The 144,179-nt window shown below is 42.7% G+C and overlaps 4 protein-coding genes and 1 pseudogene across 6 annotated transcripts; 2 read left to right on the top strand and 3 right to left on the bottom strand.

Moving 5' to 3' along the window:
• Window positions 1–32,317: 32,317 nt before the first annotated feature.
• LOC106561411 (transmembrane protein 263) lies at window positions 32,318–40,922 on the bottom strand. The gene is made up of 3 exons (XM_014125357.2): window positions 40,543–40,922; window positions 38,611–38,678; window positions 32,318–38,008 (listed from the first exon to the last, which is right to left on the bottom strand). Exons 2-3 carry the CDS (start codon window positions 38,669–38,671, stop codon window positions 37,710–37,712), a joined length of 360 nt encoding a protein of 119 aa, XP_013980832.1. The 5' UTR covers window positions 38,672–38,678; window positions 40,543–40,922; the 3' UTR covers window positions 32,318–37,709.
• A 664-nt stretch (window positions 40,923–41,586) lies between these two features.
• Window positions 41,587–49,506, bottom strand: LOC106561412 (tubulin alpha-1C chain-like; annotated as a pseudogene).
• A 2,391-nt stretch (window positions 49,507–51,897) lies between these two features.
• LOC106561410 (tubulin alpha-8 chain) lies at window positions 51,898–54,066 on the bottom strand. Its single transcript, XM_014125356.2, has 4 exons — window positions 53,929–54,066; window positions 53,309–53,531; window positions 53,003–53,151; window positions 51,898–52,922 (listed from the first exon to the last, which is right to left on the bottom strand). Exons 1-4 carry the CDS (start codon window positions 53,929–53,931, stop codon window positions 51,945–51,947), a joined length of 1,353 nt encoding a protein of 450 aa, XP_013980831.1. The 5' UTR covers window positions 53,932–54,066; the 3' UTR covers window positions 51,898–51,944.
• Window positions 54,067–61,297: 7,231 nt separating this feature from the next.
• Window positions 61,298–98,300, top strand: polr3b (polymerase (RNA) III (DNA directed) polypeptide B). The gene is made up of 28 exons (XM_014125359.2): window positions 61,298–61,482; window positions 65,697–65,729; window positions 65,887–65,943; window positions 66,734–66,798; window positions 67,031–67,106; window positions 67,333–67,433; window positions 67,608–67,699; window positions 67,992–68,109; window positions 68,804–68,912; window positions 70,833–70,955; window positions 72,435–72,551; window positions 72,930–73,064; window positions 74,917–75,078; window positions 75,448–75,648; window positions 76,064–76,226; window positions 76,962–77,115; window positions 77,272–77,346; window positions 77,553–77,651; window positions 77,782–77,909; window positions 78,936–79,145; window positions 79,416–79,574; window positions 79,817–79,934; window positions 80,371–80,513; window positions 93,484–93,587; window positions 95,544–95,710; window positions 97,022–97,135; window positions 97,445–97,618; window positions 97,761–98,300. The coding sequence occupies exons 1-28, from the start codon at window positions 61,411–61,413 to the stop codon at window positions 97,888–97,890; spliced, it is 3,399 nt and encodes a 1,132-aa protein (XP_013980834.1). The 5' UTR covers window positions 61,298–61,410; the 3' UTR covers window positions 97,891–98,300.
• A 5,674-nt stretch (window positions 98,301–103,974) lies between these two features.
• Window positions 103,975–142,798, top strand: LOC106561413 (transcription factor RFX4). Of its 3 annotated transcripts, none has more exons than XM_014125361.2 (18): window positions 103,975–104,366; window positions 106,582–106,668; window positions 107,205–107,265; window positions 108,884–109,007; window positions 110,311–110,372; window positions 110,621–110,834; window positions 111,702–111,779; window positions 112,153–112,316; window positions 112,607–112,707; window positions 112,885–112,943; window positions 113,062–113,206; window positions 114,385–114,479; window positions 116,722–116,839; window positions 121,088–121,207; window positions 128,042–128,203; window positions 128,571–128,697; window positions 135,269–135,407; window positions 141,157–142,798. In XM_014125361.2, exons 1-18 carry the CDS (start codon window positions 104,324–104,326, stop codon window positions 141,427–141,429), a joined length of 2,172 nt encoding a protein of 723 aa, XP_013980836.1. In that variant the 5' UTR covers window positions 103,975–104,323; the 3' UTR covers window positions 141,430–142,798. The 3 variants fall into 3 exon arrangements, with proteins under 3 accessions (XP_013980836.1, XP_013980835.1, XP_013980837.1); XM_014125360.2 differs by having other exon boundaries at window positions 103,976–104,366; window positions 128,532–128,697; XM_014125362.2 differs by lacking the exon at window positions 106,582–106,668 and having other exon boundaries at window positions 103,976–104,366; window positions 128,532–128,697.
• The last annotated feature ends 1,381 nt before the right edge of the window (window positions 142,799–144,179 follow it).

Here is a 144,179-nt window from a genome sequence, read left to right as displayed (position 1 = left end):
AAAGCAATCAACCTAAGCTAGCAGTGTTATTAAAAGTCTTATTGAAACATGTTCTCTGAATGTTATTTCATTACCTTCAAATAACCTATAATTTCTGTTCTCGGAACGTTAATAAAACCTCCCAGCAAAGATTTCAGGGAACCATAGTAAAACATTCTCAGAACCTCCCTGCAACCTAAAAATGTACGTTCCCAGAACAGGAGAAATGTTCACTTCCATTCTCAGAACGTTTCAGTTTTACCGGTCAGGAAACTCATGGCTTCTTTTCCAGAACCAATGGGAAACCAAAAATGTACGTTCCCACCACTTCCAAGGAGCCAAATGTGCTAGCTGGGATTGCATTAATCATTGTATATAGCTAGCAATATTGATTGGATTTTGATTTCCCACCCTTTCAAGTGCACACATTGCAGCTTTCTCCTTTGAACACAGATATTCTCAGCTTCCTCAGGAACTATTAATGCCAATACCAAGAGCAAATCATACCAAAATGGCAGAAATGTGTGTTCTTTGATTAGCACAGTCATGCTCTCCTCTCCGGTGCTCAAATAGTTAAATAGTCCCTGTGGTAATGTAACTTCACCCGACCCCGTAGCTGTTCCATAGCTGCTGACTCCGGGGATATTTCACAGCCGCCCTGAGAATCTATCTACAGAGGAAACTGAATAGAAACAGGATTTAAGATGCGTGGCGAGAAAGAGAGGAGCTGTCTTTCTTTGAACCTAATCTGCAAGGCTACACAAACCAACCATAAAGCAGGGTTTATGACACCCTTAGAGAAGTGTTTCATTGGCTTTTCCATCCTACTCTGACACACAAAGCTGCGAGTGGCCTGACTCAGTCCGCTAGCTAATCGCCCATCTCTTCACACTCGATACCCCTCTCTCTCGTCTCCCTGTCCTTAACCCTGCTGACAAATTTGGACTTATCGAGGCTGGCCATCACCAATGGCTGTCATCAGATGCAGTGCTGACATTGTAAAGTGTGAGTGCTTTGTGTGCATGTGCACCAGAGGAGGCTGGTGGGAGGAGATATAGGGGGATGGGCTCATTGTAATGGCTGGAATGAAATCAATGGAACGGTACCAAACACATGGAGACAACGTGTTTGACTCTGTTCCATTGATTCCAATATAAAGAGGACAGTTTACAGCCAATGGGGGGAGAGAAGAGAACCATCTCTGCTCTTCAGGGAAAGACACAAATTACCTCCTTCTCAGGAAACATTGATCAAGCAAAGGCCACGCACTGGTGAAAGAAGAAAGCACAGACTTTCCAGTTACATCGGCTGCAGAAACCAATTGTGAAATGCTACCAGCTTGCACTCAAAGATCAGTCCTCAGCCAAAATGATCAATTGTAATTTCTTTGATATTTCTAGCATTAGGCTACGCCTTGTTCTTAGACTTCCTCAAGGTTCATATTTATTTTATACAAAATCCAGATGAAAAAATGATCTCTCCTTGACATTATACAGTATGCAAAATGTTTTCCAGACGCTATCAAGGTCCCAACAGTGGACAAACTGTTAGCATTTTTCACTCGCCTCTTGGGGAGCCGAACATGTCATTTACTGAGGGATTAAGGAGCGGTTAAGAGACCACTCTGTGGCTCCGTATCTTTATTACAGGGGCCACACAGGCCCTGAGCACACATCAGCTTCTGTCATCCTCATCACTCACACACTGATATTTTCTCCTGCTCAGAGATGCACCCTCCATCCTCATCCCGCCACTGCCTCCTAACCTCTTCTAGCCCACTCATAGTCCTACACCTCAACTATACTTCATTCCTCACCTACTGCACTGACAGTGGAATCCTCATGATGGATTTAATGGGAAGATTCTGGCATTCACACGGTGCACGCAGACTGTACACTCACACGACGGGCAAGGCACACACGGCACACTCACTCACACACACAAACATAAACACACTACATTTTTCAACATGGTTAGGCCTATATACAGTCTGCGTAACATGTACCAGAGGAGGCTGGTGGGAGGAGCTATAGGAAGATGATCTCATTGTAACGGTTGGAATGGAATTCATGGAATGGAGTCTAAAATGGTTTCCATTTGTTTGATACCATTCCATTTATTCCTTTCCAGCCATTACAATGTGCCTGTCCTCCTATAGCTCCTCCCACCAGCCTCCTCTGACATGCACCATAGGCACTGTATAACATCACTATCAGATATTAGTTTCTAGAGTTTAAGTTTCATTATTATTATTCCATTGTCTTGTACTCTGGCCTATATTCCATTGCTGGCAGCCGTTGTATCTTTTTTGCGTTGACTCACATGAGCCAGGCTTTTCATAGTGAGCAGTCCAGTCAGCAGAGTAGCGTCTTGAATACAAGTCCTCAAGCTAAATGCGAGCCAGCAACACCAAATGTAGTACTGTCAGCGATACTACACACTTCACAGCTCACAAAGGCAGCACGATGATGTACTCAAGCACTCACAACACGCCCTACCACTGGATGCACTAAAGCTTTATACATATAGGTCAACCACGGCAACCCATTTAAATACTACACACACATCTGTGGCTCTCTCGAAACTGTCAGTGGGAGCTAAATCATAGGTCCACATCATTACAATAATTAAATGGCTAATTGATCCCATCCCTTGGTGGCCCATTGAGTAGCCCCCGTGATATGCAACTTTTCAGGGAAGTCAGGAACAAATATACACAGGCAGTTAGGAAAGCTAAGGCTAGCTTTTTCAAACACAAATTTGCATCCTGTAGTACTAACTCAAAAAGTTCTGTAAAGTCCATGGAGAATAAGAGCACCTCCTTCCAGCTGCCCAATGCTCTGAGGCTAAGAAACACTGTTACCACCGATAAATCCACTATATTTGAGAATTTCAATAAGCATTTCTCCACGGCTGGCCATGCTTTCCACCTGGCTACCCCTACCCCGGTCAACTGCCCGGCACCCTCCACAGCAACCCGCCAAAGCTCCCATCATTTCTCCTTCACCCAAATCCAGATAGCTGATGTTCTGAAAGAGCTGCAAAATCTGGACCCATACAAATCAGCCGGGCTAGACAATCTGGACCCTCTCTTTCTAAAATGATCTGCCGAAATTGTTGCAACCCCTATTACTAGCCTGTTCAACCTCTCTTTCGTATTGTCTGAGATTCCCAAATATTGGAAAGCTGCCGCGGTCATCCCCCTCTTCAAGGGGGTGACACTCTAGACCCAAACTGCTACAGACCTATATCTACTTGCTCTTAAATGCAAGTAAAAATAAATGCATGCTATTCAATCGATCACTGCCCGCACCTGCTCGCCCGTCCAGCATCACTACTCTGGACGGCTCTGACTTAGAATACGTGGACAACTACAAATACCTGGGTGTCTGGTTAGACTGTAAACTCTCCTTCCAGACTCACATTAAGCATCTCCAATCCAAAATTAAATCTAGAATCGGCTTCCTATATCGCAACAAAGCATCCTTCACTCATGCTGCCAAACATACCCTCGTAAAACTGACCATCCTACCGATCCTCGACTTCGGTGATGTCATCTATAAAATAGCCTCCAACACTCTACTCAACAAACTGGATGCAGTCTATCACAGTGCCATCCGTTTTTTCACCAAAGCCCCATACACCACCCACCACTGCGACCTGTACGCTCTCGTTGGTTGGCCCTCGCTTCATACTCGTCACCAAACCCACTGGCTGCAGGTCATCTACAAGTCTCTGCTAGGTAAACCCCCGCCTTATCTCAGCTCACTGGTCACCATAGCAGCACCCACCCGTAGCATGCGCTCCAGCAGGTATATCTCACTGGTCACCCCCAAAGCCAATTCCTCCTTTGGTCGTCTTTCCTTCCAGTTCTCTGCTGCCAATGACTGGAACGAACTGCAAAAATGCTGGAGACTCATATCTCCCTCACCAGCTTTAAGCACCAGCTGTCAGAGCAGCTCATAGATCACTGCACCTGTACATAGCCCATCTATCTACCTACCTCATCCCCATACTGTATTTATTTATTTATCTTGCTCCTTTTCACCCCAGTATCTCTACTTGCACATTCATCTTCTGCACATCTACCATTCCAGTGTTTAATTGCTATATTGTAATTACTTCGCCACCATGGCCTATTTATTGCCTTAACTTACCTCATTTGCACTCACTGTATATAGACTTTTTGTTTTCTTTTGTTCTATTGTATTATTGACTGTATGTTTTGTTTATTCCATGTGTAACTCTGTGTTGTTGTATGTGTCGAATTGTTATGCTTTATCTCCGCCAGGTTGCAGTTGCAAATGAGAACTTGTTCTCAACTAGCCTACCTGGTTAAATAAAGGTGAAATAAAAAAAATGAAGAAATAAAAGTAGAATGCTCGCTGCACCACAAGGGCATATGGTTATTGCTAAATTGCTGTGATAACGCTAAGGGTAATTAGGAATATTACAATTTGAGGTAATAGATGTCATAAAATTACATTTCAAACAGCGTCATATTTTCATAAAGAGGGGAGAGCTATTTTAAGCTATTTTAATAGACAAGATAAGGACTTGAAATAGAAAGGTAAACACAGTGACACATGTTGTCCATCCCTGTATGGATTGATGTAGCCTGGGTGTCAGTCTGTTACTGCTCTCTTCTCACATTTGGCATGACAATTCCATGAGCAAAATGAGAAACAGACCTTCACACAGGCTTGGATAGATGTTGTGAGTATTCCAGTACTGTAGTTATTGAACATAACATTGGTCTACTGAAACTGGTACAATACTGTATATTAAATGAAAGGGTTAAAGTGCTTGAGTTCCAGGTAAAAGAAGAAAGGGAAATCTAGATGGTATAGGGTAAATTCTGTAGCTCTTTAAATGTAGGCTACAGTATGTATCCTTTCACTGTTTCACATGTGAAATGCACATCGCTAAGAGCACTGTTCTAAAGGCTGCTTTGTGCCTGTGAATCTTCTCTCGTCTAAACTTTTCAAGACTATAAAAGTCTTCAATCTCAGTGGGATACTCACATCTATCATCAGGCAGATCCCTTACAGTGAGCGGCTACACTCTTTTTTCAACGTGGCTATTGTTCCCTACTGGCTTGCATCTCTCCCTTCTTTTATTTCATCCAGCTTTGCTTTTAATAGACATCTCAAGGAGGAAGTTGTTTTGTTTTCATGGAACTCTAGAGCTGGGTCTGTAATCATTTCAGAACAGGAGTGCTGATCTAGGATCATATTCGCCTTTTAAGTCATAAAGAATAAGAGGGGGGACCTGAATTTATAAGCACTCCTAGTCTTAGATGCTTTATGAATACCGACCCTGACGATTAGGAGAGGTAAGGAGTTACAATGTATGTATGGCACCTGAGAGACTACCCACTGGGCAAAAACTGGTTAAATCAACCAAAAAATGTAATGTGATGACAGTGAATCAACATGGAAAACTGATTTGATTTTCAAAAAGTACAATGTCTGTGCCCAGTGGGTAGGGACCTCAGACATAATGTATCTGAGAGACTGTGAGAATGTGTGTTAGGATCACAACCTCCCTGAATCTCAACAGATCACACATGCTGCTTATATTAGTACCATTTACCTCTCCCCTGTTACCGGGAGCTCCACACCCCCTTCTATAGAACTTCCATGCTATGCCAGAAGAATGGTGGATTCTTGGGGAATGCTGCAGCACTCTCTCCCTCTATGCTAATATTCCAACAGCCTGAAGGGGATAGGCTCACTTTACATTGGACTCCTTTTATTTTTGTTTCTTTTTCCCCTCTGGATAAAGGTGCACCAGAACTGTCAGCAGTTCCTCAATGAATTCCACACTACTCTCATCTTCACAGGGAAACTCATACATAATTCACTGGCAAAGGGCACAGAACGGAACTGAACCTAAATGGGTAATATGCTTCTTCAACTAGCTTTACCTCTTGGTCTTGTTTTAATAGGATGTGTGTAAATTAGCGAGGCAGTGAATTGTGACTATAAGGTTCTATCTGCGCATACAGTGGCTTGCGAAAGTATTCACCCCCTTGGCATTTTGTCTATTTTGTTGCCTTACAACCTGGAATTAAAATGGATTTTTGGGGGGTTTGTATCATTTGATTTACACAACATGCCTACCACTTTGAAGATGCAAAATATATTTTTTTGTGAAACAAACAAGAAATAAGACAAAACAGAAAACTTGAGCATGCATAACTATTCACCCCCAAAAGTCAATACTTTGTAGAGCCACATTTTGCAGCAATTACAGCTGCAAGTCTCTTGGGGTATGTCTCTATAAGCTTGACATATCTAGCCACTGGGATTTTCGCCCATTCTTCAAGGCAAAACTGCTCCAGCTCCTTCAAGTTCGATGGGTTCCGCTGGTGTACAGCAATCTTTAAGTCATACCACAGATTCTCAATTGGATTGAGGTCTGGGCTTTGACTAGGCCATTCCAAGACATTTAAATGTTTCCCCTTAAACCACTCAAGTGTTGCTTTAGCAGTATGCTTAGGGTCATTGTCCTGCTGGAAGGTAAACCTCCGGCCCAGTCTCAAATCTCTGGAAGACTGAAACAGGTTTCCCTCAAGAATTTCCCTGTATTTAGCACCATCCATTATTCCTTCAATTCTGACCAGTACCCCAGTCCCTGCCGATGAAAAACATGGTGTTCTCGGGGTGATGAGAGGTGTTGGGTTTGCACCTGACATAGAGTTTTCCTTGCTGGCTAAAAAGCTCAATTTTAGTCTCATCTGACCAGAGTACAGTCTTCCTTAAGTTTGGGGAGTGTCCCAGATGCCTTTCGGCGAACACCAAACATATTTGCTTATTTTTTTCTTTAAGCAATGGCTTTTTTCTGGCAACACTTCTGTAAAGCCCAGGTCTGTGGAGTGTACGGCTCAAAGTGGTCCTATGGACAGATACTCCAATCTCTGCTGTGGAGCTTTGCTGCTCCTTCAGGGTTATCTTTGGTCTCTTTGTTGCCTCTCTGATTAATGCCCTCCTTACCTGGTCCATGAGTTTTGGTGGGCGGCCCATTCTTGTCAGGTTTGTTGTGGTGCCATATTATTTCCATTTTTTAATAATGGATTTAATGGTGCTCCTTGGGATGTTCAAAGTTTCAGTTATTTTTTTTATAACCCAACCCTGATCTGTACTTCTACACAACTTTGTCCCTGACCTGTTTGGAGAGCTCCTTGGCCTTCATGGTGCTGCTTGCTTTGTGGTATTGCAGACTCTGGGGCCTTTCAGAACAGGTGTATATATACTGAGATCATGTGATAGATCATGTGACACAGATTGCACACAGGTGGACTTTATTTAACTAATTATGTGACTTCTGAAGGTAATTGGTTGCACCAGATCTTATTTAGGGGTTTCATACTAAAGGGGGTGAATACTTAATATGCACTCACCACTTTTCCATTTGTAATTCTTTTGAATTTTTTGAAACAAGTTATTTTTTGAATTTCACTTCATCAATTTTGACTCTTTTGTGTATGTCCATTACATGAAATCCAAATAAAAATCAATTTAAATTACAGGTTGTAATGCAACAAAATAGGAAAAACGTTAAGGGGGATGAATACTTTTGCAAGGCACTGTAGCATAGTTGTGAGATATTGAGAATCAAAGTTTTCACATGCCAGATCTCAGAACTGTTTGTTGAGAATTCTTCTTCCATAACCCATTAAGGTCCTTACTTTAAAGGTACCTAAAGTACAGAGTATCAAAATCCTGAGACATTTGTAAATCAGATTTTTTTTTAGGAGGATGCAATCACAGATAGAACCTTAAAGCTCTGAAATGTCAATCTGGGTTTGAGGTTCTATCTGACACTTCTGAACTAGACATGTTGAGTTAAGAAAACTGTAGCTATTTGAATACATAAATTATATCCTTATTTTACCAAGATATAGTCAGAACATATGAAATACATTAAGATTAATAACTGTCATCACTGAACAACAATGTGACAACATAATTTACCTTAAGATTTCTGAGTTTAGTTGTTTTTTTTTGTGTGTGCCATTATCACTGGCTAGACTAGCCTAGACCATACTTAAAGGGAGATGGCAAAGACGTGTTCTGATTGGTCCATCTGTATAAATTCAGGCTTGTGATTGGATTGCAGATAGAACCATAAATTCAAATGGGTTCATGCAGACAGAATTTTCTAGTTGTTAATTTTTTTCACTTACTTATTCAAAAAATCTAACTTCACAGACTTATGAAGAACCATCTAAAGATCAATTACATGTGACAAACTAAATTTTGACAAAAATGTCAGACACAACTTTCTAGTCCCAAGGTACTGCTCATTTCAATATGTGAAAGGGATAGAAACAGGCAAAGAAAGGGAGATAGAACCATATACGAGATATTGTAGCAATAGCTTTTTGTGACACACACATGAAGCTGTCTCTTTTGGTTCAAAGGTGGTCATTTAAGTGTTTTTAATGCTGTTTATATTTATTATGCCACAGATCCAAACACAGTGGAAGTAGTAAGAGTTTGAATGGACCTGTGAGTAACTGTTGGGAAAGATGGCATACAGTCTAATCCTGGGCTTTCAGCAACCAATGGAAAATCTGCCCTGAACCTGACAGACCAGCCGCTGTCACTGCAGACCTCCTCTCTCCTCTCCTTTCCTCTCTGCTCCCCCACTCCTCTTGTTTCCAGTCACACAGTTTGGGTCCCATCGGCACCCCTGGCTGACACATCAGCTGATGCTAACAAATGACGGACCTCTCCCCTGACAGCGGCTCCATCTGTCTATGTCAGAGTAATTGAATTTCATAAATATAATCAGAGGGTCTGTATACTGCTGCTCTCTCTTCTCCTCTGTCCGGTTTTTCAGAGTACACAGATACTGCAACCAGATTAACAACAGAACAGGGAACGGGCCCACATGGCAAACTCATGCTATTGATGTTCATCCATCAGACCCAACGTTGTTTTGCGTCCTAAGAATAATGAACAGGAAACCAATTCAGCCAGCCCATTTGTCAGCCGATCTAATGGGAGGAGGAAGTAGCAAGTGAAAATGCCCCAGCTAGATTGATTGGTTAATAGAAGAGTAATTGATACCCCCTCTGCAATCATGATTATTTGTTTTTGTGTATGAGACTGGGAATAGTATTGCTTCGAACTCCACCAGATACATTTACATTGATGAAGAGAATGAATATACTGTACCAGAAGGTAAGTGACTACTGCTGGTTAAAATAATCACAAGTGATGAATGGAAGTGAACTTGAAAACAATGGCATGGCTCATTCATAATTGGACCATAGTCAGCTATTATGCCCATTGTCCAATATTTAGCAATTTACATACTTTATCCTCTTCGTTCCTGCGTGAACATAGCCTGTACTAACGTTTTCCAACGTTGACAGAATCTTTAGGAAGGGTCATTGAATAGGCTCAAACAACATGTTCTGCTGAATCGGAGCCTCTTTCAAAAGCCTCCACTCTCAATAATAGCAAACCTAATTAGCTTTAAACGAGTCTTAGCTACTTGGCCTCAAACGCACCCTGAGAATGGTAATCCCAGTTGATAGTTGTTGAGGATCATCATCATCGATCCAGAGGCCCAGCTTTTGGTCCATGAGAACGCTAGCTATATCGACTAGGCTTCCAGAGCTTCAGTCTGTAGATTTAAAACATGTCGGGGTGCAAATGATCTTAACAAAGATACAATTGACGGGTTCTAGCAGGTTCTCAAAGACGGAGGGTCTAATTAGCACAGATGTAGGCAGCCAAAAGTCCCTTGAGAACATCAGTATCCTGACAACAGAAAATCTTCTCTGCTCCTCACGTTGCCCTCAGACGCAGCAAGAGATCTGGAGGCTCTTGATGCTAGCTACGGTAAGCAGAGCGAGCATTGCTGTTTCTTACCGTTTCTTTAGGTGTTAACACCAACAAAGCACATCATATCTATTCTCATAGAAAATCAAATGATGAATTCTGAAACTTTGTATTATGAAAGGCTGTGGGAAATTATGTCTTCACCTCATTTGATTACTATAAACAGGCAGAAGTAGCTAATGGGTACTTGGACAGTGATGGGCACCTGTTAATGACTCCCAAACAGAAGAAACCAAAGTGTTCAGTGCTGGAGCTGAGCTAACATATAGTCTATACGCCAGGACAGCCTAGATTTGAGCAGTCATCATTGTGTTGAAGGTCTCTGCTGTCTATGTCCTCCTGATAGGTTTAATTTTCACAATAATTGATAGTTTGTCAGAGCATCTGCTGTGCTGGGGGAGAGTGACAACATATGGCATGTTTAATTAGTGTAAACCATCTCATCTCCCTCCCCATAGATGTGTTAGAACCTGGTGGAGCCCATTCCTTGCAGAGCGGCCCATAGCGTGGGATTCACAGGCATTTCCAGCCCAATTCACATTGTTGAGTTCACTTGCTGAATTAATTAGCATGCTTCCTGGCCACCTGAGCATTGGTCTCCACACACAAGCGCACACACACACGCACGCACACACACACACACACACACACACACACACACACACACACACACACACACACACACACACACAAACAAATGCAAACAAGCGCACACACACAAACACACAATATGCCCCAAAAGATTGGAAAAACATTTACAGGATCTGATTTGTCTGAAAATGATATCTGTGAAGCAAGCTTTTGTACCCCAGATACTTTTCTGACTGATAAAATAATTTATATGTTTAAGGTTTTGACTAAATGATTCCACCCTGAAAATGTATAACTGAGTGATTATAAGACTAATTCTATAACTGTGTGTGCATAGGACAAGCTAAGACTTCACTATTTAGCAATGTAAGTGAGACATTCAAGGAAAAGAGAAACTGTTAACAGACAGCAGACAACCTGTGACCACTGTGAAACTGATAACAGGAAGAAGGTCTCCCCACCCAGGGAGGGGAGAAACCTTTAGGCTTGCAGTAGATTATGTAACATGGGGCAGGATATGATAAGCAATGTATGTGATGGAGAAGACTTGTAAATAAGCATTGACAGTGTTAAAGAAGAGGAGGGGCATTTGTAAGGGGTATGACATATGGTATGACCAAATGTTAGGTATAAAAGGCTGTGTACTTGTATGATATTCAGAGCCCTCGTGAATAAACATTCTGATCATTGTAAGCTGGGCCTCCGTCTGTTTCATTTAACCAGAATCTTACAAATTCTGGGGGGCAGACTGAGTAGTTTAATTGAAGTTCAGTTTATGAACATTGGGATTGAAAATTCTTGTAACACTGACCCCAGGACTATTGTGTGTCTGTTTTCATATTACTTAAGTGGTATTTTTTATAAGCATTTTGGGTAATTTTTCTTAAGAGAGTGGTCCCTCTAATGGATTTGAACATTCAAAACAAATCAAATTTATTTATATCGCCCTTCTTATATCAGCTGATATCTCAAAGTGCTGTACAGAAACCCAGCCTAAAACCCCAAACAGCAAGCAATGCAGGTGTAGAAGCACGGTGGCTAGGAAAAACTCCCTAGAAAGGCCAAAACCTAGGAAGAAACCTAGAGAGGAACCAGGCTATGAGGGGTGGCCAGTCCTCTTCTGGCTGTGCCGGGTGGAGATTATAACAGAACATGGCCAAGATGTTCAAATGTTCATAAATGACCAGCATGGTCAAATAATAATAATCACAGTAGTTGTCGAGGGTGCAACAAGTCAGCACCTCAAGAGTAAATGTCAGTTGGCTTTTCATAGCCGATCATTGAGAGTATCTCTACCGCTCCTGCTGTCTCTAGAGAGTTGAAATCAGCAGGTCTGGGACAGGTAGCACGTCCGGTGAACAGGTCAGGGTTCCATAGCCGCAGGCAGAACAGTTGAAACTGGAGCAGCAGCACGGCCAGGTGGACTGGGGACAGCAAGGAGTCATCATGTCAGGTAGTCCTGAGGCATGGTCCTAGGGCTCAGGTCCTCCGAGAGAGAGAAAGAAAGAGAGAATTAGAGAGAGCATACTTAAATTCACACAGGACACCGGATAAGACAGGAGAAATACTCCAGATATAACAGACTGACCCTAGCCCCCCGACACATAAACTACTGCAGCATAAATACTGGAGGCTGAGACAGGAGGGGTCAGGAGACACTGTGGCCCCATCCGATGATACCCCCGGACAGGGCCAAACAGGAAGGATATAACCCCAGCCACTTAACCAAAGCACAGCCCCCACACCACTAGAGGGATATCTTCAACCACCAACTTACCATCCTGAGACAAGGCCGAGTATAGCCCACAAAGGTCTCCGCCATGGCACAACCCAAGGGGGGGTGCCAACCCAGACAGGAAGACCACGTCAGTGACTCAACCCACTCAAGTGATGCACCCCTCCTAGGGACGGCATGGAAGAACACCAATAAGCCAGTGACTCAGCCCCTGTAATAGGGTTAGAGGCAGAGAATCCCAGTGGAGAGAGGGGAACCGGCCAGGCAGAGACAGCAAGGGCGGTTCGTTGCTCCAGAGCCTTTCCGTTCACCTTCACACTCCTGGGCCAGACTACACTCAATCATAGGACCCACTGAAGAGATGAGTCTTCAGTAAAGACTTAAAGGTTGAGACCGAGTCTGCATCTCTCACATGGGTAGGCAGACCATTCCATAAAAATTGAGCTCTATAGGAGAAAGCCCTGCCTCCAGCTGTTTGCTTAGAAATTCTAGGGACAATTAGGAGGCCTGCGTCTTGTGACCGTAGCGTACGTGTAGGTATGTATGGCAGGACCAAATCGGAAAGACAGGTAGGAGCAAGCCCATGTAATGCTTTGTAGGTTAGCAGTAAAACCTTGAAATCAGCCCTTGCCTTAACAGGAAGCCAGTGTAGGGAGGCTAGCACTGGAGTAATATGATCCAATTTTTTGGTTCTAGTCAGGATTCTAGCAGCCGTATTTAGCACTAACTGAAGTTTATTTAGTGCTTTATCCGGGTAGCCGGAAAGTAGAGCATTGCAGTAGTCCAACCTAGAAGTAACAAAAGCATGGATTAATTTTTCTGCATCATTTGTGGACAGAAAGTTTCTGATTTTTGCAATGTTACGTAGATGGAAAAAAGCTGCCCTTGAAACAGTCTTGATATGTTCTTCAAAAGAGAGATCAGGGTTCAGAGTAACGCCGAGGTCCTTCACAGTTTTATTTGAGACGACTGTACAACCATCAAGATTAATTGTCAGATTTAACAGAAGATCTCCTTGTTTCTTGGGACCTAGAACAAGCATCTTGTAACGTCCGTCGTTAGAAGAAGGGGACCAAAGCGCAGCGTGGGTTGGGTTCATCATATTTTAATAAACGTGAACCAGCAAAATAATAAACAAAACACAACGATCGAACTGTATTGCAGGCTACTCACAACTATGCAAAATCAACTTCCCACAAAAAACAGGTGGAAAAAGGGCTACCTAAGTATGGCTCCCAATCAGCGACAACGAAGTACAGCTGTCCCTGATTGAGAGCCATACCAGGCCAAAACACAGAAATACAAAACAAGGATAGGGAACATAGAATGAACATAGAAATATAAAATATAGAACATACATCAAAACACACAAAACAAACACCCCCTGACCAAACTACTATAACAAATAATCCCTTTTACTGGTCAGGACGTGACACATCTCTGTTTTGTCCGAGTTTAAAAGTAGAAAGTTTGCAGCCATCCACTTCCTTATGTCTGAAACACAGGCTTCTAGCGAGGGCAATTTTGGGGCTTCACCATGTTTCATTGAAATGTACAGCTGTGTGTCATCCGCATATCAGTGAAATTTAACATTATGTTTTCGAATGACATCCCTAAGAGGTAAAATATATAGTGAAAACAATAGTGGTCCTAAAACGGAACCTTGAGGAACACCGAAATTTACAGATAAGATCTAATCCAGGCCAGAACTTGTCCAGAACTTGTCCGTGTAGACCAATTTGGGTTTCCAACCTCTCCAAAAGAATGTGGTGATCGATGGTATCAAAAGCAGCACTAAGATCTAGGAGCACGAGAACAGATGCGGAGCCTCGGTCTGACACCATTAAAAGGTCATTTACCACCTTCACAAGTGCAGTCTCAGTGCTATGATGGGGTCTAAAACAAACTGATGAAGAATAATTTATTGGCTTATCGGGGACATAAAGTAGGTTTTTAAGCAAGCTTTTAGAATCCGAGTTCTTGCCACTAATAGAATAAACACAATGGTCTTGTCTCAAATTGTGATTGCGTAGATCCGCCCTTGCCAATGGACAAATATATTAAAGAAGATACCGAGAAGCATTGACTCATGCACATGCTATTTTAAAAATCTGATTAAAATGATTGAGGCTTGTGTCTGCTGGCAGGCCCCATTCAAGTAGGCTTGAATGTTGAAATTAAATTACTTTAAAAGTAAATTATCTTTAGAGCATTAGCTTTACTTAGCTATTTAGTGTAGTAGCATACTGTAGGTCCTATAGTATGCTGCCTTTTGAGAAAGCATTTGAGTGAACTGACCTGAATTGGTTTGAAATAGGCTTATAGCCAAATGTAGGCTACCTCACAACGCAATAAGTGAATAATACAATTCTGTGCATTAGATAGTGGCAGGTAGCCTAGCGGTTGAGAGTGTTGGTCCAATAACTGAAAGGTCACTGGTGAAAAATCTGTCGACGTGTCCTTGAGCAAGAAACTTAATCCTAATTGCTCCTGTAAATCACTCTGTAAAAGAGTGCCTGCTAAATGACAAACATTTTAATTTGAGCACCGGTTTCCATCTACAACAGTGAACAACTTAGCTTTTCTACTCTTGGAAGTCAAGAGTGGCTGTGAGAGGTTGAAAAAAGACTTTCAAGTTATTAAAGTGCCTGTTTTTTTATCAATAAGAAAACTTTTCAACTAAAGTCAGAAACCATAGACACAGAGATGCAGCATGGTTAGCATTAGACTGCATTCAACCTTTTCCTTAGTAGTGTGGCTACTGGTTTATATCTCCAATTTCAGGAGAGGGAAAGGACTTCTGCGGTCAAAGAGATGAATATAGCCATGAAAAGGCTCTCATTCTACAGCTCCCAAAGATGAATACTGACTCTGTCAACCATGCAGAACATGAAAGGGCCCCCTTTATTCTGATAAACACGAAAGTCACAGGAAATGTGTGGCTCTGAAAGCCACACTTTCACCATTTTGAAAAGGCCTTTAAGTCGTATGATGGTAAGTGTGAAATCTCATACAACATTATCTTTCTTTCTGAGAAGAGATTGGAACTCAAAAAAGGAAAAAATGAAGATAAAACTTGAATGGATTAAACCTCACTCTACTGAATTCAGACAGGGCACCATGGTTAAGGATATCCTCAGAGAAGTAGTAGGCACAAGGTTATCATTTTATGGATGGGATCTTCTTTGAGCGCTAATTCTTGCCCTTGGTGTATGAATTTCAAGGAAACACATCACAATGCTGGGCAAAAACTCTTCTTGGCAATCTCCACCACAAACCTGCCTTCAACATCTGTGGTCCATTACCATACTAGAATTATCTTATGTTCACTTTAGCAAAGAACCCCAACTGGGATTTTGATGCCCCCCTGCAAATAGCCTACATCTCTGAGCTTCTACCCCTCCCACACAGAGGGGCATCATTTATATATATTTATTTTTATTTTTTAGGGGGTAGATCAGCTTCCATCAATGTAATTGTCAGCATTATTTCCAATCCCCCATATATATGTTTTTGTATATATACAGTTGAAGTCGGAAGTTTACATACACTTAGGTTGGATTCATTAAAACTTGCTTTTCAACCACTCCACAAATGTCTTGTTAACAAACTATAGTTTGGCAAGTCGGTTAGAACATCTACAAGTCATTTTTCCAACAATTGTTTACAGACAGATTATTTCACTTATAATTCACTTTATCACAATTCCAGTGGGTCAGAAGTTTACATACACTAAGTTGACTATGCCTTTAAACAGCTTGGAAAATTCCAGAAAATTATGTCATGGCTTTAGAAGCTGCTGATAGGCTAATTTACATAATTTGAGTCAATTTGAAGTGTACCTGTGGATGTGTTTCAAGGTTTACCTTCAAACTCAGCGTCTCTTTGCTTGACAACATGGGAAAATCAAAAGAAACCTCCACAAATTGTAGACCTCCACAAGTCTGGCTCATCCTTGGGAGCAATTTCCAAATGCTTGAAGGTACCACGTTCATCTGTACAAACAATAGTACGGAAGTATAAACACCATGGGACCACGCAGCCGTTATACCGCTCAGGAAGGAGACGTGTTCTGTCTCCTAGAGATGAACATACTTTGGTGCGAAAAGTACAAAATCAATCCCAGAACAATAGCAAAGGACCTTGTGAAGATGCTGGAGGAAACAGGTACAAAAGTATCTATATCCACAGTAAAACGAGTCTATATCGACATAACCTGAAAGGCCGTTCAGCAAGGAAGAAGCCACTGCTCCAAAACTGCCATAAAAAAGCCAGACTACGGTTTGCAATTGCACATGAGGACAAAGATTGTACTTTTTGGAGAAATGTCCTCTGGTCTGATGAAACAAATATAGAACTGTTTGGCCATAATGACCATCGTTATGTTTGGAGGAAAAAGGGGGAAGCTTGCAAGCCGAAGAACACCATCCCAACTGTGAAGCATGGGAGTGGCATCATCATGTTGTGGGGGTGCTTTGTTGCAGGAGGGACTGGTTTACTTCACAAAATAGATGGCATCATGAGGAAGGGGAAATTATGTGGATATATTGAAGCAACATCAGTCAGGAAGTTAAAGCTTGGTCGCTAATGGGTCTTCCAAATGGACAATCTCTGAAATGGACCATCTAGTTCTGATTTTTATTTGACATATTTTCAATTGTGCTATTTCACAGAAGTTCTGAACCTACAGTACACACAGCCCATGGGCTCTGCATATGAACTGTGTTGAGCAGTGGCAGAGGCTGTTGGTTGTTACATATTGCTCAGGGCCTTTTTAGCATAATGACTGGTTGCAGACCATTGCACACCATTGCCGACGTGAGCCAGGAGGGCCACAGTGACTTTGCTGGAGGAGAACCCTGCTTCTCTCCCCCAATCAGGCCACCGAGCCAGCCCAGACACCCAAGAGGCTTACAGCATGTTTGCCGCAGCCTCCCACTCATACAGTGTATTAAGTGTTGAAGACGAGACAAGGGGAGAAGACGAGATTCAAGGAACACACCCTTCTGCAAGACAAGTCTCCTTGTAACATTGACTGAGGGTTTGTTCTCCAGTACTATTATCTGTGCTGTGTGTGCTGAAAGCAAAAGGTGGAATGAATAGGGTGTCTACGGATGTCTGCACAAGATGAACTGTCAGCTCTGCTCGATTGTATTTTCCCAGGGAATCTAAAAACACACACAGCGCAAATTGTATGTTTGACAGATTAGTCAATGAAACCTTTGAGCAGCAAGTTGAATTAGGCCAGTTATAAGATCATTATTGATCACATGGGAATAAATGAGACCTTTATACTGCCAGGTCCATGACCATGAGTGAAAGAAACTCAAAGCCACGTGTTCTCAATTTGTGTAATCTGTCAGTGTAATCAGTCAGTGTAATTTGTTTCTTAGGTACCTGTATTTTACTCTCTTTTTCTCCATTGTATTCATGGATTGCTGGGCTTGTCCATCAGGCTAATAGGAACAGTAAGAGCATATCAATATCCTTAGAGCTGGACTGCATACAGCAGGGACAGAGCATGAATACATCAACAAATAAGCCTTTCAGAACATAATTCAAAAACCAAATCAGGTTTGTGTGTTCTACAATAACAACTCTCAAGCAATCAGCCAGCTAAAAGGCCTCTGGGAGCTTCTCACTAATCAGCCAGCGAAAAAGCCTCTGGGAGCTTCTCACTAATCTCAGTCTTGTAAAATGTTATCTAGAATGTTGTCTGAGAGAGTGGGTGCTCAGTGAATGGAATGCTGTGTGGAGTCAGGACACCTGAGTCTACGTCTTCAGTTCACCTTCAGTTCATTTAATTGTTAAATATCCAGATATTTAACAGTACTCATAATATCATATTCCATAATCTGTACCTTTGTTTAACTAAATGGTTGTGAGTTACACAATTCAACAACAATGACCTTGTCCCATTGGGTACTATGATACCTTGTCAAATGGACAGAGGAAGCTGGCTAACTATAAGAATACAGAAAGACAGTCTGTTTACTTAACTGGTATAAGGAGCTAAAAGTTTCCTGTATAAATTGAGGAATATTTGTGTATAGCGAAGGGAAGACATTAACTCAATTGTCGCCCTTTGACCTGAAGGAAGTCGAAGGTTAAGACATTGGGTTAGTGAGCCGGAAACCCAGGTTTGATTTCCACCGGTTATATTTGGAAAACCAGTTTGGCTATGAGAAAACTCACAAATCAAAGTCCTAACTTCTCAAAGATATTATGTTACGACTGTAACATGGGGAATATTTAAAGAGGCAAGCGGGTCTGCTACTGCTTGCACACTCCATCTTCCCTCTGCATGTGCTATCCACCAGGAAGCTCAGAATGCCTCCTTACTGCCTATTGTGTCACTGCTGCCTTTGGAGCAGGAGTCATTAGAGGGGGAAACAACCTATTTCATTATATTGTTGTGGTGACATTTGTATGATTAAGCACATCTCCAGGGGATACATGTAGCAGCTTAAGCTCTTAGGTGTGATAAGGCAGAACCTTGCGATGGAGTGGTGGAGTGTCACGTATCATAGACAGGGATTCTGTCTTTCTTTTTCACTTTCTCTTCTCTGTCTATCCCTCTCCCTGGCGTAACAAAGTGCAGAGCATAACCTGCTGCGATGGGACTATGTTGTTGTCTCCTGACAACTGTGTTGAGAACCCTCGACTAATCACCATCTGTGAATATTGAGTCCACAATTTTGTTTAAGACCTTGATCAACTATGGAGATGCCATTAAGACAATATGAACAAAATAACTTTGGCTCCGACCTTCTTGTTGACCTAGTGTCCTGGAGAAATGGATGTGAAGACAATTAACGGGGACATTTAATTACCAATAAGGACCAATCCCAGCATTTACCAGAGAGATATCATGGTATGGGATCAATAATAACCTGAGTTGAACTACTGAGTTGACCAATTAACTATTGATCTGTACACTACGCCAACATGGATGGAAAAAGAGTGACAACCATAAACAATCCAACCCTGTTGGAATGTCTAGTCCAGCTACCATAGTGTCAATCCATGCAGGTCGTTGGGTATTATTTAATGACTGTGTATAATGCGCTGCACCTGGTTGATGAAGGCCAAACAATGAGACTCTGTACCAACACCATTCAGCATGCCCAGAGCTTAGAGCGTATTACACTCTAAAATTAGTTGAAAGGCAAATGACTTCTAAAAACTGAGATTTTCAGAAACTCCAGACACATGGTTCAACAGCCTCAGACAAACTATTTTGCACACACACACAAACACACACACACACACAAGGTTACCCAACCCTCTTGGCTGGGTTGTATTTCCCAAAGGCACATCCGTGCAGTTACTACAACTCCACTCCATAAAGGGAAATAACCAAGTCAGTCCTTCAGAGAACTGTTTACTTGATTTCCTGGATTCTACCCCACAGGCTCTGTAATGGGTATTTTACAATACAAAGAGTGGCTTTGTCTTTACAACTGAGAGTCAAAGTGGGCCTGTTGTTTTGCTACTGTGCTGCAGTAGAAGAAACCTGTGTTGTTCTGTGAATTAGGGTCATAAGGAAAAGGAGAGGTGAGATTGAAAAAGCCTTAGGGTCTGGACTTTTTCCTGATCAGGTCATGTGGTCAGGAAAAACTCTTCTGATAGTACAGAGAAAATACCAGTCACTTTTCAGCCCTGTTTACATGTAAAGTGACTTCAGAAAGTATTCATGCACCTTGACTTTTTCCAAATGTTCTTGTGTTACAGGCTGGATTAAATGTAGATGTTTTTGTCACTGGCCTACACACAATACCCCATAATGTCAAAGTGGAATTATGTTTTTTTACATTTTTACAAATGAATTAAAAAACGAAAAGCTGAAGTCTTGCGTCAATAAGTATTCAACCCCTTTGATATGGCAAGCCTAAATAAGTTCAGGAGTATAAATGTGCTTAACAAGTCACATAATAAGTTGCATGGACTCACTGTGTGCAATAAGTGTTTAACATCATTTTTAATGACTACCTCATCTCTGTACCCCACACATACAATTATCTGTAAGGTCACTCAGTCGAGCAGTGAATTTCAAACACAGGTTCAACCACAAAGACCAGGGAGGTTTTCCAATGCCTCGCAAAAAATGGCACCCATTGGTAAATGGGTAAAAATAAAAAAAAGCAGACTTTGAATATCCCTTTAAGCATGGTGACGTTATTAATTACACTTTGGATGGTGTATACCCAGTCACTACAAAGATTTAGGCGTTCTTCCTAACTCAGTTGCTGTAGAAGAAGGACACCGCTCAGGGATTTCACCATGAGGCCAATGGTGCCTTTAAAACATTTATAGAGTTTAATGGCTGTGATAGGAGAAAACTGAGGATGGCTCAACAACATTGTAGTTAGTCCACAATACTAACCTAATTGATAGAGTGAAAACAAGGAAGCCTGTATATATTCCAAAACATGCATCCTGTTTGCAACAAGGCACTAAAGTAATACTGAAAAAAATGTGCCAAAGCAATTACCTTTTTGTCTTGAATACAAAGTGTTATGTTTGGGGCAAATCTGATACAAAACATTACTGAGTACTACTCTCCATATTTTCAAGCATGATGGTGACTGCATCGTGTTATGTGTATGCTTGTAATCGTTGGGCCCTCCCGAGTGGCGCCGGGGTTCTAAGGCACTGCATCGCAGTTCTAGCTGTGCCACTAGAGATTCTGGGTTCGAGTCCAGACTCTACCGGCTGCGACTGGGAGACCCATGGGGCAGCGCACAATTGGCCCAGAATCATCCGGGTTAGGGGAGGGTTTGGCCGGCAGGGATGTCCTTGTCCCATCAAGCACTAGCAACTCTTGTGGCGGGCCGGGCGCAGTGCACACTGACACGGTCGCCAGGTGCACGGTGTTTCCTCCGACACATTGGTGCGGCTGGCTTCCGGGTTAAGTGGCCATTGTATCAAGAAGCAGTGCGGCTTGGCTGGGTTGTGTTTCGGAGGACGCACGGCTCTCGGCCTTCGCCTCTCCAGAGTCCAATGGGAGTTGCAGCGATGAGACTACCAATTGGATACCAAGAAATTGCGGAGAAAAAAAGGGGTAAAAAATGTACCAAAAAGAAAAACAATCTGCTTGTAATCGTTAAGGACTGGGGAGTTTTCAGGATAAAAAATTTTAATAAAATACCGCATCTGCCTATGTTGGCCTTCCGCATCTGCGGTGGAAGGTGGCCGATCTACAGCGTTGTTCGTCAGACCTTGAGAAATTCCGGCCTAAAAACTATTATGACCACTCTATGGAAAGGAGAGACTCTCCGTTTTTGCTCTACAACCCCCACAAGTGTCACGGGACCCGTCTGAAGTCTGTATGCCAACTTCTGTATGTAGCTTCAAAAAACGTTTGAGCTACAAACTAATATGGAACACTATGGAAAGGGGAGACACGAACAAGATATTTTTCTCTTTCTTGCTTCACTGCGCTTTGAACCATTTAAAAGCACAGCAAAGTTCAAATGGAAATACAATGTCAGATATTTAGTTATGACGGCCTATGCATGCTATCCTGAACATGCACGCTTTATATGATTACATAAAAAGAAATGTATAGTTACAGTAACCTCAAAATGTGGTCATGGATGTGTCACTCATTTTAAGGTCGAATGTTACATTAGTTTGTAAAATAGTCTTAACCTTAGGCTATTTACAGTATTATAAAAGGTCATACTGAATTCTGTTTGGTTGAAAACTCGACCAAATATCAACATTTCAAGAAGCTGTATCTACTGCTTGGATAGGTCCATCTGAGCCAAGGTTTGTCTATTTGAAATTTGGTTACAATGATGACATAATCATGTGGTTGTCACTCTCAAAACAAGTTTACGTGATTACTTTTTTCAAATCCAATGTATTTTCCACGTAGATTCCAGGTCACAATACATTGACAAATGACGTTGAAACAACGTTGGCTGCTATTCTACCAATTTTGCCATGGGGTGGAGAGAATAATCAGCAGTTTTACAGCTAATTTCCTGCAATTGTACAAATTTTGGCATTGGGCGAAGAGAAATGTTTGACATATTTAATATGATATCTGAGTGAGCGTGACAAACAAAATCAATTTCCCCCCCGATTGGTAATTGGAATTATTTCTACAAGTTTAGATAGCTGGCTAGACTTGGTCTAATTGATTGACTGACTTAACAAGAGAAAAACTGCTGATGCACAACCAAATTTCAAAATTCCACCTTGTGTATTCTACTACTCTAATTCTCAACAGTAAGTTGAGACGTCAGTTTTTATTTAAAAAAATATATATTTCACCTTTATTTAACCAGGTAGGCCAGTTGAGAACAAGCTCTCATTTACAACTGCAACCTGCCCAAGATAAAGCAAAGCAGTGCAAACAAAAATAACAACACAGAGTTACACATGGGATAAAGAAACGTACAGTCAATAACACAATAGAAAAATCTGTATACAGTGTGTGCAAATGAAGTGTCGTGTCTTTGGCTATGCCGGATTAAGTGATATGACATGCTAATTTATAAAATTATTTCTCTGTAATTAATATTACCTGATTAAGCTAATCATGTAAATGTAATTAACTAGAAAGTCGGGGCACCACGGAAGAACGTTTATAGAGCCGTTATCTTCCGAATAAACTCTTAAAATACTTTGTAATATTTTACATCGATAGCAGTCAATATTAACCCTTATCTTATTTTCAGTCTCATAATGAAAGTTGTAAATTCTTGGCTATCTTCACGAACCCTGGCTAACAAGTTGAATCAGCAATACAAAATTGGTTTAATTATTTATTTACTAAATACCTAACTAATCACACAGAAATACAAATACACAGAATACAATGATGTCATACAGAATTCACCCCTGGTGAACGGAACCTGTATGAAAGCTGGTTACACAAAGGAAAGGGAGTTGGGCTTGAATGAAAGAGCGGGAAGATTTAGGAACACAGAAACAGCAGCTATGCTATCGTAAATACATTATCTTATGCATTCTAAATTACCGCCCATTTGGAAAAGGAAAATGCAATAAATATTTACTCTGAGCTGCGCTTCGGTAGATTGGTCGTAGATGCTGGCCGGGTTGGCCAACAGATCTTCCTGTTCGGAAGAATGTCTCTGGTGGTAAATTGGATACGTGGTGGTATCTTCGTCCGTCTGTTAGACTGGATCCGTCGTCCGTCCTTTCCTAGCCCACGTTACAGCGGCCGCTGCTAACTCAACGGCTAGGAAGTATCACTTCTGTAGTGAATAAGCTCAAAGTTCATACCAGTTCATACCATAGCTCACGCCGAGGTTGGCTTAGTTGACATGTGTGTCCTTCTAACGTAGAGGCTGCAGACCTCCCGTACTGGAACAACTGGTTATCTTTTCGTCAAAGGCTTATATAGTGGAGCGGGGGGAAGGATGTGTTTCATCGTTTATAACCCCTGTCTCTTCACAGGGGTGGGCCACTGATCAAGCAGGGCACTTTCCTTATGAAAACCCAATTCTCTCATTTGGAAGCTAAAATTACATTTAATCTCCTAACAAACAATTTCAATATCAAACATTTCAATTGCATAACAATTCCATGTTACTCTGATAACTAGAGAGTGTATACTTTCTCAGGTATCGTTTATGTCGTCCTGTCATCAGTCATAATGTCTCAGATGACAAGCGAACTGACATACATACTCATTACGTTATCAAGCATATTTCCAACTGGTTTTATTACCAAAATATGGTTCCTTTCCCCATTTGTTTGATGTTCCCAGACTCTCTATATTTAACAGGACAGCAGTCCTTCAGTAGGGTCAGTAAGAGAGGGGAAGGGAGAAAGGTATTTATGGGGGGGGTCATAAACCTTACCCACAGGCCAACGTCATGACAGAAGTAAGGAGGTAAGGCAATAATGGCGAAGTAATTACAATTGAGCAATTTACACTGGAGTGATATATGTGCAGATGAGGATGTGCAAGTAGAAATACTGGTGTGCAAAATAGCAGAAAAACAAAATCAAATATGGGGATGAGGTAGGTCGTTGGTTGGATGGGCTATTTACAGATGGGCTGTGTACAGCTGCAGCGATCGGTAAGCTGCTCTGACAGCTGACGCTTATAGTGAGGGAGATATAAGTCCCCAACTTTAGTGATTTTTGCAATTCGTTCCAGTCATTGGCAGCAGAGAACTGGAAGGAAAGGCGGCCAATGAGGTGTTGGCTTTGGGGATGACCAGTGAAATATACAGTGGGGGGAAAAAGTATTTGATCCCCTGCTGATTTTGTACGTTTGCCCACTGATAAAGAAAGGATCAGTCTATAATTTTAATAGTAGGTTTATTTGAACAGTGAGAGACAGAATAACAACAAAAAAATCCAGAAAAACGCATGTCAAAAATGTTAGAAATTGATTTGCATTTTAATGAGGGAAATAAGTATTTGACTCCATCTCAATCAGAAAGATTTCTGGCTCCCAGGTGTCTTTTATACAGGTAACGAGCTGAGATTAGGAGCACACTCTTAAAGGGAGTGCTCCTAACCGCAGCTTGTTACCTGTAAAAAAGACACATGTCCACAGAAGCAATCAATCAATCAGATTCCAAACTCTCCACCATGGCCAAGACCAAAGAGCTCTCCAAGGATGTCAGGGACAAGATTGTAGACCTACATAAGGCTGGAATGGGCTACAAGACCATCGCCAAGCAGCTTGGTGAGAAGGTGACAACAGTTGGTGCGATTATTCGCAAATGGAAGAAACACAAAAGAACTGTCAATATCCCTCGGCCTGGGGCTCCATGCAAGATCTCACCTCGTGGGGTTGTAATGATCATGAGAACAGTGAGGAATCAGCCCAGAACTACACGGGAGGATCTTGTCAATGATCTCAAGGCAGCTGGGACCATAGTCACCAAGAAAACAATTGGTAACACACTATGCCGTGAAGGACTGAAATCCTGCAGCGCCAGCAAGGTCCCCCTGCTCAAGAATACATATACATGCCCGTCTGAAGTTTGCCAATGAACATCTGAATGACTCAGAGGACAACTGGTGAAAGTGTTGTGGTCAGATGAGACCAAAATGGAGCTCTTTGACATCAACTCAACTCGCCGTGTTTGGAGGAGGAGGAACGCTGCCTATGACCCCAAGAACACCATCTCCACCGTCAAACATGGAGGTGGAAACATTATGCTTTGGGGGTGTTTTTCTGCTAAGGGGACAGGACAACTTCACCACATCAAAGGGACAATGGACGGGGCCATGTACTGTCAAATCTTGGGTGAGAACCTTCTTCCGTCAGCCAGGGCATTGAAAATGGGTTGTGGATGGGTATTCCAGCATGACAATGACCCAAAACACACGGCCAACGCAACAAAGGAGTGGCTCAAGAAGAAGCAGATTAAGGTCCTGGAGTGGCCTAGCCAGTCTCCAGACCTTAATCCCATAGAAAATCTGTGGAGGGAGCTGAAGGTTCGAGTTGCCAAACGTCAGCCTCGAAACCTTAATGACTTGGAGAAGATCTGCAAAGAGGAGTGGGACAAAATCCCTCCTGAGATGTGTGCAAACCTGGTGGCCAACTACAAGAAACGTCTGACCTCTGTGATTGCCAACAAGGGTTTTGCCACCAAGTACTAAGTCATGTTTTGCAGAGGGGTCAAATACTTATTTCCCTCATTAAAGTGCAAATGATTTTATAACATTTTTGACAAATGTTTTTCTGGATTTTTTTTGTTGTTATTCTGTCTCTCACTGTTCAAATAAACCTACCATTAAAATTATAGTCTGATCATTTTTTTGTAAGTGGGCAAACGTACAAAATCAGCAGGGGATCAAATACTTTTTTCCCCCCACTGTACCTGCTGGAGCACATGCTATGTGTGGGTGTTGCTATGGTGACCAGTGAGCTGAGATAACACGGAGCTACAGTTGAAGTCGGAAGTTTACATACACCTTAGCCAATTACATTTAAACTCAGTTTTTCACAATTCCTGACATTTAATCCTAGTAAAAATTCCCTGTCTTGTTCGGGAGCCAGTGGGTTTGGCGACAAATATGTAGCAAGGACCAGCCAACGAGAGCATACAGGTCGGAGTGGTGGGTAGTATATGGGGCTTTGGTGACAAAACAGATGGCTAGACTGCATCCAATTTGCTGAGTAGTGTTGGAGGCTAATTTGTAAATTACATTGCCGAAGTCAAGGATCGGTAGGATAGTCAGTTTTAGGAGGGGAAGTTTGGCAGCATAAATGAAGGAGGCTTTGTTGCGAAATAGGAAGCCGATTCAAGATTTAACTTTGGATTGGAGATGCTTACTGTGAGTCTGGAAGGAGAGTTTACAGTCTAGCCAGACACCTAGGCATTTATAGTTGTCCACATATTCTAGGTCAGAACTGTCCAGAGTAGTGATGCTAGTCGGGCAGGCAGGTGTGGGCAGCGATCGGTTGAAGAGCATGCATTTCATTTTACTAGCATTTAAGAGCAGTTGGAGGCCATGGAAGGAGTGTTGTATGGCGTTGAAGCTCTTTTGGAGGTTTGTTAACACAGTGTCCAAAGAAGGGACAGATGTATACAGAATGGTGTAGTCTGCATAGAGGTGGATTAAATAATCACCCGAAGCAAGAGCGACATCATTGATATATTCAGAGAAAAGAGTCAGCCCAAGAATTGAACCCTGTGGAACCCCCATAGAGACTGCCAGAGGTCCGGACAACAGGCCCTCCGATTCGACACACTGAACTCTATCTGAGAAGTAGTTAGTGAACCAGGCGAGGCAGTCATTAGAGAAACCAAGGCTGTTGAGTCTGCCGATAAGAATATGGTGATTGACAGAGTCGAAAGCCTTGGCCAGGTCGATGAAGACGGCTGCACAGTACTGTCTTTTATCGATGGCAGTTATGATAATGTTTATGATATCGTTTAGTTGCCCATCCTTGAGCTAGGCTATTCTGTAGCTAGCTACTTCCACATAGTAATTGTAACAAAAAAAAAACATCATTACCATCACAATAAACTAAAACGGGATGCAACAGTCAGAAAGTATAATTGGCTTAACAGCCAATGTGTATTATTTTTAACATACTATTAAAATAGTACTCACTTATAGGAATGCGTAATTGTTTACAAGTTGCTGGTAGCGATCCCATAAATCCATCGTCAAAAGCCACAACCACAAGTAACTTCCTGTTCTTCGACGGACTCTGGCCAGACTGAAGAAGGGTCAGTACTATCCGAAATCCATAGGACGTCCCTACCCTAAACCCTACCATTAATACCTACCGTTACCCTAACCATAACCATTTTAAATTTCAACTTCAATGGGGTAGGGACATCCCAAGGATCCCGGAGTTGTGTCAAGTTGGCTGGATGTCCTTTGGGTGGTGGACCATTCATGATACACACAGGAAATTGTTGAGCATGAAAAACCCAGCAGCGTTGTAGTTCTTGACACACATATAATTGAGTTAATAAAGCCGCATACAAACGTGGTCTCTTTTTTATTTTCTTGAGTAAGGCAGCTCCAAAATGCAGGTGTTTCAGCCTAGCTCAGTGCTTTTTGTGGTAGTGGTGGGGCAAGCCAGCAGAAAATACGGAGCGTTGCGTCGTGATTGGCTCAGTGTTCTGTCACTCATGGGGACACTACGTCACCGCCAAGTCTCAGGGTAGAGCTCGACAATTCTAGCCCCTTGGGTGCTGCCCTAGAGTTATATTAGAAGTGCCCATCCAAGAAGGCTCAAGGTTATTGGACAAAGATAAGTGACATCAAATCACATTATACAGTAGCTTTAACTGGACTGATCATGTCAACATCATACTTTCAAAATATTAGCTAGCAGTCATCATCAATCTACTGGCAAATCCTTTTTTATCCTTGTCATATGAAGAGAAATAATGAAGAGAGATTCTAGATAAAATGTGTCTGTGCTCATCGGCCATTGGACATAAACATTACACAACAAGTTGGAAATCGCGAATTCAACAATGAGTGATTTGGAAGGAATCATTGGCTAACTGCAAGTATTGCAAAGCAATCATTTGCCTGCTATTCAGTGGAGTGGCTGTGTGGTCCCAAATCTAAGATTAAGTGTCTCTTTTCTCTAGTTTAAAATTATAAACATTCAACATTGGCTATGCTGTCAATGAAACATGATTTGTGCCGCGGTCAAAACAACTGTTAACTCAGAACTGCAAAATCTGACTTTAGTGAGTTCAAGACAACTGTGAACATGGGAAAAACGAGGTACGACTGGGAAAATACATTTTGAACTTTCATCCAACTTGGAATTGTATATTCGGAACTCGGGCCTCTTTCTAGAACTACGACATGAAGATCACTGACGTCATCATGATTCAACCTTTTTTGTTGTTGTTCCCAGTTGTCTTGAAAGCACCATAAATCCAGAGAATGCCAGTCCTTTGCCCACAAAGGACTGCCGCACCCCCTTCCTGTTGAAGTGAGCACAGCACAACAAGGTGAGTCCACAAATGTATTGTATGCTGCTGCATAAATGATTTAATATGCCAGGGAGATATGTATACTGTAGCTAAGACAGTAATACTAAGTGTATGTTGTGTAGTAAGCTGTTAGTAGCCCATGTGTCTCTCCCTAATAATTTACTCAATTTTCACCTCTTCATTTTGCCTACTGTTCTGACTTGGGGGTGCAGATGTACCCTATAACCTGTTTTTGACAAATGTAATCATTTAATATTTTAAGAGCTTCATTGTCTGCTTATATGCCCCCTTTATTTATCCTATGGTTCTGACTTGGTGTACAGGGAGAACACTGTAAGAACGGCCCATGTTCTGAATTCTGTTACTGTACATTTCAAAAGTGCTGAACAAATAGTTATATTGACTACGTCCGTCCTAGCTCGCTCATTAATGTCTTAATCAAAATTACGGATTGCCTCTTATCTGCTTGTCATCCCCTTATGCCATAGTTTGTACATCTCAATTGTCAGTAGAAACCACATTTGTTTAAGCAAGTCAGCCATATCGGCTTTGTTTTTTTAAAAGGTAGTAAATGAGGCTGAATGAACTGTTTCACTGCCAGACAAGGCTCTGCTGATAGTCAGGTGTAGCAGTGGTAAGGTGTTGGGACAGCTTTATGTAGGCCCTAACAGTTTGTGGGCACCGTTTGTCACCATTATAGTGCAATTAATGTATTGTTTAGTGTTGTAGCTTTGCTGGCATGCATCCCATTTTTTTCCCCCCACCAAGATTTACATGCTAAAATTGCCACTGCACTTGCTACCAAACCCCATTCAAAGGCACTTAAATCTTGTCTTGCGCATTCAGTCTCTAAATGGCACACATAATCCATGTCTCAATTGTCTCAAGGGTTAAAAATCCTTCTCTAACCTGTCTTCTCCCCTTCATCTACCACCTCGTAACAGTCACATCTGTAGCCATGAAATGCTTTAAAAGGCACTAAAATGGCTCACATCAACACCATTATCCCAGAAACCCTGGACCCACTCCAATTCGCATACCGCCCCAACAGATCCACAGATGGCGCAAACTCTATTGCACTCCACACTGCCCTTTCCCACCTGGACAAAATAAACACCTACGTGAGAATGCTCTTCATTGACTAGAGCTCAGTGTTCAACATTTTAGTGCCCTCCAAGCTCATCACTAAGCTAAGGACCCTGGGACTGAACACCTCCCTCTGCAACTGGATCCTGGACTTCCTTACGGGCTGCCCCCAAGCAGTGAAGGTAGGTAACAACATATCCGCCACACTGACCATCAACACGGGCCCCCTCAGTTCCCTCCTGTACTTCCTGTTCACTCATGACTGCACGGCCAGGCACGACTTCAACACCATCATTATGTTTGCTGACAACACAACGGTGGTAGGACTGATCACTGATGAAGATGAGGCAGCCTATAGGGAGGAGGTCAGAGACCTGGCAGTGTGGTGCCAGGACAACAACCACTCCTTCAACGTCAGCAAGACAAAAGGAGCTGATTGTGGAATACAGGAAAAGGAGGGGCGAGCATGCCTCCTCCACATCGATGGGGCTGTAGTAGAGCGGGTTCGGAGAGCTTCTAGTTCCTTGGAGTACACATCATTAAGGAATTAACATGGTTCACACACAACCACACAGTTGTGAAGAGGGCACGACAGCACCTCTTCCCCCTCAGGAGGCTGAAAAGATTTGGCACGGCCTCTTAGAACCTCAAAACGTTCTACAGCTGCACCATTGAGAGAATCTTGCCTGGCTGCATCAACGCTTGGTATGGCAACTGCAAGGCACGCGACTGCAAGGCGCTACAGAGGTTGGTGAGTACGACTCAGTACATCACTGGGGCCGAGCTCCCTGCCATTCAGGACCTCTATACCAGGCGGTGTCAGAGGAAGGCACAAATAATTGTCAAAGACTCCAGCCACCCAAACCATAGACTGTTCTCTCTGCTATCGCACGAAAAATGGTACCAGTGCACCAAGTCTGAGACCAAAAGGACCCTGAACAGCTTCTACCCCCAAGCCATAAGAGTGCTAAATAGCTAATCAAATGGCTACCCGGACTACCTGCATTGACCTTTTTTTTTTGCACTGACTCTATGCACACACTGAACTTCTGGGATGCATTCCTCCCCACTGTGTGATTAGTCTTATGAAACCAAACATGTTCAGAGGCAAACTAAAATCTCTCATCTGGAACCCAGAGGGGGAATCTGCCATTGTACATTCAGGAGACCTTTTCCGTTTTCAGCCTTGTTACTTTGTGTTTCTGTAGTTGTTCCTCAAAATTATTACAGCTTCATCAAGGGACTTTCTTCACTGAGTCCCTCTATCATTTTAAGTGATGGAGTTTAATCAAACCCACACTGTGTCACACATTCCACAGCTACAGTATGTGACATGACATTGATCCTGGACTGTGAGGACATAGGTAGGCCTGTTATCTGCTCTACTGCAGTAGGTTTACCTATTCTTCTGTGTCTTCTTAATGTCAGTATAGAGCTCTCCGTCTCAGCCTTGAATACATTGAATTTGTAATCTATCTGTGAAGTAAGGTCAGTCTGCCAGATCCATTTCTAATGAGTTAGACACACAAATATCATAACCCAAAGACATGCTAAGCTCTCACCATTACAATAACAGGGGAGGTTAGCATTTTTTTTGGGGGGGGTATGATATTTATGCCTTTGTAACTTTTTCACTCATCATTATTCACAATTAATTTGGGATTATCCATAATCATGGTAGCATCCACATTAATGTAGAAGTGTTTAGAAACATTATATTATACAAAATAATCTGAAACACAACCAAAACAAAGAGCAAATGCATCCAACACATTTGTAGAGTCACAAGCTTGATGTAGTCATTGCATGCTATGAATATTGGACCAAATGCTTAATTTATTACTACTTTAATACACATAAGTGAATTAAATACTTTTGGGGACTATGTACAAAAAGTGTTGTAATTTCTAAACAGTTCAACCGATATGAATGAAAATACCGTAAAATTAAAGCTGAGTCTGCACTTTAACCATTGTATCATTCAAAATCAAAAGTGCTGGAGAACAGAGCCAAAACAACAAAATTGTCACTGTCCCAATACTTTTGGAGCTCACTCTCTGTGTGGTGTGTGTGTGTGTGTACATATATATATATATATATATATATCACACACACATCTTTTAACCATTTAGCAGATGCTCTTATCCAGAGCGATTTACAGAAGTAAGTGTATAGACTTTGATAGTTAGTTTTCTTACTTAAGAGTCATGAAACTCATGGCAGCTCGGCAGCAGGGGACAGTGAGATTCTGATGCTATTTGAGGTGATCTCATTATCACAGGCCAATTAGTTAATCCCAGAGATTAGGTGGCCAAATTGGCTCTTCACCTGGTCAGCTTTCACTGAAGCCTATTCAGTCTGAGTTGACTTGGTTCTGTGAAATACGACACAGAATTTCAAATACTGGTGCAGGATCCTCTGTCACCGACCATTTAAGTCTGGCTTTAGCGAACAACCATTTTGGAGAAGTCTTTTTCAATGAACCACATCTGAGTCTAGGAAATTGAATAGCCTTGAGGCATATATCTCCTTTATGCTCTCGATCAAGAACTAAAAGACAAAAAAGACCACTTAATCTTCACCATCTATGATTCTTGGGTCGAAACAAGCTTCCAAGTCTGGTCAATTAAAAAGAATACGGCAAGGTCTCAGATTTAGAGCATATTTTAATCACACATAACTAATCAACCGCTAGTTACAATGATCCACATAAGTCTACTTAGATTGTTAACTAATCAACCACTATTTACAATGACCCTTATAGGCCTACTTAGATTCTGTTTCTATGATGGTCAAGAGGTATTACGACAGTGTTAAGCAGAGCAGTGAGCACTAGTGAGCAGTGATATAAAAAGGTATAAGTGATTTATTTCTTCTTCACTCTTGGAACAGTCACCTCAGCCTCGCTCTCAGCAGCCACCACTTAAATTTGGTCTTTGAAGTGTAAAATCTCTAGCTCCTGGACTTAGCACCAATGGGCTTCATTATTGATTCATCCAAAAGGTTGAATCACAACCTTGTTAGCAGCTGAGGAAAAGGCTGGGGCATTTAATCTCCTTCATCCGCCGAGTGTGAAAGCTACGGTATCGCCACTAACTCATACGACTAATGCACAGGGGGCTCAAGGTTACAGTCCCTGTGTGAAGCTGCCGCACGTCAATTCCCTCCAGGCACTGATAGACAGTGGAACAGGGAAGAAGAAAAGCCCCCAGTTACACATTGATGTAAGTGTGTGAATTCTAGACTGTCTAGACGGCAGGGGAGATCCATTCTGGATTTCTCACCACCTCTTCCTCATAATAAGTGAGAAACAGAGACATTTCTAAGACAAAAGGTTTGAGATTGAGAACATTTGGATTTGAAATGCTGCACGAACACAGTTCATGACGAGAGTCATGAACATGCAGATTCTATACAAAATCTAGTACCATTTCACAGTTGTACTTTCCTACTGAAATACATGCTTCGTCCATAAAAAAAACTGCTCAACCTGAAGTCATATCATACAACATTTGGCTGTTCATTCTCCACAAGTAATTTGTTTTTATGTGAGTGCCATACAGTACATATACAGAGTATTAAAAAACATGAAATACACCTGCTCTTTCCATGACAGACTGACCAGGTGAATCCAGGTGAAAATTATGATCCCATATTGATGTCACTTGTTAAATTCACTTCAAATCGTTGTAGGTGAAGGGGAAGAGACAGGTTAAATAAGGATTTTTAAGCCTGGAGACAATCGAGACATGGATTGTGTATGTGTGCCATTCAGAGGGTGAATGGGCAAGACAAAATATTTAAGTACCTTTGAACGGGGTATGGTAGTAGGTGCCAGGCGCACCGGTTTGTGTCAAGAACTGCAACACTGCTGGGTTTTTCACAGCCAACAATTTCCTGTGTGTATCAAGAATGGTCTACCACCCAAAGGACATCCAGTCAACTTGACACAACTGTGGGAAGCATTAGAGACAACATGGGCCAGCATCCCTGTGGAACACTTGACAACTTGTAGAGTCCAGGCCCTGACGAATTTAGTCTGTTCTGGGGGTAACTCAATATTATGAAGGTCTTCCTAATGTATACTCAGTGTACAACTGCTTTGGAAAAGTGTGAAAGGTCTGTATTACCACAACTGTTTGCCTATGTCTATGTAGCGTGGTGAGGAATCAGTTATTCCAGTGTGACAGCCTGAAGTTGCCTCGTCCTGAGAGTAGACTATCAGACAGTATACTGATATTACAACTGGACTCTGGAATTGTACTGCAAGCAACAGAGTGAACACACTCAAATGGACTCATTTACTGCTCTGTTGCTGAAATATCTCAAGATGAAACGTCCACCAGTTTGGCTTTGAAAATATAACTGTCATTTTGATCGTCATGGAACCAGTTCCATTTCGGATTCTAAACCCTTCACTTATCCCTTACCCATTCGGTGTTCACAGAAGACTAGATACAGAGTAAGTAAAAGGGACATGGTGGAGGCGAACAACAAAAGTTTAATTCCAAATCGACCCCTACGCTCAACCCCCTATGCATATGTGTAGACCTGAAAGGATTGGAGAGCAATATCAGAGGGAAACGTGGCACTATTAACATATTGCTTAATCCAATCCTCTCACATCTACACAAAGTGCCTAAGGGGCAGATTTGGGATTAAGCAGCCTATTTTACAGGCTACGTGGCTCTACTGTTATATTGATCTATACAGACCTTTTAGATTAGAGAACAGAGCAGTAGGAGCTATGGGAGGGGGCTACTGAAATTCATCTCCGCAGTGTTGACAAGCCAAACAAATAGGAAACAACTCATTATCCTAGTTCCTATTCACACCGTCAAACCTTAATGACAAATGGGCAAAACAACTGCTCTGAGGCTTATTCATTTTTCATATATTGTTCCATTAAATTATAGACAAACCTTGAACAAAATAAATATCCATGTGATGTTACAAATGTGTAGGTTACACACCCAATTTTAAGAATCCACTGATTAATAGTCAAATCCTTTGGTAGAGAACTACAGTACCAGTCAAAAGTTTGGACACACCTACTCATTCAAGGGTTTTTCTTTATTTGTATTATTTTCTACTTTGTAGAATAATAGTGAAGACATCAAAACTATGAAATAACACATATGGAATCATGTAGTAACCAAAAAAGTGTTAAACAAATCTTAATAGATTTTAGATTATTCAAAGTAGCCACTCTTTGCCTTGATGACAGCTTTGCACACTCTTGGCATTCTCTCAACCAGATTCACCTGGAATGCTTTTTCAACAGTCTTGAAGGAGTTCCCACATATGCTGAGTTCTTGCTGGCTGCTTTTCCTTCACTCTGCGGTCCAACTAATCCCAAACCACCTCAATTGGGTTGAGGTCGGGTGATTGTGGAAGCCAGGTCATCTGATATAGCACTCCATCATGCTCCTTCTTGGCCAAATATCCCTTACACAGCCTGTAGATTTGTTGGGTCATTGTCCTGTTGAAAGACAAATAATAGTCCCACTAATCGCAAACCAGATGGGATGGTGTATCGCTGCAGAATGCTGTGGTAGCCATGCTGGTTAAGTGTGCCTTGAATTCTAAATAAATCACAGACAGTGTCACCTGCAAAGCAGCCCACACTATCACACCTCCTCCTCCATGCTTCACGGTGGGAACCACACATGCCAAGATCATCCGTTCACCTACTCTGCGTCTCTCAAAGACATGGCTAAAAATCAGACCTAAGGACAGATTACCACCGGTCTAATGTCCGTTGCTTGTGTTTCTTGACCCAAGCAAGTCTCTTCTTATTATTGGTGTCCTTTAGTAGTGGTTTCTTTGCAGCAATTCGACCATGAAGGCCTGATTCACGCAGTCTCCTCTGAACAGTTGATGTTGAGATGTGTCTTTCACTTGAACTCTGTGAAACATTTATTTGGGCTGCAATTTCTGAGGCTGGTAATTCTAATGAACTTATCCTCTGCAGCAGAGGTAACTCTAGGTCTTCTTTTCCTGTGGCGGTCCTCATGAGAGCCAGTTTCATCATAGCGCTTGATGGTTTTTGCGACTGCACTTGAAGAACTTTCAAAGTTCTTGAAATGTTCCATATTGACTGACCTTCATGTCTTAAAGTAATGGACTGTCGTTTCTCTTTGCTTATTTGAGCTGTTCTTGCCATAATATGGAGTTGGTCTTTTACCAAATAGTGGTATCTTTTGTATACCACCCCTACCTTGTCACAACACAACTGATTGGCTCAAACCTATTAAGGATAGAAATTCCCAAAATGTACTTTTAACAAGGCACATCTGTTAATTGAAATGCATTCCAGATAGCTACCTCATGAGCTGGTTGAGAGAATGCCAATAGTGCAAAGCTGTGGCTACTTATATTTTGTTTTATTTAACACTTTTTTGGTTACTACATGATTCCATGTGTTATTTCATAGTTTTGATGTCTTCACTATTATTCTACAATGTAGAAAATAGTACAAATAAATAAAAACCCTTGAATGAGTAGGTGTGTCCAAACTTTTGACTGGTACTGTATATTGATAATATGAATACATTTTATTTCTAATACCAACAATAGAAAAAGACAACTCCTTAAATTGATTGAAAAATGGATAATGCTAAAGTAGGCTAGTTTGTTTTTTGGCAGTAGAACAACATGTGGACTACGGAATAAGATGATAGATACATAAGTGATAAGTTTCAAAAAAATGAATAAGTTACTTTAGTTCAGGCTTTCTTGTGGGAATAAGGCACCTTGTAAAGTGAAAGAACAAAATATAGCAAGAGAGGAAGGAACAGCAGTGACAGAGCTCCGTGATTCGACGCACCATCAGTGAAAAAAATGAAGAGTCCATACCATCAAAGGGGAAACGGATCCTAAAACTACTCTGTCATTGAAAAACATGATGTTACATTACTTGCACCAGAGAGCATTTTCTGAAGATGAAAAAGACAAATGAAAATCAACATTTCCACTTTAGAGCATTTCCCTGGTGGAGAAATAAAATCCCTATGAAAAGAAAAAGAAAATCCCCCTCACATCAGAAACGGGGAGTTTGAGATATAAATCGTATACTTTACAGGGGAAGAAGAAAAAACAAAAGAAAACAATATCCACCAGCATAAACATCTAGTCAGGAACATTGACTTCCCTAGCAGTGTTCAGTCTACCATAGCCCTGGCAGGTAGCGTTAAAACCCCAGCGTGCCGCGGTAATTATTGGGGAGCGGCGGGAGAGTGATGAGTGTTGTTGTGGGAAAGAGCACCAAGGCTGAGCGGCTGGGCCCCAGACGCACAGAGTCCGTAATCTCAGAAACAGAATCAATCAGAGAGATGGAGTGCAGCCATCAACTCCCTGCCGTCACCAATGCCTTTCAAAACAAGGCGCTGCCTCGGTGGTTGGAGCAGCCCGGTGCTGGCTTCTTCAATCCAAACCACACCTCAGCTCGGGGGTCAAGGTAGTAACCCACTGTGCAGTCCCAGCACCAAACCCCCCCCCATGAGATCCTCTTTATTTACTGTTAGAGGTGTCGGACTAGGCATCGATCACTGATTGTCTGACTGCCAAATACAGCAATGAACATGAACACCGCCTTAAACATTGTGAAAATGTTCTTGGCCTGTTTCTTAATCAGCAGCCAGGAGATGGAACAAATACTAAGCAATAAAATAGGCCTAATATTTTCTTGGCTGGTTTTTATCTACAGAGTAAATACAACATTCACAGTCAGTAATTTCATATTCCAACAGTTTGAGGCACTGGTTACTTTTACAGAGAAAGATGGGTGGGGTGGCCCCTGCACTGCTGACCAGGAAACCCCTTATTTAGTCTCCCCCTCGGTGACCATGCCACATAATGAGAGTGGTCCATAGACACTCGCGGATCAGAGTGTAGGCCTCCACAAAAAGTGCGCACACACACACACACACCCACACACACACACACACAACTTTGAATCCTCTGTAGCCCTCCAGGCCCCTCCACACTGTAGACGACACAGACACGAGACCCAAAACGGCGTCGCCGTCCGCCCCTTCCTCAGTCAGACTTGTCCTTCTTCTTGCATCCTCCAATAGGAACTTTATTGGCCACCGCTGAGCCTACTGCAGACACGCCTCCAGCTACAGCACACACCCCTCCTTTCACCAACCCCACCCCAATGCCAGGAACAGCAGCCACTGAGGTGACGGCGGTCTTGGTCAGGTTGAAGCTCTTCCCTCCTATCCAGGCCACCCCACCCACAGTGGCTCCTACAGCACCTTTAGTGACACTGAAGAGTCCTCCAGTCACTCTGGAGAACATGCCTAGCTGGGGCGCGGGGTGATCCTTGTTGCCGTCTGATGAGACACAATAGGGTGTTAGTGTTGAGAGAAGTTAAGCAGAGGAACAGAGCAACTTCCCCAGTTTATGGAAAAAGATCTCTGTTCCACATTGTACAGACAGTGCCACAATAGAATGATGAATAGGCTCCGACATGGAAGTTTGTGTCATTGAACCATGTCTTCTGCTTAGAATGGTCTATTGTGACCACATGATAGAGTAATAGCTCCACTAGAAAGATAAAGCTAAATATAGTTACGATGGCCCTCAATAGCCCTCATTGCTTCTAATGACAAAGGAATCAGTGTGTGGTGGGCTAGACAGAAACTGTAGAGCCACTAACAATGCAGAAGATGGAACAGTAATGCCACCTATTGGTACAAATAAAAATGCCTCAGACATATTAAGATTCACTCAGACATTGAATTTGTGAGGACATTTAAAAAAGTTCAGGTTTACCATAGTTAGGCCTATTAATACGATCTTCAGTGATAGGATGGCATTCAAGTTACTGTTATGTAGCCTCCTACATTACTAAGTGTCAGTGTACAATACGTGTTATCATTGTCCATTCAATGTTCATCAGCTTGTTATTGGCAACTAAAGAGACTGAACTGACCTGCTGGATGCTCGTCTTTGAGGTATGCTGGGATTTCATCCTGCTGCTCGCTTTGACTCATATTCCCTCTAAACAGGAGAGAAAACAGGTCAAGTCAACCAATTCATCATCACTTAAGTAGACTATATCATGACTTCTTCCCAAATGTGGCACCATAGTCTCTGAAAACCATAGAGCAAACATTTTGCCTCTGGCAGTTGGGCGTTTGGTTAGGCAAGTTCTTGAAAAACAAGGTGGGGAAGGATTGCCTTTGGACTAACCATTCCTCTGTCTGACTTTAAGCCAGGGTGTGCTGCCTGCTTCTAACAACGCCAAACAAGGCAGACCTGTTTACTGTTGAAGCACAGAGAATAAGCAGACAGAGAGCCTGATTGAGAGAGCCAGTGGGGGGGGGAATGACTGGGCTCTCAGCTATGTTCAACTCAACAAGATGAAAATCAAGAAATTTACAGAACATGGAATTCATTTATTTTACTCAATCGGTAGCTTTTTATTTGTTGTTCTTATCTGACAGAGCGCACCACCTACAAAGTAGGATCACAAAGACATTTCAAGACCAGAGCGTCAAGTTAACGGCACCAAACAAAAGATATGCACATGATAGTAATACAAAGACATGATAAAGCCTAATTCTTAGAAGGGTAGCCTTGAACAGAGTCAACATAAGTCATATGCTTGCTGAGGACCTTTGAACATGATCTTATGGGCCTAATTAGTGTTGTAGAAACATGTGCTGTTCAACAGCTCTACGTGCATGTAGCCTGTAGGGCATTCCTATGTGGCAGTTACAGTGGCATCAAACTGTACTTCAAACTACAGTAAACTAGCCTTGTCTATAAGCAAACTTTGCTCTTCACGTGCCCCCCACAGTTCAACATAGCACACTCACAGATACACCATTGTGTAAAAGCTTAATTATCCTATTTATTTTAGGCATAGCACTAGTCTGGAAATTAGAAATGGACCAAAAAATATCTAGGTGCTGGCTAGAGTACCTTCATTTCACAGTAAAAGGGTTAGAGGTCCAGTTGTACTATAAGTAAGCAACAATTGAAGACCGTTTATAACGGTTAGGCATAGAGCCAAGCTGGTATGAATATAGATTCAGTAGACAGAATTTCTGGTACATAACTCAGATATGTGGAGATGGAGACAATTTAATAAATTAAATATATTCACGCTTACATTTAAGTACTAGCTACTTCAAAATCGTTTTGTGAGCATAATGAACACCCAAAAGAGGTTCAATCTATTTAGCTGGGTATGGTCACTGACGTGGCAGCAGGCTGCCAATGTCATTCGGCTAACTCCAAAATTATTTACAGTGGATAGATGAGGACATATACACTTGTTACAGTACTTAATTAATGTCCCATTTGAAGAATATCAGATTACTGAGCTAGCTGGGTACTATTATCTGATGAATACAAATACATAGTAATACAAGCAAGCCATGGCCCAACCAAACTGTGTTCCAACTGAGTTTGACAAGCTAGCTAGGCTAGTTAGCGTGCTCAATAGCATGGTTAGCTAGCGTTAGTTAATTAGCTTTACGATTTATCAAAATAGCTATCCTCTCATTCAATTAGCGAGCTCAATTTGAAACAAAACGTTCTACTTGAAACAGTTGTCTGATATATATATATAATGGTTTCAAATTAGCTAGTTAGTGGGGCAAAGGCGAAAAGTAACTTTGTTAGCCAACTTTTTACTAGCTAGCTAGCGAAATCACTCATACTGGAAACTGCATGGATAGCTAACGTTAGTTTGCAAATTATCTAGCTACTGTTAGTTAGCTAACTAGTTAACGCTCATTTATTTTCGAGAATGCAAGTGTTGAATGGCTTTTTCTTTTTGTATCTTATAACACGGTGTTTATATAAATCGATTCATACGTCTTAAATTATCGCGCGTTAACAAAAGTACACTTACCTTGTTTTTTCTGTGTCTGTTCTGACGTTGCAGCTATCCTCAACTGTTAGCAACGTTGTTTTTCCCTTAGGAACTAGCTAGCTACAGTAGAGATTGTTAAAGTCGCCAGTAAACGAGGTACTTTGATGCCACAATAAGAAATAAAAGATTCGAACGAAGTAAATGGTACAGTAGAATAGAAGAAAACAATTTGCATAATAGTCCAATATTTAGTGTTTTGGGGAAGCGGGATTACGGGGAAAGTGTTAACATTTAGTATTTCGCTATTATCAGAGTCTGGTAGCAGCAGTTGTGATGTGTGTGTAGGGTGAGTATGTGATACGGTGCAGAGAATCCGAGCAGGTGGTCAGCCCAGTTCACGTGTTCAGCAGTCTGATGGCTTGTAGACAGAAACTGTCTCCGAGCCTGTTGGTATTAGACAGTATGCGCGGATACTGTCTACCCGATATTAACAGGGTGGAACAGCTCAGGGCTGTGGTGGCATAATTTGGCACATTTTCCAACGTAGTAGTATACATGATTTAGTCTTTGAGAACGGTTAAGTTGCCGATTTAAAAAAGTGTAGCTCTACAATGATAAATGGGAATAATTTAATGCACTTTATGCAAAAGGTGCTAATATTTTCTATTTGCATATTAATCACTCAACCACTCGATGACACTGCGGAGATAACACTATCATGGTCAAACTTGTCAATGTAAGGCATACTATGTGCAGTCACAGACAGGTTGTTGTCCCATTGACAAAGCTTGATTTACACTAATCAGTTATGAAGATACTCCTCCCCATCATAAGTGTGGTGCAAGATGCACTGTTAAAGTCTTAACTACAGTCAAGTAGTCAGAATGCACACAAAATGTTAAGTGCAGATGTACCAACAACGCAGGCCATCTTGTCAAGCGCTAATCTTCCATGACCAAGTCGCATGCCACCCACAAACTTCATAAGCCATTCCAGGACTTCTTCATTCCAGTTATACACAGCCACACCTGCCGACCAAATCAACAGATTTATCAAGTACTACATCAAAAGTAAATGACACATTAAGAATTCAAATGCTTTGCTTTTATTATAATTAGACAAGAGGCTGCTTGGAGAACAAGTATAAATGCTGGTTGGGAGGCAGATTTAGTATTCATCTTCTTCCGCCTCACAACCGTCACCAGAGTCTGCCCCCACCTCATAATCCTTCTCCATAGCAGCCATGTCCTCTCTGGCCTCAGAGAACTCCCACTCCTCCATGCCTTCACCCACATACCAGTGCACAAAGGCCCGCTTGGCATACATCAGGTCAAACTTGTGGTCCAGACAGCTCCAAGCCTCTGCAATAGCTGTGGTGTTACTCAGCATGCACACAGCTCTCTGCACCTTGGCCAGATCACCCCCAGGCACAACAGTAGGCGGCTGGTAGTTGATCCCCACCTTGAACCCTGTCGGACACCAATCCACAAATTGGATGGATTTGCGGGTCTTGATGTGGGCGATGGCTGCGTTGACGTCTTTGGGCACCACGGTACAGCAAGCAGCAGGCCATGTACTTGCCATGTCTGGGATCGCACTTCATCTGGTTAGCCGGTTCAAAGCAGGCATTTGTGATCTCAGGAACAGAGAGTTGCTCGTGATAGGCCCTTTCTGCTGAGATGATGGGAGCATAAGTGACAAGGGGGAAGTGGATACGGGGGTAAGGAACCAGGTTGGTCTGGAACTCTGTCAGATCCACATTGAGTGCACCATCAAAGCTGAGCAAACCATCACAACTGCCGTGGACACCTGGGGTGCAGGGTAGACTGAGAACTCCAGTTTGGACTTCTTCCTGTAATCTACAGACAGGCGCTCCATTAAGAGCGAACCAAAGCCAGAGCCAGTCCCACCTCCAAAACTATGAAATATAAGGAATCCTTGTAGTCCAATGCACTGGTCAGCCTGAGGAGAATGAGCACACATTAACAATTCATCCAAATTTCACCATAGTGGGACTTGCAACTAGAGATCGAACCACTCACCATTTTACGCATTCTGTCCAGTACAGACTCCACAATCTCCTTGACAATGGTGTAATGGCAACGTGCATAGTTATTGGCAGCATCCTCCTTGCCACTGATGAGTTGTTCAGGGTGATACAGTTGACGGTAGTGTCCATTCCTTATTTCATCTAGAATACATTAGATTGGTATATGCAGAAAAGACTAGTGTTATATAAAAAGAAACTACGTGCCGTAAAAACAATTTAAGATATTACATGTCAATGTACGCCATGCCATTTCATACCATTGAGGTTGTAGAGCTAGTTATACAACTAGATGTTCCTTACCCATAACTGTAGGCTCCAAATCTATGAAGACAGCCCTGGGAACATATTTCCCACCGCCAGTCTCACTGAAGAAGGTACCAAACGAGGAATCAGCCAGGGAAGCAGTACTGGATTCATGGATTCTCCCATCTGGTTGGAAACCATGCTCCAGGCAATACAGCTCCCAACATGCATTGCCCATCTGGACACCTGCTTGGCCAATGTGTATAGAAATACACTCCCTCTGTCAAGACAAGAGTAATTGAATTTTATGTCCATAGCCTACCATTCAAGATGTGCTATATTGCATGTTGGAGCCCAACTATTTAGGGTCAAAATGCCAGGTAGTGTTGCTCAAAATAAATATACTTTTGACCTGAATACTAGTGCAAACCACAGAAGGTTGGTGCACCTTAATTGGGGAGGGTGGACTCATGTTAATGGCTGTAGCGGAATAGTAGCAAATAAACACGTTGTTTGATGCCATCCCATTTACTCCGTTCCAGCCATTATGAGCCGTCCTCCCTGCAACAGCCTCCACTGGCGCAAACATAACTCAAGAGAAAAGCTCAAAATAGGTATTAGATTCGAAAATACAAAACATGCCAAAACCTCACCTTACCATTGTTCAGCAGCTACAAATGGAATGGAATTTAGGAATGAACGCTTGACCAAACCCTGAAACAGTTTAACAGGTTCTTCATGTAAATCACAAGTGCAAACAATCAAAAATATCTTCATATCAAACTAAGTTTTAGCTAAAACATATTTGTCAAACGCACACCACAACAGCCCACTAACCTTAAACACAAGACAAATAGTCAAATGGGCCAGGCTTATAGACACTTCAGCAATCAATTGTGGGGGTGTGGCTTTCAATTGACATTGATTTAAAGGGCTAATGTCATTTATAGCTACCAAGTTGTACCCAACAATAGGGTGATATCAGGCTATACTTTAGCCCCCTCAAATTCAAATCCGGATCTCCAAGCTGGTTCCACCGCTTTTTATGAGTCCCCTCTAATCATGGACTGACTTAGACCGGGGACACCAGGTGGGTGTAATTAATTATGTTAGAACATAAAACCAGCAGTACCCTGCACCTCCAGGGAAGGAGTTGAATACCCCTGCTATAGTCTGTCTATTTCATGATTCATTAATTTAATTGCCCTTCCGATTTTCTTTGGAGGCCCAAATTCTAGTCCAAAAAATATTTCACCTAATTTTAACATTGTCATAAAGAGCACATGTTCAACTTCATAACACGTTTTCCCATTTCAAGAGATTAAATTACAAAAAACAAATCAAGACGTTAAATGCTACTTTTGAAAAATATATATTTTAAAAGGATAGGTTTTACCATATTTCAACTACAGTTCTGTTCACATCACAGGGTTGACCTTAAACCAGTGGATTTAAAAAAAATAATAATCACAATTCACATTTTCCTCTTGAAGAATGTTCCGAAATTACTTCCAATCAACAAAAAACTAGGGCTTTACAATGCTGAAAGCTTTTTGAGATTAAGTAGGTTAAAATCTTTCTAGAAGTTGGAAAAACATGACATGCCAAAATAGGGATCTTCATTGAAAACGCACTTATTTTAATGACGCGTGGTGTAATTATTGTAATCAAAAGGAGAGACTTTTAGATTTCTTCAAAACAATCAAGCTTTATTATTTAATTACTGCAGTAATGGAGCTGGTCGGTAATCACCCCTGGAGGTGATAAAATCAAATCAAATTTATTTGTATAGCTCTTCTTACATCAGCTGTTATCTCAAAGTGCTGTACAGAATAAAACCCCAAACAGCAAGCAATGCAGGTGTAGAAGCACGGTGGATAGGAAAAACTCCCTAGAAAGGCCAAAACCTAGGAAGAAACCTAGAGAGGAACCAGGCTATGAGGGGTGGCCAGTCCTCTTCTGGCTGTGCCGGGTGGAGATTATAACAGCACATGGCCAAGATGTTCAAATGTTCATTAATGACCAGCATGGTCAAATAATAATAATCATAGTAGTTGTCGAGGGTGCAACAAGTCAGTAACACAAGAGTAAGTGTCAGTTGGCTTTTTCATAGCCGATCTTTGAGAGTATCTCTACCGCTCCTGCTGTCTCTAGAGAGTTGAAAACAGCAGGTCTGGGACAGGTAGCACGTCCGGTGAACAGGTCAGGGTTCCATAGCCGCAGGCAGAACAGTTGGAACTGAAGCAGCAGCACGGCCAGGTGGACTGGGGACAGCAAGGAGTCATCAAGCCAGGTAGTCCTGAGGCATGGTCCTAGGGCTCAGGTCCTCTGAGAGAGAGAAAGAAAGAATTAGACAGAGCATATTTAAATTCACACAGGTAACCGGAAAAGACAAGAGAAATACTCCAGATGTGACAGACTGACCCTAGCCCCCCGACACATAAACTACTGCAGCATAAATACTGGAGGCTGAGACAGGAGGGGTCAGGAGACACTGTGGCCCCATCCGATGAAACCCCCGGACAGGGCCAAACAGGTAGGATATAACCCCACCCACTTTGCCAAAGCACAGCCCCCACGCCACTGAAGGGATATCTCCAACCACCAACTTACCATCCCGAGACAAGGCCGAGTATCACCCACAAAGGTTTCCGCCACGGCACAACCCAAGGGGGGGGGGCGCCAACTGAGAACTCAACGAGCTGGTTTGAGCCACAGCCTTTTATAGCAAAGTCCATCCTCCTTCAGTCTACATGACAAACATATGTATGGAATGGGTCTCAAGGTTAAGATTTGTAGACAATATCTGCTGTAAAAACTGTCCTCATTGTGTAGAGACCAGGGTCTGGCCCCCCAACTTCATACTGGAGCTATCTCCCGCTGGTACCCCGGTACAGAAACATTAACTCATGCTCTGGAATGCAGTATCACCCAAAGACATCGTACATCTTCCAGAGGCCCATCCTCAGTAGAACACACACAGATGAGTGTTCTAACAACCCCTTATTCTGTTGCATAAAACAACCATTTGATGCAATAACAGCATTATAACATAATCTTGCAATTCTGCTCTCACATTCCCCCATTTTGAGAGTCCTCTCAACTTAAAAGAAAATTACAAGATTTAAAAACATTAATTCACATGTAGAAAATGCATACATTCTTCATAAACCAAGAAGCATAAAAGCAATAACTCATTGCATGGGTCCCTGCACGTGACCAGCTGCTATAGCACTGGCTCAGCCTCCTCCCAAGAAACTTAGCACTGTCTCCCACTTCAACCTCCAACACATATTCTAACCATTCTACCAATTGGTCTGGGGAGGTCATGATACACAGTCACCTGTACGAACTCATAAAAAAAAAAAAGATGCATACAGTTTATATGATTCAAGGCTATATTTTCATAGACAGTGAAAAGCAAATATTTAATGCATAATGCAGTGCATGCAACAATGGACTTCAATAAAATAAGCATTTAGTTATCACACTCCAATGGATCAGCATGGTGGAAATAACTATTTCCATCCCAGAAACTAAAATGAGCATATCTTGTTGGACAAATCCAGGTGACTCCTGGTTAATGTAAAATATATTCCGTTGGTGCCTAATGAACATGACCCAAGACAAGCGTCCTGATTCCACTACTTATAAGGCAACTCCTATAGTCTCTATGTGCCATTAACACCATACCTGCTATAGTTCCTGAGTATTATCATTATCATCAAAAACGTAATTTGGTAATGGAAATTAGTCAAATAGATTTACCAATCAATCCATCAGTTTTAAAAATCAGTCAGTTTCCAAATCATAATCAAAACCCAATTAATTATCCAACCCAAATATCCAATGACATTGCTCAGTGATTTAAATTGGTCCTATCACTCAGTCAAAAACCCTCAATTTATCACACATCAACATTGTCAAAATGTACATTTATATTAACATACAGTATAATTATCATATAATTCTAGTATTAACTTTCTTATCATGATTACAATTACAGATCAGTATCCTAATGCATTCTTAATCTAAATTACTATATTTTTATGTAGTGTGTAGACCTCTACAATCAACCTGATACCCCAAAATAAACAATTTTAGACAAGTCTAAATCAATCTTGGGCACAGGTGCCCCCCCCCCCCCCCTGATTCTTCTGGCGTCTTCTTCATTGTCTCTTTCCGATAGCTTTACAGTTCAAAGTGGATGTCCCATGATAATGTCCCAATTTGAATGTCTCACCTGAGCCGCCACCAACTTTACCACCCATTATGTCTTGTCCTTTTGTCAACCAGTATACCAGCAACATAAGAAAAGTTTGAAACAGATTTCTCCCCATGCTCACTCCACGTGGACTCCTGTCACACTCCTGAGAAAAAGACATGAGAGAAAAGCAGTTGATAGTGCCGATTGGATGCTGCATACAGGTTGCTGGCTCAGGATTCAGGTTGCTGGCTCAGGATTCAGGTTGCTGGCTCAGGATTCAGGTCTCTCGGTAGAAGTGGTGCAGACAGTGCCGTATTGAACGCATTTGTCGCTTTTCTTCAGCCAGTTAGAGGGGGTTTTGAGGTACACACACTGTTCGGTCCAATTATCTTTTCCATGCATTTAAACACCGACTAACGTCACCTTTCGTGATAACCTCAAGAGAGGACAGATCAGAACAACAGTTTAGTTCAGTTCATTTTTTATTCAGGAAATTCAGACAAGCATTGACTATATGATAAATTATTACTTATACCATTATTTTTAATACCAATGTCTATAACATGTTAAAGAGAATAAGAACACATTCAATTGAAACTTTTTTCAAATCGGTTTATACTCTTCATCACACTGTCAACTTCATCACAGAGCCAAAGGATCAGGAAGTTAGACATATAACCCATTGTGAGAAATCCCAACAATCCAGCAGACCTAATCTAGTGAGATTTGTATCAAAACAGAACAGAACAAACACAACCAACACAACAATACACTCCTTCACATATCACTCCAGGCGTGTAAACTTCAATCCAAAATGGTCATAGGAAAAGAGACTTAAGACAGCCTACCCTTAGTCAAAGGCAACACCCTCTCCATTTTCACATTGGTCCAAATCACAAATATGGCTAAGAACTATAAACTTCATCATTATTACCAATATTACAAATGACCTTCAAATCAGTATTACAAATGGCCTTTAATATAGTAAAAACCACTTCTTTGAAGGGTTTGTATGACCTCTGTCCAAACTTTCCTGTGTGATTTGATCACACTCACTGGAAAGCCATTTGGATAATGAATTTGACAAATTAAATAAAAAACAGTCAAACATTTCATATCCCAGGTTTCCAGTAAGTTTCCAGTACATGTCTTATCAAAAGAATTCACGTGTTCAATTAAAACTGAAATTGAAAACTTCAGAAAACTCCATGTGTGTGTGTGCCCCTTTAAGATACCTTGGCACGAAGACAAATGGAAAACTCAATAAACCCAAATGAAATAGAACACTTACAATAAAATCAAACATAGTATTTTAAAAACACCAACAAATAGTCATAACACGTGTGTTGTGTGTGGGTGTATTTGCAAACCTTAAGGTAAAAACAAACAAAAATGGCTAGGCCTTATTTAATTTGGTAGTTTACGGCCTCAATCTCACTCACTGCTCTCCTCAAAACAGCACAGCCCGGGAAACATTTCAGAGAGAGACAATGAAACCCCCATTTTCCCAGAAGAAAAAAAATACATTTCGTTAGCATTCACTATACTACACTGATTCAGCAACCGAAAAGTTTTAACCACAAACAAAACCTGATAATAAGTCCACTGTACTCCCTCAAATCATGAATCATTTGTTTTAATGTATCCCAACGTTTATGTTTATTAGCGTTTAATTTAGCATGCGCTTTCCTTGTGCCTTGTTATAAATGCAGATTTTCTTTTCACAAGCGACATATTATAATTATTTTACTACATCACATTAGCTCCGCAATGATACTTTTTTGATGGAAACCCTAGGCTTTGTACGACGTTATAAATTACGTCGAGATTCCATCTTAATTCACTCTAACAAAAAAAGGTTTATTCGATAAATATAGCAACTCCTCTCATACTGCCTTATGGGCCGTGTTACATCGTTCGGGTAAATTAACCAAAAGTGGGCACACTCCAATCAGTTTCTGAGACAAATGCCCAGACTGTAGACAGTTGAATAATACTTAAACCTCATATTTATCAAATTAAAGGGACCAACTCAAAACCTACTTACGTCTACGTATGGGTTGTTTAAATTGAATCTCATTATATTCCCAGTATTACTTTATCAAATCTCCAGTAAATCGATTATACACACATACAATTCATCATATTTTCCTATCTTCACAGAATCCATTTAAAATGTAAGACATTCTTAGGTACTCACATCAACCATTCCATTTGCGTTTTCAAGGACTCTCCACAGCTATGAAGCAGCTCTCCAAACATAATCCCATCGGAACCAAAAACTTTTGTTTCGTGGACAACGACCGGCCCGTCATGGGATTCTCAACGGTTCTCTGACCTCCCAGAAACCACGGCAAGGTCTTGGCTCCCAGAAACTAGACTTGCCGCTAACGTTCCGCTCTCAATACCACCCCGAGATATTCTATGATGGGCAGTTGTAACCGATGTGAAATGGCTAGTTAGTTAGCGGTGGTGCGCGATAATAGCGTTTCAATCAGTGACGTCACTCGCTCTGAGACCTGAAGTGGTTGTTCCCCTTGCGTTGCAAGGGCCGCGACTTTTGTGGCGCGATGGGTAACGATGCTTCGTGGGGTGTCAGTTGTTGATATGTGCAAGGGTCCCTGGTTCGAGCTCAGGTTGGGGCGAAGAGAGGGACGGAACCTACACTGTTACACAGTGATGGACAGAACCCCAAAATAACATGATATCTACATTTATTAACCAAATTTCAATAATCTTATTATGCTAAATGTTTATATCTTATTTACACAGAACTCTCATATCACATTCACACAGTACTGTTCCCAAACACACTTAATCAATATTTTTCATAACCCGCAGAAATATTTTCTTACTTCTATAGGTGGATTTGGTTTATAGCTTTTACATATGTACCTAACTATTTTAAAACATTGCATAATCATTAACTTATCTACTAATTATTATTTATCTCAGCCTGACACAGAGTCTTCATGATCACCCACACAGGATTAATCAAATGCTCACACAGAACATTACTAAATAACCATCCACACAGGATTGGTCAGACCACTCACACAGAATTGGTCAGATGTCCACACAGAACATCATTTACAAAGATTACCCACACAATATTTAAACCCTGTCTATATGAACAGGGAAACCCATACCATTATCAAAATATTGCCTAATTAGTGGTCCCAAAACCAGGTGTTGTATCCACACTGGGATATCGTCTACTGCGATTACTATGGTATAGATTATCTTCCATCTATCCAAATGTGTAAAACTACCTACAGAGTACCCAGGTCTCCTCTCTTTGTAACACTGTCCCAAAAATCCTCTTTCCTCGTATTTTCTAAGTACCAGGAATATCAAGAACATGCACAATTACACCTAAAAATAGTAACCCAGGGCATACCTGTTAACCTCATTTAACAAAACATTTTATCAGTTATATACACGTTAAAATTTGAACGTCGCCAAAGTCAGATGCCTCGCAAGGCGTCACCTGGGCTCTTGTGGTCCTACTGTCAGCCAGTACCACGGATCTATACTTTTGGTAGCCCGCAACTGGCTAATTAACAATCATGTCCAAGGATACCTCACTTAAGAAGACTCAACTCAGTCCTGCTCGTTACCCCAGCTGTGGCCCTCTTAAGACCTCACTCTGAGCCTACCCTCAACAGGGGCTTTTGTTATTTTTAGTTTTTGTCATCTTTTTACTTAAATGTTCACTTAATGTCTAATTAGTACTATTCATTCTGTGCACTCTCAAGTTCAATTACTGTAAGAAACCAGTCTCAACCTTCATCCAATTCTGTTAATGTATCCATTCAGCTGACGCTCCCAGCCAGGTGGGGATCCAATCTGCTCCAAATAGTGGAAAATGGCTTTCCCCAGGTTACATCTCATGCAACTCCCCATGCACTGTTAACATGGATTTCACAGGGAACAATCAGAAAAATGAAGTTTATCAACACATCACTAAAATTGTGACAAATTATTGTAATCAAAAGGAGACTAAGATTTCAAAACAATCAAGCTTTATTACTGCAGGAATGGAACTGGTCAGTAATCACCCCTGGAGGTGACTGAACTCAACAAGCTGGTTTGAGCCACAACATTTTATAGCAAAAGTCCATCCTCCTTCAGTCTACATGACAAACATATGTATGGAATGGGTCACAAGTTAAGATTTGTAGAAAATATATGCTGTAAAAAACTGTCCTCATTGTGTAGAGACCAGGGTCTGGTCTGCCCCCCCCCCCCAAAACAACTCCATACTGGATCCATCTCCCGCTGGTACCCCAGTACAGAAACATTAACTCATGCTCTGGAATGCAATAAGACAAAGAAATTATTCGAGGCCCGTCCTTAGTAGAACACAGATGAGCATTCTAAAAAAAAAACGTTTTTTTGTTGCATAAAACCACCATTTGATGCAATAACAGCATTAACCTTGCAATTTCTCACACCATTGAAATGTTTAGCATAGTTAAGAAAGCATGACTTTGTGATCAAACTTTAATTGTGTGTTTGATAGGAATTTGCTGAGATGTCAGAGGTCAATAAGAGGCACTCTGTGGAATTACAGTTGACACGGAATTTGTCCAGGACTAGTCATTTATAAAGACATACCTTCATAATTATGGTTCAAGGCTTAGTCAGGTAGTCTGATAATACACAAAATGTTAAGTGCAGATGTACCAACAACGCCAGCCATCTTGTCAAGCGCTAATCTTCCAAAACCAAGTCGCATGCCACCCACAAAGTTTATAAGCCATTCCAGGACCTCTTCATTCCAGTTATACACAGCCACACCTGCCGACCAAATCAGATTTATCAAGTAATAAATCAAAAGTAAATGACACATGCAAGAATTCAAATGCTTTGAGTTTTATTACAATTAGACAAGAGGCTGCTTGGAGAACAAGTATAAATGCTGGTTGGGAGGCAGATTTAGTATTCATCTTCTTCCGCCTCACAACCGTCACCAGAGTCTGCCCCCACCTCCTCATAATCCTTCTCCAGAGCAGCCATGTCCTCTCTGGCCTCAGAGAACTCCCCCTCCTCCATGCCTTCACCCACATACCAGTGCACAAAGGCCCGCTTGGCATACATCAGGTCAAACTTGTGGTCCAGACGACTCCAAGCCTCTGCAATAGCTGTGGTGTTACTCAGCATGCACACAGCTCTCTGCACCTTGGCCAGATCACCCCCAGGAACAACAGTAGGCGGCTGGTAGTTGATCCCCACCTTGAACCCTGTCGGACACCAATCCACAAATTGGATGGATTTGCGGGTCTTGATGTGGGCGATGGCTGCGTTGACGTCTTTGGGCACCACGTCACCACGGTACAGCAAGCAGCAGGCCATGTACTTGCCATGTCTGGGATCGCACTTCACCATCTGGTTAGCCGGTTCAAAGCAGGCATTTGTGATCTCAGGAACAGAGAGTTGCTCGTGATAGGCCCTTTCTGCTGAGATGATGGGAGCATAAGTGACCAGGGGGAAGTGGATACGGGGGTAAGGAACCAGGTTGGTCTGGAACTCTGTCAGATCCACATTGAGCGCACCATCAAAGCGCAAAGAGGCAGTAATTGAGGAGACGATCTGGGCAACGAGGCGGTTCAGATTGGTATAAGATGGACGCTCCACACCAAGATTACGCTTGCAGATGTCAAAGATGGCCTCATTGTCCACCATGAAAGAGCAATCCGAGTGCTCCAGAGTGGTATGCGTTGTCAGGATGGAGTTGTAGGGCTCCACAACTGCCGTGGACACCTGGGGCGCAGGGTAGACTGAGAACTCAAGTTTGGACTTCTTCCCGTAATCTACAGACAGGCGCTCCATTAAGAGCGAACCAAAGCCAGAGCCAGTCCCACCTCCAAAACTATGAAATATAAGGAATCCTTGTAGTCCAATGCACTGGTCAGCCTGAGGAGAATGAGCACACATTAACAATTCATCCAAATTTCACCATAGTGGGACTTGCAACTAGAGATCAAACCACTCACCATTTTACGCATTCTGTCCAGTACAGACTCCACAATCTCCTTGCCAATGGTGTAATGGCCACGTGCATAGTTATTGGCAGCATCCTCCTTGCCACTGATGAGTTGTTCAGGGTGATACAGCTGACGGTAGTGTCCATTCCTTATTTCATCTAGAATACATTAGATTGGTATATGCAGAAAAGACTAGTGTTATATAAAAAGAAACTACGTGCTGTAAACAATTCAAGATATTACATGTCAATGTACGCCATGCCATTTCATACCATTGAGGTTGTAGAGCTAGCTATACAACAATATGTTCCTTACCCATAACTGTAGGCTCCAAATCTATGAAGACAGCCCTGGGAACATATTTCCCACCGCCAGTCTCACTGAAGAAGGTACCAAACGAGGAATCAGCCAGGGAAGCAGTACTGGATTCATGGATTCTCCCATCTGGTTGGAAACCATGCTCCAGGCAATACAGCTCCCAACATGCATTGCCCATCTGGACACCTGCTTGGCCAATGTGTATAGAAATACACTCCCTCTGTCAAGACAAGAGTAATTGAATTTTATGTCCATAGCCTACCATTCAAGATGTGCTATATTGCATGTTGGAGCCCAACCATTTAGGGTCAAAATGACAGGTAGTGTTGCTCAAATTAAATATACTTTTGACCTGAATACTAGTGCAAACCACAGGAGGTTGGTGCACCTTAATTGGGGAGGATGGGCTCATGTTAATGGCTGTAGTAGAATGATAGCAAATAGAAAACACATGGTTTCCATGCGTTTGATGCAGTCCCAACCATTATGAGCCGTCCTCCCTGCAACAGCCTCCACTTTCACAAACATAACTCCAGAGAAAAGGTCAATGGGTATTAGATTTGAAAAGACCACCGAATTAGTAAGATGCCAAAGCATTGCAGTAAACTTCAGCTTACCATTGTTCAGCAGCTACAAATGGAATGGAATTTAGGAATGAACACTTGACCAAATCCTGAAACAGTTTAACAGATTCTTCATGTAAATCACAATTGCAAACAATCAAAATATTTTCATAACAGCCATTAAGCTTTAGCTAAACCAGATTTGTCAAAAGCACACCACAACAGCCCACTAACCTTAAACACAAAACAAATTGTCAAATGGGCCAGGCTTATAGATGCTTCAGCAATCAATTGTGGGGGTGTGGCTTTCAAATGACATTGATTTAAAGGGCTAATGTCATTTTTAGCTACCTAGCTGTACCCAACAGTAGGGCGATATCAGGTTATACTATTGCCCCCCCAAAATTCAAATCTGGATCTCCAAGCTAGTATCACTGCTTTTCTTTCATTATTCCCCTCTAATCATGGACTGACTTAGACCTGGGACACCAGGTGGGTGCAATTAATTATCTGGTAGAACATAAAACCAGCAGTACTCCGCACCTCCTGGGTAGGATTTGAATACCCCCTGCTATAGCCTATCTATTTCATGATTCAATAATGGAAGTGCCCTTCTGATTTTCTTTGGAGCCTAGTACTGGACTAAAAGGAACTTTCTATAGAGGGGTCATTCAATGAATAGAGTGCCTTTTGGATAGTGTAATAGCATTCTGTCATGAAGAGCACATATTCACCTTCATGACATACATGTTTTCCCATCTCAAGAGGTTAAATTACAAAGAATTACTCTAAAAGTGACTATAAAGATGTTAAATAGTACATTTGAAAAAAAAAAAGGTTAAAGGAATAGTTTTACCATATTAAAACTAGAATTCAGTTCACGTTACAGGGTTGACATTAAAACAGTGGGAAAAATGTAAATAAATGACAATTCACATGTTCCTCTTGAAGAATCTTCAGAAATTACTTTCTCAAGTAACAAAAAAACTAGGGCTTTAAAATGATGCTGAAAGCTTTTTGGGATTAAGTGGGTTAAAATCTTTCTAGAAGTTGGAAAAACATGACAAAATGAGGATCTTCATTGAAAACATCACATTTATTTTAATTAAGACACACTACTATTGGAATTTCTATCATAGTTTAGTTTAGTTAGAGCATAGATGTATGTGATCCAAATGTAAAATGGTGTGTTTTATTTTTTTTAAATCTGATATAATGTCAGAGGGAAATAAAAGGCACTACACAGTTTCTCCACTGAATGTTTTTGTTTTTGTCCAGGTCTATGCTTAATCATTGTCTGGGAAATCCGCTCATAGTCTTCCGTAACAGGCCTGATGGGCAGGAGGTTAGGTAAGTCCATCCAGGAGGTCAGGCCTGCCACCCTGACCTGTCACGCCACTCTGGTAGGCCTCAAAAAGCAGGTGACATGAACAGTGCTCATTAGAAGTTTTGGACCCTTAAATTGTTTTGTTGTAATTATTGACATTTAATGGATGATATTGTAGGGTCTACACTTATTTCCCCACTCTCCCTTCCGTTCTATGACACCAACATTATGTGTACCAATTCTATCTATATACTGAATTCCAGGTTTGAACATGATGGTGATTCTGGGATTTGGATTTTCTGGTGCGATATAGTTTCAGTGGATCTGGATTTACCCTCCTGGTGGCAGCGATGGCTGTGTAGTGGGCAGTTATCCTAAATGGCTTTGAGTCTGTGTATTACAGAGGAAATATCTGGTTTTGTATCACAGAGAAAAGATCAGATTTTGGTTTTACTTGGCTTCGTTTAATTTGTTTCAAAGCTAAAACAACGAAATCTATAGGATTGTAATGTCAACACACAGGCAGGGTCCCTGAATACCATCATACTGCTCCACATCTTTGGGTCCATCGTTGGACTGACGATGTCAAGGGTCTTCAACCAAGAAGGATCCAAGCAACAGCTTGAGAAAGAGAAAATGGTCAGCAAGATGGATGTATTGTCCTTAATAAGTATGTACATAGCCAAATGCTAAGTGCTCCACCAATCACTTGTTTGTTGTATGTATTCTATACAACACTAGAATATTAAAATCTGTCATAAGAAGTAATCAATGTGGCAGTTAAATTGAACATATTAAAGGGATAGTTCACCCATATTAGAAAATTATATGTTGGTTGTATATGGCCAAGGTAAGACAGCAATCCATGCTTTGGTTTTGTGGCCAGGTAGTTGGTTACGTCTTGCCTGTGCTTTCCAGGGAGGTACTGTGTTCCTGTGGAGGTTCTAGCACAGTTTTAAATATGTGCCTGTGGACCATCCTGTTGCCTAGTTACAGTTTGGACTTAAATCAGCTTGAAAATCTATGGCAAGACTTGAAAATGGCTGTCTAGCAATGATCAACAACCAGCTTGATAGAGCTTGAAGAATTTTAAAAAGAATAATGTGCAAATATTGTACAATTCAGATGTGCAAAGCTCTTAGATACATGCCCATAAAGACACAGCTGTAATCGCTGCCAAAGGTGATTTTAGCATGTATTGACTCAGGGGTGTGAATACTAATGTATATAAGATAGTTCTGTATATCATTTCAATACATTAGCAGAAATTTCTAAAAACATGCTTTCACTTATGGGGTATTGTGTGTAGAGAGAAACTCTTGTGTGTAGAATGGATTTCATCCATTTTGAATTCAGGCTGTAACACAACAAAATGTGGAATAAGTCAAAGGGTATGAATACTTTCTGAAGGCACTGTACCCTATTGCAAACAGATTGCAGGCTTGCTATAGGGCATTTCCATGTAAAAGGACCCAACATGTGAAGTTCATAGGAACATGTCAAATCTTGTGCCAAATGAAATCAAAGAGTCAAAAAAAAATATTTAAATGGAGGCATATTCACATTTTTCAACCATTTTCTATCCTAAATATTAGGAAAAATAAAGGCTTTGACTTCTGATCAAACAGATGGAAAGGGGGTCTTAGAAAACATCTACCAGAAAAAGTCTTAAAAGGTATTAGAAATACATCAAAACACAATAATCTTTAAGTAAAGACTCCTACCAGCTAATATCAAAGTTTTCAGCCTCCTTCACTTTTTCCAAATTCTAAAATTGATTAAATCTCTTTTTCATCAATCTACCCACAATGCCCCATAATGACAAAGCGAAAACAGCTTTTTAGACATTTTTGCAAATGCATTACAAATAAAAATTATTACCCTCTCCGAGTTGGGCATCTCCGGCGCGGCCCACGCTTGGATTGCGTCCTACCTGACAGGTCGCTCCTACCAGGTGGCGTGGCGAGAATCTGTCTCCGCACCATGCGCTCTCACCACTGGTGTCCCCCAGGGCTCTGTTCTAGGCCCTCTCCTATTCTCGCTATACACCAAGTCACTTGGCTCTGTCATATCCTCACATGGTCTCTCCTATCATTGCTATGCAGACGACACACAATTAATCTTCTCCTTTCCCCCTTCTGATAACCAGGCGGCGAATCGCATCTCTGCATGTCTGTCAGACATATCAGTGTGGATGACGGATCACCACCTCAAGCTGAACCTCGGCAAGACGGAGCTGCTCTTCCTCCCGGGGAAGGACTGCCCGTTCCATGATCTCGCCATCACGGTTGACAACTCCCTTGTGTCCTCCTCCCAGAGTGCTAAGAACCTTGGCGTGATCCTGGACAACACCCTGTCGTTCTCCACTAACATCAAGGCGGTGACCCGATCCTGTAGGTTCATGCTCTACAACATTCGCAGAGTACGACCCTGCCTCACACAGGAAGCGGCGCAGGTCCTAATCCAGGCACTTGTCATCTCCCGTCTGGATTACTGCAACTCGCTGTTGGCTGGGCTCCCTGCCTGTGCCATTAAACCCCTACAACTCATCCAGAACGCCGCAGCCCGTCTGGTGTTCAACCTTCCCAAGTTCTCTCACGTCACCCCGCTCCTCCGCTCTCTCCACTGGCTTCCAGTTGAAGCTCGCATCCGCTACAAGACCATGGTGATTGCCTACGGAGCTGTGAAGGGAACGGCACCTCCATACCTTCAGGCTCTGATCAGGCCCTACACCCAAACAAGGGCACTGCGTTCATCCACCTCTGGCCTGCTGGCCCCCCTACCTCTGAGGAAGCACAGTTCCCGCTCAGCCCAGTCAAAACTGTTCGCTGCTCTGGCACCCCAATGGTGGAACAAGCTCCCTCACGACGCCAGGACAGCGGAGTCAATCACCACCTTCTGGAGACACCTGAAACCCCACCTCTTTAAGGAATACCTAGGATAGGATAAAGTAATCCTTCTAACCCCCCCCTTAAAAGATTTAGATGCACTATCGTAAAGTGGTTGTTCCACTGGATATCATAAGGTGAATGCACCAATTTGTAAGTCGCTCTGGATAAGAGCGTCTGCTAAATGACTTAAATGTAATGTAAATGTAAAAAAACAGAAATACCTTATTTACATAAGTATTCAGACCCTTTGCTATGATACTTGAAATTGAGCTCAGGTGCATCCTGTTTCCATTGATCATCCTTGAGATGTTTCTACAACTTGATTGAAGTCCACCTGTGGTAAATTCAATTAATTGGTCATGATTTGGAATGGCACACACCTGTCTATATAAGGTCCCACGGTTGACAGTGCATGTCAGAGCAAAAACCAAGCCATGAGGTCGAAGGAATTGTCGGTAGAGCTCAGAGACAGGATTGTGTCAAGGCACAGATCTGGGGAAGGGAACCAAAAAATGTCTGCAGCATTGAAGGTCCCAAGAACACAGTGGTCTCCATCATTCTTAAATGGTAGAAGTTTGAAACCACCAAACCGCTCTCCCTAGAGCTGGCCGCCTGGCAGAAATGAGCAATCAGGGAGAAGGGTCTTGGTCAGGGAGGTGACCAAGAACCTGATGGTCACTCTGACAGAGCTCCAGAGTTCCTCTGTGGAGATGGTTGTCCTTTTGGAAGGTTCTCCCATCTCTGCAGCACTCCACCAATCAGGCCTTTATGGTAGAGTAGCCAGACGGAAGCCACTTCTCAGTAAAAGGCACATGACAGCCCGCTTGGAGTTTGCCAATAGGGACCTAAAGGACTCTCAGACCACGAGAAACAAGATTCTCTGGTCTGATGAAACCAAGATTGAACTCTTTGTCCTGAATGCCAAGCGTCACGTCTGGAGAAAACCTGGCACCATCCCTACGGTGAAGCATGGTGGTGGCAGAATCATGCTGTGGGGATGTTTTTCAGCGGCAGGGACCAGGAGACCAGTCAGGATTGAGGGAAAGATGAACAGATCAAAGTACAGAGTTTTATCCTTGTTGAAAACCTGCTCTAGGGCACTAAGAACCTCAGACTGGGGTGAAGGTTCACCTTCCAACAGAAAAACAACCCTAAGCACACAGCCAAGACAACGCAGCAGTGGCTTTAGGACAAGTCTCTGAGTGGCCCAGCCAGAGCCCGGACTTGAACCCGATCAAACATCTCTGGAGAGAACTGAAAATAGCTGTGCAGCGACACTCCCCATCCAACCTGACAGAGCTTGAGAGGGTCTGCAGAGAAGAATGGGAGAAACTCCCCAAATACAGGTGTGCCAAGCTTGTAGCATCATACCCAAGAAGACTCGAGGCTGTAATCGCTGCCAAAGGTGCTTCAACAAAGTACTGAGTAAAGGGTCTGAATACTTATGTAAATGTCATATTTCAGTTTTTGCTTTGCCATAACGGGGTATTGTGTGTCGATTGAGGAGGGGAAAAATCTATTTAATCCATTTTAGAATAAGGGTGTAACGTAACAAACTGTGGGAAAAGTCAAGGGGTCTGAATACTTTCCGAATGCACTGTTTATTTAGTTTTGGATAAATTATTTGCCTTCTGTAAGTATAAGAAACATTGCCCTGTGCCTTGAAATTTCATTACCAAAATCCCACTTTTCTTTGAGATATTTACAAATTTCTCTCCCTAATTTCTCTTTTCCTTTACTGTAATGAGCATCCTTACCCACTTAGCACCGACCAACACCGGGCGTCTATGGACCTTGAGAAGTAGTTGAAATTTGGTCAGTCCTCCCTGGCCTTGATTTCAACGTCCACAGACGTCATTTTTTGTTATGGTCCGGCGTTTTTTTTCAACGTCCACAGATTTTGATTTTTGGTCCGGTTCAGACCAGCCTTGATTTGGTCAAAACCTAGACATCCATGATTGGTTCAGATTTGGTCCGGACTGGACCAAATCTAAACCAATCGTAGACGTCTAAGTTTTCACAAGTTTAGAGAACAGTACAGTAGAGTACAGTAAAGTTTAAAAAAAAGTTCAGTATTGCTGTATGTACTGTTCTCTTCTGTACTTTACTCTACTGAGCAATTCAGCCCAGTTTCGTTACCATGGAATTGCCCTATACATTCCTTAGCTGGATTACATGTCTGGTAATAATACTTGTGAAACTCAGTATCTGATAATGCCGTTAAAGTTGACAAGACAACAACAACTAACCCTGACATATTGGGTAAATCTTCCAGGTTACACATCCTACAAAAAAAAGTGCACGTAGAGTGCTGGGACCATGAACAAGATCTGAATACAAGTTTTGCCTGGATAGGTAATGGCATGGGCCATGCCGACAGAGATGGGACTGTTTGGGAAGGAGTTCAGCCCCTCTGTGGTTCTTCCTGCTATCCCACCTTGGTTGCTCACTAAGTCAATTATAAACATAGGGTTTCTTGAGAGGGTAAGAGCTGGTGAGGAAGGAGTACAATTACAATTACAATTTAGTCATTTAGCAGACGCTCTTATCCAGAGCGACTTACAGTAGTGAATGCATACATTTCATTTCATGCATTTTTTTTTTTGGGTACTGGCCCCCTGTGGGAATCAAACCCACAACCCTGGCGTTGCACACACCATGCTGGCGTTGCAAACACCATGCTCTACCAACTGAGCCACAGGGAAGGCCAGTAAATATTGTAAGTGAACATTTAAGAACTCAGTACTCTGGTGTCTTGAATATATGTACTGATGGGGGCGGGGAGGTCCTCTGGTGGAGAGAGAAGGGAGAAAGTGTAATCACAAGACTGAGACTGGGACACACAAGGCTCAACAGTATATTGAAATTGGTAGGAAAACATTGACTGGGAAGTGTGATCACTGTCACGAGGAGATGGAGACAGTGGAACATGTGCTATTTCAGTGCCAGCCATATGGGAGGGAAAGGGAGAGATTGTTATCAGATTTAATGAGTAATGGTGTTGAAGAGCCAAGCATAAGTGAACTGCTGAGAAAATCTTCAGGGGGTGTAAGTAATTATGTATTTCGTTTCGCATTTAGACCTTCCCTGTCTGGTCCACACTCCAGTCCAGTTGGTCGCGGTCATGCACCTTAAAGCTGTCTGCCAACAACCATATAAAAACCACAGAAGAAGTAGCTGGTAACTTTTTCTTGTTCAGCACGGTAGTCTTTTGCTGTGACACATCGAAGCGTACATGCTGTAGCGTCTTCCGGTTGCAGGAGAAACATTGGAAATGTGTTCTGGTGTTTACACTTTTTCACACAAACAGTAAAAATCATGGAAGTCCTTGGAGAGGAGTTTGGAGATATGACTCCCCAGCAGCTTGCGGCTCCTGTCAATACTATAGAGGTAATTATATTGTTGCATTAGCACCATAGGATGACTGGGCGAACAGATAAGCCGAAGTGGTGTGCAGTTTGCACATTGCCACCTGCTATGTGTTTTCATTTTCAATGTAACGTTAGCTAAAAACTACATGAGGTTGCTAAGTTAGCTAGCTATTTGCCTAGAAACCCGACGTTGAATTGCATTGAGGTCTACGGCAGAAATGTGCATTTGAATCAGGAAATCTCCGTCACGACCTTTACAAGTCAGAATTAAGTGAAAATGCCCGAGATGCCGATGTTTGGAGGATATATTGGCCCGGGACGATGTCGAGTGCCGGCAAACCGTGCCAATATATCCTCCAAACACCGCCTTCTCGGGCATTATCACTTTTATACAACGGGGTTACCAACATTCAAATAATGATTGACAGATTTAGATTAAAGTAGTTATTTTGATGAATGTGTGTACTATTTCATCCTTCCACAAGATATAGTCCCGACACAAATCTAGCGTTGCTACCCAAGCCGGCTGGTCGTAAGTTCCAAATCAATAACAGCAAAGTAGCCGTATTTGTTTAAGCTGTTTTTTAGTGACATTTATTTGGATACATCGATAACCAATGAGCTAATGAGGCGCAAATTTGCCTGGCATCGAAAATGTGCTCACTCGTCACTGGACACTGTTGTTCAGAGAAGCTAGCTAACAACTCAGCTAACACAATCACTTCAAACTGAAGCTGGAAAGACCGCAAACGAGCTGCCCTTAGTTTCATTTGACCTTTTTTCAATTGACATTTCTTTGTACAGTCGTGGCCAAAAGTTTTGAGAATGACACATATTAATTTTCAAAGTCTGCTGCCTCAGTGTCTTTAGATATTTTTGTCAGATGTTACTATGGAATACTGAAGTATAATTACAAGCATTACATAAGTGTCAAAGGCTTTTATTGACAATTACATTAAGTTGATGCAAAGAGTCAATATTTGCAGTGTTGACCTTTCTTTTTCAAGACCTCTGCAATCCGCCCTGGCATGCTGTCAATTTACTTCTGGGCCACATCCTGATTTATGGCAGCCCATTTTTGCAAAATCAATTCTTGGAGTTTGTCAGAATGTGTGTTTTTGTTTGTCCACCTGCCTCTTGAGGATTGACCACAAATTCTCAATGGGATTAAGGTCTGGGGAGTTTCCTGGCCATGGACCCAAAATATCGATGTTTTGTTCCCAGAGCCACTTAGTTATCACTTTTGCCTTATGGCAAGGTGCTCCATCGTGCTGGAAAAGGCATTGTTCATCACCAAACTGTTCCTGGATGGTTGGGAGAAGTTGCTCTCGGAGGATGTGTTGGTACCATTCTTTATTAATGGCTGTGTTCTTAGGCAAAATTGTGAGTGAGCCCACTCCCTTGGCTGAGAAGCAACCCCACACATGAATGGTCTCAGGATGCTTTACTGTTGGCATGAAACAGGACTGATGGTAGCACTCACCTTGTCTTCTCCGGACAAGCTTTTTTCCAGATGCCCCAAACAATCTGAAAGGGGATTCATCACAGAAAATTACTTTACCCCTGTCCTCAGCAGTCCAATCCCTGTACCTTTTGCAGAATATCAGTCTGTCCCTGATGTTTTTCCTGGAGAGCAGTGGCTTCTTTGCTTCCCTTCTTGATACCAGGCCATCCTCCAAAAGTCTTCGCCTCACTTCTTGGGGGCCCTGAAGCCTTCTTCACAACAATTGAACCGCTCTCCTTGAAGTTCTTGATGATCCGATAAATGGTTGATTTAGGTGCAATCTTACTGGGTGCAATCTTACTGGCAGCAATATCCTTGCCTGTGAAGCCCTTTTTGTGCAAAGCAATGATGATGGCACGTGTTTCCTTGCAGGTAACCATGGTTGAGAGGAAGAACAATGATTCCAAGCACCGCCCTACTTTTGAAGCTTCCAGTCTGTTATTCGAACTCAATCAGCATGACAGAGTGATCTCCAGCTTTGTCCTCATCAACACTCACACTTGTGTTAACGAGAGAATCACTGACATGTCAGCTGGTCCTTTTGTGGCAGGGCTGAAATGCAGTGGAAATGTTTTTTGGGGATTCAGTTCATTTGCAAGGCAAAGAGGGACTTTGCAATTCATCTGATCACTCTTCATAACATTCTGGAGTATATGCAAATTGCCATCATACAAACTGAGGCAGCAGACTTGGTGAAAATTAATATTTGTCATTCGCAAAACTTTTGGCCACGACTGTATATATCCATAAAAATGGATGCCAGCTGATTCATGATTTCGTCTGCCTGCCTATCTGTCTCCTGCAGACTTGTTCATTATATGGGACAGCTGGAGATCGAATTTGAATATTGAACCAATGTTGGAGAGACGGACAGCAAGGTTTATACAATTCTCTGCTGTTGAAATCTAAATGTTAGTCTAAAAGAAATGTGAGAATGTCTAGATGGTTTTTATAGTGGAGGTCAAGTATATAAATTGCTGGGCTGATGAGACAGTGGATTGCGCAGTCAGATGGAACAGAGTAAATAGGCATTTTAATGTCATTGATTTAGCTGGTGGTAACTTGTGGAATAGACACTGGCTGGAATGTGGTTTTAGCCAATCAGCATTCCGGATTAGACCCACCCGTTGATAAAAATCATATGGGCAGAACCATGTAAACACGTGCACAATCTCAAAGTATGCATGCATGCATCTGGTGCATGTATTTGTATCTTGTGCGCATGCTTCAGTTGATAGAAAGTTGAATGCGCTTTGAAAAGTCTATGTAATTATACTTTCCTGTGGCTATATTGTCTCCCATTCCTACTACCAAAAGGACCAACCGTACGGGCAACTTTAAAAAAAATTCAATATTCTGGTTTGTAGAGGTCCTAATAGGAAACTTACCTGATTCAAACTTATTTCTGGGTGCCAGGCTAGCTAGATACTAACTCTTGATCACAACTCCGTTCCATTACACATAAATCATTGGACAAAGCGTCTTCTGTAAGGGGGAGTTTTGTTGAGAGCGGCAATGCTCTATCTGAACACTAACAGGCGTCGTTAACTTTCATATCAGCAATAAATAATTTTCAAAAACCAAAGGGTTAAAATGATACACCTTGATAGGTTTAGTTTTAACACACAGCCATATCTCTGTGTTACAGCACTTGTTTACAGAAGACAACTAGCTATCTAGAATGCTCTGAACACCTGTGTGTAAGCGTAACCAAAGCTTATGGATATACTGACAAGATACAAAACGGCACAGCGTGCTGTCCAGCTCATGCCTTTCTTTGGATTGGACAAATCTCATTATTTTAATACTTCAAAAAAATATATTAGATGAGGGTTGTTGACGTCAACCGCCTATATTCAATGGAGGGAGAGATGCTATGCTACTTCTCACTGCATGAATATGCATAGCCATCTCGAGACCACTCCGATATAGTGTTTTATTTTTTTCTTCTCAAAGCTAAGCTGCGCTGATGTCACATGTCCTACTTATATACATTTTTTATTTAAGTTTTATTTAACTTGGCAAGTCAGTTAAGAACAAATTCTTATTTAAAATGACGGCCAAACTCGCGCGACGCTGGGCCAATTGTGCTCCACCCTGTGGGACTCCCAATCACGGCCGGATGTTATGCGACCTGGATTCGAACCAGGTACTGTAGTGTCTTAGACCACTGCGCCACTCAGGGGCCATATAGCAGTACACTTGTAACAACCTAAGCAATACGACATTTCTATTCAATCAAATAAGCCATTCTTTTTTCTTTTGTTGACCGAATTTGACACTTTCTCATTGACCTCCATAGAAAAACTCCTTCCTTGGTGTGTGGAAAAACAAAGAAAAAAACACCACGTGCTAGAGAGAGACAGATTTTGTGCCGAGTTGGGCCGCTCTCTTTACCTCTTCCTCCCTGGGGTATCTCAGCAAGTGTAGCAGAAGTGTAGTTTCGTCAGATGGAGGCACCCATAGCTGCATGGATCTGTGCAAAACTGAAAGATGAGGACCAAATGTTTAGAAAGCTGTATAGCAAGAGATGATTATTGACATTTTAAAACAGTGTCGGGATTGTAGTTCACGTGGGCCATTCGTGGGTGAAGCTAATGGCTGAAAACTGTAGGGAGAAGGCAGAATGCCGCCTAGGGAGCCAGCTAGATACCAACTCCTAGCTACATCCTGATGTGTATTATTGTTTCTTTACTTGGATCTCTGCAACTGCTTGTTTTTTTCCATAGGAAAAATGGAAACTATTGCCAGCTTTTTTGAAGGTAAGGAAGAGTTTGTTTGCTGTTTCTACTATATAGTGGATATAGCTAATGATACAGTGAATTCCACATGAACCCGGATAATTGTCTTTCACCTCATTCTTCACTTTTACTGTCTGTTTGCCATCTCTAGTCCCTCTATTAATGTCTGATATTTCAGGTGAAAGGTCTGGTGAAACAGCACATTGACTCCTTCAACTACTTCATCAATGTGGAGGTAAAGAAACTGTTTCATCACTTGGTGTAACATAAGGATAGAAATAGAATGGTCACGTGAAAAAAACATATCAGCTGTTTAGGCTGGGCTGTACCAGAATCTGGGCTTACAGAAGACGTTCATATGGTGAATCTCCTTTAAGCCCAGGAAGTAGCCATTCAATTTGCCATTCACCAGCTTTTCAAGATTAATAATATCAAAATACATTTCTTACTCACAAAATATGGATTTTCGATTAGCAACTATAGTCATTTACTGCGGTTACGGTCGGTATGTACTTCCAAAAAAGGTTACATGCAACTGAAAAAATGCCTATTCGGCACCTCTGTAGTGAGCTGGAGACTTATGACCTGTGCATGGCAGTAAGGTTACACCGCCAATGTAAATCGCTCATGTCCCAAGGATCCCCAGTAGCACAAACCTTAGTGCTATGCACATGTTTTAAGTCTTCAACAGCTTGGAGGTGCCGAGGAGGCATTTTTTTCAGCTGCATGTAACTTTGTATTTAGATCTTTTTTGGAAGTACACACTGGCCGTGACTGCAGTAAATGACTATAGTTGCTAATCAAAACTCCATAATTGGTGAGTAACGAATGTATTTTGACATTATTAAGCTTGAAAAGCTGGTGAATGGCTGTTTCCTGGGCTTAAAGGATTTTTGCCATATCAAAGTCTCCTGTAAGGCCAGATTCTGGTTCAAGGCCTACTTCCATATGGCATTATTTTGCAAGTGTATTGTGTAACTACCCAAGCTATGTCTAAATTTGAGCTTATGTGTGGTTTATTACAGATAAAGAAGATAATGAAAGCAAACGAAAAGATCACAAGTGATGCTGATCCCATGTGGTACCTAAAGTAAGCTGCTGGTCCTACTCCCTATACATGCCATCCAACAACAACAAACATTGGTGGGAATGCAATGCTGCTGGTCTAAGAAGGCTTTGAACCAGCAACGTTTTACTTACAAGGCAGACACACAACAAGCAGTCCAGACTATATTTTTAAAGAATAATGTGCTTACTTAAAATCCATGGCAAACTACAGTATCATTTCTAAAACTAAAATAACACCAGCGACTCATTTCCAGGTACCTCAATATATACGTTGGGATGCCTGATGTTGAAGAGAGCTTCAATGTAACCAGACCAGTGTCTCCACACGAGGTGAATCTAGTCTGTTTCCCCTTCCCTGCAAAAATATCAAACCGTTGCACAATAGTGTCACACAGTTGAATAGTCTCTGTGCTTAACTAGGAGGTCATTACAATATGTCCTCCTAGATACAACATATTAGGTCTTCCTCAACCCACGGCTGAGTTTTAGCACACTTTGAGATAAAAATGAACATTTATGAATACAACTCATTAAAGCCGCATTGTTTCCACCCCAGTGTCGTCTCAGGGACATGACTTACTCTGCACCAATCACAGTGGACATCGAGTACACCCGTGGCAGTCAGAGAATCATCCGCAATGCTCTGCCCATTGGAAGGTACTGCTCTCTCCCTCTGCAAACCCTCTCTTTATCACACTAACCAGTTCTTACTTCACTGAAGTTCAGTGTTTTGGTAGTACATGTTTGTAACTCCCTATAGAATGTGTATTGTTTGCACCACTCTCTCTGAGATTTTCCTACTAACGGTGTGTTGAACTATATTCTACCCAGGATGCCCATCATGCTGCGCAGCTCTAACTGTGTCCTCACGGGGAAGACGTCCATGGAGTACTCCAAACTCAACGAGTGCCCTCTGGATCCAGGTAAGCAACACCTAGCTGAACACCTTTGCATGGGGGCCACTCTTCTCCTGGAGGACCACCTGCAGTATGTGAAGACTTGTTCCAGCCCAGCACTGATTCAAGTAATCAACTAGTGACGATTTTCAATTTAGACCACATTAGTCTAACCAGGTGTGTTAGAGCTGGGCTAGAACAAAAACATGCACACAGTGGCCTTGTTGGACCAGAATTGCCCATCGCAAGAATACTTGCTGTAGTGCCGAGCATCAGAATGCATAGGTGTGAATTTGTGTCCTTGTCTCTACATCCACAGGGGGCTATTTCATTGTCAAAGGTCAGGAGAAGGTCATTCTGATCCAGGAGCAGCTGTCAAAGAACCGCATCATTGTGGAGCAGGACAGGAAGGGGGCAGTAGGAGCCTCTGTGACCAGGTGATATCACTCGTATTTAGAATGACTTGACCTGATTGTTAGCCTCCCTACTTAGGCTCCAGCTGCAGTTTGGTGGAAATGCTTTGCTCCTGTTGGTATTTTCATACTGTTAGGTTCTAATAGAGTAACAACTCGACGGACACTATGAAAGCTTAAACCAAGTTTATTCATCCCAAAGGGTCAAACAGCTGTACAGACGACAACATATTCACACAAGCACTGATATTTAACCCTCTCTCCTCTGCTGAGTCTCCTCCTACACATCTGAATAGCCAATTCGTCTCTGTTGCTAGACAGAACCTTAGTGATATCTGTTCTTCCTCACTTCATCTGACCTGACCTCTGCCCCAAAGTGCTCACTTCTCCCCAACTCACGGCTGTCATGGTGACTGGTACCAGACTGTGTCTCTTCTCCTCCCAGAGGATCCCTGATGGCTAACAATAACATATCCTGACATAATGTAAACATTATACATTACCCTCTCTCCCTAAGTGACATAAGTATATTTCATATTCTCAGAACCCAACAATACCTACTTTCTTTCAGGATTGATGCAGTTTGTTTTCTCATGTATTGCTTACTTGAGTGCTTTATCATTGTAAGACTGTATGCTCTGTATCCGCATGTGTTTATCCAAACCTCACTTCACTAACCACCATTCTCCACTCAAACTGCTTTGTCATGAGGTTACAGTTCCACCCATGAGAAGAAGAGCAGGACCAATATGATCGTTAAGCAGGGACGCTTCTACCTGAGACACAACGCACTGTCAGAGGACGCCCCCATTGCCATTATATTCAAGGTAAGAATGTCACAAGTCCACATGGTGGCGCTGTCCAACTACAGAATATGACTACAGAATACAGATCATGCCAGGCTCTGCCACCTCTCTACCCTGTTCAGCATTGTTGTTCAATGTGTTGGTAGTGGAACCCACTTGTGCTACCAATTAAGAACTAATTAGCTACTATAAAATTAGCTAATCTAATATCAAAATCAGTTTATGGACATGCTGCAACCATTAGCTCTGTGTAACAATTGCTTCTAATTTGAGTTCAAAATTAGAGTTGCTTCATTCAAGCAACAGCACAACACAATTTTACTGAAATAATGTTTGTGTGATAATCTTGTTCGGTCATACAATCAAATGTTATTTGTCACCTGCGCCGAATACAACAGGTGTAGACCTTTATAGTGAAATGCTTACTTACAAGCCCTTAACCAACGTTGCAGTTCTAAGAAAAACCTTAAAATTAAAGAACTAATATTTAACGAGCAGCAGTAATAACAAAAGCGGAACTATATTTAGGGGGTACCGGTACAGAGTCAATGTGCGGAGGCACGGGTTTCTGTAATTATGTACATGTAGGTAGAGTTATTAAAGTGGCTATGCATAGATGACAGAGTAGCAGCAGCGTGTGGGGGGGGCGGGCAATGCAAATAGTCTGGGTAGCCATTTGATTAGCTGTTCAGGAGTCTTATGGCTTGGGGGTAGAAGCTATTTAGAGCCTCTTGGACCTAGACTTGGTGCTCCGGTACCACTTGCCATGCAGTAGCAGAGTGAACAGTCTATGACTAGGGTGGCTGGAGTCTTTGACGATTTATTGGGCCTTCCTCTGACACTGCCTCGTATAGAGGTCCTGGATGGCAGGAAGCTTTGCCCCGGTGATGTACTGGGCCATATGCACTACCCTCTGTAGTGCCTTGCGGTCAGAGGCTGAGCAGTTGCCATACCAGGCAGTGATGCAACCCGTCAAGATGCTCTCGATGGCGCAAACCTTTTGAGGATCTGAGGACCCATGCCAAATCTTTTCAGTCTCCCGAGGGGAATAGGTTTTTTCGTGCCCTCTTCACAACTGTCTTGGTGTGCTTGGACCATGACAGTTTGTTGGTGATGTGAATGCCAAGGAACTTCAAATCAAATGTATTTATAAAGCCCTTCTTACATCAGCTGATATCTCAAAGTGCTGTACAGAAACCCAGCCTAAAACCCCAAACAGCAAGCAATGCAGGTGTAGAAGCACAATGGCTAGGAAAAACTCCCTAGAAAGGCTAGAACCTAGGAAGAAACCTAGAGAGGAACCAGTCTGAGGGGTGGCCAGTCCTCTTCTGGCTTTTAAAATGTGTCTATTAACCTGTTGGCAGCAGTGTCATCAATGAGTTTCCCCTTGGACAGCCCTCTCCAAACAACATGTCCAATGTGGCAGTGTAGCATTTTGAGTTTGTCTTTTCACTAGTGTGGCGTGTTGGCCTTGCTGGTTTGTTTCTCCTACCCTCATGCATCCTGGGTGAATTCCTTCTGGCCCTCGTTGCGTTCTGCAACAATGCCAACCAGTATAAGCAAAAATCAGAGAACCTTGTGACTTCTGCCTCACCTCTTTGCTTGTCTGTACTTCTCCCTTTATCTCCTCCATCTTCCAGCCACTCCTCTTTTCTTCTCCCATCCTCTTTGTCAAATCCTTTATACCTCTTTCTCTTCCACTTCATCATCCTTTCACTTGTACCTCTCCACCATATGCCCTCCTTCAAATTCCCCCACCCCTCCATACTTCCCTGATACCTCTGTCATCCACCTCTATCCTCGCCCTTAAACCTCCATCTCCTCTATTCTGCCCTCATACCTTCCCTCCATCCCTTCCCTCCCACATGTCATCTCCTTTATATCAAACCCTCTAATAATATGTCCTCCTGTACCTCAACCCCCTCTATCCTCCTCACACAGGCTATGGGTGTGGAGAGTGACCAGGAGATAGTGCAGATGATTGGCACAGAGGAGCACGTCATGGCTAACTTCTCCCCCAGCCTGGAAGAGTGCCAGAAAGCCCAGATCTTCACAGAGATACAGGTACATGATTCCCTCTCTCTGCCTTCTCTGGAACCTGCTGTGGTCTGGTGAACCTATGTCAGAGGTTTCTGAATCGCACTGGCCTGGGAGGTACAGGTGATGCACGTAGCTTAAGTTGTTAGCATGTTGTGATGCCCAAACCAACTCAACAAAACTTTAAATCAATCCACTTTTCAAGTTACTTTGAGAGGATTTTGGAGTGAATTACATGTATAGCATTGTTATTTGGGGTTCATTGACAACGTTAAGTTGGTGACAGTGGTTAGGTAAATAAACCCAAAGCATGGATTGCAGTCTCTCCTTTGTCCAGTTCTTTCAAAGCAAGGAAAAGTAATTTTGTGATTTGAGTGAAATATCTCTGACAACCAGTGACTGCATGGATTTACTAGGCCCTTTCCCCTGACCATTTGACCTGATTATATCTACTTATATTGTCTGAGTAGGACTTGACTGTTTCAAATACCCAGATTTTAACAGCTCTCAATAGAATGTATTCTTACGAGGAGATGTCTTGAGTTTGGGCCACAGCTTTTGTAATGCCTAGCAATTAAAGAATATTCCTTCAAATCATTACTTAATAGGCCAACATGTCCTCTTTGACATGTGTTATTGAATGCAGTGGCCCAATTTGTCTGAAAATAAGACCCTTGTCTTGCAGGAGGAACCAGCAATGCATTGATGAGGGCCATATTAGCATCCTATCAATGGCTGTTGGACTAGATTTCAATGCATGTTTTTCATGCCTTTTCAGTGTTATTATACCGCTGATACGTCAAGCTAAGCCTCAGTAGACCTATAAAATAGATATTAGTCCAGGGGTGGGCAAACCTGTTGGCTCCAGAGCCACATTGAAACTTTGAAATTCAATAGAGAGCCATGCAGAATTTACCCATAAACTGTGATTCTGTTCTGAGTGACTGCCTTTGCCATTATGGTAGCATAATGCACAGGTCAGGATGGCATGCCTCTTCACTGGTGTCCTCAGTAGCCAATAGTTATAGCCTGCAGGGTGGGTGGTCTGGAGGATGCGCTCAGTCTCACTGACCTCTGACCTTCTCTCTAGAGCATGACACAGAAGATCGCTGACACAGGTGTGATAGTTGTGTGGGGGCATAAGGGCGGACTCGTAACCGGTTGTGGCTTTTTGGGATTCACTTGACCCGCTACAACTCTGATCCCTCAGTGTTCATTTGGGTCCTTTTCTTCTCGATACAATGAACGTGCATGTCACACATTTTCATCACTCTAGAATTACATCTTCAGTTCTTTTTAAGTTTGTCTCTTTGATCTGAGATAGTTAGACTTTTTTTAATTGTATTTTTATTATTGGTGTGCAGTTAAAGATATTCTATTCTCATCCCTCTGTGTTCCTAGGCTCTGAAATACATTGGGAAGATGTTCTATTCTCATCCCTCTGTGTTCCCTAGGCTCTGAAATACATTGGGAAGATGTTCTATTCTCATCCCTCTGTGTTCCTAGGCTCTGAAATACATTGGGAATAAGGTGCGGAGACAGCGCATGTGGGGAGGGCCCAAGAAGACCAAGATGGAGGAGGCCAGAGAGCTGTTGGCTTCCCTCATCCTCACTCATGTACCTGTAAGTGCTGTCAGATTGACCACACCAACAAAATGCTTTATACACACCTCTCTGGCCCAGGATTTACTACCAGTAGTATCAGGTTGTAGGGTTAAAGCACTGAGCTCGCCATACCATAAGATGATTTAGTTTTGTCACCTGTACCCTTATCTATTCTTTATTAATATGGCTATGAGTGGACACATTTGTAAGGTATACACTTGTGTTAACATGATTCAGTGACTTTACTACCAGGGTTGGGGTCAATTCAGGAAGTAAACTAAAGTTCAAATTCCAATTTTCCTCAATTCTCTGAGAAGAAACTACAATTTCAGTTTACTCCCTGAATTGACATAGAAATGGGATTGACTCAAACCCTGTATTCTATTCCACCTCCAGGTGAAGGAGTTTAACTTCCGGGCCAAGTGTATCTACCTAGCGGTGATGGTGCGCAGGGTGATCCTAGCCCAAGGAGAGAACAAGGTGGACGACAGAGACTACTATGGCAACAAGCGCCTGGAGTTGGCTGGACAGGTGAATGAATACGTCTCGGTCTTCTGTCTCCTCTACTGTAGCTCTATCTGAAGCACCAGTGTCTCTCTATCCTAATATAACCTCTGTCCTCCTGACCCCTTACGCTACGTTGAATAATCAAAAGTACGCTAAATAGAACTCCTGTGACCCTGTGTTTTTAGTTTACACCCTTCGTTAGTGTACATTTGCCTGTGCGGACTTCCTTTACCACATTTGCCTGCACAGCCTTCCTCCAGCACAGTGGCCTACAGTAAGCAGAGCCTTCTCTGGGTCTGTCTACACAGTAGGACTCTCACACTGCTCTGTAATGAAATGAAAGATGAGTTGCAGCATTTATTACTAATGGATTAAACGGTAGGTTGTGTGACTGTTGTACAGGCCCAGCAGCGTGAGCCTCTTGCGTACGATGATGCTAGTTTCTTTGTATATGCACCTTAGATGTATTTTTACATACAAACTTTTTTTCCGAACTCTGAATCAAATAGCCTTCCTGTCACTGATAGAAAGTTTTTATTTTGATTTGCTATGTTTTACAATTATCAAGTCCCAATCGTAGCCTGATTTTCAGATGTGTCCATGTAACAGGATTATTAGGGAATTCTTTCTTCTTGCAAAGCATGTAAAAGTTTTAATCAAACTATTATATTAATCTGAGTATTCACAATAATCATATTATTGTGTGCATGTAACCGTACTGTGTCCAGAGTTTCTTCCTCCCCAGTCAAAACAATTCTCTATATGCAGTGCTTCGTACTTCTCTGAGAACTGATCCCAGGCCTGTGCTAATCGATAGACTCTACACCAGTCTCCCCGTGCCCTGATCTTTCACCTGTCTGTCACCCCTCTCCCTCTATTAATTCCCACTTTTTTTGTTGCCTGTTTTGTTTTCTTCCTCATCCCTCCCCGCCTCGCTCTGTATCCCCGCCTCGCTCTGTATCCCCGCCTCGCTCTGTATCCCCGCCTCGCTCTGTATCCCCGCCTCGCTCTGTATCCCCGCCTCGCTCTGTATCCCCGCCTCGCTCTGTATCCTCGGCTAGCGTTGTCAGGAGGGAGAGATACGCAGCACCAAAACCCCAGGGCCGGGGAAGCGGAGCCATTTTCCCGAGCCTTGACAAAGGAATGGCCGCCTTGACTGGAGCGATTGAGCTAATCCTACAGGCCCCGGCTCTGATAATGTAATTACGGCTGTCTTAAGGCCTTTAATTTCCCACCACCCAACCTTCTCTGATTGAGGAGGGGGGGCGCAGGGCCTCCTTTCAATAGAGGGCTTAAGTACTCACAACGCCAAGCAATCTCTCCTCTCTCCAATTATGATTCCCTGACATTCAGCTAATTGGCCCGTCTGTGCGACGGAAGCTTTATTTCTTTATTATACATTTTGCCAGGACTGCTTGTTTGTTTTGATGTATGAAAATGTGTTGGGGGTTGAGAGTGAGTGGGTGCCCCACTAAAGGCCTTACTGAGGAGAGGAGAGAGACCGGGGAGAGTGGCCAGGTCAGGCTTATCTCAGGGTTGGCACACCTGTTTATTAAATCTGTCGCCCAGGACCTGGTCATTGTCTCTGAGCTGATAGCGGAGAGGAACAGAACAGCTGTGAGCAGAAGCCAGGAGAACAGAGGGTTTGCCTTGCCTGTGTCTCCAGGGGATACCACTAGCTCTCTGAGTATTGTTATTTCACGTCTAGTTTGTTGCGTCAGACTTGATGTTTCCACTGTGTCAGTTTTGACTTTTAGATCACAGTGACTCTTATGGAGAGGGAGGACCTGATCTTACATCAGCACTCCTACTCAGACACCTAATACGTATGGTTCTGACTGTACTACTGACACTCTCTCTCGCCCCACCTGGCTAGCTGCTGTCTCTGCTGTTTGAGGATCTCTTTAAGAAGTTCAACTCCGAGCTGAAGAAGATCTCAGACCAGATCATCCCCAAGCAGCGGGCGGCACAGTTTGACATTGTCAAACACATGCGCCAGGACCAGATCACCAACGGCATGGTCAATGCCATCTCCACCGTGAGTGCTGCTCTCCGCCCCCATTTCAAGCTCTGGTCCCTTACGCCAGACAGTGCGAAGGTATCCATATGGATTGACTAATGTCAAAAGGGCATTCTAGGTTGTCAGGTTTTTTTGCGTTCAATTTTGAATGTAATGTTTCTGTACCTTACACAATTGTGAGGTTGGTCTTCTATTCTTTCATTTTTCTTAATATCTTGAAGATATTGTGTCAAAGCTGATGCCACAGTGAATTGCACTTAGCGCCATCAATCAATCAATATAAAGTGTTTCTTTTTAAAGCCATTTTAACATCAGCAGTGTTGTCACACATGCTAAATATGTTTATGGATCCAAGCAGTTGACCTGTCTCTCTCTCTGTGCCCCCAGGGGAACTGGTCCCTGAAGAGGTTTAAGATGGACCGTCAGGGTGTGACCCAGGTGCTCTCCCGTCTCTCCTTCATCTCTGCTCTGGGCATGATGACCAGGATCTCCTCCCAGTTTGAGAAGACCAGGAAGGTCAGCGGACCCCGCTCTCTGCAGCCCTCCCAGTGGGGCATGCTGTGCCCCTCCGACACCCCTGAGGGAGAGGTGAGTCAGAGAGATACACGGACAGACAGTCACACACATACACATTGGCAAGCATACACACACATGAGCAAGCGCACACACCATAGCCTGCATACTCCATACACACACACACCATGGCCTGCATAAACTCCATACACACACACACACACCATGGCCTGCATAAACTCCATACATACACACACCATGGCCTGCATAAACTCCATACACACACACACCATGGCCTGCATAAACTCCATACACACACACACTCGTGCAAACACTCCTACTGTGTGAAAACGATGAAATGTCTGAAATGTTAACTGCAGCTCACAAGGTGCTGTGGACAACCTTAACCCTAATGCCAGTTTTAACCCAGTTCTAGGTGGTGTTGCCTTGGCCTGTGTATAACAGCTTCTGACCAGTTGTTGTGTCCTAGGCCTGTGGTCTGGTGAAGAACCTGGCCCTGATGACCCACATCACCACAGACATGGAGGACGGCCCCATCGTCAAGCTGGCCTTCAACCTGGGAGTGGAGGATGTCAACCTGCTGTGTGGAGAGGAGCTCTCCTACCCAAGTGTCTTCCTGGTCTTCCTCAATGGTGACTGCAAACACACAGTTGCGCATACACACCAGACATCCAGAGGCATACACATAAGTGCTTGTTACACATAACCAGCAGTAGGCTCTCAAACCAGGATGGTTGTTGCTGTTGGCTTTTCCCTTGTTTGATTACTCAAATCTTAAGCCTTCCTCTGCTTTTTAATACAATGCCTCAAACATGAAGGGAAAGAACATGGAACGTCCAGTTTCCAGAATGCATATGTTGTGCTTTATGCAGTGTGTTTTGATGATAAGCTATTCATTTAGTGCTATTAGTGCGCCATGAGGGACTGGACTGGTTCCTTTAATTAGTGTCTGTTTTTCTAGCCAATGATAACTGTCAAATTATGTTGACTGACTAACCAAGCTTTATTAATTAGTAACAGCAGGTGTCAAAGCACCACAGAGTGCTTGCAAACCCTTCCACACTGTGGCTCCTCTGTTTCATATTATGCCCAGATCCCCCGCTGGAGTCTGTGGCCCTGCACACATCTGATTTATTCAGTGGCTACCTCCAAGTCCTGGATTATCATTATTTCTGTGTGTTCGTCTGTAGTCCAGGGGGGACTGCAGAGGCAAATGTGCCAGCTGATTTAAATCTGACACATTTAGAGAAATGTTGATCATTGTCCCTGTCAAATAACCCCTAATAAAGTCAAGTCCGTAAGTATTTAGTGTAAGGAGCTCTGTGCCTCAAAGTCGGTCTCTCTGGGTGTGTCCATCCTGTTCACAGGTAACATCCTGGGGGTGATCCGGGACCACCAAAGGCTGGTGTACACCTTCAGACTGATGCGACGGGCCGGATTCATCAACGAGTTTGTGTCCATCTCCACCAACCTAACCGACCGCTGTGTCTACGTCTCTTCAGACGGAGGACGCCTCTGCAGGTAGGGGCACCAGGAAGGACATGACACCCACCACTGTGTGCATGGAGCAGAGTTATAACACAGCTCGGGTTCAGCACCGAAACCGTTTCAACACATTTCTCAAGGTTTAGAAGTGAGTTGAACTTGTTTTTAAACTGATGTTCTTGCTCCTGCCAGACCGTATATCATTGTGAAGAAAGGACAGCCGATGGTTAAGAACAAACACATCGAGGAGTTGACCCAGGGATACAGGTGGGCTCCGTTTTATCTCATATAGCTAACGTTATTCATTACAAAGAAACTAGCATCTGCCACCAATGAATTTAGCTTGTATATGATTGGATTTTAAGCTCAGCCAAGTCTACTTGCTAGAGGGTCAAAATGTTTACATTAGTGGTGGAAGTTGTGGGCTTTTTGAAATGCTTGTGTTGATGATCTTTCTGTTTTGTTGCTGTCAGAACCTTTGAGGATTTTCTTCATGAGAGCCTGGTGGAGTACCTGGACGTGAACGAGGAGAATGACTGTCAGATCGCCCTCTATGAGCACATGATTAATAAGTAACTTCTGGCCATGGCTCAATACTCTCTGACACGTTAGGCCCCTCTGGTCTAGTTGTTTTCATATGTACTCAATATAGTCTCTGCTGCTGGATGTAATTCTGTCCCAATGCTCTTATTTTGTACGTAGGGACACTACACACTTGGAGATTGAGCCCTTCACACTACTAGGGGTCTGTGCTGGCCTGATCCCCTACCCCCATCACAATCAGTCCCCCAGGAACACATACCAGTGTGCTATGGGCAAGCAGGCCATGGGTGAGACACTTCTCCAGTTCTACAGACTCGCTGGTTCCTCTGCTTCGGTCTGTAGAGGGCGGCTGTTTTTAAGCTGCACCTTGATCAGGCATCAGGACTCCTCAGACATCCTCCACGGGAGCAGTGTGTACCGTTGTGAACACATTTCTTGTCAGAATGCATTTTGTGTGATGGTGTGTTTTTGTATCTGCACATGGACATCCAAACATGAGGTGCCTGCGTAGGCCCTCCTTTGTGTCCTGTGTGTGCGGAGGCCTTTCCCTGCTAGTCACCAGTATCATTAGCAATTCATTGTGTCTGCTGTTAAGTGTGCTCAGGGGGTCAGTGTGCTCAGCTGTGAGGGAGAGACCACAGAGGAGTCCAGGAGCTCCCTGAACCAAAACTTCTCCAAATGACTCCTCTAGCATTCACACGAGCCCAGTCACCCCCATCCCCCTCCCTCCATTCACCCCCTCCTTCTCCCTCCCCATCTTTACACAAAAACAATGTGACTGGGACTATATTTGGCCTAATATCCTCTGCTGTCTGTTTTGTGTGGCCAGGCCTATACATGTGCAAATATGTGTGTGTGTGACCAGGAGCCTATTATCACAGGGCTCTGTTGCCTAATTGTGAAGTAATAGCATCTGACAAATGTCAAGGCCTCCAGGGAGGCCAGCCATTATTCCATGGCCTGCCCAGCTCCTCTCCACTGTGTTTGTACCAGGGAGCTGGCCCTGGCTCAACCCCGGCCTCTGGAGAAGCAGGATTAAAAACCACTGGTCCACTTTTAGGATACTCTCTGATGTGATACAATGTTTGGTTAAGTCGCACAAGCAATGGAATAAATCTGGGATTTGAATATGTTTCCTTAAATTGAAAATTAGTAATTACTTTTGTTTATTCTTTGCTCTTAAGATGCACTGAATGAGTTTTGAATTATTTTTCTCAGACAATTGAGTAATCAAATATTTTACGTTTTTGAAGAATAATAATAAAAATAAAAAAAGTCCATTGTAATTTTATTTCCATGATTTCTCCTGTCAGGTACGATTGGCTACAACCAGAGGAACCGTATAGACACTCTGATGTACCTGCTGGGCTACCCTCAGAAGCCCATGGTCAAGACTAGGACCATAGAGCTGATAGACTTTGAGAAGCTGCCTGCAGGCCAGAACGCCACAGTGGCTGTGATGAGCTACAGCGGCTACGACATAGAGGACGCTCTGATCCTCAACAAGGCCTCTCTAGACAGAGGTGAGTTACTGATCTATGTATATAGGCTAAGAAGGAAAATTTGAGAACCTAGCAATGTACTCTGTCAATACAATGTAAAGTGTTTAAATTACAAGTGTGACTAACTTCTTGGCTGATGCCCTCCTGGCTGCTGCCCTCTTCTGAACATAGTCATTGATGGATTTTAGATATAGTGCTCTTGTTGCTCTACTGAAATACAAAAAGTTCTGGTATAAATCATTATTTGCGATACTGAGCTCTGTCCCTCATCTTCCATTTATTCTGCCTCAGGATTTGGAAGATGCCTGGTCTACAAGAACGCCAAGTGCACATTGAGGCGCTACACCAACCAGACCTTTGACAAGGTGATGGGTCCCATGCTGGACGCGGCCACACGCAAGCCCATCTGGAGGCACAGTATCCTGGATGCTGACGGCATCTGCTGCCCTGGTGAGTAGCACCCTTCAGCAGGACTCCTGGAGAAGGACCCAACCGGCTCTGTTACTCTAGAATCTCACTGTCACCCATTTTATTATTACAACCATTTGGTTACGTCCTTATCTCTACATGGAAACGTGTTAAAGGATGTGTTTTATGTATAAAGTAACCTAAAACATTTGATATCTTTGATTTCATATTCATGCATACAGAATGAGTAAATATGGAATTCATCAATATTGTGTGTCTCCCAGGTGAGAAGGTGGAGAATAAGCAGGTGCTGGTGAACAAGTCCATGCCCACTGTCACCCAAACACCACTGGAGGGCAGTGCCCAGCCAGGACAGCCCCAGTACAGAGATGTGCCCGTCAGGTGGGTGTGCATTCTCCCCTCATCACTCATCCACGCCACTCAGAGTAACAATACCCCAAACTCCCTGAACTATTAATATAACGTTGGTTCCTCATCTACCTAGGGCTATGACTATACCGCTATTACAATATTTCTTTACCATGGCAAAAATGTAAACATGAAGCAGGCTTCACTCTTTGGTCCTTTTTTAAAAACCTGCTGTTTCCAACATTTTAGGGCTGTCTTCCTAAAGAAGTGAAATCTCCTTGATGTTTTTGTTTCCTTTGCACGATACTGATGAGTATCCCGATACCGGCCCTACTACCATCTCTTCTGAACGTTGAGCAAAATACTTAGTTTCCCCCATATGACGGTAAACAACCCAGTCCTTTCAGGTCCGCCCTTCACGTATTCAGCCTTGTCAGGTCAGCTGATGCCTCTGTTCTCTTGTCTACAGTTACAAGGGCTCCACAGACTCCTACATTGAGAAGGTGATGATCTCCTCCAATGCAGACGATGCTTTCCTCATCAAGATCCTGCTGAGACAGACCAGGAGACCAGAGATAGGAGACAAGTTCAGCAGTCGGCACGGACAGAAAGGTACAACTGACCCTCCCTGATCTGCCCTCAGGGACATTTACATGTTAGTCATTTAGCAGACGCTCTTATCCAGAGCCACTTAGTTGGTGCATTCATCTTAAGCTTGCTAGGTGGGACAAGCCATATTCATATAGTACTCATGGGGGGGCAAGACCTGAGACATCTGCATGAACTCTGACACTAGAGGGTATACATATAACACATCATTTACAAACTGAAATGCAACATTCCTTTGCAACAATCTGTGTGTGTGCGTGCACGTGTGTTGAGCCAGACCCCCCCCCTTATCTTTTAGAGGGGTTCTTCTTTTCAATTAATTGGCTCTTTGTCCTGCGCCAGACTATGCAAATGTATTACACCCTAGCAGTTCACTGCCTCTCCTGGGAAAACTGTTTACAACCACTGTTGTTTTGCTGCTGCACCTCCGTCTAGATGAGGCCTGTATGATGCTTTAATCAGAAAGCCAACTGGCGCCGTGCATCATTTCCTCACTTCATTAAAAGGATCGCTGCTGGGGCAGACTGGTCAGTATAGTCCCGTGACTATGTCCACTGTCTCTTACAGGAGGAGTGAAGGGTCTCCAAGGGGTTAGGCCTAGCAGGAGCGGGGCAATGCTAGATTTGGGAAAAGGATGGAGTGAAGAAATGGTCGTTTTAGGTAGCATTGTACTGTAGCAGTGGTGGAATGTTTTGGGTTGTTTGGTGTTATTGCACTGAAGAGTTATTTGGTGCTGAGGAGATGTTTTTGCAGCCATCCTCAGGAGGGTTATATTCTGGCTGACTATACTGTTGGGATGGAATTAGCTTTGTAGGGGAAAATGTCTCAAAGTAGTAGTTTACATGGGCCAGCCCCCTAGATATGTTTGCCAACATTTGAGTGACAGCTAGCAAGATGCACACACAGCAGAGCGAGGGAGAGCGCAATGATGTGGTGCATATACAGTTGAAGTTGGAAGTTTACATACACTTAGGTTGGAGTCATTAAAACTCGTTTTTCAACCACTCCACAAATTTCTTGTTAACGAACTATAGTTTTGGCAAGTCGGTTAGGACATCTACTTTGTGCATGACACAGTCATTTTCCCAACAATTGTTTACAGACAGATTATTTCACTGTATCACAATTCCAGTGGGTCAGAAGTTTACATACACTAAGTTGACTGTGCCTTTAAACAGCTTGGAAAATTCCAGAAAATTATGACATGGCTTTAGAAGCTTCTGATAGGCTAATTGACATCATTTGAGTCAATTGGAGGTGTACCTGTGGATGTATTTCAAGGCCTACCTTCAAACTCAGTGCCTCTATGCTTGACATCATGGGAAAATCTAAAGAAATCAGGTAAGACCTCAGAAGAGAAAGATTGTAGACCTCCACAAGTCAGGTTCATCCTTGGGAGCAATTTCCAAACGCCTGAAGGTAACACCTTCATCTGTACAAACAATAGTACGCAAGTATAAACACCATGGGACCACACAGCCATAATACCGCTCAGGATCGAGATGCATTCTGTCTCCTGGAGATGAATGTACTTTGGTGCGAAAAGTGCAAATCAATCCCAGAACAATAGCAAAGGACCTTGTGAAGATGCTGGAGGAAACAGGTACAAAGTATCTATATCCACAGTAAAACGAGTCCTATATCGACTTAACCTGAAAGGCCGCTCAGCAAGCAAGAAGCCACTGCTCCAAAACCACCATTAAAAAAAAAAAAAAAGCCAGACTACGGTTTGCAACTGCACACGGGGACAAAGATCGTGCCTTTTGGAGAAATATCCTCTGGTCTAATGAAACAAAAATAGAACTGTTTGGCCATAATGACCATCTTTATTTTCGGAGGAAAAAGGGGAGGCTTGCAAGTCGAAGAACAACCGTGAAGCTCGGTGGTGGCAGCACCATGTTGTGGGGATGCTTTTCTGCAGGAGGGACTGGTGCACTTCACAAAATAGATGGCATCATGAGGGAGGGAAAATAGATGGCATCATGAGGACGGAAAATTATGTGGATATATTGAAGCAACATCTCAAGACATCAGTCAGGAAGTTAAAGCTTGGTTGCAAATGGGTCTTCCAAATGGACAATGACCCCAAGCACACTTCCAAAGTTGTGGCAAAATGGCTTAAGGACAACCAAGTCAAGGTATTTGAGTGTACATCACAAATCCCTGACCTCAATCCTATAGAAAATTTGTTGGGCAGAATTGAAAAAGGTTGTGTGATCAAGGAGCCTACAAACCTACAAACCTGACTCGGTTACACCAGCGCTGTCAGGAGGAATGGGCCAAAATTCACCCAAGTTATTGGGGAGCTTGTGGAAGGCTATCCAAAACGTTTGACCCAAGTTCAACAATTTAAAGGCAATGCTACCAAATACTAATTGAGTGCATGTTAACTTCTGACCCACTGGGAATGTGATGAAAGAAATAAAAGCTGAAATTAATAATTTGCTCTGCTTTCATTCTTAAAATAAAGTAGTGATCCTAACTGACCTAAAACAGGCAATGTTTACTAGGATTAAATGTCAGGAATTGTGAAACTAAGTTTAAATGTATTTGGCTAAGGTGTATGTAAACTTCTAACTTCAACTGTATCTGCAATTTTTGACCACTTTTGTCTCATGAGCACTACTTTTAGAACTACTGGCTAAAAAGTATATAAAGGTACCTGAGAATCTCTTTAACCCCCCCCCTTCCTAGTCTAGCTGGTCATGACTCGTCTCATATTCTCTGGTCAGCAGAATAAGTTAATTATTTACCACACAAAGCTGTTGGCTGTGCAGGCCAGGGGTGGTGGGTGGGGGTTGTTGAGTGCTGTGTGCCCATTGTCCTTGCTGCCAGTGTGGACCTGTATATGCTGTGATGGAGGCCTCTGGACCCTCACTGTTGTCTTGCCTTTTCTGATTTATATGACTCTTATCATTCACTTTCACACAAAACCAACAACACCAAGGATGTCTGCTATGAAAACTAGTGTCTCCCTCTCATTTATCTCTCTTGCCTGATCCTCTCTCTCCTTGGTCCTCTTGCCTATTTTTCTCCTGCCTGTTGCTCTGCTCTTTTCCAGTCCTCATTTCTCTTTACACCTGTTCTTTCCCCCCTCTCTCTACCACGACCCAGGGTTTTTCTTTATTTTTACTATTTTCTACATTGTAGTTTTTGTCTTCACTGTTATTCGATCTGTGGAGGGGATTTTAAACTCAAATTGGACAGCACAAATCAAAATAGGAAAATGAGTCTAATTTCTAAAAAGATAAATAGGATATTGCAGGATTTAGGACTGCTTGATGTATGGTGTGACATCCACACCCGCCACACTGAATACTCCAGGTTAGACTATTTTCTTCATGTACAGTGCAGATGGACACCGGCTTAAGGAGTGTAGGATCGGGCAGAGCGACTTATCAGATCATAATGGATTTGACCTTACTCTACACCTTGATAGCAAACCAGTAAATACTATATGGAGACTTAATACAAGCATGCTGAATGATCCAGCATTCAAGGAATCAATAAAGACAGAATTGAACATCTATCTGGAGAATAACGATAACAGGGAAGTATCTCCTGCTACATTGTGGGATGCAGCTAAGGTGGTTATTAGAGGAAAGATCATAGCCACATCATCTCTCAAGAAAAAGATTAAAGCACAGAAACTGCTGAAATTACAGGAAACATTAAGAAACTTAGAACGATCTCATAGTCAATACAAAGATCCTCTTATATTACGAGAGATTCAAAAGGTAAAACATGAAATTGACCAGATTTATAGAGAAGAAGTTTAGAAAAAGCTCAGGTTCCTGAAACAACGATATTATGAAGCAGGCTCAAAGGCAACCAAATTACTAGCATGGTGAATCAGGAAACAACAAACACAGAATACCATTTTCAAAATAAAAGACCCCATAACAAAGAAGATCACATGCAAATTGGATGAAATACAAAATGCATTTGCATCATATTACACATCTGTACAAGCAACCAGAGAAGGCAGATGCACAGACAGTAGAGCATTTTCTTTGAACTCAGTTGATCTCCCCTCAATTGGGAGAGAGCAAAATGATAGACTTACTTTAGAAATAACTACCGAATAAAGCAATATCTCATCTAAAAGTAAACAAGTCTCCAGGCACTGATGGCTTCCCTTCAGAATGGTTCAAGACCTTCAGAGAACAACTAACACCTCTACTTAAGGCCTGCTTTAATTGAACTCTACGGGAGGGGGTCTTCCACCATCGTGGAGAGAGGTCATCATATCTGTAATCCCAAAAGTGGGTAAAGATCAGAAGGAATGCAGTTCATATAGACCTATCGCAATTCTTAACACAAATCTTAAATTATATGCATCAATAATAGCCAAAAGAATGGAGAACATAATCCCAGAATTGATTGACGGAGATCAAACTGGTTTCATCCAAAATAGGCAGACACAGGACAACATAAGGAGAACACTACATGTCATGGACCACATTACTCAGAATAAGACAAGTGCAATATTAATCAGTCTAGATGCAGAAAAGGCATTTGATTCAGTGGGATGGGATTATCTATTCCAAGTTATGGAAAGATTTGTTTTCAATAAAGAAGTGATACAGGGCATCAAATCACTGTATTCATGTCTGACTGCTAGAATAAAGATAAATGGACATTTGTCACGAATGATAAAATTAGAGCGAGGGGCCAGACGAGGCTGTAATCTTTCACTCACGCTCTTCTCCTTGTACCTCGAACCATTAGCACAGGCAATAAGACAGGACCCAACCTTAGAGGGAATAACAATAAGAGGCAGTGAACATAAGATATGCATGTATGCTGATGATGTTCTGTTATTCCTTAAAGACCCAGGCTCAAGTGTACCTAGGTTGATGGATGTTTTACAAACATTTGGAACATATTCAGGGTATGGCTTAACGTACAGTCGTGGCCAAAAGTTTTGAGAATTACATAAATATTAATTTTCACAAAGTCTGCTGCCTCAGTTTGTATGATGGCAATTTGCATATACTCCAGAATGTTATGAGTGATCAAATGAATTGCAAAGTCCCTCTTTGCCATGAACTGAATCCCCCAAACATTTCCACTGCATTACAGCCCTGTCACAAAAGGACCAGCTGACATCATGTCAGTGATTCTCTCGTTAACACAGGTGTGAGTGCTGATGAGGACAAGGCTGGAGATCACTCTGTCATGCTGATTGAGTTCGAATAACAGACTGGAAGCTTCAAAAGGAAGGTGGTGCTTGGAATCATTGTTCTTCCTCTGTCAACCATGGTTACCTGCAAGGAAACACGTGCCGTCATCATTGCTTTGCACAAAAAGGGCTTCACAGGCAAGGATATTGCTGCCAGTAAGATTGTACCTAAATCAACCATTTATTGGATCATCAAGGACTTCAAGGAGAGCGGTTCAATTGTTGTGAAGAAGGCTTCAGGGCCCCCAAGAAAGTCCAGTAAGCGCCAGGACCGTCTCCTAAAGTTGATTCAGCTGCGGGAAAGGGGCACCACCAGTACAGTGCTTGCTCAGGAATGTCAGCAGGCAGGTGTGAGTGCATCTGCACGCACAGTGAGGAGAAGACTTTTGGAGAATGGCCTGGTGTCAAGAAGGGCAGCTAAGAAGCCACTTCTCTCCAGGAAAAACATCAGGGACAGACTGATATTCTGCAAAAGGTACAGGGATTGGACTGCTGAACACTAGGGTAAAGTCATTTTCTCTGAATCCCCTTTCCGATTGTTTGGGGCATCTGGAAAAAAGCTTGTCCGGAGAAGACAAGGTGAGCGCTACCATCAGTCCAACTTCTCCCAACCATCCAGGAACAGTTTGGTGACGAACAATGCATTTTCCAGCATGATGGAGCACCTTGCCATAAGGCAAAAGTGATACCAAGTGGCTCTGGGAACAAAACATCAATATTTTGGGTCCATGACCAGGAATATCCCCAGACCTTAATCCCATTGATAACTTGTGGTCAATCCTCAATAGGCGGGTGGACAAACAAAATCCCACAAATTCTGACAAACTCCAAGAATTGATTATGCAAGAATGGGCTGCCATCAGTCAGGATGTGGCCCAGAAGTTAATTGACAGCATGCCAGGGCGGCTTGCAGAGGTCTTGAAAAAGAAGGGTCAGCACTGCAAATATTGACTCTTTTCATCAACTTCATGTAATTGTCAATAAAAGCCTTTGACACATGAAATGCTTGTTATTATACTTCAGTATTCCATAGTAACATCTGACAAAAATATCTAAAGACACCGAAGCAGCAAACTTTGTGGAAATGTATATTTGTGTCATTCTAAACTTTAAGGCCATGATTGTACACAAGACCCAAGCCCTAGTATATAATTATACCCCACAGGAAGAGCTGAAGAGTAGGTATAACGTCCACTGGACCTCTTCATCCATTAAATATCTTGGAGTATATCTACCAAAAGATACAGCCAAACTTGGTTAAATGAATTACGATCACATCAACAAGAAAATATATGATCTGTACAGGGGAATTCATTTCTCTTGGATCTTAGTAGTAGAATTGAATCAATCAAAATGAACATCCTGCCGAGGTTATTGTATTTGTTCAAATCACTGCCCATAGAAATCCCGCTTAAACAGTTTAGGGAATGGGATCAACAGATATCAAGGTTTATCTGGAACAGTAAGAGACCAAGAATTAGATATACAACATTACAATTACAAAAAAACAGTGGGGGTATGGCCTTACCAAACCTAAAAGATTATTTTGGGTCAGCCCAATTGAGACCTCTGGTGTGTTGGTGCAATTCAGAATACGAATCCAAATGGAAAGACATCGAGACTATTTTGACAGAGCTACCCATACAGTCAGTTTTGGGAAATGAAGACATGCTAATAGAAATATACAATAGACAAAATCAGTTGATTAATTTCTCTCTAAAGGCATGGTTTAGGGTAGTTGAAGTGGCAAATTCAAAACAACAATCTCATAATTCAAATTTCTCAAACATACAACTATTATATCCCATTTTTAAGATACACTTCTCGTTAATCCAACCACATCATCCGATTTCAAAAAGGCTTTACGGCGAAAGCATGACATTAGATTATGTTAGACAAGAAAAACCACACAGCCATTTTCCAAGCAAGGAGAGGCATCACAAAAACCAGAAATACAGCTAAAATGAATCACTAACCTTTGACGATCTTCATCAGATGACACTCCCAGGACTCAATGTTACACAATACATGTATGTTTTGTTCGATAAAGTTCATATTTATATCCAAAAACCCAATTTTTACATTGACGCGTGATGTTCAGAAAATGTTTTGCCTCACAAAACTGCCGGTGAATGAGCACATCGATTTTACAGAAATACTCATCATAAACGTTGAGAACATTTACAACAGTTATTGAAAGAATTATAGAGACACTTCTCCTTAATGCAGCCGCTGTGTCAGATTTCAAAATAGCTTTAGGGCGAAAGCACATTGTTCAATATTCTGAGAGCTCAGAGCTCAGCCATCAAAGCAAGCTATACAGTTATCCGCCAAGTTCTGGAGTCAACTAAACTCAGAAATAGTATTATAAATCTTCACTTAACTTTGCTGATCTTCGTCGGCATGCACTCCCAATACTCCCACTTCAACAAGAAATGTTCGATAAACTCCATATTTATGTCCAAATACCTCCGTTTGATTCACGTTCAGATCACTATTCCAAAGGCATAATGCGTGAGTGCAAAACCCGAGACAAAGTCAAAAAGTTCCATTACCGTTCGTAGAAACATGTCAAACGATGTTTATAATCAATCCTTCCCTGTAGCTCAGTTGGTAGAGCATGGTGTTTGCAACGCCAGGGTTGTGAGTTCAATTCCCACGGGGGGCCAGCACAGAATTTTTTTTTTAATGAAATGTATGCATTCACTACTGTAAGTCGCTCTGGATAAGAGCGTCTGCTAAATGACTAAAAATGTAAATCCTTGGTCTTCTTATCATAAATCTTAGATAATATTCCAAACGGACAATAGTGTATTCAGTTGGTAGAGCACGGTGTTTGGAACGTCAGGGTTGTGGGTTCCAAACACAGTTGTGGGATAAGAGCGTCTGCTAAATGACTAAAATGTAAATGTAAAAAGAAGGAACGGCGCGCCTGCGTGACCGCGCAGTAAACAACTCATTGGCCTCAGGCAGTCCACTTGTTGAGTCAGCTCTTATTCTCTCCCCAGTAACAGTAGAAGCATGAAACAAGGTTCTAAAGACTGACATCTAGTGGAAGCCTTAGGAAGTGCAAAATGACCTCACAGACACAGTAGTTTGGATAGGCAATCACTTGAAAAACTACAAACCACTTCCTGGCTGGATTTTTTTCTCAGGTTTTTGCCTGCCATATGAGTTCTGTTATACTCACAGACATCATTCAAACAGTTTTAGAAAATTCAAAGTGTTTTCTATCCAAATCTACTAATAATATGCATATCCTACCTTCTGGGCCCGAGTAGCAGGCAGTTTAATTTGGGCACGTTATTCATCTGAATTTCTGAATACTGCCCCCTGTCACCAAGAAGTTAACTTCATAGGGATCAAATCCCTTTAGCGGGATCGATTTGACAACATCCGGTGAAATTGCAGAGCACCAAATTCAAATTAAATTACTATAAATATTTAACTTTCAAGAAATCACAAGTGTAAAACATCAAAATAAAGCTTAACTTCTTGTTAATCCAGCCGCTGTGTCAGATTTCAAAAAGGCTTTACGGCGAAAGCAAACCATGCGATTATCTGAGGACAGCACCACCGCATACAAACACATGAAAATCAGATTTCAACCAGGCAGGTGCGTGACAAAAGTCAGAAATATCGATATAATATATGCCTTTGAAGATCTTCTGTTGGCATTCCAAAATGTTCCAGAAACATCACAAATGGTCGTTTTGTTCGATAATGTCATTTATGTCCCAAAAATGTCCATTTATTTGGCGCGTTTGATTCAGAAATGCACCGGTTTCAACTCGCCCAACATGCCTACAAAGTATCTAATAAGTTACCTGTAAACTTGGTCCAAATATTTCAAACAACGTTCCTATTCCAACCTTAGGTACCCTAAAACGTAAATATTCATAACATTTAAGACGGGATATACTGTTTTCAATACCAGATAAAAACGATGTGAAGCGCGTTCCAGGTCACGCGCACCAAAAGACTTGAGTCCATCTGAGTGACACATGGAAAGAACAGGACTACTTCTTCATTTCTCAAAAGAAAAACATCAACCAATTTCTAAAGATTGACATTTAGTGGAAGCCATAGGAACTGCAACCAGGTTCCTATTAAAAAGGGCTTCCCATAGAAAACTAATGGAAAACAACACATTCACCTCAACAAAACAAAAAAATCCCTGGATGGATTGTGCTCGGGGTTTCGCCTGCCAAATCAGTTCTGTTATACTCAGACATTATTCAAACAGTTTTAGAAACGTCAGTGTTTTCTATCCAAATCTACTAATAATATGCATATCCTAGCTTCTGGGCCTGAGTAGCCGGCAGTTTACTTTGGGCACGCTTTTCATCCGGATATGAAAATAGTGCCCCCTATCCATAAGTTTTAAGGGAGCTAAAAGTGATTGACCCTCGAGCACATCAAATTAATCCAAGTATTCACTAACGCATACAACTTGGAGTAACAAACTATTTCAAATCTCTACTCTGGTATTCAACCCTCAAAGAAACGTACCATATTTAAAAGAAATGGGAGGAGGAACTTAACATTGATGAAACATGGTTTAACAGATTTGTGACTCAACAAAGCGCCACCAACTCAAGATCATGGAGAGAATTCTGTTGGAAGAATGTTGTACGTTTCTTCATAACACCTAAACTGAAATCAAAACCAGACTGGCTCCCTACATCCTTGTTGGAGAGAATGCGGCCTATCAAGGGTGGATCACTCTCATATCTTTTGGACCTGCCCCACAATCAAAACTTACTGGGGAGAAATGAGATCTAACATTGGAAAGATTATGGGATTTGACATAGAACTAACATTCATTTCTTTGTACTTGGGTGAAATACCTGATAACTTACACACACAATAGCGAAAGGTACCTCTTGAAGGTCCTACTGGCAGCCAGTAAAAAGGCTATCACTAGGAAATGGCTACAAAAAGACCCTCCCACCGTGACACAATGGATAGACATTGTAAGAGAAATATACCACATGGAGGGAATGACCTTTGCTTTAAGAACTCAAGAGGAGAGAGGTCAGGAATACTGGGAAAAATGGGTTTCGTATTTGAAAATGGTCTAATTCAAAGATGTAACTAATGTAACTAATATGATGAAAGTATGATGTGCACTGTAACTGGCAGTTTTTTGTTCTTTTAGTATGTATGTATGTGAATTAACACATGGAATCATGAAGTAACCAAAACAGTGTTAAACAAATCAAAATATTAGCCACCCTTTGCCTTGATGACAGCTTCGCACACTCTTGGCATTCTCTCAACCAGCTTCATGAGGTAGTCAACTGGAATGCATTTCAATTGACAGGTGTGCCTTTTTTTAAAGTTAATTTGTGGAATTTCTTCCTTAATGCGTTTGAGCCAGTCAGTTCTGTTGTGACAAGGTAGAGGTGGTATACAGAAGATTATTTATTTATAAAATAAAAAAAATTAAAGATCAATTCCATATTATGGCAAGAACATCTCAAATAATCAAAGAGAAATGACTTTAAGACATGAAGGTCAGTCAACTTTCATCTAAAGTGCAGTCGCTAAAACCAAGCGCTATGATGAAATTGGCTCTCATAAGGACCTCCACAGGAAAGGAAGACCCAGAGTTATTTCTGCTGCAGAGGATAAGTTCATTAGTTGCAGCCCAAATAAATGCTTCACAGGAGTTCAAGTAACGGACACATTTCAACAAACTGTTCAGAGGAGACTGTGTGAATGAGTCCTTCATGGTTGACTTGCTGCAAAGAAACCACTACTAAAGGACACCAATAAGAAGACTTGCTTGGGCCAAGAAACACGAGCAATGGACATTAGACTGGTGGAAATCTGTCCTTTGGCCTGATGGTTCCAACCTCTGTTTCTTTGTGAGACGTAGAGTAGGTGAACAGATGATCTCGGCATGTGTGGTTCCCACTGTGAAGCATGGAGGAGGTGGTGTGGGGGTATTTTGCCGGTGACACTGTCAGTGATTTATTTAGAATTCAAGGCACACTTAACCAGCATGGCTACCACAGCGTTCAGCAGCGATATGCCATCCCATCTGGTTTGCACTTAGTCCCTCTATCATTTGTTTTTCAACAAGACAATGACACAACACACCAGGCTGTATAAGGGCTATTTGACCAAGAAGGAGAGTGATGGAGTGCTGCATCAGATGACCTGGCCTTCACAATCACCTGACCTCAACCCAATTGAGATGGTTTGGAATGAGTTGGACCGCAGAGTGAAGGAAAAGCAGCCAACAAGTGCTCAGCATACATGGGAACACATTCGAGACTGTTGGAAAAGCATTCCAGGTGAAGCTGGTTGAGGGAATGCCAAGAGTGTGCAAAGCTGTCAGGGTGAATATTTTGATTTAACACTTTTGGTTACTACATGATTCCATATGTGTTATTTCATAGTTTTGATGTATTCACTATTATTTTACAATGTTGAAAATAGTTAAAATAAACAAACCCTTGAATGAGTAGGTGTGTCCAAACCTTTGACTGGTACTGTGTATGTTTTCTTTTTGGTACATTTTGTATTTTACACTCCAGATACACACTTCTAAAAACAAACAACAACTTAGACACTTTCGAACAATGTCTAAATCTCATCCTCCCAGACCAGCATGCTCACACCCGAGTGCCTGCATTAATGTTTGCCACTTGGCCTTAAATTGTACCAGTTAGTTTTTCTTGGTCACCCATGCTATTTCAATATTTTTCCAGATGAGTGATGACAAGAGAATCATCCAGCCCATTGTATCTCACTACACCCCCATATGACACATCTTGAAATATGCAGACAGACGGATTAGAAGTATGTTTACATTGTAATACTTCTGACAGACCACTTTCTAGCTCTGCCCACAACTTCCGGACTTTATAGCATTCCCATAAATCATGGACTGTTTAATCATTATTTGTTTTACACTTAAGACATGACTCTGCCATTGTGCTGTAGAATTTGTGAATTTTGTCTCTTGTATAATAAATTCAATACATTTTAAGTTAACTGTAATTTTGTTAGTTATGCTCCAACTTTCCCTCCATCTTGTGCCAACATCAGTTATTTTTTAGTTTAAGTTCTAGTAGTTCATATTTTTTTCCTAAAAGATTGTCAGTAGGATATGCTCTCTGCAAGGTTTTTTATATGTAGAATACACATTTGAATTGTATGATGACAACACTGTCATGCTCTAGTGAATGACTGCTATATGTCACTCCAGGGAAATGGGTTGAAGGCATTTCTGTTTTATGTAATGTTATCCTCACGAATAATATACACAACTACAGGAACATTTGTTTAAGTGACGTTTTGAACCAGGGCGTGTCATTCCCCATCAGTCCCAGGCAGCTGCCGGTGGTCTGGAGCCCTTCTCGCATCATGTGACTTTAAAGAAGGCCCCACCAGACCACAGCAGCATGGATTTGTATGTTGCACTGGGGGGTAACGGTTAGCATGGAACTACCCTACAAGTGTCATGTTTTTCTTCGGTTATTGGTGTTTTTAGCATTCTTCGCTAGAAGCAGAAATTAAAAGCGCAAGCCACTGTCAATTGAAAACGCTTCAGAGACGTGGCTAGAAACTCTTGAAATGGACTTAAAGCGTATGCTTTAATGCTTAGCGTTGCAAACTCACTTCACTCACTCATTATAGCATATCTTATTGATTACAGTGGGTACTTTTCATCCACGCATTAAAAATGCTGATACGCTTGTGCTAAATATCCAGTATAATCTGTACCTACACTTGTGCCTCTAACTCTATCTCCCTCTCTGTGGTTTGTGACAGGTGTGTGTGGCCTTATCGTTCCTCAGGAGGACATGCCCTTCTGTGACTCGGGCATTTGCCCTGATATCATCATGAACCCGCACGGCTACCCCTCCAGAATGACGGTACGGTTATACCACACAATTCAACTTCACCTATTCTTTGCTTTGGGGGATACAAGGACCCACTCATGGGAACTGAATGTGAGAGATCAGACTTTGTTTGGTTATCAAAATATCCCAATGTTCACATGGCTTTTAACTTGTGCGGAAAATGAATTATTTTGTTTTGTTAAGCGTTTTATAGTTTGAAACCTAGCCCCCAAAGCCTTCGATAGCTCTCACTCACTTCCTCCACTTAATTTCTTTCTGATACCCAACACAAGCAGAAGCCCAACAGAAGCTGCTGTGTTGTCTCATTCTTCAACTTTCCATTGGCCTTTTTTGAGACAAAGCGCTCATTATTCCCCCTACTCTATTGGCTGGAGTATCATTGGCCTCCGGAACACACGTCCATTGCCTGGGTTTGGGCTCCCGAGTGGTGCAGCGATATTAGGCACTGCATCTCAGTGCAGGAGGTGTCACTACAGTCCCTGGTTTGAATCCAGGCTATATCACATCCGGCTGTGATTTGGAGTCCCGTAGGGTGACGCACAATTGGCCCAGCGTCGCCGGGGTAGGCCGCCATTGTAAGTAAGAACTTGTTCTTAACTGACTTGCCTAGTTAAATAAAAAAAAATAACATCCATTCACAACAGTAAACAGGCAATCTTACTGTTCACTATAGGGCTAGGCGATATGGCCCAAATCTCATATCCCGATAATGATGCATATCACGATATAGCACATTTTCTGTGAAGTCAATGAATAAATAGTATTTAATGACCATATGTAAAGGCCTTTTTCTTATTACATGTTGAATTATACTCAACAAATAAAAGGTACTTACTCATATTTGATTATTTCTCCTTTTATTTAGAACCTTTGTGCAAATTTTCAATTAAGCATGTAACAAAATATTAATGTATAAAATGTAAAAAGGTAAATAAACACTTCAACTATAGTTGCAAACAAAATAGAGGCCTAAAATGTATTTATTTTTGGGAGCTTGCATGTTATTTTGGCATTAATATCTCCCCCATATCAATTTGGTACCTTGGGTTGAGTGTTGGCACCAACTCACGAAACCCCCGTTTCTCCACCGTGTAAATTGGGGCCACGTCTTTGCAGATGTACATTTTAACGGCAGCTGTTATCTCCTTCCATCTTCGTGATTCTTTGCCATATGGTGTGCCGCGGGCAAAGCCTCTTGCAATGTCTGAGTCGGGTTTGTTCTGAGCACTCGACTACATTTTTCTCATCCATGGACTCTCTCCGTACTGTTTCACATGATTATTGCGTAGGTGGTAAAAGAGGTTAGTGGTGTTTGAGCCTGTTGTCGAGACCGGCCTGCGGCATATTTTGCAGAGGGCGGTTTTCTGGAGAAACGCAATTCTACATCATTTTAGAAGACTGGAGACTTGAGCAGAATATTTTTTAATACCTCAAGTGATTGAAATTACAGTCTACATTAACACTGACAATCTGAGATCAATAAAAACAACCTTGTCTTTAATCCATCAATAGTCTAGACCTAGGTGTGTAAAGACAGAAATATTGTACAATATGAGGAGGACATTACAGTTCCAGTTTCACTGACTCACCCAATGATGAGGTGGTGTTCTCCTCAATGCCATTGGCTGAATCCTGGAACATATTCCAGTCTGTGCTTGCGAATCAGTCCTGTACTGTAGCATCTGTCATCTGACCACTTCCGTATTGAGCGAGTCACTGGTACTTCCTGCTTTAGTTTTTGCTTAACTTCTTATGGATCAGTGGATGGATCAGACGCTAGCGTCCCACCTCGACAACCTCCGGTGAAATTGCTAGAGCGCCAAATTCAAATAAAATATTTAACTTTCATGAAATCACAAGTGCAATTCATCAAGCAATACAACAAGTTCAGGTAGTCCCTCCTATTTTCAGTCCGTTTTTTTTGCCCTGTTAGGGTCCTATTCATTCGGCACCAATCTCCTCCACCAGGTGGGGAAGCTGATTGAGCTGCTGGCTGGCAAAGCGGGGGTGATGGACGGGAGGTTCCACTACGGCACGGCCTTCGGGGGCAGCAAGGTAAAGGACGTGTGTGAGGACCTGATCCGCTATGGGTACAACTACCAGGGCAAGGATTACGTCACCTCGGGCATCACTGGGTAAACACACAGACATGTTTTGAGTAGGAGACATGGAATGGAGTGTATGTTAGCCTGGTTAAATCGTACTGTTTGACACAAGAAGTGAAACAATGGTTAGTCCATTGTTCAGTCTGATTTAACCAGGCTAGTTGTATTTATGAATGTATACATAATGTATGAGTATTACAGCATGGCTACGAACATGACTTCTGTATCCACTGATTTAACAGTATTATTCACTTTATTAGGCACACCACCCCTTTCATGAAAAATGGTTCGCTCCTACAGACAGTGAGTCAGGTGGCCGTGGCTTGCTATGTAAAGCAGGCAGACAGGCATCGAGGCATTCAGTTACTGTTCGATTGAGCGTTAGAATGGTCAAAACGAGTGACCTAAGCGACTTTGAGCATGGTATGATCGTCGGTGCCAGGTGCGCTGGTTCCAGTATCTCAGAAACGGCCAGCCTGCTGTGCTTTTCACTCACGACAGTGTTTAGGGTTTACCGACAATGGTGCGACAAAAAAAAAAAAACATCTAGTCAGCAGCAGTCCTGTGGGTGAAAACAGCTTGTTGATAAGAGGTCGAAGGTGAATGGCAAGAATCGTGCAAGCTGACAGGCAGGCCACAAACGGGCAAATAATGGCGGGGAACGCACAACTCGACTGTCCTTTTTATTGATGGGCTTACTGCAGTAGACGATCACACTGGGTTCCACTCCTATCAGCTAAAAACAAGAAGTGGCTCCAGTGGGCACGCCATCACCATCACTGGACAATTGAGGTGTGGAAAAACATTGCCTGGTCCGACCGATGCCGGTTCCTGTTGCGTCATGCTGATGGCAGTCAGGATTTGGCGTAAGCAGCTTGAGTCCATGACCCCATCCTGCCTGGTGTCAACGGTACAGGCTGCTGGTGTAATGGTGTGGAGAATGTTTTACTGGCACACGTTAGGTCCCTTGATACCAACTGAGCAACATTTCCATGCCCCAAAGAATTCTGGCTGTTCTGGAGGCAACGGGGGGGGGGTCCGACCCGGTACTAGATGGGTGTACCTAATAAACTGGCCAACTGAGTGTCCGCTATTATAGCCATTCTCTAGCTCAGTGTTTTTCAATCCTGGTCCTGGGGACCCAAACAGGTACACATTTTAGTTTTTTCCCCTAGCACGAACACAGTTGATTCAACTCAGGCCTTTGATTTGAATCCGGTGTCTTGAGTGCTAGGGAAAAAAACAAAAATGTGCACCTGTTTGGGTCCCCAGGGGTTAGGATTGAGAAACACTGCGCTATCTGTGAAGTCCCAGAATTTGATGGGTTGTTCTCTCCCTCAGAGAGCCAATTGAGGCCTATATCTACTTTGGACCTGTGTATTATCAGAAGCTAAAGCACATGGTGCTGGACAAGATGCACGCCAGAGCCCGCGGCCCCAGAGCTGTGCTCACCAGGTAAGATAAATCCAAAAACGTTATATGCAGACAAAGCAATATACACAGAGTTTGGCTAACTTTTACTCAGGATGCCATTTCGGCACCTTTTTTCAAATGGTTGGTGATGTAGTAATACCATAGACCCCAAAATGTCTACTTGGCTGTGTTTGTATGATACCTCCCCTATCTAATATTACAGTTTTGTACTCTGTGTCATATTGAAACTTCAAAATAATATTTATCCACTAAGTACAGAAAGTAATCCTTGAGCCATACCTGACCCCCCCCAAACTTACATGCCCTGTCTCATGCTGCTGTTGACCTCAGACAGCCCACGGAGGGGCGCTCTAGAGACGGAGGCCTACGTCTGGGGGAGATGGAACGTGACTGTCTGATTGGCTACGGGGCCAGCATGTTGCTGCTGGAGCGCCTCATGATCTCCAGTGACGCCTTCGAGGTGGACGTGTGCGGTCAGTGTGGCCTGCTGGGATACTCCGGGTGGTGAGTGTCCTTTTTGGTCCGTCTGTGATTCTGTATAATAGAAGTCAGACTTGACGTTGATGCCAAGGATCTGTTTCCTTGTATTGTAGCTGCAGATTTAACTGCTTACAACCAATAAAGTATTTGATGTGTGTGTCTCCAGGTGCCACTACTGTAAGTCCTCCTGTCACGTGTCCTCGTTGCGGATACCCTACGCCTGCAAACTGCTCTTCCAGGAGCTGCAGTCCATGAACATCATTCCCCGCCTCAAACTGGCACGCTACAACGAGTAACCTTGTCCCCAGGCATATTGCTACCACATACAGAGTTTGACACACAGAGGGAGGAAGCTGGCTGTTGGAGGGGGGAGCTAGAAAAGAGACGGACAACAAAAGTGACATTGATTATCCTCATTGACAACTGTCAATATAATGAAGCAGGAAATACTATAGCACTGTTACAATAATGGAATGGCTACAGTATGTCAGAAAATGAGTTCATGTAAAAGCATACAAAAAGCAGTTGTTTTTGTTTGCAAAACAACAAAATATTGGCTACTGGAATACATTTTTTGGTTTGCTTTTGTTTGACATTTTTGATTGTTTTAATATTTCTAAAACATCTGAGTTTTGAATGCATGTTTAGCTAGATTTGTACTTTTGACGTTTTGTTGTGTACTTAATAAACCACATTTATTTCAGGATTTTTTTTCACTTTGTATTTTTATTGTGGACCTCAGAACATCCTTTCAAATAGTTCATGGAGACATTGTTAAAATATACAAGAACAAAACTCATCTTGAATGGGATATTGGACTTTATTACATTTTGAAGTTACTCTTTGATTGCAGGTAGTTTTGAATGGTAAAATATGGGCAAGAATCTTATTAAGATAAGGTACATAAGAAATTGCTTGTCATTTAGCAGTATTCTATGACTAATTATAACATGTGAGGTTAAAACCATTTACATTTCAGACACAGGATGACCCAAAGTGTATGGGTAGATGAGTTTGACACTCCACACTGAATACCAGACCACTGAGGATGTGTTCAGTGTGAACACTAAAGAAGCCTATTGTCCTTCTCTTATTAGCAACACAGCAATACATTGACTATTTTGTGTCTTCCCGTTTCAATGCAAAGCTTTAACACCACTAACATATACACAGCTCAAAGTTTACCCCCACCCACAAAGTTGAATTGAAGCTTTTTGATTGGACAAAAGCAGCGCACATCAATAGGACGGCGAGGAGGGTAGCTGCACCTGTCCTACCTAATGAGGCTGTAATGAGCCAGGAAAGGGCAGGATGGGAAAAGGATGTCCGCCGAGGGGGAGACAAGACTCCGCCTCCTTGTTCTTTTTTTACTAAATTAATTAGATCCTCATTTAGGGCCGTAGTTTACCGTGACCAACTCAATGGGAGTCTCGGCTCGATTGATGTTGATGTGTTAGGATGTTCTGACAATGCAGGAGCCTTGTACGGACTCTTGAAGACACCTTAATTAGGCGGTTATAACGAATGGATTATTTACAGATATATTAGTCCAGTTCCTATTCTATCATCAGGCAAACTGTTGACCCAGCAGATAATCTCTCAAACAGGTTTCCAGCCAACTTTTTTTACACGAGTAAAGTAGTCAACTTGTCGGATAAAATGTCATGACGGGTCTGATGGAAACCGAAAAATGTATGGTAAACTTTCCAAATGTCGAGTATTTTGTTTTGTCGACAAGGTGGGATCTTTTTGTGTCGGTATAATTAATTATGGGAAAAATATTGATATAATTGCCATTATATTGAAGTAAATCAGGAAAGCATGCAGTTTATTAGGCTGCAGATTAAATACATTCTGAACTTCACAGGGTGGTGAAAGTGCCATGTGATGAGTTTGATACTCCTTTCCAATAAATATCGAGTCTTGTTCTAGTAACATGATCATCGATGCTTGGTTGCCGTTTGATAAATGCAAATAATCTCGCTCTTTAGTACATCATAAACTCATTATGTAGGCAAAATGTGCGCTGTTGGCTAGACCACATGTGCCAATACCGAAGTGTGAAAATAACTCAACGTGTTTTTTTTTTTTAAACCATCAGCGTTGAAAATGCGATGTAAACCCATTTCACTTTATTTTTTTGTGACCGCAAATTGTATTTTTATGTGCACTACGTCATCACACACAGTCTTAAATTCAACAAGTTAAATTAATCGAAACATCTCTGGTGGGATAATGCGGATATTGTTTTTAAGTTTATTTTAGAATAGTCGCATGAAAATCTGTCGCCAGTTGGATGGATACCTAGCTAACATTAAAGGCTGTGATTTGAATGCCGACTATAAATACACACATACATTGATTAGATAATGGGTTTCTTTAGCAGCCCAACCTGTAATACTGTAATACCAATGTTATGTTTAGCAGTTTTGCGTCATGTACTATTTTGCCTTGCCAAATAGTACATTTGGTCGAAAATGAGTTAATGTATTTTTTGTTACATTAAGTTGTATGCTTAATCATGTGGACAAGTATCCTGCCTCTATAGTGTTTTGGAGAAAATGGAGGTATCGTCCGACGAGGCCACAGTGTCTCCCGACCCCTCCTGTCTCAGCCTCCAGTATTTATGCTGCAATAGTTTATGAGTCGGGGGGCTAGAGTCAGTCTGTTATATCGGAATATTTCTCGTCTATCCGGTGTCCTGTGTGAATTTAAGTATGCTCTCTCTAATTCTCTCCTTTTCACTCTTTTTCTCTCTTTCTCTTTCTTTCTCTCTCTTGGCGGACCTGAGCCATTGGACCATGCCTCAGGACTACCTGGCCTGATGACTCCTTGCTGTCCCCAGTCCACCTGGTCGTGCTGCTGCTCCAGTTTCAACTGTTCTGCCTGCAGCTATGGAACCCTGACCTGTCCCAGACCTGCTGTTTTCAACTGTCTAGAGACCGCAGGAGCGGTAGAGATACTCTGAATGATCGGCTATGAAAAGCCAACTGACATTTACTCCTGAGGTGCTGACCTGTTGCACCCTCTACAAACACTGTCATTATTATTATTTGACCCTGCTGGTCATCTATGAACATTTGAATATCTTGGCCATGTTCTGTTATAATCTCCGCCCGGCACAGCCAGAAGAGGACTGGCCACCCCTCATAGCCTGGTTCCTCTCTAGGTTTCTTCCTATGTTCTGGCCTTTCTAGGGAGTTTTTCCTAGCCACCGTGCTTCTACACCTGCATTGCTTGCTGTTTGAGGTTTTAGGCTGGGTTTCTGTACAGCACTTTGTGACATCAGCTGATGTAAAAAGGGCTTTATAAATACATTTGATTGATGTTAGCAGTAACTGCATAAAGTTACTGTGAAACCAAGGTAAATAAAATCAATTTTTCTCAGTTCCACACTATGAGCAGTTACTGCCTTTTTCTTGGTAGGGCTGTATTGTGTTGTAACTCACTTGTAGTGTCTAGGATCTATACACATCCTGATCATTCTAGATACAGTGCCTTCTGAAAGTATTACACCCCTTGACTTTTTCCACAGTTGTGTTACAGCCTGAATCCAAAATTGATTAAATTGAGATGTTTGTGTTACTGGCTTACACACAATACCCCATAATGTCAAAGTGAAATTGTGTTTTTTGAAATTTGTACAAATTAAGTACTAATTAGGCAATAACGATTCCAACCCTTTGTTTTGCCAAGCCTAAATAAGTTCAGGAATAAAAATTTGCTTAACACGTACCCCACACATACAACTATCTGTAAGGACCCTCAATCGAGCAGTGAATTTCTAACACAGATTTAACCACAAAGACCTGGGAGGTTTTCCAATGCCTTGCAAAGAAGTTTCAAGTTATGTCATGTGCACAAGTACAATGAAATGCCTTGCAAGCTCTAAACCTAACTGTGCAGTCAACAATAACAATGTAATACTAAAAATACACAAGGTAGAACAAAAACACACTAAAAATAAAAATAAGAAGAACATGAGAAAGTTAGTAAGCATACTATATACAAGGTCAGTCAGATCCAGCACCATATTTACAATTTGCAGGGATACTGGAGTGATAGAGGGAGATATGTATAAGGGTAAGGTGACCTGGCATCAGGATATATGATAAGAGCACCTTTGGCAGATTGGTAAAAATGTTAAAAAGCAGACGTTGAATATCCCTTTGAGCATGGTGAAGTTATTAATTACACTTTGGATGGTTTATCAATACACCCAGTCACTAGAAAGATACAGGCGTCCTTCTTAACTCAGTTGCTGGAGAGGAAGGAAACCGTGTAGAGATTTCACCATGAGGCCAATGGTGACTTTAAAACAGTTACAGAGTTTAACTCTTGAGGATCGGACCTTTTTTTACAATTTTACTCTAAAATGACATACCCAAATCTAACTGCCTGTAGTTCAGGACCTGAAGCAAGGATATGCATGTTCTTGATACCATTTGAAAGGAAACACTTAGATGTTTGTGGAAATGTGAAATTAATGTAGGAGAATATAACACATTAGCTCTGGTAAAAGATAATCCAAAGAAAAAACTAGTTTTTTTTCATCATCTTTGAAATGCAAGAGAAAGACCATAATGTATCAGTCCAGGTTAGGCGCAATTTAGATTTTGGCCACTAGATGGCAGCAGTGTACGTGCAAAGTTTTAGTCTGATCCAATGAACCATTGCATTTCTGTTCAAAATGTATCAAGACTGCCCAAATGTGCCTAATTGGTTTATTAATACATTTTCACATTCACAATTGTGCACTCTCCTCAAACAATAGTATGGTATTCTTTCACTGTAACTTCTGTAAATTGGACAGTGCAGTTAGATTAACAAGAATTTAACCTTTATGCCCATATCAGATATGTCTATGTCCTGGGAAATGTTCTTGTTACTTACAACCTCATGCTAATCACATTAGCCTACATTAGCTCAACCATCCCGCAGGGGAGGGACACTGATCCTGTAGAGGTTTTTAATGGCTGTCAAATGAAAAAACTGCAACAACATTGTAATTTCTCCACAATATTAACCTAATTGACAGAGGGAAAAGAAGGAAGCCTGTACAGAATAAAAATATTCCAAAACATACATCCTATTTGCAACAAGGCTCTAAAGTAATACTGCAGAAAATGTGGCAAAGCAATTTACTTTTTTGTCCTGAATACGAAGTGTTATGTTTGGCGAAAATCCAATTAAACACCTTACTGAGTACCACTCTCCATATTTTCAAGCATAATGGTGGCTGCATCATGTTATGGGTATGCTTGTAATCATTAAGGACTGGGAGTTTTTCAGGAAAAAAAAGAAACAGGAGCTAAGCACATATTGTAAAGTGGTTGTTCCACTGGATATCATAAGGTGAATGCACCAATTTGTAAGTCGCTCTGGATAAGAGCGTCTGCTAAATGACTTAAATGTAAATTTGTAAATGTATAAGTATAGTGTGTTGTACTGCATGTTGGTGAGTCTCCACATGATCTGTGCTCTCATGGACACCACACATATTCTTCCACATGCTCTATCCCAACTGTTCTGGATGCATGGTAGGAGCACTGACACCGACAGTGTCCCCACGCCTATGGACTGGCAACCCTGAAGAGGAGGAGAAAGTCTTCCACTGCCATCCACGGTGTGGTGAGTAATTCAGCCGTAATCCCCCTTTCTCCTCCTTTCTCCCTCCCCCTCTCCCCCCTCTCTCCTGTGGTTCCATTCATATTCTAATCACAGCTTTCCCTTCTCCAGCTCACAGGCACTCCATCAGAGCCCCCAGCCTCAGGCTTTGCACTTTTACTTCCCCCCTTTGTGGCCAGCGCTCTCCTCCGAGGCTCACTAAAATAAGGTTGCCTCAAGGAGAGAGGGAGTATGGGGAAAACTGAAAAAAAATCATACTTGTGCTATTTATGACTAATTTCTAGTGTGTAGCTGATCAAATGTCGATGGTTTTCGGTAGGCGACTTTTTTGAGAAAAAAATAAAAAGGCATCTTAGCAAAGATGGGGGATTGAAATGAGAAAGTGATCGTAATGTGTGGAAAAATACAATCTAAAGTAGCACTCTCTGTAAGTAGTTTCCTAAAAATCTAATCCTGTGGGCATGTTAGAGTTCCCAGGGCCAGTGGAGGAAGACACAGATCAGAAAAGTTCTGAAACTGGCCAACAAGTGTTCATAGGAGCTGGGACTTTAAATAAGAGGGGTTAGAGGAGTGTGTGTGGGGCGGGGGGGGGGGTATAAAAACGTATTAAATGCTATAATGGAAGACGGGGAGGCCACAGTGCTAGGATTGCGTAGATCTAAGCCTCTTTTTTTCTTGGGGAGGGAGCCTTTCTTATTCAAAACAGCCCCACAAAAGGCTTCCAGTGAGCCTTGCCACATCCCCATCTGACTCGAGGCCATTCATCAGCCTTCCGAGCCTATCAATGACATGTCCCCATCAGGGCTGCTATAAAATCAGACCCTTTCCCATGAAACATCAGCAAACATTTTGACGGGTCTGGCTTTCCCCCCCGCTGGATTTCTGGAGTCTCTACCCTCCTCTCCTCTCACCACCTCCCCTCACCATCACTACTGACACCCACCCCTCTTTCGGCGGAGCCCAGACCCTCACCATCTCCTGCCACGGATAGGCAGTGGTCACGGGGAAGCGGAGCCAGACAAGGGAAGACCTACTGAGGAGGGGGAGCTGTACACAGAGCCATTTTCTTGGAGGAGCCAGTTTGCCATTGATGGGAAGAGGATGCATTGTGGGCTGCTGGAGGAGCCTGATATGGATTCCACAGGTTGGTCCTGCTGTCCTGCAACCCTGGTGCTTTGCCTTGACTTATCGGGATGCATGGGGAACCACTCTATGTTGTGGATCACTATAACTGGGCCCCTGGGAATTTGTGACTTTCTCTACAACCATTTTAGAGAACGTTTTTGAGTGAATTGTTGATGAATGCATTTGTTGTTATTGTGAGGGATTACTCACCATGGCATTGCATTTGTTCGATTTTGGTTTCTTCAGATGTCAACAAAGTGGCTTTGTGGATTTGTGCCATTAATTCATGATATATCTATACCAACAATAATACTATTTTGAGGGATGGTTTGATTATGTAAGGACATTAGGGCCTTTAATTTGTGCCACAACCTTGATTAAGGAGCAGTAATTTCATCTCTTAGACAGACCTACATTCAGCAATTTAATGCAATCTCTTTGGGGGGAAAACATCTTCCAAGCCTTCGAGGCGCATGTAGCCTGTGATGCACCTGCTTCTTGTAAACAACTTATTGGGGGAAATAAGCTGCCAGTCCACTGAGGTATGGTGCCCGGAGCAGGATAGAGTCGCATGGCATGACGCAAGAATTAGCCTAAAGTAAATTCAATTTAATATTAAAAACGATATGTTTACGGTAAAGTAATGAATGTTGCTGCTTTAGCTACGAGTTTTTCTACTTGGGCTCTCAATCTAACTTCCTACCGAATAACTTTATTATGGGCTCATTTATTTTACTTTATTGAATATTCATCAGGGAGTTTTTTCCCCTGATGTTTATACTAATTCACTGTCTGGTGTTGAGTTGGTTAACATGAAAGAGTGTAGTCCTTAAATACATTATCAGAGATCCGTTTCGTCCATTGATTGAATTTAATCCAGTTATTTAGAGCTCTATCTTATCTGTGCTCATGGCAAATGATTCAATTACAACCTAAGGATAAGTGCTACAATAGAGAATTATTGTCACCTCAGTGGACTAACTTCATCAATGACTGGGGAAACCAATTTGAAGTATCAGCTAGGCTAATGCACAAGACATTGAAATAAGTTACAAGTCTTCCTAATAATGTATTTCAATTAATTGTAATAATTGGTCTAATAATAATAATTAATTATGTTGATTATAAATAGGCCCATGATGATGATGATAATAATAATTTTAGTGTGTTAATTTGATAATACCGTTAAACTTAGGCCTATATGGAACTGATGACAGCGTGTTCTTTGGTCAACGATATTAGGTAGCCTTACCATAATTTTCTGTTCTTACAATTAAAACCTAATGCCTGGCCTTAGGCTATTGAATATAAGAAAGAGCCTTGCAAAGATCAGAGCAGATAAATTAGGCATAGGCTACACTTTTTATTTTATTAATGAGATAAAGCATTCTAGCCTACTTTTAGGCAATTTATTCTAACTGAGCATGTCACTCATCAGCCAAAAGGTGTCGAATATTCATTTATCCTAAAAGTTCGCAGTCTCTAAACTTTTCTATTTCCATGACCTCTTCTCTATCCCCTTCTGATGGGATGGAACCTGTATATCATTAGATGGAACAGGTTGCCTTGCCAACAGTCAATCCTGGCAACTGCTACTATGATTGTAGTCATGGCGGGAAACAGGATCTACAGGACTACGATAAATATAAGTTTTTCTGTCCCAAGAAAGGACACCAGTTGAGCTATTTCTAAGTAGAAATTCGAATGGGACAAAGGCTTCTGTGTCGCTCGCGAGGCTGCTCTAGCAATGAGCGCGGGCTGAATTGGGGCAAGTGTGCGCGCTTGTAGTCCCCCCAAGAACAATGAAGGATTCCTGCCGTTTTGGTGAAAACATTTCAAATAGAAACACAGCTGCGCTAACACCCCCACAATCGATTATAGTCCAATTGCCCTGTCACATATTTTTTTGCATTTGGCAACATTTGTCTCAAAATGTATTTATAAAAAAGCCAGCTGTTGCAGATGCAGCTTGAGTAAAGTACACTTTTGATAAACCTATCCGAATATGATTGTTAGATCTAGTCAACCTTTGTATAATATAGGGCCCTATATTGATTAGGGCCAATAGAGTAACCAAATATTGGACAAATCATACCGTCGCCATATAGACCTTTAGCCAAATTAATAAATAGGCTATGCGAATTAATCTTTATGTGGGCCACAGAAATGAAACCTACAATTGTAAATTCCTGTAGGCTTTTCTCTGATGTGTGGGCCATCTTGCCTTTTTCTAGAGAGCTGGATTGAAAGATGCCTCAACGAGAGCGAGAGCAAGCGGTATTCCAGTCACACATCCCTGGGGAATACGTCCAATGACGAAAGTAAGCAGTGACCGTGTAACGCTTTAATGTTGTATTACTGCAAGTCATAAAGTAATGGATAAATATATGTTGAAATAATCTATTGTCATAGGCCTAAAATAAGACTGCTATTGATTAAAATAAATTGATATTTGCTATAATAAGGTGCGCTATAATAGGCTTGGTGCGCAAATTATGGCAACGTTAGTGTTTTTCACTTGTCGACTATGTTTGGAATTTGATCAAATAGAGCACACCTTTATTTACAAAACATCACAAAACATGTGTCAATAAGATGTCCCTGATAATCCACTGATTTACATTAATCATAATATTGTTGCACAATAGAATTGCTGGATAAAGAGAGAAATTATAATTGTTTTTGTGTGCTGCATCAAACTTCAACCTTTTTGAACCCTGTTCAGTTTAGATCAAAGATATCTGTTTTTTGATATTCACAGCAATTGATTATTTTTTATATATATTTTTATTGCCCATTACTTAATTGAAGATATTGATTTGAAATAGTTGACAAGTTTCTTTTTTGTCTATAAAAGATGAGGAGAAAGAGAACAACAGGGCTTCTAAACCCCATTCAACACCAGCTACCCTACAATGGTAAGTGTTGGTGTTAATTCACCTCTTTCCCAACTGTTTATATAATGTTGCATAATCCTAAAGCTCTTATTCTAGAGCTGTAATGCTGTAATTTAATGTTCTCAATGCATAAACTATACAACACATTTATTTTCTATTATTTGGGGCATTTACACTTGAGCTTTTTTTTGTTGATAAAGTTTACAAGTGCATTTCCCTATTTTGTTCTTATATTGTTTGCTGTTTAAGGATTGTATGCAGTCTTCTCATGTAGGGGCACATAATTTGATCATGTAAAGATGAAGGACAGAATTGTACCTTTGAGCAGCACCTTTTGAGAAGAGAACTGTCAACTTTAGCGAGCATCGTGAGGGTGCTTACAGTTTACATTTACAATATGACATGGCAGGCCGCTGTTGGGCTGGAAGGATAGTTTAGTATAAAAGCTTTTTCACCAAAATAGCAGTATCTGTTTACCTTCATAGAACCAGAGACCTGTGCATTTGCACCTGTTATGTTCAGAAGATAATAATATGTATTAGACTCAGTTAAAACAGGAAGCTGGCTATATCAATACATTATTTTTCTTTTAATCATTTGTTGTCTATATTTGATATTGCATTCCCTCTGGTGGAAATTCCACACTGGTGAAATACTTGATCAGTCTCTTCCTTGGAGACGTCATTTTTTGAAGGGTGACGATTGAGTTAGTGTTCTTTAGTCATTTTCATGTGACTTTCGTGGAGGCGCGTTGTTTTGTGTAGTGTTGTTGTCAGACACATATATTTCTATTTAAATACACATACCTGGTCTACATAGACAGTCTGAGTCCATGGGAATATTATGTAGAGTTGTGTTGTAGGTCCCCAGGGATTACACAGTCCTTCACACGTCAACAGCAGTAATGGAACTTCCCATTTTCAACTCACTTCTAAAATGGCCTGCTTTATTTTGGTGTATTGCTTGAGGCAGGTGTTCATGAGAAATAATGTTGAGGGTCCTTGTAAAATATTCATATTTTACGTTGCTCTGAAATTTGACAGATGAACAAACAGTCTTTTCTTTATTTTGCACTCAAAATACAGGTGTATTTAGAGTTATTGAGTAATACAGACATCACGTTTCTTTTTATGTTCACGAGATGTTCAAAATAGCTTTTCTTATCATACTACATTTGATAACATACTGTATGTATACTATTAAGGGTGCTTGATCACAACTTTATATTCCCAAATGTATCTATTTTCCATTTATTATGGGAGCAACTGATGTGTTTTCTAGCACTTTGAAGCTCCTCTCTCACATTGTAATGCTTCATTTTGTGAGGTATTTAGGCTATACAGTAGAGACATATTCACTGAACTGATGGTTGTAGTTCTGCCTTTCCCAGATGGTATAAAATAAATCCACATATGTACTTTCACATAGTAGCTCCTAATTTAGGTTAGATTATTTCTCTAATCTCGTCCACTAGTAAATAACCTGCCCTTGACTGAATAAGTACAGGAGTAAACTGGGTAACAGTTTATTTTGATACCGGTAGATACTGTAGATGCCAGTCTAGAGATGTCTTTGTGGTCTGTAAAGAGTCCATGTTATTCTATGGGGATTGATTGACAGGTCTGCTTTTCACCTACAGGCTGGAGGAGAACTATGAGATTGCAGAAGGGGTTTGTATCCCCCGCAGTGCTCTCTATATGCACTACCTGGACTTTTGTGAGAAGCACGACACACAGCCTGTCAACGCCGCCAGCTTTGGGAAGGTAGGACACAGTTACTGACCACTTTAACAGGACATTTAGGAGGGACTGTTTGATTGAGCCCAAACTAATTTTGTGAACATAATACTTCACAGAAAGAGTACATGAAATGGTCCCTTTGGTGGAGTAGGTTATACCTGCGTAGGAAGGTTACCATCTATCAGTATAGTAAAACATGAAAGGGAGAAATAAGTATAGCATTGAAAAAGTATGCTTACTGATGCATGTAGATCAGTCTCATGGCATGTTACGGTGTGTTTGAAAAGTAAAATCCATATGTAGTTATTGGGGAGCAACGGAACGGCCCACTGATGGTTCCCCTGAAAACCACTAGACGGGTTACACAGCTAGAAGAAACATGCTCGTCTCTGTTCCCACAACCCAAAAAAGCCCCTACCCACATACTCCCAGCCACCCCCCACACCCGGACCTAGCCCCCCCCCCCATCCGTCCTCCACACCACCCCTCCCCAGCTCCTGTCGGAGGATATTGAAAAAGAGAAGGGGCCTGGATTAATGTGTAATTAAAGAAAATTTGGAAGGGTGAGATGTTGCGGAATGTTAGATCAGTGGCTAGAGCAGTGTGGGGTGTCCTTTAGGAAGGCTTCATTGATTCGGGACAAAAAAACGAGTGAGGGCCCCGCCTGCCTCCCTGTCTGCTCATTTATCAAGCGGGGCCTGACAGAAACTTCACAGCTTGGCCTCTTTTTTCATCCCGCACAATGGAAAGCTCCACTGTTTGCTAAAGTTTCTGTACCAGGAGCTGGACCAAGGAGCCAATCTCATGGACAAAAAGAAAGAGAGAGAGAGACAGAGGGGAGGAAGGAGGAGAGGGAACAAGGGGGAGAGGGAGAGATTTTGGAGAGGTTTTTAATGTAGAAAAATAATATCCCTGAACGTGTCAAAAATGGATGGCTCCCAAAGCCTTTTTCTCCCACAGCCAGTGGAGACCTCCCTGGGGTTAAGGCTCTGGGAACTCAACAGCTCTTCACGTCTAGAATAGACCATACTTTCACTTGATTCATTGATATGTTCAATGTGGACTTTCATGTCATTCTGTATGAGCTGTACATGGTTAGAAATCATTCTGGATAGGGCAGTTACTTCAGCCGTTAGCTGAAATATTTGTGGACTTTTAAGTGTACAGTATCTCTTCCCTTACATCTACTGTATGATAGCACTGTCAAGAGTGAAAACACATTTTCATCAGGTGCTTTACATAGGGGATATACACATACAATTGCATGAAGAATCTCACAGAGAAAGAAATCACTGATATACTTATTCTAATTCTCGGATTCTAACAGATTATTAGACAACAGTTTCCACAACTGACCACAAGAAGACTGGGCACCAGGGGCCAGTCAAAGTAAGTCAAAGTTGTCTCCTACTTTTCTTTATTTCTTTCTGCACACTGGTTTTGATTTTTGTGTTCCACTATTGAAAGAGAAGTATCATTGTGTTAGTGGAGGGCCTGTTTTTAATGATTCTTCAAGCCAGTAATCTTCACCATGTCTATGATTTGAGGATGTTACCTCTCAAAATCACATGATGACAAGCCACTGTCTCACACCCTGATGAAGAGTCCTTAGCTGAAATGTTGGTTATCCCCTATAGGTACCACTACTATGGTATCGCTGTGAAGGAGAGCTCCCAGTACTACGATGTGATGTACTCCAAGAAGGGGGCGGCGTGGGTGAACGAGACAGGCAAGAAGGAGGTCATCAAGCAGACAGTGGCGTATTCACCACGCTCCAAACTGGGGACGCTCCTGCCAGAGTTTCCAAATGTCAAAGACTTAAATCTGCCCGCCAGTCTGCCAGAGGAGAAGGTAAACAGGACTCTAAAACGTTCCAGACCCACAACCCCCTCCTCCCTTATCCAACCAACCCCTCGCCCCTCTCGCCCCCTCTGGCTATCCCCTTTTATCTGCCCTGGACCTTCACTGACTCTGAGTTTAGAGAAGAAGGACCTTGAGGATTTATATGCTGCTGGCTCCTCACTAACTCTTAATCTTGTGGGGAGATAATAAGATCCAGTGCCAGACAAAGACAGCCACTAACTGTCTAGCTTTAAATGAGGGGGCCATGATTTTCAATGGTTGGTCAGTTGCTGAACTCTAAAGACGGTTTTATGTAGTTTTGGTGTGTGACCTGTTGCAGGTATTTATTGGTGCCGATGTTTTTGGATAAGATTTATTGTCTTGTTTTTCGTATCAATCCATTGATGTATGATATCACTTGAAAACACTAGCTACCAATTACACTGTGTGGTAGACAGTAGAACCCAGTTCTCAGATTAGAATGTGTCTTAACTGAAGCAGCATCCTGGTCATTCACTAAGAATATCACTAGGAAACAATATGTGCCTTTGATCGAGAGCTTGGTACTATGGATTCTATCTGCAAGAATATGATTCTGAGATAATTGGCTTTAACATTCGGAACACTCCTTGGTTTGAATGGTGGCAGTGATTTTTATCTTGTATTCTTTTGAACTTAACAACATGAATTGGGGTATTTAGAGTACTATATAGGTAGAGAACATTGAACAGAACAAGACTATGTCAATAGCTCAATTTTGACTAAAATGCAGATAGAACCTTATAGTCCCAAGCTCTCGAAGTAGCAGTGTGATACAGACTTGGACCTCGTTACTGCCGTTCATTTATACTCAGCCTTCTTTATGTTTTCCCACAGGTGTCAACGTTCATCATGATGTACAGAACTCACTGCCAGAGGATACTGGACACAGTAATACGTGCCAACTTTGACGAGGCAAGACACTTTTCATATCTGTCCATATTTTGCACCTTTATTTACCAGTCCCATTAAATGTGACAGGACTTTGTTTAGGATTTTTTTTTGACTGTAAAACTTAACTCTCTTGTTGAATGTGGTCACAAAAATGATTACGAGCTAAACGTTCTTGGACTTCTAAATAAAGATATCCCATTTTCATGAGAATCGGTTTAGTTCTTACCTAATCTCGGAACACGGAACCAAATGTGTTGTGCTACCAGTCTGCCACAATAAACCACTTCTAACCTAAATGTATCTCATTAGAAAAGTTGGGTTAGTGTCTTTAGTCTCTTAAGTTGTATTGTACGTGACGTTGAGAGAATGACCCTCCTCTCTTGGGTGTCTCCAGGTCCAGAGCTTCCTGCTGCACTTTTGGCAGGGCATGCCCCCCCACATGCTCCCTGTCCTGGGCTCCTCCACTGTGGTCAACATCGTGGGCGTCTGTGACTCCATTCTTTACAAGGCAATCTCTGGGGTTCTTATGCCCACCGTCCTGCAAGCACTCCCTGATAGGTGAGTGCGTGTTTAGTGTAGTGTAGCTCGCAAAAGCCACAATCCTGAGTTTTTGTTTCATTCCATTTCAAATTCATAGACATAGATATAAATGCAAAGACTGACAGTCCATGAGATCCACATAATTGTTCTAAACATATTTGACATGCATATTGTTTGTTTAAAAAGACTAAAACGACATGCACTGAGTTACAGCCTCTATAGAGAAAAAGGTCTATGAGGAAAGCTTGACTTTTACCTTTGTGTTATACAACCTTGGTTATTTGTGATGTAATGTAGATTTGTTCCAGTTTGACCCAGGTGATCCGGAAGTTTGCCAAACAGCTGGATGAGTGGCTTAAAGTAGCACTTCACGACCTGCCTGAAAACCTGAGGAATATCAAATTTGAATGTAGGAGTCTGCATTGAAAAATACAGTCATTACTCTCCTGGTTTTATAACAACGATGATATACTGAGTCTTGGAAAAAGGAGAATGCACCAATTTGAGGTTTTAACAGGTTTTAATAAGCAAATGTTATACTGTAGAAAACATAACAGTTAATATTTCCTCTCCCTTTTATCCACAGTATCTAGAAGATTTTCTCAAGTTCTCAAGAGGCAGACATCTTTGAACCATCTATGTCAGGTAGCTATTTCACTGTATAAATGTAATGAAATCCATATGAAAATATGACTGATAAAGGTATATGCGGTGTGTATCACTATCTAATAATGTGTGTGTTTGTTGATCTGTCTCTGGGCAGGCGTCACGGACGGTGATCCACAGTGCAGACATCACCTTTCAGATGATGGAGGACTGGAGGAACGTGGACCTGAACAGCATCACCAAGCAGACACTTTACACCATGGAGGACACATGGGAGGAGCACCGGCGGCTCATCATCCACTGTAAGGCCACAGACACGCACACACGTACGGATGCAGACACACAAATGTACACACACACACACACACACACACACACACACACAATCCCTGTAGTAGCATTCACAGTAAGTTACGTTAAGTCCAAAAGCCTAGAATCCACATTCCAAAAAACCCTATTGTGCTCCAATACTTTTAACTTAAATTGCTTGCTCTCCTTCATAGCATTGTAGGAGAGAAATGCACTTCACACACAGCTGTCAATAACACACAGTAGATGTCAGCCATTGGACAATCATTCCCACGGCCAGGAAAGTCAAGCCTTAATGATGAAAGCTAAAAGGTTAAGCAAGATGACTCTTCTCTGAAACACCCTGTGGACCATTTCAAATTCATTTCAGCGTCAACACCCTCAAATGGCCGTGCTAGGGTCACAGTTCACAGATTGGCATAAAGAGGCCATTTCCACGTCCCACTCTCATTCTGTTCTATTAGACAGAGAGAAATTATGCACAATTTTTTAACATTTTATTTCACCTTTATTTAACCAGGTAGGCCAGTTGAGAACAAGTTCTCATTTACAACTGCGACATGGCCAAGATAAAGCAAAGCAGTGCGACAAAAACAGCAACACAGAGTTACACATTGGATAAACAAACATACAGTCAATAACACAATAGAAAATCTGTAAACAGTGTGTGCAAATGAAGTAAGGAGGTAAGGCAATAAATAGACCATAGTGGGGAAGTAATTACAATTTAGCAATTAACACTGGAGTGATAGATGTGCAGATGAGGATGTGCAAGTAGAAATACTGGTGTGCAAAAGAGCAGAAAAACAAAAAACAAATATGGGGATGAGGTAGTTAGATGGGCAATTTACAGATGGGCTGTTTACAGCTGCAGCGATCGGTGACTATGACAACAAATAAGACACAGCCTCATATACAAGACATACTGTATATGCTGCTGGTTTTGGTAGTTTGATTGATTTAAGTAAGGGTAGTTTAGGTCCATAGTCACACACGACAATTATTCAACCTTTTCATTTGATCCAAATTGCTATCTGCCAAGACTCTGATCTGTGTAGACAAGTATGGAGCTTTCTCCACCAGTTACAAATATATGTCCCCTGAAGGATGACATAGGCTATGTGTTGACAAACTGTGGCTAAATGCAGCTCTCGTCTCCTTCCTCTCTCAGTGTACCAGGAATTTGACCATCTGCTGGAGGAGCAGTCTCCTATAGAGGCCTACATCGAGTGGCTAGACTCCATGGTGGACCGCTGTGTTGTCAAGGTCAGTTGAGGATGTAAATACTTCATATAACTCAGCAAAAAAAGAAACGTCCCTTTTTCAGGACCCTGTCTTTCAAAGATAATTTGTAAAAATCCAAATAACTTCACAGGTTTTCATTGTAAAGGGTTTAAACACTATTTCCCGTGCTTGTTCAATGAACCATAAACAATTAATGAACATGCACCCGTGGAACAGTCGTTAAGACACTAACAGCTTACAGACGGTAGGCAATTAAGGTCACAGTTATGAAAACTTAGGACACTAAAGAGGCCTTTCTACTGACTCTGAAAAACACCAAAGGAAAGATGCCCAGGGTCCCTGCTCATCTGCGGGAACGTGCCTTAGACATGCTGCAAGGAGGCAGGAGGACTGCAGATGTGGCCAGGGCAATAAATTGCAATGTCCGTACTGTGAGACGCCTAAGACAGCGCTGCAGGAAGACAGGACGGACAGCTGATCGTCCTCGCAGTGGCAGACCACGTGTAACAATACATGCACAGGATCGGTACATCCGAACATCACATCTGCGGGACAGGTACAGGATGGCAACAACAACTGCCCGAGTTACACCAGGAAGCACAATCTCTTCATCAGTGCTCAGACTGTCTGCAATAGGCTGAGAGAGCCTGGACTGAGGGCCTGTAGGCCTGTTGTAAGGCAGGTCCTCACCAGACATCACCAGCAACAGTCACCTATGGGCACAAACCCTCCGTCGCTGGACCAGACAAGACTGGCAAAAAGTGCTCTTCACTGACGAGTCACGGTTTTGTCTCACCAGGGGTGATGGTCAGATTCGCATTTATCGTCGAAAGAATGAGCTTTACACCGAGGCCTGTACTCTGGAGTGGGATCGATTTGGAGGTGGAGGGTCCGTCATTGTCTGGGGCGTTGTGTCACAGCATCATCGGACTGAGCTTGTTGTTATTGCAGGCAATCTCAACGCTGTGCGTTACAGGGAAGACATCCTCCTCCCTCATGTGGTACCCTTCCAGCAAGCTCATCCTGACATGACCCTCCAGCATGACAATGCCACCAGCCATACTGCTCATTCTATGTGTGATTTCCTGCAAGACAGGAATGTCAGTGTTCTGCCATGGCCAGCGAAGAGCCCGGATCTCAATCCCATTGATCACGTCTGGGACCTATTGGATCGGAGGGTGAGGGCTAGGGCCATTCCCCCCAGAAATGTCCGGGAACTTGCAGGTGCCTTGGTGGAAGAGTGGGGTAAGATCTCACAGCAAGAACTGACAAATCTGGTGCAGTCCATGAGGAGGAGATGCACTTCAATACTTAATGCAGCTGGTGGCCACACCAGATACTGACTGTTACTTTTGATTTTGACCCCCCCTTTGTTCGGGTATACACTATTCCATTTCTGTTAGTCACATACAGTATCTGTGGAACTTGTTTAGTTTATGTCTCAGTTGTTGAATCTTGTTATGTTCATACAAATATTTACACATGTTAAGTTTGCTGAAAATAAACGCAGTTGACAGTGAGAGGACGTTTCTTTTTTTGCTGAGTTTATATAAAAATCAAATCAAAATCAAATCAAATTTTATTAGTCACATGCACCGAATACAACAGGTGCAGACCTTACAGTGAAATGCTTACTTACGAGCCCCTAACCGACAGTGCAAAGCCCTTTTAACATCTAGGATGTATCATTAGAAAACCTCCAGCCATCATCTTTAGGCATTTGCTTTCTACTATGGCTACAGTATGCTGTAGGCTAATCATAAGTGGAAACTATAGAAAATAATTTCTTCAATTGCACCCTAAAATGTTCCACAGTGATGTTTGTGTTGCATTTACTAAGGCCATACTGGACCGTTCGTGTGTTATTTTATTGTTGAAGTATATTTGTACAGAAAATCAGTAAGGATTTTGTCCCTGAAAAATAACCATGCATTTTAATGGCATCCGTCTCTCCATGACTTGCTGACGCAGAGCCACTCGAGCTGCCATCCTAGTTAATGCTGTCTTCATGGCTCCCATTTGCGGCCATTATGCTCCAGATATGGGCTTGTAAAATGTGGTTGCCCTGGCAACGTCACGGACTCCCCAGACAATGGTTCAATGAGAAGGTGTGTCCCCCGGGGCAAATGAAATAGTTGACTTGTTGACATGTTTTTCGTTCCTGAGGGTTAAGCCCCAATACGGACCCAGTGGTTAATTCTCTCCCCCCTCCCTCTCCAACTCTTCCCTTCCCCCTCTTTTCTCATGGAAATATCTCTTTAAGGTGGCAGGAAAGAGGCCCGGGTGCCTGAAGAAGGTGGCCCAACAGTTCCTGCTCATGTGGTCGTGCTTCGGGACCCGAGTCATCCGGGATATGACCCTCCACAGTGCACCTAGCTTCGGTGAGTGTTGAATCTAGCATTGGGCTGGGGCATGTATCAGCCAACACCAGGAAAGTTGTTTTTAGGGGGTTATGTAATGTTATTGAGCCATATTTCTGGTGTCACGAGTGTCAGACAGAAGTTGCCTAGTTCTAGTTTTGGTCCAAGTAACTAAAATAGTTTGTGAAGAACATTGCCCCAAAACTGCACCAAAACTTACTGAACTGAGTTATTTGAATATACTACTATGCATGTAGGTCCAAAAGTAGTTTAAGCCCCTCCCCCCATTTTGTGGAAATAGGAATGTTTTGCGCAGACTCAGCAGATAATTGCCTTCCGATGTTCTCCCAATCCAAAACGGGGAAAGCGTGGTGGTAAGATGGCTGCCTTGCTGGTATGGCCCCCCTAGCCTTTACTTTACTAGCTAGCGGTGCATGACCAAGGCACTGAAAGAGATAGGAGCTGTAAAAAAGAAAGAAAGTGACTTCCCTTCCCCCTCTTCTCCTCTCCCCTTCAGGCTTGTCTGTGAATATCAAAGCCACAGCTGGTTGCAATGTTTTGATAAAGCAGCTCTCTGTGCGAAAACAGCTAATTAACAATGGCTACCCCCCAGCCCTCTCTTCCCCAATGTTTTTTGTTGTTGTCTTTTCCAATTTATGACCAGGCAGTATTGCACTCCTCTGTTCCCTGAAAAGCCGCTGGTGTTTATTATGCACACGGTGGCTGGAGTGACCAGCACAATGTCATGATTGTGTCACGCTCCTTCCTTCTCCAGCCACAATCTCAGTCATCTCCCATACCCGACCCAGGGGTCGGCCGTCATATTTGGGGCAAGGACTTTGTACCAGGAAACAAGAAACAGCCCCCCTGTCTCTTTTAATGGCAATGGCCGCCCAGTCGTTCTGCTTCCTCACACTGCCTTTTGAGTTGAGTGTGCTGCTAGGAGGCAGTCTGTCAGATGTTTGGAAGGACTAGTAACCCTCTACAACCAGTGTGATTATTGTTATCTGACTCTGCTGGTCATCTATGAACGTTTGAACATCTTGGCCATGTTCTATTATAATCTCCACCCAGCACAGCCAGAAGAGGACTGGCCACCCCTCAGAGCCTGGTTCCTCTCTAGGTTTCTTCCTAGGTTCCTGCCTTTCTAGGGAGTTTTTCCTAGCCACCCTGCTTCGACATCTGCATTGCTTGCTGTTTGGGGTTTTAGGCTGGGTTTCTGTACAGCACTTTGTTACATCGGCTGATGTAAAAAGGGCTTTATAAATATATTTGATTGATTGATCAATGAAACACACAGTCTGATCTTTCAGGCTGTTTTGTAAACGGTGTTTTCAAATGTATAAGTGTATGTTCATAGCTTTGAATGGATGATTTCTAGGCCCACAACCACAGACAACACTCAAATACACTGCACATCTTAGAATCTTCATTTGAACTTTATATAGCTCATTACTTCCCTTTAAAATGATTAGACTTGTTGGTTGGATGATAGGGACACTGATCCATCCTGGCAAGGACTGTTTCCTTAGTTACTCTCTCGCTCTCTCTCGTTCTTTCTTTCTTTCTTTCTTTCTTTCTTTCTTTCTTTCTTTCTTTCTTTCTTTCTTTCTTTCTTTCTTTCTTTCTTTCTTTCTTTCTTTACTGGCATGGGAAACATATGTTTACATTGCCAAAGCAAGTGAAATGGATAAACAAAAGTGAAATAAACAATAAAATACATTTTACACTATAAAAATCAAAGACATTTCAAATATCATATTATGTCTACATACAGTCTTGTAACGATGTGCAAATAGTTAAAGTAAAAAAGGGAAAATAAATAAACATCAATATGGGTTGTTTTTACAATGGTGTTTGTTCTTCACTGGTTGCCCTTTTCTTGTGGCAACAGGTCACAAATATTGCTGTTGTGATTGCACACTGTGGTATTTCACCCAATAGATATGGGAGTTTATCAAAATTGGATTTGTTTTCAAATTATTTGTGGGTCTGTATAATCTGAGAGAAATATGTTTCTCTAATATAGTCATACATTTGACAGGAGGTTAGGAAGTGCAGCTCAGTTTCCACCTCATTTTGGGGGCAGTGTGCAGATAGCCTGTCTTCTCTTGAGAGCCAGGTCTGCCTACGGCGACCTTTCTCAATAGCAAGGCTATGCTCACTGAGTCTGTACATACTCAAAGCTTTCCTTAATTTTGGGTCAGTCACAGTGGTCAGGTATTCTGGCACTATGTACTTTCTGTTTAGGGCCTAATAGGATTCTGGTTTGCTCTGTTAAAAAAATATACATATTTCCAATGTGTCAAGTAATTATCTTTTTGTTTTCTCATGATTTGGTTGGGTCTAATTGTGTTGCTGTCCTAGGGCTCTGTCGGGTCTGTTTGTGTTTGTGAAGAGAGCCCCAGGACCAGCTTGCTTAGGGGACTCTTCTCCAGGTTCATCTCTCTGTAGGTGATTGCTTTGTTATGGAAAGTTTGGGAATCGCTTCCTTTCAGGTGGTTGTAGAATTTAACGTCTCTTTTCTGGATTTTGATAATTGGTCTCTCAGCTCGTTCACATCTTTTTGGAAGTTACCTGTGGCGCTGATGTTGAGGCCGAGGTATGTACATTTCTTTGTGTGCTCTAGGGCAACGGTGTTTGGATGGAATTTGTATTCGTTGTCCTGGCAACTGGGCCTTTTTTGGAACACCTTTATTTTTGTCTTACTGAGATTTACTGTCAGGGCCCAGGTCTGACAGAATCTGTGTAGAAGATCTAGGTGCTGCTGTAGGCCCTCCTTGGTTGGGGACAAAAGCATCAGCTCATCAGCAAACATTAGACATTTGACTTCAGGTTCTAGTAAGGTGAGGCCGGGTGCTATAGACTGTTCTGGTGCTATTGCCAGTTAGTTGATATATGTGTTGAAGAGGGTGGGGCTTAAGCTGCATCCCTGTCTCACCCCACGGCTTTGTGGAAAGAAATGTGTGTGTTTTTAGCTAATTTTAACCGCACACTTGTTGTTTGAGTACATGGATTTTATCATGTTTTCCCCCCAACACCACTTTCCATCAATTTGTATAGCAGACCCTCGTGCCAAATTGAGTCAAAAGCTTTTTTGAAGTCAACAAAGCATGAGAAGACTATGCTTTTTTTTTTTGTTTTTTTTTGACAATTAGGGTGTGCAGGGTGAATACGTGGTCTGTCGTACAGTAATTTGATAAAAAGCCAATTTGACATTTGCTCCGTACATTGTTTTCACTGAGGAAATGTACGAGTCTGCTGCATATCCCACAGTAGTTAGTGGGGTCAAATTTGTCTCCACTTTTGTGTATTGGGTTATCAGTCCTTGGTTCCAAATATTATAAGATTCCAGAGTTGAGGATGATGTTAAAGAGTTTAAGTATAGCCATTTGGAATTTGTGGTCTGTATATTTTATAATTTGATGTAGGATATCATCAACACCACAGGACATTTTGGGTTGGAGGGTTTGTATTTTGTACTGTAGTTCATACAATGGAATTGGAGAATCCAGCGCATTCTGGTAGTCTTTAATAGCTGATTCTAAGATTTGTAATTTATCATACATATGTTTTTCCTGTTCATTCTTTGTTATAGAGCCAAAAAGATTGGAGAAGTGGTTTATCCACACATCTCTGTTTTGGATAGATAACTCTTCATGTTGTTGTTTGTTTAGTGTGTTCCAATTTTCCCAGAAGTGATTCGATTCTATGGATTCTTCAATTACATTGAACTGATTTCTGACGTGCTGTTCCTTTAATGTATTTCTACATTGTTTTAGTGATTCACCATAGTGAAGGCGTAGACTCAGGTTTTCTGGGTATCTATGTTTTTGGTTGGATAGGTATCTACATTTCTATCTTAGGTTTTTGCATTCTTCGTCAAACCTTTTGTTAATTTTCTTATGTTGTCTGCTTGAATTTTTTTTATTTGATAGGGAAGCTCAAAGGTCAAATATACTGTTTAGGCTTTCTACTGCCAAGTTTACACCTTCACTATTATGGTGAAATGTTTTGTCCAGGAAGTTGTCCAAATTGGATAGAATTTGTTGTTGCCTGATTATTTTTTGGCAGGTTTCTTCACTACTTTCCTTCCATCTATAGCACTTCTTAATATTGTGCAGTTCCTTTGGCTTTGATGCCTCATGATTGAGTATTGCTCTGTTCAGGTAGACTGATTTTACTGGGCTGACTGTGAATGCTCTGAGAGACTCTCTCTCTCTCTCTCTCTCTCGCTCACTCTCTCTTTATCTCTCTTCTTGTTTGTAGGCTCGTTCCACCTGATCCACCTGATGTTTGATGACTATGTGCTGTACCTGCTGGAGTCCCTGCACTGCCAGGAGAGGGCCAACGAGCTCATGAGGGCCATGAAGGCAGAGGGCAGCACAGGTTAGACCTCCACCCTTTCAACAACTACTACTGGAGCTGCTTTCAACACTGCTACTACAGCACTGCATTACTTCTGCAACTATTAGTATTACTACAATCACAACAACAACAATTCCTACTACTACGACTACTGCTACTACTACTAGGGTTGCAAAGGGTTGGAAACTTTCTGGTAAATTTCTGGAATTTTTCCATGGGAAGTTAAGCCCTGGAATTTGGGGAATTTTGCTTAAATTCATCAAAAAAGTTAGCTTATAACAGTGAACCTTTTTTTGTGGGATACACATAAGGCAATTCTAGGTCTTGTGGCATATTTTGATTAAACTATCCCCAATTCAATGAAATTGCAACCCTCTGCATGCACAGTGCATTCTTCCATCACATGTACAGCTGATTCTCAAGATCTTGCACACTACTACACTGTCTGAGCCAAGGACTACATGCTTTCTGGTAAGTTTTGATTACAATACTGGGTGGGGTGAATATATTGTATATGACATACATGATTTTTTGTTAACTAGTCAATAGTAGCCTACCGAAAAGTGTGTTTAAATAATTTCTAACTTGTTAACAATTTCTGCTAGTTAGTTTTTGTTACCATGTGGTTTTAGCTTGCTTGAACCTGCTAACTGAGGAGTGTTAATTCACCTGTTTCCATACATGTTTCATTTTAAAACATTTATCTTACAAAGGAGTTGTTTAATCTAACTGCTTAGCTATTTATCTGTACATGGAATTGTATTTGGTTATCTTTTACTCATTTTTTCCCTAATCTTTACAGGAAAATGCCATGGGTACTATTTGATGTGTGGAGACATTTCACTGCAGCTAATGTAGAAGGAAAAGCTGTGTACATTTGCAAATACTGTGCCAAATCATATGTGAAGAATGCAACAAAGATGCAGAATCATCTGGCCAAGTGCATAAAGTTCTCTCAGCGCTCACAACAAGCAACCTCTGCAAAGTCCCTTTACTTCTTTTCGAGGTGAAAATGAGGAATCATTTATATCGATAGCAACAGCTCATGGTCCTCCTGGAATCAGACATTTCTTTGACTCAATGGAGGAACGTAGTCAGAGAAATACTGATGAATGTCTTGCTCGAGCTGGTTCACCTCTGATGCTCACACCTCTGATGCTTCTTCGCCCAGCATACCCCCCTCAAACCAGACATGCTTTATCTACTAATTTTCTGGATGCCAAGTTCAACAGAGTTCAAGTGAAGGTCAAGCAAATTAAAGAGAAAGCAGACTGTATTGCAATTATCTCTGATGGGTGGTTGAATGTTCGTGGGCAAGGAATAATTAACTACATCATCTCCACCCCTCAACCAGTATTCTACAAGAGCACAGACACAAGGGACAACAGACACACCGGTCTCTACATTGCAGATGAGCTGAAGGCAGTCATCAATGACCTTGGACCACAGAAGGTATTTGCACTGGTGACAGACAATGCTACGAACAGGAAAGCTGCTTGGTCTAAAGTGGAGGAGTCCTACCCTCAATTCACACCCATTGGCTGTGCTGCTCATACATTGAATCTGCTCCTCAAGGACATCATGGCACTGAAAACAATGGATACACTCTACAAGAGAGCCAAGGAAATGGTTAGGTATGTGAAAGGTCATCAAGTTATAGCAGCAATCTACCTCACCAAGCAAAGTGGGAAGAATAAGAGCACCACATTGACGCTGCCCAGCAACACCCGTTGGGGTGGTGTTGTCATCATGTTTGACAGTCTCCTGGAGGGGAAGGAGTCTCTCTGCTGATATGGACAGCCCCATCAAGAGGACCCTACTGGATGATGTATTTTGGGAGAGAGTGGTAAACAGCCTGAAACTCCTGAAACCTATAGCAGTAGCCAATACACGGATTGAGGTAGACAATGCCATTCTGTCTGATGTTCAGACTTGCTTGCAGATGTAAGAGAAGAAATCCGTCCTCCCCTGCTCACTTCACTTTTGCTCCAAGCAGAGGAAACTGCAGTTCTGAAATACATTCAAAAGCTTGAATACTGCCTGAAGCCCATATACGATGCAGCGTACATGTTGGACCCCAAGTATGCTGGCAAGAGCATCCTGTCTGGTGCAGAGATCAACAAGGCCTATGGTGTCATCACTACCGTGTCTCGCCACCTTGGCCTGGATGAGGGCAAGGTTCTTGGCAGTCTGGTGAAGTACACTTCCAAGCAAGGGCTTTGGGATGGAGATGCAATATGGCAGTCGTGCCAACTTATCTCATCAGCCACCTGGTGGAAGGGACTTAGTGGATCTGAGGCTCCTTCCCCTGTTGCCTTCATCAGCCTCCAAATCCCACCAACATCAGCCGCCTCAGAGCACAACTGGTCCTTGTTTGGGAACACACACACACCAAAGCACGCAACAGGCTGACCAATACAACAGTTGAAAAATTGGTGGCCAAATTTGAGGCTTTTTGAGCCTGACAATGAGCCATCCTCAACAAGGTTGGAAAGTGACAGTGAAGATGAGCCTCAGAGTCTGATGTTCAAGATGTGGACATTGAGGAGGTCCAGGGAGAAGACATGGAAGCCTGAGAGGAAGACAACCAAAGCTTTAGTTTGTAGACTATCATTTTACGGATGTATGTTGAAAATGTTTTTGGGAGATGCGATGGATCAATGGGGATGATTCAATATTTGTAAGGGTTATCGTCGGAAGAAGACCAAGGTGCAGCGGAGTTAGTGTTCATCTTGACACTTAATTCACTCAAAGAGAACACTATACAAAAAAAATTCGTTACAGTACCCCCCCCCAAGGTGCGGACTCCAGCCGCAAAACCTGACACTGAAGGGGAGGGTCCGGGTGGGCCTTCTTACAGCGGCGGCTCAGGTGCGGGACGTGGCCTCTGTTCCACCCTTGGCTTCGCCCTCTTAGGTGGCGCACCTGGCCGCGCCGAAGGTCTGGTGGGCAACCCTGACTGCGCCCGGCTGGCGGGCGGCGATGGCTACGCCCGGCTGGCGGGCGGCGATGGCTGCGCCCGGCTGGCGGGCGACCCTGGCGGCTCCGGCGGCACTGACCCAGGATTCACCAGGCTGGGGAGATATGAAGGAGGCCCTGGGCGCAGGCACAGGACTCACCAATCTGGCGGGCGGCTCCGGCGGCTCTGGGCTGGCGGGCGGCTCTGGCCCAGGATTTACCAGGCTGGGGAGACATGAAGGAGGCCTGGCCCTGGGCACAGGCACAGGACTCACCAGGCTGGGGAGACATGAAAGAGGTCTGGCCCTAGGTGTAGGCACAGGACTCACCGGGCTGGCGAGCGGCTCTGACTGTTCCGGACAGGCGGGCGGCTCTGGCGGCTCCGGACAGGCGGGCGGCTCTGGCGGCTCCGAACTGGCGGCTCTGACGGCTCCTGACTGGCGGGCGGCTCTGACGGCTCCTGACTGGCGGGCGGCTCTGACGGCTCCTGACTGGCGGGCGGCTCTGGCGGCTCCGGACTGGCGGGCGGCTCTGACGGCTCCTGACTGGCGGGCGGCTCTGACGGCTCCTGACTGGCGGGCGGCTCTGGCGGACCAGGATGGGGAGACCCACTGTAGGCCTGGTCCGAGGAGGCACAGGATAAACCGGGCTGTGGGGGAGCACTGGAGTTCTGGTACGGACGCCCTTTACCCACACTCCAGGCTGAATGCCCACTTTGGCCCGGCACGGGCGGAGAGCAGGCATTGGGCGAACTGGACCCTCCCAGCGCTCTGGAGACACAGTGCGCATCGCCGGCGCAGGATAACCTGGACCGAGGAGGCGCACTGGAGACCAGACGCGCTGAGCTGGCACCATCTGCCCTGGCTCGATGCCTGCACTCGCATGGCACTTGCGGGGGGCTGGTATGAATCGCACCGGGCTTTGAACGCGCACTGGGGACACCGTGCGCTCCACAGCATAACACGGTGTCTTACCAGTACCACGCTGCTTCCGGTAAGCACGGGGAGTTGGCTCAGGTCTACCGCCTGACGCCGCCAATCTCCCCGTGTGCCCCCCAAAAACATTTTTGGGGCTGCCTCTCGTGTCTGCTGCGCTCCCTTTCCTCATACCAACGCCTCTCAGCTCTCGCCGCCTCGATCTCCCACTGCGGGCGGCGATAATCCCCAGCTTGAGCCCATGGTCCACCTTCGTCCAGTAATTCCCCCAAGGTGCGGACTCCAGCCGCAAAACCTGACACTGAAGGGGAGGGTCCGGGTGGGCCTTCTTACAGCGGCGGCTCAGGTGCGGGACGTGGCCTCTGTTCCACCCTTGGCTTCGCCCTCTTAGGTGGCGCACCTGGCCGCGCCGAAGGTCTGGTGGGCAACCCTGACTGCGCCCGGCTGGCGGGCGGCGATGGCTGCGCCCGGCTGGCGGGCGGCGATGGCTGCGCCCGGCTGGCGGGCGACCCTGGCGGCTCCGGCGGCACTGACCCAGGATTCACCAGGCTGGGGAGATATGAAGGAGGCCCTGGGCGCAGGCACAGGACTCACCAATCTGGCGGGCGGCTCCGGCGGCTCTGGGCTGGCGGGCGGCTCTGGCCCAGGATTTACCAGGCTGGGGAGACATGAAGGAGGCCTGGCCCTGGGCACAGGCACAGGACTCACCAGGCTGGGGAGACATGAAAGAGGTCTGGCCCTAGGTGTAGGCACAGGACTCACCGGGCTGGCGAGCGGCTCTGACTGTTCCGGACAGGCGGGCGGCTCTGGCGGCTCCGGACAGGCGGGCGGCTCTGGCGGCTCGAACTGGCGGCTCTGACGGCTCCCTGACTGGCGGGCGGCTCTGACGGCTCCTGACTGGCGGGCGGCTCTGACGGCTCCTGACTGGCGGGCGGCTCTGACGGCTCCTGACTGGCGGGCGGCTCTGACGGCTCCTGACTGGCGGGCGGCTCTGACGGCTCCTGACTGGCGGGCGGCTCTGGCGGCTCCGGACTGGCGGGCGGCTCTGACGGCTCCTGACTGGCGGGCGGCTCTGACGGCTCCTGACTGGCGGGCGGCTCTGGCGGACCAGGATGGGGAGACCCACTGTAGGCCTGGTCCGAGGAGGCACAGGATAAACCGGGCTGTGGGGGAGCACTGGAGTTCTGGTACGGACGCCCTTTACCCACACTCCAGGCTGAATGCCCACTTTGGCCCGGCACGGGCGGAGAGCAGGCATTGGGCGAACTGGACCCTCCCAGCGCTCTGGAGACACAGTGCGCATCGCCGGCGCAGGATAACCTGGACCGAGGAGGCGCACTGGAGACCAGACGCGCTGAGCTGGCACCATCTGCCCTGGCTCGATGCCTGCACTCGCATGGCACTTGCGGGGGGCTGGTATGAATCGCACCGGGCTTTGAACGCGCACTGGGGACACCGTGCGCTCCACAGCATAACACGGTGTCTTACCAGTACCACGCTGCTTCCGGTAAGCACGGGGAGTTGGCTCAGGTCTACCGCCTGACGCCGCCAATCTCCCCGTGTGCCCCCCCAAAAAACATTTTTGGGGCTGCCTCTCGTGTCTGCTGCGCTCCCTTTCCTCATACCAACGCCTCTCAGCTCTCGCCGCCTCGATCTCCCACTGCGGGCGGCGATAATCCCCAGCTTGAGCCCATGGTCCACCTTCGTCCAGTAATTCCTCCCATCTCCAGGAATCCTGAACGATCCTCTCCATTTTCTCCAATGTCCATGAGTCTTTCTCCTGGTGCCTCTCCTTCCTCCTCTGCTTGGTCCGTTTTTGGTGGGTAATTCTGTAAGGGCTGTCGTCAGAAGAAGACCAAGGTGCAGCGGAGTTAGTGTTCATCTTGACATTTAATTCAAACAAAGAGAACACTATACAAAAAAACAGGAAAACCGACAGCCAAACAGTACTGACAGGAAACACACTGAACAGAAACAATTACCCACAAAACCCAAAGGAAAAACATGCTCCTTATGTGTGACTTCCAATCAGCAACAACGAGCTTCAGCTGTGCCTGATTGGGAGCCACACACGGCCCAAAACAAAGAAATACAAAAACATAGAAAAAGGAACATAGAACGCCCACCCAATGTAACACCCTGGCCTAACCAAAATAAAGAATAAAAACCCCTCTCTATGGCCAGGGCGTTACAATATTCCCTTTCTTTTGTTGTTCAGTGAAATCATCCTATGTGAAGAGTCAACTCATTTAATTAAAGTTCAATTCGTAACTACATTATTTTTTTCGATTGGAAGGATTTAATCATTTGCAATTATGTCTACTTATGATAAGGTAAAAGGTTTGTGTTTCTGTCTCCATATGGTATGGTAAATGTATCCAATGCCAAAAACATCTACATTTAAATGGTATTAATATGAATTTGCATATATTCCCATTAATTCCCATATATTAATAATTCCCATGGAAAGTTTCCACCTCTGAATATTTCCCAAAATGTGCAACCCTAACTACTACTACTACTACTACTACTATTACTACTACTTTATAAGACTTTGGAATAACCTTTCCTGCTGCCATCAGTATTGTTGCTGCAGCAACCACAAATGCATTTTAACAACAACAAAAAAATGTACAGTACCTGTCAAAAATTTGGACACACCTACTCATTCCAGAGTTTTTCTTTATTTTTTATATTTTCTACATTGTAGAATAATAGCGAAGACATCAAAACTATGAAATAACACATATGGAATCATGTAGGAACCAAAAAAGTGTTAAACAAATCAAAATAGATTTTCTATTTGAGATTCTTCAAAGTAGCCATCCTTTGCCTTGATGACAGCTTTGCACCCTCTCTATTGACAATACTAATATTGATTGCTGTTTAATACACTGACTCTTGAGGACATAAGAACCTGCTGTCTCTTTAATAGCTTATTGACCTGTGACTCCTTTAATAGCTGAACAAGAGGAAGAGATGATGCTGACGGAGACCACGCCCACCTCCACGTCCCCAGGGCCATTTTCCCCACCGAAGTCTGTCACCTCAGTTGGGGTCCCAGCCACCAGCTCCCCCACCGCTGCCCAGTCCCCAGAGTACACAGGGGCCACAGCCACCACAGGTGAGAGAGACAGACAGCAACACTGGGGGACTGGGGAGGGAACCTGTAAGTGGGGAGGGTTGCTTGGATATAGAGCTATTACTATACTGGAGCTACAATAGAAGCAATGTCACTCGTCAGTGGTCATGTTCTGTAGGTAATGTTATGATCATGTCCAACATAATATACATTAATTAATACATGACAGTTGAATTAAATGGTTAATTAGAATAGGCCTACCTTGCCTGTGCTCATGCATTGGGTTGGTTTCTAAGGGTCACGGCATGGTAAATTCCTCTGTGCCAATCCATTTGTCTCTGTCTGTGTATGTGTTACGTGTGTGTGCCAGGCGCTGTTCAGTCATATACCTGGTCCCTTACGTACACAGTGACAACGTCAGGCGGCACTCCTCCCGAGGGCGGACAGCAGCAGCCCTGCATGCGCAGCGGTGCACCCGTGCCCCCTCCCTCCTCCACCCATCGACTGCCAGTCTACGCCCACAGGGACGAGCACGGGTGAGCTCTCATAGGGGCGTTATGAGCTTACATAGAGGGGTTATGAGCTCTCATAGGGGGGTCATGAGCTCTCATAGAGGAATTATGAGCTGTCATATAGGGGTTATGAACTGTCATAGAGGAGTTATGAACTGTCATAGGGAGGTTTTAAACTCTCATAGCAGGGTTATGAACTCTCATAGGGGGTTATGAGCTGTCATGGGACTATGAGTTCTCATAGAGGATTTATGAGCTCTCATAGATGACTTATGAGCTGTCATAGGGTGGTTATGAGCTCTCATAGGGGGATTATGAGCTCTCACAGGGGAATTATAAGCTCTCACAGGGGAATGCTGAGCTCTCATAGAGGGGTTATAAACTCTCATTGAGATTTTCCGATCCTTCAGAAAGTACTCAAACCCCTTGACTTTTTCCAAATTTTGTTGTGTTACAACCTGAATTTAAAATGGATTAAAGTGAGATGTTGTTTCACTGGCCTACACACAATACCCCATAATGTCAAAGTAGTATTATGTTTGTAGAAATGTTTGCAAATTAATAAAAAATATAAAGCTGAAATGTCTTGAGGCAATAAGTATTCAATCCCTTTTTTATGGCAAGACTAAAGTTCAGGATTCACTCAGTGAGTTTAACATGATTTTTGAATGACTACACAAACAATTATCTGTAAGGTCCCTCAGTCTAGCAGTGAATTTCAAACACAGATTCAACCACAAAGACCAGGGATGTTTTCCAATGCCTCGCAAAGAAGGGCACCTACAGGTATATGGGAAAATATTTTTGAAAAAGCAGACATTGAATATTCATTTGAGCATGGTGAAGTTATTAATTCCAAATCCAAATCAAATGCAAACTTTATTTGTCACATGCGACGAATACAACAGGTGTACAACACCTTACCATGAATTCTTACTTACAAGCCCTTAACCAACAATGCAGTTCAAGAATTAGATTTACCAAATAAACTAAAGTAAAACATAATAAAAAGCAACACAATAAAATAACAATAACGAGACAATATACAGGGGGTACCGGTACCGAGTCAATGTGCGGGGGTACAGGTTAGTCGAGGTAATTTGTACAGTACTTGTAGGTAGGGGTAAAGTGACTATGCGTAGATAATAAACAGCGAGTAGCAGCAGTGTAAAAACAAATTGGGGGGGAGTTGTCAATGTAAATAGTCTGGGTGGCCATTTAGTTAATTGTTTAGCAGTCCTATGGCCTGGGAGTAGAAGCTGTTAAGGAGCCTTTTGGTCCTTGACTTGGTGCTCTGGTACCGCTTGCCGTGCGATAGCAGAGAACAGTCTATGACTTGGGGACTGGAGTCTTTGATAATTTTTTGGGCTTTCCTCTGACACTAGTATATACAGTTGAAGTCGGAAGTTTACATACACCTTAGCCAAATACATTTAAACTCAGTTTCACAATTCCTGACATTTAATCCTAGTAAAAATGCCCTGTCTTAGGTAAGTTAGGATCACCACTTTATTTTAAGAATGTGAAATGTCAGAATAATAGTAGAGAATTATTTATTTCAGCTTTTATTTCTTTCATCACATTCCCAGTGGGTCAGAAGTTTACATACACTCAATTAGTATTTGGTAGCATTGCCTTTAAATTGTTTAACTTGGGTCAAATGTTTGGGTAGCCTTACACAAGCTTCCCACAATCAGTTGGGTGCATTTTGGCCCATTCCACCTGACAGAGCTGGTGTAACTGAATCAAGTTTGTAGGCCTCCTTGCTCGCACACGCTTTTTCAGTTCTGCCCACAAATTTTCTATAGGATTGAGGTCAGGGCTTTGTGATGGCCACTCCAATACCTTGACTTTGTTGTCCTTAAGCTATTTTTCCACAACTTTGGAACTGTGCTTGGGGTCATTGTCCATTTGGAAGACCCATTTGCGACCAAGCTTTAATTTCCTGACTGATGTCTTGAGATGTTGCTTCAATATATCCACAGAATTTTCTTTTTTATGGCAGTTTTGGAGCAGTGGCTTCTTCCTTGCTGAGCGGCCTTTCAGGTTATATCGATATATGACTCGTTTTACTGTGGATATAGATACTTTTGTACCTGTTTCCTCCAGCATCTTCACTAGGTCCTTTGCTATTGTTCTGGGATTGATTTGCACTTTTCGCGTACTATTGTTTGTACAGATGAACATGGTACCTTCAGGCATTTGGAAAGTGCTCCCAAGGATGAACCAGACTTGTGATGGTCTACAATTCTTTTTCTGAGGTCTTGGCTGATATCTTTTGATTTTCACATGATGTCAAGCAAAGAGGCACTTAGTTTGAAGGTAGGCCTTGAAATACATCCACAGGTACACCTCCAATTGACTGAAATGATGTCAATTAGCCTATCAGAAGCTTCTAAAGCCATGACATCATTTAAAGGCACAGTCAACTTAGTGTATGTAAGCTTCTGACCCACTGGAATTGTGATACAGTGAATTATAGGTGAAATAATCTGTCTGTAAACAATAGTTGGAAAAATTACTTGTGTCATGAACAAGGTAGATGTCCTAACCGACTTGCCAAAACTATAGTTTGTTAACAAGAAATTTGTGAAGTGGTTGAAAAACACGTTTTAATGACTCCAACCAAAGTGTATGTAAACTTCTGACTTCAACTGTAGGTCCTGGATGGCAGGAAGCTTGGCCCCAGTGATGTACTGTGCCGCACGCACCACACTGACAGGTCTCTGACCTCCTCCCTATAGGCTGTCTCATCGTTGTCGGTAATCAGGCCTACCGCTGTTGTGTCATCAGCAAACTTAATGATGGTGCTGGAGTCATGGGTGAACAGGGAGTACAGGAGGGGACTTAGCACGCACCCCTGTGGGGCCCCAGTGTTGAGGAATAGCGTGGCAGACGTGATGTTGACTACTATTACCACCTGGGGGCGGCCCGTCAGGATCCAGTTGCATCGGGAGGTGTTTAGTCCCTGGGTCCTTAGCTTAGTGATGAGCTTTGCTGGCTCTATGGTGTTGAATGCTGAGCTGTAGTCAATGAACAGCATTCTCACATAGGTGTTCCTTTTGTCCAGGTGGGAAACGGCAGTGTGGAGTGCGATTGAGATTGCGTCATTTGTGGATCTGTTGGGGTGGATTACTTATTGGAGTGGGTCTAGGATGCTGTTGATGTGAACCATGACCAGCCTTTCAAAGCACCTCATGGCTACCGACGTGAGTTCTACGAGGCAGTAATCATTTAGGCAGGTTACCTTCGCTTCCTTGGTCATAGGGACTATGGTGGTCTGCTTGAAACATGTAGGTATTACAGACTCGGTCAGGGAGAGGTTGAAAATGTCAGTGAAGATACTTGCCAGTTGGTCCGCGAATGCTTTGAGTACACGTCCTGGTAATCCGTCTGGCCCCGCGGCTTTGTGAATGTTGACCTGTTTAACCTGTTGAGGACAGATGTTCCGCTAGCGGAACCCCGTTCCGCCTGCGGAACCCCTAGCCAACAGCCAATGGCATCGCACGGCGCGAAATACAAAACCAACTAAAATACCACAATTCAATTTTCTCAAACAATCGACTATTTTACACCATTTTAAAGATAAGACTCTCGTTAATCTAACCACATTGTCCGATTTCAAAAAGGCTTTACAGCGAAAGCAAAACATTAGATTATGTTAGGAGAGTACATAGACACAAATAATCACACAGCCATTTTCCAAGCAAGCATATATGTCACATAAACCCAAACCACAGCTAAATGCAGCACTAACCTTTGATGATCTTCATCAGATGACACTCCTAGGACATTATGTTATACAATACATGCATGTTTTGTTCAATCAAGTTCATATTTATATCAAAAAACAGCTTTTTACATTAGCATGTGATGTTCAGAACTAGCATACCCACCGAAAACTTCCAGTGAATTTACTAAATTACTCATGATAAACGTTGACAAAATACATAACAATTATTTTAAGAATTATAGATACAGAACACCTTTATGCAATCGCTACGCCCGATTTTCAAATAGCTTTTCGGCGAAAGCACATTTTGCAATATTCTGAGTACATAGCTCGGCCATCACAGGCTAGCTAATTTGACACCCACCAAGTTTGGGGCTCACTAAACTCAGAATTACTATTAGAAAATTTGGATTACCTTTGCTGTTCTTTGTCAGAATGCACTCCCAGGACTTCTACTTTAACAACAAATAATCCATAGTTATATCCAAATACCGCCGTTTTGTTCGTGCGTTCAGGTCACTATCCGAAGGGTAACGCGCGAGCGCATTTCGTGACAAAAAATGTCAAAATATTCCATTACCGTACTTAGAAGCATGTCAAACGCTGTTTAAAATCAATTTTTATGCTATTTTTCTCATAAAATAGCGATAATATTCCAACTGGTTAACGTTGTATTCATTCAAAGGCTGAATGAAAAAAAATGGAGAAGTCTCGTGAACGCGCATCTCAGTCTCACTGTCCCCAGGCTGACCACTTACAAACAGAGCTGTTGTACTTTGCCCAGAGACAGCAGACACCCCATTCCACTTTCTGGTGGCTTTAGAGAGCTAATGGAAGCCTTAGAAAGTGTCACGTTACAGCACAGATGCTGTAATGTCGATAGAGATGCAACAGAAGGACAACAAATTGTCAGAGAGGGCACTTCCTGTATTGAATCTTCTCAGGTTTTGGCCTGCCATATGAGTTATGTTATATTCACAGACACCATTCAAACTGTTTTAGAAACTTTAGAGTGTGTTCTATCCAAATCTACTAATTATATGAATATTCTAGTTTCTCGGCAGGAGTAGTAACCAGATTAAATTGTGTATGTTTTTTATCCGGCCGTGAAAATACTGCCCCCTATCTCAAAGAAGTTAAAGGTTTTGCACACATCGACTACCGAGAGCATTATCACACAGTCGTCTGGATCAGCTGGTGCTCTCATGCATGCTTCAGTGTTGCTTGCCTCTAATCGAGCATAGAAAGCGTTTAGTTTGTCTGGTAGGCTCGCGTCACTGGGCAGCTCGCGGCTGGGTTTCCCTATGTAGTCCGTAATCGTATTCAAGCCCTGCCACATCCGATGAGCATCAGAGCTGGTGTAGTAGGATTCAATCTTAATCCTGTATTGACACTTTGCCTGTTTTATGGTTCGTCTGAGGGCGTAGCGGGATTTCTTATAAGCGTACCGATTAGTGTCCCGCTCCTAGAAAGCACTAGCTCTAGCCTTTAGCTCGATGCTGATTTTGCCTGTAATCCATGGCTTCTGGTTGGGATATGTACGTACGGTCACTGTGGGGACGACGCCGTCGATGCACTTATTGATGAAGCCAATGACTGATGTGGTATACTCCTCAATGCCATTGGATGAATCCCGGAGCATATTCCAGTCTGTGCTAGCAAAACAGTCTTGTAGCGTAGCATCCACGTCATCTGACCAGTTCCGTATTGAGCGTGTCACTGGTACTTCCTGCTTTAGTTTTTGCTTGTAAACAGGAATCAGGAGGATGGAATTAGGGTCAGATTTGCCAAATGGAGGGCGAGGGGGAGCTTTGTATGCGTCTCTGTGTGTGTAGTAAAGGTGGTCTAGAGCTTTTTTTCCTCTGGTTGCACATGTGACATGCTGGTAGAAATGAGGTAAAACAGATTTAAGTTTGCCTGCATTAAAGTCCCCATTCACTAGGAGCGCCACTTCTGGATTAACAGTTTCTTGTTTGCTGAACTGACCAGGTAAAAATCTGGTGTTCTGCCCCTGAACAACTGTTCCTAGGCCGTCATTGTAAATAAGAATTTGTTCTTAACTGACTTACCTAGTTAAATTAAGGTTAAAAAAAATCTATTAAAAACATTATGGCCTTATACAGCTCGTTGAGTATGGTCTTAGTGCCAGCATCGGTTTGTGGTGGTAAATAGATGGCTACGAATAATATACGCACACTGAAGTTGCTTACCAAGACAACAGTGAATGTTCCTGAGTGGCCTAGTTACAGTTTTGACTTAAACTGGTTTGAAAATCTATGGCAACAACCATATTGACAGAGTCTGAAGATTAAAAAAATTATAATAATCTGTTAATATGTTACAATCTTGGTGTGTAAAGTTCTTAGAGATTTACCCAGAAAGGCTCACAGCTGTATTTGCTGCCAAAGGTGATTCTAACATATATTGACTCAGGGGTGTGAATACTTATGTAAATTAGATATTTTTGTATTTTTTTTTATTTTTTAATTGCTAACATTTCTACAAACATGTTTTTTTCACTTTGTCATTATGGGGTATTTTGTGTAGATTGTAGAGAAAAAAATATGTTTAATACATTTTGAATTCAGGCTGTAACACTGTGGAATAAGTCAAGGGGTATGAATACTTTCTGTAGGCACTATATCTGATTTCTTACTCAAAAATATACAGAAGACATTTAAAGTACTACATTAAAATTGTTGTCATCTTATCCAGAGTGACTTACAGTAGTGAGTGCATACATTTTTATACTGGTCCCCCGTAGGATTTGAACTCACAACTCTGGCATTGCAAGCATCATGCTCTACCAACTGAGCCACATTGAACACATGATGTTGACCTGTTTTTGTGTACTCTCTCCAGGTTTACTGGGAGCTATAACTACGGGAGTTACTCTAACCAGCACCCCCACTCCATCCAGAGCCAGTACCCCAGTCTGGCCCACGAACCTGGCATCCCTGCCCCCCTCCACTATCCCGCATACCACCGCACCTCTGCACAGGTCAGTCCCAACTTGGACTCCCAATCACAAATCAGGCCATAGCACCTACTGTACATTCACCTGAGGATTTACTAACAGTGTACTTAATGGAATCACAGTGGAGATAATTCAGTGACATTATACTACGCACATCCATTATACTACTCACGTCCATTATACTAGGCACGTCCATTATCCACTAACCTTTTACAATCTCCATCAGATGACACTCCTAGGACATTATGTTAGACAATGCATGCATTTTTAGTTCTATCAAGTTCATATTTATATCCAAAAACAGCGTTTTACTATGGCATTGATGTTGAGGAAATCGTTTCCCTCCAATAACCGGCAGTCAAGTCAGCACCACTAATTAAATAATTAAAATTAGAAAACATTGGTAAAATATTATATTGTCATTTAAAGAATTATAGATTTACATCTCTTGAACGCAATCAACTTGCCAGATTTAAAAATAACCTTACTGGGAAATCACACTTTGCAATAATCTGAGCACTGCGCCCAGAAAAATACGCGTTGCGATACAGACTAGACGTCATGTTGGGGAGATCTAAAATCGAAAATACTATGTAAATAATCCATTACCTTTGATTCTCTTCATCAGATGTCACTTCCAGGTATCACAGGTCCATAACGAATGTAGTTTTGTTCAAAAAAGCTCATCATTTATGTCCAAAAATCTCTGTCTTGTTAGCACATGATCTAAGCCAGCCGGACTTCTCGTCATGAACAAGGGGAAAAAATATATTTAGGTTCGTTCAAACATGTCAAACGTTGTATAGCATAAATCATTAGGGCCTTTTTTAACCAGAACATGAATAATATTCAAGGTGGACGAATGCATACTCTTTTATAACGTATTGGAACGAGGGTACCCAACATGAACTCGCGCGCCAGGTGTCTAATGGGCCATCATCGTTCCATGGCTCTTGTTCGGTCAGATCTCCCTCCAGAAGACTCAAAACACTTTGTAAAGGCTGGTGACATCTAGTGGAAGCAATAGGAAGTGCCAAAATATTCCTCAGCCCCTGTGTTTTTCAATGGGATAGGTTTAAAGGTAATACAACACATCAGGTATCCACTTCCTGTCAGAAAATGTCTCAGGGTTTTGCCTGACAAATGAGTTCTGTTATACTCACAGACACCATTCAAACAGTTTTAGAAAATTTAGGGTGTTTTCTATCCATATGTAATAAGTATATGCATATTCTAGTTACTGGGTAGGAGTGGTAACCAGATTAAATCGGGTATGTTTTTTTATCCAGCCGTGTCAATACTGCCCCCTAGCCCTAACAGGACTAGGCACGTCCATTATACTAGGCACGTCCATTTACTAGGCACGTCCTTTATACTACGCACATCCATTATACTAGGCCCGTCCTTTATACTACACACGTCCATTATACTACACATGTCCATTATACTACGCACGTCCATTATACTACGCACATCAATTATACTACGCACGTCCATTATACTACGCACGTCCATTATACTACGCTCGTCCATTATACTACGCACATCAATTATACTAAACATGTCCATTATACTACACACATCCATAATACTACTCACGTCCTTAATACTACGCACGTCCATTATAATACGCACATCAATTATACTACACATGTCCATTATACTACGCACGTCCATTATACTACGCGCGTCCATTATACTACGCACGTCCATTATACTACGCACGTCCATTATACTACGCACGTCCATTATACTACGCACGTCCATTATACTACGCACGTCCATTATACTACGCACCTCAATTATACTACGCACGTCCATTATACTACGCACGTCCATTATACTACGCACGTCCATTATATTACGCACGTCCATTATACTACGCACGTCCATTATACTACGCTCGTCCATTATACTACGCACCTCAATTATACTACGCACGTCCATTATACTACGCACGTCCATTATACTACGCACGTCCATTATACTACGCACGTCCATTATACTACGCACGTCCATTATACTACGCACATCCATTATACTACGCTCGTCCATTATACTACGCTCCTCAATTATACTACGCAGGTCCATTATACTACGCACGTCCATTATACTACGCACGTCCATTATACTACGCACGTCCATTATACTACGCACGTCCATTATACTAAACATGTCCATTATACTACACACGTCCATAATACTACTCACGTCCATAATACTACGCACGTCCATTATAATACGCACATCAATTATACTACACATGTCCATTATAATACGCACGTCCATTATACTACGCACGTCCATTATACTAAACATGTCCATTATACTACACATGTCCATAATACTACTCACGTCCATAATACTACTCACGTCCATAATACTACGCACGTCCATTATAATACGCACGTCCATTATAATACGCACATCAATTATACTACACATGTCCATTATACTACGCACGTCCATTATACTACACACGTCCATTATACTACGCACATCCATTATACTACGCACATCCATTATACTACGCACGTCCATTATACTACGCACCTCAATTATACTACGCACCTCAATTATACTACGCACATCAATTATACTACGCACGTCCATTATACTATGCACGTCCATTATACTATGCACGTCCTTGATACTACTCAAGCCCATTATACTACGCACGTCCATTATACTACGCACATCCATTATACTACGCACATAGCCTTATATAAGTCTCCCAGAGCACACACGAGATTTGGTTCTGGGTGCCGAGATTGGCTTTATATTTACTCAACACATTAAGACCCTTTGTCAAACTTCCAACATACTGTATATCTTTATGGCCTGTTTGATGATGGTGACATTTAGCCACAGAGTCTACAATTCCTGCTTTTTTACACTGTTCACCACACCTGCAAGACTTTGTTGGTGGCAATAGTTGTTCTTGGCTTGGGTCCTGGAGTGGACTCCATGGTATTTAATTGACGTCAGAGCAGAGCAGGAAGAAAGGCAGTGCAACACTGTATCAAATCCATTACAAAGAGACTGTTGAAAATGAGGCTGTTTGCTGGGTTATTTGTGTTATAGAAAAGCCTGGAAATCACCTAATCACCATAGTACATCATTACAGAGGCGCAAGAACCACTGAAATATTAGGCATTGAATCAAGCAGAATGAATCAGAAGTCATGCTAAGTTATGAACATTTTTAACGTTGATTCTTGTTTATTTTTCTTCAACATGCCATTATAATGACCTCCCTCTCATATCTATCCACTTATATCTATCCACCTCCCTATATAATACCGAAGAGTGATAGTTTATTCCCGGTTGGGTTGTAGGCGGGACATAAATTCCATCCTAGCTTTTGTAAGGTTGAATTTTTCACAGGCAGTAAATCAGAGAGGAATGTTAATATGAACAGGAAGTGAAAAGGAGAACGGGGCTTGTTAGTATGCAAAACACATTTTATAGCGTTGGTGCCAACAGTGTGGCATGCTCTGGGGATAGACAGACAGAGAGAGAGAGAGGGAAAGAGAGAGTTAGAACTGGTGTGGCACCAAGAGTGGTTAGTTAGAGCCAGGAGAACATTTACCCTGGTGCGGGTGAGAGAATGAGAATGAGAATGAGAATGAGAAAGAAAGAAAGAAAGAGAGAGAGAGAGAGAGAGAGAGAGAGAGAGAGAGAGAGAGAGAGAGAGAGAGAGAGAGAGAGAGAGAGAGAGAGAGAGAGAGAGAGAGAGAGAGAGAGAGAGAGAGAGAGAGAGAGAGAGAGAGAGAGAGAGAGAGAAGGTCAACAGAAGAAAAAAGAAGAGTAAGAGCAGGCGAGAGGTGGAGGGGTGCAGCAGCAGAGTGGTGGTGGAGCTCATACACTGTTAGCCACAGCAGCAAATGGTGTGAGTTGACCCTTCTGATGGTAATTTCCTTTAAAGGGCCCTCCAGCCTCCCTGTCTTTGTAGTGGGAGGAGATCCGCTGGGCCTCAGCAGTCTGAATCCTCCTCTCCTCTCCTCACCAGCGGAAGCAGCAGACAGTGGGAGGTGATCTGGCTGGGGGCCCGGGACCCAGCCCAGAGGGGCCCAGCTCTGTGCTCCACTGTGCGTCCCCTTCCCACCACTCAATAGTCTCTTCATCTCTCTGAGCCAGTGGCCATAGAACTCATAGACCAGGGCAGAGGGGGCGTTTATTAAAATATTGTTTTTCAATGGTCTCTTTTCTGCGCGTGAACAAGAGGTCGCTGAACCACCCATCCTTCTCCCTGACCTGTGATGACGGCCTCTTTCCATGCCACCATCCCTCATAATAGAACTGACTGTTGCCTGTGTGTTTATATTTAGTGGAATAAAGAGGAAATACTTTTACTTCCACTTTTTTCCACCCTGCTCTGAACTTAAATCGGGCACAATGTGTGTGCTTTGTGTAAGAGGGTCTAAGAGGGTCTCTCAAGAGGAAGGGAAGGAGATGACACGAAAGGAACACTTTGTTGGATTTCCCGACCAGTCCCAAATATTTTGTAAGAGGAGCTGATTCTGTCCTCGCTGTTAGTCGTCGGTCACCCTGGGCAACGAAAATACTACCGGCTGACCACTTATCCTAGTCCAACAGTTCCAGGAAGTGTCTTATTTATGTCTACCATTTACAACATGCATTGTGGACTACAGGAAAAGGAGGACCGAGCACGCCCCCATTCTCATCGATGGGGCTGCAGTGGAGCAGGTTGAGAGCTTCAAGTTCCTTGGTGTCCACATCACCAACAAACTAACATGGTCCAAGCACACCAAGACAGTCGTGAAGAGGGCACGACAAAAACCTATTCCCCTTCAGGAGACTGAAAAGATTTGGCATGGGTCCTCAGATCCTCAAAAGGTTTTACAGCTGCACCATCGAGAGCATCCTGACCGGTTGCATCACTGCCTGGTATGGCAACTGCTCGGCCTCCGACCGCAAGGCACTACAGAGGGTAGTGTGTACGGCCCAGCACATCACCGGGGTCAAGCTTCCTGCCATCCAGGACCTCTATACCAGGCGGTGTCAAAGGAAGGCCCTACAAATTGTCAAAGACTCCAGCCACCCTAGTCATAGACTTTTCTCTCTGCTACCGCACGGCAAGCGGTACCGGAGCACCAAGTCTAGGTCCAAGAGTCTTCTGAACAGCTTCTACCCCCAAGCCATAAGACTCCTGGACATCTAATCAAATGGCTACCCAGACTATTTGTATTGCCCCCCCCCCTCCCCCGCTCTTCTACGCTACTGCTACTCTCTGTTATTATCTATGCATAATCACTTTAATAACTCTTCCTACATGTACATATTACCTCAATTACACCGGTGCCCCCGCACATTGACTCTGTACTGGTGCCTCCTGTATATAGCCCCGCTATTGTTATTTTACATCTGTTCTTTATTTATTTGTTATTTTTATCTCTTACTTTTTTAGGTATTTTCTTAAAACTGCATTGTTGGTTAAGGGCTTGTAAGCAAGCATTTCACTGTAAGATAAAATTGTATTTTATTTGATTCATTGTGAATTATAAACATCATAGTGTTACAGAGAAAGTAAGGATGTGTTATTATGTTTCACATCAATTATTACATCAGGGCCAGGAGTTTTGCCTGGTAATTTTACGTGACCAGGAAAATCTCTGGAGTTCAGCTATAGCCTAACTAGGGGCTGGTGTTTCTCCTGTCAGGTCATGGATTCAGGGAAAAGCCCAGCCCTAGATATGATACATACATGTTACATATCACCCTAAAACCCAATATTCTCTTCTGTTCGGCAGTACCCGCTCAACAGCCAGATGTCCCGGATGGAGCCCTGCTTGATGGGAGGTGCTCCTCGGCTGCACCCTACGCCCGTGGCCCCACGGTGGGCGGATGTCTCCCCAGCCAACAGCTGTTACACCAGTCCCCCTATGCACTCCTCCCGCTACGCCGCCTCTGGAGACATGTACTCCCCCCTGGCCCCTCGCAGGAACTCTGAGTACGAACACTCACAACACTTTCCTGGCTTCGCTTACATCAATGGAGAGGCCACCACAGGCTGGGCCAAGTAGGCTTCCTATTCAGCCCTCAGAGAGCGGAGCTGTCCTGGGCACAGTCATGCCCATGCAGCCTGCCAAGCCTATAGATGCAAACGTCCCACTGCCTTTCCCCAACACGACCCAGAGGCACCTAATCAGGAGTATCAGTGTAATGGTAGGGGACAGATGCTGGAGAGTAGCAAAACTGGGTAACCTTGTTAACTTGACCCGCAGGCCACAGCACAGACAAACAAGATTCAGGACTTCTTCTCACATTACACAATCAGAATATTGTGGCGTAGGCCTAGTCTGTTGAGGGCAATAATCGCCTCAATGGTGGTGCTGTTTGTTGTTTGCAGAAAATGGCTGTGCAAACCCTTTGGGATTATAGAAACAGAGGCAGTCGGAAGAATCTCACATGTGGAAGTGTGCAGTGTGAGACTGCCCAGCTGTGCCTTTTCAATTAATGAACACCCATCCCTGCCTGGCAACCTGCCAAGTCAACAAACACTGATCATCACCCCTCCCTCCCTGTACTGGGACACTAATGTACGCAACTCTGTTTACATTGTATACTGTGGCTGACGTCAGTACAGTATCTTAACGATGCACACCATTTTCTCTTGGTCAACACTTACTCAGAGTAGGCCTCTGAGACGTTGTCCAGAAGACATGCTAGCCTGCTGCAGAACCAGGGTCATATTCATTAGGGCACACCGTAGCAATACATTTTGGAACGGAAAATGAACATGAATGTTTCTTATGTGATAAGTTAAGGTTGTCGCTCCCTGTTTGTCTGTTTTCTTCCGTTTGGTGCCTAATGAATACAACCCAGGATGGATTGCCTTAATGTTTCACCACTGGAGCCCAGTCGTCAATTGGCATACAGCCAAAAATCTATGAGAGAAGTTTATGGCTGAGACAAAGCTAAACATGTGGAGAGCCTTTATTAGCTTGTCAGTTTCACATGAATAGTTTTTTTTAATGATCAAGTGCTGTGCCTCAGCCAGATTATTTGTGTGCTGTGTCACAAACTCTGTTGCTGTATTTGTGGGAGGAGGAAAACACTATAGATATATTCTCTGTAACTTTGTAACATTGTGCTCTGTTTTGTTTTCTGTGTTACAGTTGGTATTTTGTTTTGGTTTTTTTATGGATATAGTGAAGGAAACATTAACCTAGTTGTGTGTGTTTTATAATGCACTCAAAGCTACTGTGGACCTATTACCCTATGGGTAGGAATAAAAAGGAACAAATATCAAAGTGTAACACACATGAACTATAGTCACTTTTTTCTGTAAATACAAGCACTCGACAACTTCAGTGGTGACAACTGTTACAGTTTAAACTGATATGCATGTGGAATTATTTGTTGCCACATAAATAATTTCTAAAACCCCAATGCAAATGTGAATTGTGTTCTCATTTCTTTCTTCTTTTCTCTTCTCTCAAACACATACCATTGGTAATGAATATTTCACTGTTCTGAAGTCCGTTTGTGTATAGCCTACAAACCTTGTTCAACCTCATAGTTTTGGCCAGGCTAGTTTCTTTCACTGAAATTCTCCAATGTAACTTGTCTGACTGATAAACTGTCACTGTTATTTATTGATATTGATGATACACAGAACATTCTTTGGAAATATTGATCAATACATTTTCAGGGGAGTGTTCACTATTAAAATGCAATGACACACCACACACCTTAAATGACTTGCAGTTTGGCTTGTGTGAAAGGATCACCACATCGTAGCTCTTGGTTGAATGTTTGGCGTTGTATATCTGGCGTTGTATATCATTGCACAACTCCCCCTGCCTTAAAACCCAATTTGAGTTTGATGTTGACAAAGGAGACCAAATCTTTTCAAATCCTCTGAGCTGATTTTTTACTCCAATCACTTGCCAGCATTGGGAAGACTGGGAACCCAGTGGGGGCTGGGCGAGAAGCGAGAGCCACACTGCGGAAAGAATTACATTTCTATAAAGAGCAGCTCCTGCTGGGGTGTGGTCATCACACGTCAGTCCCGTAACCTTTGACCTTCAAGTTTTCTTACATTTTTTGGAATGCAGATCCCCTGTGCTGTGAGCCCATTTTCCTGGACACCATAAAAGTTCACAACCAAGGCTCTGCATGCTGGAGGCCCGTTCGGTACAATGGTTACAAATGCAATGAACATGGGAAAAGCACACTGTCCTGAAAGACTATAGGCCTTATCACAAACACTTGACACCAGCTTAGAGCAGTCTGGGCCATTGGGGAGGTGTCAGAATGCAGATGAGAACCAGAACTATAATATCATACCCCCTTGGCACTTGCTTACCATATCTAAAATCCTTTGCCCCTTGTAGGGGATGAGTTAATTTAGAAAATTTCAAATTCAAGAGCTATGAGAATGTCAATTTCCAGTTCCATAATGGGGTTTGAATTCATGAATGACTAGCTTGCCGGTAGGGCGCAAGGGAAGGATAAAGACACCCTCCATCCAGTAGCGGTGTGTGGGTAAAATCACTGGGGAAGCCAAGCCCCCCCCCAAAAAAACATATTACAACCTATGTGTTGTGATAATTGTGCTGTTTGCTCTATAACCGGTTAGTTCATATGCCTTGACACCGTGATATATAGGCCCAAGGCAGAGGCAATAAGAAAACAGAATAAATTCACCCACAAATTTGTTTCATTACAAAACCAGAAATCAATATCTGTCCGGTTAAGTCCACAAAACATATTGCATGTAACAAACAGTTACATTACCTACAGCATGGTCAAGCAAGGTAATATCTCA

Source organism: Salmo salar, chromosome ssa10 (assembly GCF_905237065.1).
Source record: "Salmo salar chromosome ssa10, Ssal_v3.1, whole genome shotgun sequence".
Taxonomy (NCBI): domain Eukaryota; kingdom Metazoa; phylum Chordata; class Actinopteri; order Salmoniformes; family Salmonidae; genus Salmo; species Salmo salar.
The sequence above is the reverse complement of the archived record's forward strand: the minus strand, read 5'-3'. Positions and strand labels throughout refer to the sequence as shown.

Bases quoted from the DNA above. Each gene is read 5' to 3' on its own strand.
- LOC106561410 (XM_014125356.2), bottom strand. The intron at 53,152-53,308 runs GTAAGGAACATA...AATGTATTCTAG, and splicing joins TTTGGAGCCTACAGTTATGG to ATGAAATAAGGAATGGACAC. The intron at 52,923-53,002 runs GTGAGTGGTTTG...CATTCTCCTCAG, and splicing joins TGGACAGAATGCGTAAAATG to GCTGACCAGTGCATTGGACT.
- LOC106561411 (XM_014125357.2), bottom strand. From the start codon at position 38,671: ATGAGTCAAAGCGAGCAGCAGGATGAAATCCCAGCATACCTCAAAGAC. The intron at 38,009-38,610 runs GTCAGTTCAGTC...GTGTCTCATCAG, and splicing joins CAAAGACGAGCATCCAGCAG to ACGGCAACAAGGATCACCCC.
- polr3b (XM_014125359.2), top strand. From the start codon at position 61,411: ATGGAAGTCCTTGGAGAGGAGTTTGGAGATATGACTCCCCAGCAGCTT. The intron at 66,799-67,030 runs GTAAGCTGCTGG...ACTCATTTCCAG, and splicing joins GATCCCATGTGGTACCTAAA to GTACCTCAATATATACGTTG. The intron at 80,514-93,483 runs GTACAACTGACC...GGTTTGTGACAG, and splicing joins CAGTCGGCACGGACAGAAAG to GTGTGTGTGGCCTTATCGTT.
- LOC106561413 (XM_014125360.2), top strand. From the start codon at position 104,324: ATGCATTGTGGGCTGCTGGAGGAGCCTGATATGGATTCCACAG. The intron at 111,780-112,152 runs GCAAGACACTTT...GGGTGTCTCCAG, and splicing joins TACGTGCCAACTTTGACGAG to GTCCAGAGCTTCCTGCTGCA. The intron at 135,408-141,156 runs GTCAGTCCCAAC...TCTGTTCGGCAG, and splicing joins ACCACCGCACCTCTGCACAG to TACCCGCTCAACAGCCAGAT.